The 111,422-nt window shown below is 49.3% G+C and overlaps 12 protein-coding genes and 1 non-coding gene across 34 annotated transcripts; 6 read left to right on the forward strand and 7 right to left on the reverse strand.

The window, feature by feature from the left end:
- Positions 1–4,741: 4,741 nt before the first annotated feature.
- C9H11orf98 (chromosome 9 C11orf98 homolog) lies at positions 4,742–7,154 on the reverse strand. The gene is made up of 4 exons (XM_019035899.3): positions 7,054–7,154; positions 6,773–6,897; positions 5,161–5,258; positions 4,742–5,084 (listed from the first exon to the last, which is right to left on the reverse strand). The coding sequence occupies exons 1-4, from the start codon at positions 7,090–7,092 to the stop codon at positions 4,975–4,977; spliced, it is 372 nt and encodes a 123-aa protein (XP_018891444.1). The 5' UTR covers positions 7,093–7,154; the 3' UTR covers positions 4,742–4,974.
- Positions 7,155–7,362: 208 nt separating this feature from the next.
- On the forward strand, positions 7,363–7,511 carry LOC115936370 (small nucleolar RNA SNORA57). Its single transcript, XR_004071862.1, has one exon. It is a non-coding gene; the product is annotated as a small nucleolar RNA SNORA57 (small nucleolar RNA).
- A 75-nt stretch (positions 7,512–7,586) lies between these two features.
- Positions 7,587–9,020, forward strand: CSKMT (citrate synthase lysine methyltransferase). Its single transcript, XM_004051364.4, has 2 exons — positions 7,587–7,891; positions 8,348–9,020. The coding sequence occupies exons 1-2, from the start codon at positions 7,825–7,827 to the stop codon at positions 9,001–9,003; spliced, it is 723 nt and encodes a 240-aa protein (XP_004051412.1). The 5' UTR covers positions 7,587–7,824; the 3' UTR covers positions 9,004–9,020.
- Positions 9,021–9,385: 365 nt separating this feature from the next.
- LBHD1 (LBH domain containing 1) lies at positions 9,386–13,212 on the reverse strand. The gene is given in 4 exon segments (XM_055354320.2): positions 9,386–9,633; positions 9,636–9,701; positions 11,585–11,747; positions 11,826–13,212. Coding segments are annotated over 4 exon segments (627 nt in total). The 5' UTR covers positions 11,976–13,212.
- A 17-nt stretch (positions 13,213–13,229) lies between these two features.
- Positions 13,230–14,321, forward strand: UQCC3 (ubiquinol-cytochrome c reductase complex assembly factor 3). The gene is made up of 2 exons (XM_019035898.4): positions 13,230–13,806; positions 13,894–14,321. Exons 1-2 carry the CDS (start codon positions 13,573–13,575, stop codon positions 14,053–14,055), a joined length of 396 nt encoding a protein of 131 aa, XP_018891443.1. The 5' UTR covers positions 13,230–13,572; the 3' UTR covers positions 14,056–14,321.
- A 4,040-nt stretch (positions 14,322–18,361) lies between these two features.
- UBXN1 (UBX domain protein 1) lies at positions 18,362–21,067 on the reverse strand. 2 transcript variants are annotated; one of them, XM_055354319.1, is made up of 10 exons: positions 20,890–21,067; positions 20,716–20,803; positions 20,541–20,594; positions 20,346–20,452; positions 20,191–20,260; positions 19,779–19,970; positions 19,633–19,684; positions 19,370–19,486; positions 18,669–18,861; positions 18,362–18,501 (listed from the first exon to the last, which is right to left on the reverse strand). In XM_055354319.1, exons 2-10 carry the CDS (start codon positions 20,772–20,774, stop codon positions 18,452–18,454), a joined length of 894 nt encoding a protein of 297 aa, XP_055210294.1. In that variant the 5' UTR covers positions 20,775–20,803; positions 20,890–21,067; the 3' UTR covers positions 18,362–18,451. The 2 variants fall into 2 exon arrangements, with proteins under 2 accessions (XP_055210294.1, XP_055210293.1); XM_055354318.2 differs by lacking the exon at positions 18,362–18,501 and having other exon boundaries at positions 18,565–18,861; positions 20,890–20,946.
- Positions 21,068–29,564: 8,497 nt separating this feature from the next.
- LRRN4CL (LRRN4 C-terminal like) lies at positions 29,565–33,343 on the reverse strand. Of its 2 annotated transcripts, none has more exons than XM_019035901.3 (2): positions 32,584–33,343; positions 29,565–31,771 (listed from the first exon to the last, which is right to left on the reverse strand). In XM_019035901.3, the coding sequence occupies exon 2, from the start codon at positions 31,669–31,671 to the stop codon at positions 30,973–30,975; it is 699 nt and encodes a 232-aa protein (XP_018891446.2). In that variant the 5' UTR covers positions 31,672–31,771; positions 32,584–33,343; the 3' UTR covers positions 29,565–30,972. The 2 variants fall into 2 exon arrangements, with proteins under 2 accessions (XP_018891446.2, XP_004051415.3); XM_004051367.4 differs by having other exon boundaries at positions 29,565–31,676; positions 32,584–33,102.
- Positions 33,344–33,432: 89 nt separating this feature from the next.
- On the reverse strand, positions 33,433–53,467 carry BSCL2 (BSCL2 lipid droplet biogenesis associated, seipin). Of its 13 annotated transcripts, none has more exons than XM_055354324.2 (12): positions 52,968–53,467; positions 50,265–50,480; positions 48,471–48,787; positions 45,638–45,719; positions 37,723–37,866; positions 35,823–35,957; positions 35,536–35,633; positions 34,437–34,578; positions 34,232–34,298; positions 33,944–34,024; positions 33,769–33,849; positions 33,433–33,678 (listed from the first exon to the last, which is right to left on the reverse strand). In XM_055354324.2, the coding sequence occupies exons 2-12, from the start codon at positions 50,349–50,351 to the stop codon at positions 33,524–33,526; spliced, it is 1,389 nt and encodes a 462-aa protein (XP_055210299.2). In that variant the 5' UTR covers positions 50,352–50,480; positions 52,968–53,467; the 3' UTR covers positions 33,433–33,523. The 13 variants fall into 13 exon arrangements, with proteins under 13 accessions (XP_055210299.2, XP_055210298.2, XP_055210300.2 ...); XM_055354323.2 differs by having other exon boundaries at positions 33,944–34,030; positions 52,968–53,299; XM_055354325.2 differs by lacking the exon at positions 52,968–53,467 and adding an exon at positions 52,734–52,879.
- On the forward strand, positions 50,817–52,365 carry GNG3 (G protein subunit gamma 3). The gene is made up of 3 exons (XM_004051365.5): positions 50,817–51,081; positions 51,458–51,557; positions 51,840–52,365. Exons 2-3 carry the CDS (start codon positions 51,459–51,461, stop codon positions 51,966–51,968), a joined length of 228 nt encoding a protein of 75 aa, XP_004051413.1. The 5' UTR covers positions 50,817–51,081; position 51,458; the 3' UTR covers positions 51,969–52,365.
- A 2,293-nt stretch (positions 53,468–55,760) lies between the features above and the next one.
- Positions 55,761–70,296, reverse strand: HNRNPUL2 (heterogeneous nuclear ribonucleoprotein U like 2). Of its 2 annotated transcripts, XM_004051366.5 has the most exons (14): positions 69,756–70,296; positions 67,425–67,560; positions 67,050–67,126; positions 66,723–66,862; positions 65,938–66,028; positions 65,726–65,838; positions 65,242–65,505; positions 64,945–65,067; positions 64,417–64,545; positions 63,165–63,333; positions 60,112–60,312; positions 58,987–59,060; positions 58,626–58,733; positions 55,761–58,504 (listed from the first exon to the last, which is right to left on the reverse strand). In XM_004051366.5, exons 1-14 carry the CDS (start codon positions 70,294–70,296, stop codon positions 58,424–58,426), a joined length of 2,247 nt encoding a protein of 748 aa, XP_004051414.1. In that variant the 3' UTR covers positions 55,761–58,423. The 2 variants fall into 2 exon arrangements, 1 of the variants encoding a protein (XP_004051414.1); XR_008669385.2 differs by lacking the exon at positions 58,987–59,060 and having other exon boundaries at positions 58,455–58,504.
- A 366-nt stretch (positions 70,297–70,662) lies between these two features.
- TTC9C (tetratricopeptide repeat domain 9C) lies at positions 70,663–83,404 on the forward strand. 2 transcript variants are annotated; one of them, XM_055354328.2, is made up of 4 exons: positions 72,100–72,233; positions 76,228–76,309; positions 78,478–78,660; positions 81,402–83,404. In XM_055354328.2, exons 3-4 carry the CDS (start codon positions 78,492–78,494, stop codon positions 81,494–81,496), a joined length of 264 nt encoding a protein of 87 aa, XP_055210303.1. In that variant the 5' UTR covers positions 72,100–72,233; positions 76,228–76,309; positions 78,478–78,491; the 3' UTR covers positions 81,497–83,404. The 2 variants fall into 2 exon arrangements, with proteins under 2 accessions (XP_018893304.1, XP_055210303.1); XM_019037759.3 differs by lacking the exon at positions 76,228–76,309 and having other exon boundaries at positions 70,663–72,233.
- Positions 83,405–94,115: 10,711 nt separating this feature from the next.
- On the reverse strand, positions 94,116–101,223 carry ZBTB3 (zinc finger and BTB domain containing 3). Of its 6 annotated transcripts, none has more exons than XM_055354332.2 (3): positions 100,998–101,223; positions 97,580–97,681; positions 94,116–96,876 (listed from the first exon to the last, which is right to left on the reverse strand). In XM_055354332.2, exon 3 carries the CDS (start codon positions 96,823–96,825, stop codon positions 95,257–95,259), a length of 1,569 nt encoding a protein of 522 aa, XP_055210307.1. In that variant the 5' UTR covers positions 96,826–96,876; positions 97,580–97,681; positions 100,998–101,223; the 3' UTR covers positions 94,116–95,256. The 6 variants fall into 6 exon arrangements, with proteins under 6 accessions (XP_055210307.1, XP_055210305.1, XP_055210304.1 ...); XM_055354330.2 differs by having other exon boundaries at positions 97,557–97,681; XM_055354329.2 differs by having other exon boundaries at positions 97,400–97,681.
- A 3,363-nt stretch (positions 101,224–104,586) lies between these two features.
- On the forward strand, positions 104,587–109,800 carry POLR2G (RNA polymerase II subunit G). The gene is made up of 8 exons (XM_004051377.4): positions 104,587–104,754; positions 104,886–104,995; positions 105,957–106,116; positions 108,275–108,325; positions 108,432–108,497; positions 108,745–108,816; positions 109,333–109,366; positions 109,584–109,800. Exons 1-8 carry the CDS (start codon positions 104,743–104,745, stop codon positions 109,595–109,597), a joined length of 519 nt encoding a protein of 172 aa, XP_004051425.2. The 5' UTR covers positions 104,587–104,742; the 3' UTR covers positions 109,598–109,800.
- Positions 109,801–111,422: the final 1,622 nt, after the last annotated feature.

The following is a 111,422-nucleotide window of genomic DNA, read 5'->3' on the forward strand; positions in this document are numbered from 1 at the left end:
AAACAACTTTAATACTTCTCGTTATACTTAGAATAAAATTCATATTCCCTACTGGCCCTACTTTTCTTTTTCTTTTTCTTTTTTTTTTTTTTTTTTTTTTTGAGTCTCGCTCTGTCGCCCAGGCTGGAGTGCAGTGGCGCGATCTCGGCTCACTGCAAGCTCCGCCTCCCGGATTCACGCCATTCTCCTGCCTCAGCCTCCCGAGTAGCTGGGACTACAGGCGCCCGCCACCGCGCCCGGCTAATTTTTTGTATTTTTAGTAGAGACGGGTTTTCACCGTGTTAGCCAGGATGGTCTCAATCTCCTGACTTCGCGATCTGCCCGCCTCGGCCTCCCAAAGTGCTGGTATTACAGGCGAGAGCTACACTCAACTTCTAACAGTTCCTAGAACACAGTAAGTTCCTTTTCCCTGTTAGGCACAGACAGAACAAAACTATGAAGGATTGAGCATGCCAAGCCGTTGAAAATGTCTTTCTTTTTCTTTCCTATCTCCTCCTCTCCTTTCCTTACTGCATCTGAACACAGTTCAATTTCTTTTCGTTTTTTTTTTTTTTTTTTTTTTTTTTTGTTTTTGAGATGGAGTCTTGCTCTGTCTCCCAGTGCAGTGGCGCGATCTCGGCTCACTGCAAGCTCCGCCTCCCGGGTTCACACCATTCTCCTGCCTCAGCCTCCCAAGCAGCTGGGACTACAGGCGCCCGCCACCACGCCCGGCTAATTTTTTTGTACTTTTAGTAGAGACGGGGTTTCACCGTGTTAGGCAGGATGGTCTCGATCTCTTGACTTCGTGATTCGCCAGCCTCGGCCTCCCAAAGTGCTGGGATTACAGGCTTCAGCCACCGCGCCTGGCCTTCGTTTTTTTCGTTTTTTTTTTTTTTGTTTGTTTGTTTGTTTGTTTTTGAGACAGAGTTCTCGCTCTGTCGCCCAGGTTGGAGTGCAGTGGCACAATCTTGGCTCACTGCAACCTCTGCCTTCCAGGTTCAAGCGATTCTCCTGCCTCAGCCTCCTAAGTAGCTGAGACTACAGATATGTGCTGCCACACCCAGCTAGTTTTAGTATTGTTAGTAGAGACAGGGTTTCATCATGTTGGCCAGGCTGCTCTAAAACTCCTGACCCCAAGTGATCCGCCCACCTCAGCCTCCCAAAGTGCTGGGATTACAGGCGTGAGCCATCACAACCGGCCAGTTCAATGTCAAAAGAATACTTTTCCTGTGTTTAAAACTGGACATTAGCCGGGCGTGGTGGCTCATGCCTGTAATCCCAACACTTTGGGAGACCGATGCAGGTGGATCATTTGAGCCCAGGAGTTGGAGGCCAGCCTAGGCAAAATGGCGAAGCCATGTCTACAAAAAATAAAAAATGGCCAGGCACGGTGGCTCACACCTGTAATCCCAGCACTTTGGGAGGCCGAGGCAGGCGGATCACAAAGTCAGGAGTTTGAGACCATCCTGTCCAACATGGTGAAACCCTGTCTCTACTTAAGATAAAAAAAACTTAGCTGGGCATGGTGGCGCATGCCTGTAATCCCTGCTACTCGAGAGGCTGAGACAGGAGAATCGCTCTAACCCGGGAGGCAGAGGTTGCAGTGAGCCGAGATCATGCCATTGCATTCCAGCCTGGGCAACAGGGCAAGAATCCGTCTCAAAAAAAAATAAAATAAGGCCGGGCGCAGTGGCTCACGCCTGTAATCCCAGCACTTTGGGAGACCAAGGCGGGCAGATCACAAGGTCAGGAGATTGAGACCATCCTGGCTAACATGGTGCAACCCCATCTCTACTGAAAATACAAAAACAGCTGGGCGTGGTGGCGTGCACCTGTAATCCCAGCTATTCGGGAGGCTGAGGCAGGAGAATCGCTTGAACCTGGGAGGCGGAGGTTGCAGTGAGCCGAGATTGCGCCACTGCACTACAGCCTGGGTGACAGAGCAACACTCTGTCTCAAAATAAATAAATAAATAAATAAATAAATAAATAACTTTGCTGGCCATGATGGCATGCGCCTGTAGTCCCAGCTACTGGGGAGGCTGAGGCGGGAGAATGGCGTGAACCCAGGAGGCGGAGCTTGCAGTGAGCTGAGATTGCGCCAGTGCACTCCAGCCTGGGGGACAGAGCGAGACTCAAAAAAAAAAAAAAAGAAAAGAAAACAAACAAAAACCACTGAACATTAAGTGAAATATTGCACACGGAAAACAACTGGACATAATAATTTTTTTACTAGTGAAATTGCTCACTCCAAGTTCTTAGGCAGGGAAAGTAATAGGTGAGTCTGGAATATATTATTGTGCCAGAAAGCAATGAAGTGCTCAAATACTGTGGTTGTGTCATAAGGACTTAGGGACCAACTTGAAGAAGCTATTATTTGCCAAACTTGTCATAATTTCAGCATGAAAAAGTGTTAGCAATAAATTATAACATTGGAAAAAATCTGTAAATTCATAGTGATAATAAAAAAGGGGCAGGGCTCTTCTTTTTTGTTGTTGAAAAGTCTTGCTCTGTCACCCAGGCTGGAGTGCAGTGGCACGATCTCGGCTCACTGCAACCTCCCCCTCCCGGGTTCAAGTGATTCTTCTGCCTCAGCCTCCCAAGTGGCTGGGACTACAGGTGCAGGCCACCACACCTGACTAATTTTTTGTATTTTCAGTAGAGACGGGGTTTCACCATGTTGGACAGGCTGGTCTTGAACTCCTGACCTCAGGTGATCCCCTGGCCTCAGCTGCCCGTAGTGCTGGGATTACAGGAGTGAACCACCATGCATGGCCTGGGCTCTTCTTTATAGAATGTCATAGGAATAATATGAATGAATGAATGAATGAATGAATGAATGACAGTATTGGAAAATCACCATTTTGTAACACAGTAATAACTAATTCAGGTAATGATCATCATGGCTACTAAACCATTGGGTGGGCCAGGCACAGTGGCTCACACCTGTAATCCCAACACTTTGGGAAGCCGAGGTGAGTGGATCATTTGAGGTCAGGAGTTCAAGACCAGCCTGGCCAATACGGTGAAACTCCGCCTCTACTAAAAATACAGAAAAATGGCCAGTGCAGTGGCTCACACCTGTAATCCCAGCACTTTGGGAGGCTGAGGTGGGCAGATCACCTGAGGTCAGAGTTCGAGACCATCCTGGCCAACATGGTGAAACCCTGTCTCTACTAAAAATACAAAAATTAGCTGGGCGTGGTGGCAGGCGCCTGTAGTCCCAGCTACTCAGGAGGCTGAGGCAGGAAAATCCCTTGAACATAGGAGGCGGAGGTTACAGTAAGTCAAGATCGCGCCACTGCACTCCAGCCTGGCGACAGAGCAAGACTCCGTATCAAAATAAAATAAAATAAAATAAAAATACATATTAGGTATTTAATCAATGTTAAATGTCTTAGCTGTGATTACAGTATTTTGGCTACATAGAAGGATGTCCTTAGGAGTAAGGTTTCATGTTGTCTATATTTGACTTTCAAAGGATTTCATTCAATAAGGACAAGAAAAATGCAGATACAGAAGTGTAGCACAATGTTAACAACTGGTAAATCTAAGTAGAGGGCATATATGGGGGCTCATTTTACTAATCTCTTCTCTTTACTGAAAGTTTTTTTTTTATTATTATTACACCAGTAATCCCAGCACTTTGGGAGGTTAAGGTGGGTGGATCGCTTGAGTCCAGGGGTTTGAGACCAGCCTGGGTAAAACTCCATTTCTACAGAAAATTTTTTAAAATTAGTCAGGGGTAGCCGGGCACGGTGGCTCACGCCTGTAGTCCCAGCACTTTGGGAGGCCGACGTGGGAAGATCACAGGGTCAGGAGTTCAAGATCAGCCTGGCCAACATACTGAAACCCCGTCTCTACCAAAAAATACAAAAAATAAGCCAGGCCTGGTGGCAGGCGCCTGTAATCCCAGCTACTCAGGAGGCTGAGGCAGAATTGCCTGAACCCGGGAGGCAGAGGTTGCAGTGAGCCGAGATTATGCCATTGCACTCCAGCCCGGGCTACAGTGTGAGACTCTGTCTCAAAAATAAAAATAAAAATTAAAATAAAATAAAATAAATATATATATATAAATTAAAATGAAAACATAATGCAGCAAAAGAAGTAAGACAGAAGAGGTAAGGTGTCTTGCCTACCTTAGTCACACAGAGGCAGTGGCAGAACTGGTATCAGGACCTTTACCTCTGCTATCCCTACAATTATCTATCTATATTTTTCGAGACAATGGCTCACTCTGTTGCCCAGGCTGGAGTGCAGTGGGACAATCTTGGCTCACTATAACCTCAACTTCTCGAATAATCTGTCATAAATGGAAAGTTAGAGTATCACTCACTAAGGAGGCAGATGAGATCACAGCACACTACAGCCTTGAGTTCCTGGCCTCAAGCAATACCCCGGTAGGCAATCTCCGCCTCCCGGGTTCAAGCGATTCTCCTGCCTCAACCTCCAAGTAGCTGGGATTACAGGCGTGCACCACCACGCCCGGCTAATTTTTTGTATTTTTAGTAGAAACGGGGTTAGCCAGGCTGGTCTCGAACTTGTGACCTCAGGTGATCCACCTGCCTCGGCCTCCCAAAGTGTTGGGATTATAGGCGTGAGCCACTGCACCCGGCCAGGCACCACCACTCTTGAGGGCAGAGGCTGGCATCTTGTTGCATTTGCACAAGGAAGCTGTGGGTACTGCTTCCTCACTGTCTTGTTTCCATACTCACCAATCTTTTCATGACCCATCCCCATTCCTACATTTAATCACACACATCTCAGAGTGCTAGGGCTTTATTACAAATGGAGTTGACTGCTAGAGAGGCCCTTCTCCAATCTTTCTTCTGTACCTTCTTCCCTCCCAAAGACATCCCTCTAGGGGAGGTCAGTAGGCCATTAGGTAGGAGGAAATCTGGAGAGTGAAAAGGGGCCTTGCTTTTGTCAAAGTCCTCTGAAACAACCACTGAGTCTGAAGGCTGGCTCCAGTTGAGAATCTTCTAGTGGAAGAGGTTTAGCTCTCATCTTCAAGGTCCTTCATTTCTACATCCTGGGGGGCTTTTGTCTTCTTTTGCCTTTTGAGCTGTGGTTCACTAGTCCTGGCTGGCTTTGAAGGGGCTTCCACTGAGTAAAGGGAAGAAGGAAGTATTAACCCAAGTAAATCCAGGATTCCCCTCACCCACCTCTGTCCCAGCCTCACCTTCCATGGCTGTCTTCTCTTTCTGGGCAAGCCGGATCTGCTGGAGGAGTTTTCTGCGCTTCTTCCCTGACAGCGTAATGTTGGCACGTGCACTGGACCTGATGGGTAAGTGGAAATAAAGAGAGCTAGGTTAACCTGAACCAACTGAGGTCACACAAATAGTTCTGGCTATAGAAAAAGTATTAAATAGGCTGGGCGCAGTGGCTCATGCCTGTAATCCCAGCACTTTGGGAGGCCGAGGCAGCTGGATCACGAGGTCAGGAGATTGAGACCACGGTGAAACCCTGTCTCTACTAAAAATACAAAACATTAGCTGGGCGCAGTGGCGGGCGCCTGTAGTCCCAGCTACTCGGGAGGCTGAGGCAGGAGAATGGCGTGAACCCAGAAGGCGGAGCTTGCAGTGAGCCAAGATCGCGCCACTGCACTCCAGCCTGGGCGACAAAGCGAGACTCCGTCTCAAAAAAAAAAAAAAAAGGAAAAGTATTAAATAAATATAATATAAATAGTAATAGAAACCCTAAATATTTACATTGAAGAAGCTAATGAAAGGACATAGATCGCGGGCGGTGGCTTATGCCTGTAATCCCAACACTTTGGGAGGCTGAGGTGGGCGGATCACCTGAGGTCAGGAGTTCAAGACCAGCCTGGCCAACATGGTGAAACCCCGTCTCTACTAAAAATACAAAAATTAGCCGGGTGCAGTGGGGAGCGCCTGTAATCCCAGCTACTCGGGAGGCTGAGGCAAGAGAATAGCTTAAACCCAGGAGGCAGGGGTTGCAGTGAGCCGAGATCACGCCACTTCACTCCAGCCTGGGCAACAGAGGGAGACTCTGTCTCAAAAAAGAGGAAAAAAAAAAAAAAAAAAAGGACACAGAAAGTAATTAATGGGATGGGAACTCTTCCTCAAGACACAGGAGGCCTTGAAACTTACAAGTGAAATCCTATGAGTGCCTTTGGGAAAATTCTTCGAGTTTTATGTGCCTATGTGTGCACTTTTCTGTATGTAAAAATAAGTTTACTTATAAAAATCTATGTGAATGTATAACATTACTTGGAGAGCGGAGAGCCAACAGATTTCCTGATATTCCTTTTTTTTTTTTTTTTTTTTTGAGACGGAGTCTCACTCTGTCGCCCAGGCTGGAGTGCAGTGGCGTGATCTCGGCTCACTGCAACTTCCGCCTCCCAGGTTCAAGCAATTCTCCTGCCTCAGCCTCCCGTGTAGCTGGGACTACAGGTGCCGGCCACAACGCCTGGCTAATTTTTGTATTTTTAGCAAAAACGGGGTTTCACCATGTTGGTCAGGCTGGTCTCGAACTCCCGACCTCAGGTGATCCGCCTGCCTCAGCCCCCCAAAGTGCTGGGATTACAGGTGTGAGCCACCACCCCCGGCTTTCCTGAGATTCTTAACAGAATCCAAAACCCAAAGAAAGGTTGTCTGCTACAGGTATTGTGAGAGGCTATCAGAGCGTAGGAACTAACAGCCGACAGACATTCCCCGCATAAGCGTCAGTGCACAAGGAGGTGAGCTGAGAGGTGAAGCTGCTCCGGAGCTCTGCAGGGAGGAAGGCAGACTCGGTGGGGACGACCAACAGGAAGAGGGTCTAGTACTTACGCCCGCTTCTTGAGGTGGTGCCGCGTGATCAGCCCTTGGTCTATCACAGCCCCGACCACCCGGTGCCTCAGACGCCGCTCCCGATTCAACACCCGCCGGCGTTTGAACAGCTTCTTCTTCAGCTCCTGCCGGGGAGAAAGATGCGAATCGATGGAGTGGGCTCGCCGCGATCCGGGGCCCATCCACCAGGCAACCCCGACCCCCCACTGATCCCATCTCATGCGAGATAAAAGGGCTCAGGGACGCTTGAGGAAACAAAGTCGCGGCCCCCACACAGTCACCGTTCGGGGCCGGTTGATCTTTCCCCCCGGAGCTCCCATAGTCGCGATTCCACGCCAGTTCACTGTCCGTACTTCCGCTCAGCGCCGGATCCGCGGGGCTCCGCCCCGGCCTTCCGCGGACCAATCGCAACTCGGGGGCGGGTCCTCGGGCTATATAAAGGAGCTCCGCGGTGCGAAAGGTCTTTTGGAGGGCGGTGAGTTAGTAAGTGCGGTTTTAGCTGTAGTAGCCAGGTTGGGCGGCCGGGAGTGGTGGGGGTGACGGGAGGAGTGGAATTGCCGGGAGGAAGGCTCTGGGCGGGGCCTCAGGACCCTCCTTTTCTTGGCGGGGATCGGGCTTGTGGTACCGCTCCCCGTAATGTACGGAGGAAGAGGGAAAGGGCTCTGGCCCCCTCGGCGTCATGTCTTCGGTGCTGGCGGCTTCCCATCCGCTGGTTCTATCCTCAAGCGCCGGGACACCGGGAATCTCGGAGAAAGACAACCGAGATCCAGCTGGCTCCTCCATCGGGGTGCTCACACTTTCTCATTTGATTTCAGGTCTGCGGACGCTGTATACCCTCTTCCACTTCCCGCTGCAGCCAATAAAGGCCGTTCCTACCATAGTCAGTCTGTGTCCGCGTTCTTTTTTCTGAGACTGCACAGTTCGGGGAAGCTGTACGCCGCCTTTCGCTACGCGGAATTTGCAGATCTTCCCCTGGACCTCAGGCCTCTCCGGCTGGAGTAGGGTGGACGCTTCACATAAGGTTCTCTGGTCGAACTTACCCGAACCTCCAGATGGCCGCGCTGCGTCGAATGCTCCACTTGCCGAGCCTGATGATGGGGACGTGCCGCCCCTTTGCGGGTAGGGAGGTGGGGGCAGAGTGGGGAGGGCAAGGTGGGGGCAGAGTGGGGAGGGTAAAGGTGGGTTCCTCGTGACTCAGGAGTGTAGTCCCTGAAATTGTGATTCTCAAACCCTACGGTGGGCCGTGCGCGGTGGCTCACGGCTGTAATGCTAACACTTTGCCAGGCCGAGGCGGGCAGATCGCTTGGCCCAGGAGTTCGAGACCAACCTAGGGCAACATAGCGAGATCCTGTCTACAAAAAAAATTAACCGGGCACGATGGCGCCTATAGTCCTAGCTACTCAGGAGGCTGAGGTGGAGGCTTCAGTGAGCCATGATTGTGCCACTGTACTCAACCCTGGGTCACAGAGTGAGACCCTGTCTCAAAAAAAAAAAAAAAAAAGACGCCAGTGTGTATATACGACGTTTTTGCAGTGGCGACATAGACCAAGTGACACCCTCCAACCGTGCCCACAGGCTCACTGGCTGATAGTTGCCTGGCGGACCGCTGTCTCTGGGATCGGCTGCATGCCCAGCCTCGTTTGGGCACTGTCCCCACCTTCGACTGGTTCTTTGGATACGAGGAAGTCCAGGGGCTCCTACTGCCATTGCTGCAGGAGGCACAGGCTGCCAGTCCTCTGCGAGTGCTGGATGTGGGCTGTGGGACTTCCAGCCTATGTACAGGCCTCTACACCAAATCTCCACACCCAGTGGATGTGCTGGGGGTGGACTTTTCTCCTGTGGCTGTGGCCCACATGAATAGCCTCCTGGAGGGTGGCCCAGGCCAAACACCTCTATGCCCTGGGCACCCTGCCTCAAGCCTCCACTTCATGCACGCCGATGCTCAGAACCTGGGGGCTGTGGCTTCTTCAGGCTCTTTCCAACTACTGCTGGACAAAGGCACGTGGGATGCTGTTGCCCGGGGAGGTCTGCCTAGGGCTTACCAGCTTCTATCAGAATGCTTGAGGGTTCTAAACCCTCAGGGGACCCTGATTCAGTTCTCAGATGAGGACCCTGATGTGCGACTGCCCTGCCTGGAACAAGGGTCCCATGGCTGGACTGTGACTGTGCAGGAGCTAGGCCCGTTCAGGGGCATCACCTACTTTGCTTACTTGATTCAAGGCTCTCATTAAAGACATTTTAGTAGTCCTGACCCTAGTATTTCTGTGGGCAAGGAGAGGGCTGAAGAACTGTCTTTGCAAGCTATCTGGCTGCAAAGTGAGAATTTGAGTCCTGGCTTCCACATTTACTAGCTGGGTGCCATATTGCTGAATGTTTCTGTTCCCCAGTTTACTCATCTGCAGAGTGAGAATAACTTGGAGTTACGGAGATTACATACAATGATGTGCGCAATATTTAGCACAAAATGAATGCTGAAAAGAGAAGGTACAATTGGGTCATTCCCCAGTTTCAACTAACTAGAGCTCCTAAAAGTAGCATACAGGAACTGAATCAAAACCCCTGCGCTGACTGACTTGTATAATCTAGTGGCCTAACCTGTAAGCCTCATTTTTGTCACCTGTAAAAGGAGATTGTAAGAGGATGGGTATAAGGAGCTTCATAAACCTGGATGAGATATTTGAGGGGGAGGGAACAATACGTACCCTCAAAGCTATTAGGAGGCAGGAGATGGGAATATTCCACAAAGCCGCTTCTACAAACACGGGAGCCTGTTGTTGAGTCCCAAAAGGGACAGTGGTTGGTGGCTTCCAGACAAGCTGTGTCCTCAAGAATCCAACAAGCATCTTCTTCATCCTGGTCCTGCCCCAGCTGAGTCCAGCGTTAAATGTTCTTAAAGGACTTCTAGGGTCCTGTGGGCTCCAAGCCCAGCCTGGGATGGAAGGAAGAGAGGGGAGAAAAATATTACTGATATATTATCAAATTACAAAACTAGGCCAGGCATGCTGTCTCATACCTATAATCACAGCACTTTGGGAGGCCAAGGTGGGCAGATTTCTTGAGCCCTGGCAATAAAGTGACACCCCTAACTCTACAAAAACAAATGAGCCCGGGATAGTGGCACAGGCATGTAGTTCCAACTACTCAGGAGGCTGAGCTGGGAGGACTGCTTGAACCCTGGGAGGTTGAAGCTGCAATGGGCCATGATAAGCTGCTGCACTTGAGCTAAAAATTAATTTCTGTGGTATTTTTTGCTTATAAAAAAATAGAGCAATTATATCACTAAGAGCCTAACCTCGCAGACTCAATTTTCTCATTTATAAAGGGGAAGTACCTTCACTGGGTTCTGAAAATCATGAAGTAAAAGTGTTTAGCATAGTACCTGGTACATAGTAAATGCTCAAAAGAATGTAGCTTCTTGGGAGGCTGAGGCGGGCAGATTGCCTGAGCTCAGGAGTTTGAGACCAGCCTGGGCAATATGGTGAAACCCCATCTCTACTAAAATACAAAAAAAATTAGTTGGGCGTGGTGGCCTGAACGTGTAGCCCCAGCTACTCAGGAGGCTGAGGCAGGAGACTTGCTTGGACCTCGAAGGCGGAGGTTGCAGTAAGCCGAGATCCCGCCACTGCACTCCAGCCTGGGCAACAGAGGGTGACTCTGTCTCAAAAAAAAAAAAAAAAAAAAAAAGCTTCTGTAACAGTACACAGATGGGGCCGGGCGCGGTGGCTCACGCCTGTAATCCCAGCACTTTGAGAGGCCCAGGCAGGCGGATCACGAGGTCAGGAGATCCTGGCGAACAAAGTGAAACCCTGTCTCTACTAAAAATACAAAAAAATTAGCTGGGCGTGGTGGCAGGTGCCTGTAGTCCCAGCTACTCGGGAGGCTGAGGCAGGAGAATGGCACAAACCCAGGAGGCAGGGCTTGCAGTGAGCAGAGGTCATTGCCACTGCACTGCAGCCTGGGGGACGGAGCAAGACTCTGTCTCAAAAAAAAAAAAAACCAAAACCAAAACAAACAAAACAGTACACAGAGATGAAAAAAGTCTAGAAGAGAAGGTATCGAATATGTAAACTATTTTTAGGTAGTTGGTCTTGGGGTAATTTTTTTTTTTTTTTTTTTTTTTGAGGCAGAATCTGGCTCTTGCCCAGGCTGGAGTGCAGTGGTGGGATCTCAGCTTACTGCAAACTCCACATCCCGGGTTCACGCCATTCTCCTGCCTCCCAAGTAGCTGGGACTACAGGCGCCCGCCACCATGCCCGGCTAATTTTTTGTATTTTTAGTAGAGACGGGGTTTCACCGTGTTAGCCAGGATGGTCTCGATCTCCTGACCTTGTGATCTGCCCGCCTCAGCCTCCCAAAGTGCTGGGATTACAGGCGTGAGCCACCGCGCCCAGCCTTAATCTGTACTTTCAAAATGTTTACATTGCTGCAGGAAAAGATAAAATTACCCCAAGACTGGCCGGCTTGGGAGGCTGAGGCAGGAGAATGGCGTGAACCCGGGAGGCGGAGCTTGCAGTGAGCTGAGATCGCGCCACTGCACTCCAGCCTGGGCGACAGAGCGAGACTCAGTCTCAAAAAAAAAAAAGAAGAAAAAGAAAGTACAGATTAAAGGATGGCATCCATTCTGATACCAGAACTGCTCTCTACAATTCATCAACTTTGCCAACTGCCTTTTCTCTCCCACATCTTCACATTTATTGAGCACCTGCTGTGTGCCTGGCACTGCTGAATGCAGGGGCCATAACTGACTTCCATCTTGGCTCTGCCCAGAACATTCAGATCACAGTGGCCCCCTGAATGAGCCACCTCCCTCACCTGGCTCTTCACTTTGGTCTTGGAAGAAGGCCTCAGCGTCCTCCTCCTCACCATCAGTGAGCAGCAGCAGCTCCTCATGGGGCAAATGGAGATCCCCACTCTCTTCATTCACCTCACTGGATTCCACCACAATAGACGGGAGATGGGACTTTTGAGAGAAATCCTGAATAGGGACAGCAGGGAGGTTGGGCCAAATTGGAGGGTAAGCCAGCTGCCAGACACAGGCTGAGGAAGTACTAACCTGAATGTGCTGGTGACCTTCAACCTTGCCAATTTATCCTCTGTCCCAGAGAGGGTTGGGCAGCCTGGGACTTTCTGGATGCTGGGAGGAGCCTGGGCTATTTCTAATCCAAAGCCCATCCTCCTTGCTTTTCCCTGGCACAAGGGCCATGGTGGTGATTCTTAGAGTGCAAGATGATTGAACTCAGAGGAGAGTACTGCTGCCCAGTGCACCCCACAAACTGTTCCTTTAATCTTCTTTGGAGCCTGGCCCCTTAAGCACCGACTGTGCTAAGCGATTATACGCTTTCAGGGGAGGGGAAAATGCCCAAGAGGTGAGATAGGATCTTTATTTCTACTTACTCCCTGGAGACACTGGGATGGCAACAAGGGTAGGAGACAAGGGCACCTGGATTAAAGCCCTGTGGGCCAAGAGTTGTGATAACCAACTTGGAATTTCCTGACTCCTATGCTTACTGATTTTTCCCAACCTGGTATGTTTGTATGTTATTTAATGAATATTTATATGGTGTTTACTCTTTGTCAGGAGCTGTTTTAATTGCTTTACATATAACTAATTTAATTCCTAAAACTGTGAGACAAGTACTGTTGTTACAAGCTTCATTTTCTGATGCAGAAACCGGGGCACAAGGACTTGCCTATAATCAGTCACACAGCTAAGAGGTGTTTTCTTCTGTAAATCAGAATTCAGTATGTTACACGAATCCAGCCTTTTAGTGGTTGAAAACAAAGCAAAACAGCCAGGCGCGGTGGCTCACGCCTGTAATCCCAACACTTTGGGAGGCCGAGGTGGGCGGATTGGGCGGATCACGAGGTCAGGAGTTCAAGACCAGCCTGACCTACATGGTGAAACTCTTTCTCTACTAAAAATACAAAAAATTAGCCGGCCGTGGTGGCGGGCGCCTGTAGTCCCAGCTACTCGGGAGGCTGAGGCAGGAGAATGGCGTGAACCCGGGAGGCAGAGCTTGCAGTGAGCCGAGATCACGCCACTGCACTCCAGCTGGGCAACAGAGTGAGACTCTGTCTCAAAAAGCAAAAAAGAAAACGAAGCAAAACAAAAAGCAATACCAGCCGGGCGTGGTGGTGCACGCCTGTAATCCCAGCTATTCGGGAGGTTGAGGCAGGAGGATCGCTTGGGCCCTGGAAGTCGAGGCTTCAGTGAGCCATGATCGCGCCACTGCACTCCAGCCCTGGGCGACAGAGCGAGACCTTGTCTCCAAAAACAAACAAAACCACGCCCACACACTAACAACAACAACAAAACCAAAAAAAACCCAAACAATACCAAGTGTGTACCATGACGAGAAAAGGAATAGGTTGTTTGTAAAATAAATGTTACAGATAAGTAACTATTACCCATTTCTCCAACCAGTATACTTGACTTTGAGTGTTTGTTCCAGAGTTGAGGGGATGAAGAGGGATGTGTATGTGTGTAGATGCCCTCCATGCGCTGTGTTGAAAACGCGCGGGTGACTGCAGGAAACCACAGAGCACATCTCCGGCCTCTACTGATCGGGAAACGTCGGAAGACAGAAAAATGGGCAATCATAAAACCCACGGCAACCATGAAGACACGCACTCTCCCCCTAGCAATCCCACCCCGGAATTGAGGACACAGGGTCCGCGCGCTCAGCCCTTGGTGCCAGCACTTCTTGGACACCTCAACCCCCTCAGCTAAACCTGAGATCCAGGCGCTCCGGATTCTAAACGTTTCCTCGAGCAGGTCCTCTCTAGCCGGCCGCTTATCTATGGTTTCTGCTATAGGGCGCTCTAGCCTGCGCCAAGGGGTAGTGAGACCGCGCGGCAACAGCTTGCGGCTGCGGGGAGCTCCCGTGGGCGCTCCGCTGGCTGTGCAGGCGGCCATGGATTCCTTGCGGAAAATGCTGATCTCAGTCGCAATGCTGGGCGCAGGGGCTGGCGTGGGCTACGCGCTCCTCGTTATCGTGACCCCGGGAGAGCGGCGGAAGCAGGAAATGCTAAAGGTAGAAGCAACTGGTAGTCCCGAGGATGGGTGGGCGGGTGGAGAGCCCCGGACTGGAGCTCCTGCGAACTCCCCTTCCTGCCCTCAGGAGATGCCACTGCAGGACCCGCGGAGCAGGGAGGAGGCGGCCAGGACCCAGCAGCTATTGCTGGCCACTCTGCAGGAGGCAGCGACCACGCAGGAGAACGTGGCCTGGAGGAAGAACTGGATGGTTGGCGGCGAAGGCGGCGCCGGCGGGAGGTCACCGTGAGACCGGACTTGCCTCCGTGGGCGCCGGACCTTGGCTCGGGCGCAGGAATCCGAGGCAGCCTTTCTCCTTCGTGGGCCCAGCGGAGAGTCCGGACCGAGATACCATGCCAGGACTCTCCGGGGTCCTGTGAGCTGCCGTCGGGTGAGCACGTTCCCCCCAAACCCTGGACTGATTGCTTTAAGGTCCGCAAGGCGGGCCAGGGCCGAGACGCGAGTCGGATGTGGTGAACTGAAAGAACCAATAAAACCATGTTCCTCCACCCAGAATGAGCCCTGCAGTCGACATCTACCAATGCTTAGAAACGCGTGGTCGGTGCTGGGGGCGCGGCCTGGAGCTGCTGCCTGTCCCACCCCACCAGAAGAGGCTGATCCCGATAGGTATCTGACCACATTTTCCTTTTTTTTTTGAGACGGAGTCAATGTCACCCAGGCTGGAGTGCAGTGGCACGATCTCGGCTCACTGCAACCTCCGCCCCTGGGTTCCAGCAATTCTCCTGCCTCAGCTTCCCGAGTAGCCGGGATCACAGGTGCGCGCCACCAAGCCCAGCTAACTTTTGTGTTTTTAGTAGAGACAGGGTTTCACCATGTTGACTAGACTGGTCTCGAACTCCAGACCCAGGTGATCCGCCCGCCTTGGCCTCCGCGGCCACATTTTTTCTTTTTTTTGAGATGGAGTCTTGCTCTTGTCGCCCAGGCAGGAGTGCAGTGGCGCAATCTTGGCTCACTGCAACCTCTGCCTCCTGGGTTCAAGCTGTTCTCCTTACTCAGCCTCCCATGTAGATGGGATTACAGGCGTCCGCAACCACGCCCGGCTGATATTAGTAGTTTTAGTAGAGGCGGGTTTCACCATGTGGCCAGGCTGATCTCGAACTCCTGACCTCAGGCAGTTCACCCGTCTCAGCCTCCCAAAGTGCTGGGATTAGAGGCGTGAGCCACTGCGCCCGGCCAGCCACATTTTCAAAACAGGTCATGTGGTGTCAGGTTGGAGTGTACTTCCAGGGATAACCGTGGGACATTCTTGAAATCTGAACTATCCTGGGAAGTCTTGAAGTAATGGATGCCTATAGTGGACACTCAGGACTCCTGTCCTTGGAGCGAGATTGGAGGGGCATCTAGCACTTAACATATGCCACAATGCTTTCTGTGGCCATTATTTAACCTCTGGTTAAACAAGCTTAGGAGGCTGACTTACTAGTAGTAAAAGGAGTGTGCTTTGAGTCACAGATCTTGGTTCAACTCCAGCATGTTACAAACCTCAGCCCTGTTCTATGAAAGGTCATAACTACGAGGATTATTGTAAAACATTAATTTAGAAATGTAAACTGGTCCCCAGTCTCTGAATCTGGTCAGGATTTATTGGAGCTGCCACTGAGGGGATGAAATAAGTGGGGTCAAAGCCCCACAGCCTAGTCAACCAAGTTGCTCCTCTTTTGTCTATCCTGTGGTTCCCAAGCAAGACTGCAATTGAAAAAAAGGCTGCTGTCATTAAAGTCAGAACACCAAATAAAGCTTTTTTTTTTTTTTTGAGACAATTTCTGTGTTGTCGCCCACGCTGGAGTGCAACGGAGCGATCTCAACTCAATGCAACCTCCGCCTCCTGGGTTCAAGCGATTCTCCTGCCTCAGCCTCTCCAGTAGCTGGGACTACAGGGGTGCGCTACTATGCCAGGATAATCTTTGTATTTTTAGTAGAGACAGGGTTTCACCATGTTGGCCAGGCTGGTCTTGAACTCCTGACCTCAGGTGATCTGCGCGCCTCAACCTCCCAAAGTGCTGGGATTACAAGCATGACCCGCCGTGCCTGGCCCCAAATAAAGCTTTCTAACACTGGGGTGTAAACCCAGATATAAGTATTGGTGCTCTTTTCAGCTGCTGGAACACGTGTTACATGTGATCTTTACAGAGTAACTGTGGCCTTTCTCCTAGTCCAGGAAGGAGTGGAGTCAGGAGCAGTTTGACAGGACAGCAGGGTGGGGTGATCAGCAGCCAGAGGGACTATGATAGAGAAGCTCATTAGTGCTTCTTGGTTGGTTTTAAAAAGCAGAGAGAAGCGCCAACATGGTGAGACCCTGTATCTACTAAAAATACAAAAATTAGCTGGGCATGGCGGTACGTGCCTGTGGTCCCAGCTACTCGGGAGGCTGAGGCAGGAGAATCGCTTGAACTCAGGAGGCAGAGGTTACAGTGAGCCGGGATCGTGCCACTGCACTCCAGCCTGGGTAACAGAGTGAGGAGATGTCTCAAAAAAAACCTTTTAGCCCAGCATTTTGGGAAGCTGAGACAGGTGGATCTTGAGGTCAGGAGTTCAAGACCAGCCTGGCCAACATGGTGAAACCCCATCTCTACTAAAAAATACAAAAAATTAGCTGGGTGGGGTGGCGCACACCTGCAATCCCAGCTACTCGAGAGGCTGAGGCAGAATTGCTTGAACCCAGGAGACGTTGGTTATAATGAGCCGAGATTGCACCACTGTACTACAGCCTGGGATCTAGAGCAAGACTCCACCTCAAATAAGTAAATAAAATTATCCTTTTAGTAGCTAATGCTTACTGGGGACTTATTAGGTACCAGGCACTATGCTAAAGCATCTTATACCAGCATTATGTAACCCTCATGACAATCCCAAGAAATAGGCACTATTCCTATTCTATTAAGAAGCTAGGTTTTCTGGGTGAGATGTGAAATAACTTAAATGACATCACTAAGGTAGCAAAGCTGAAAGAAAAGTATAAGAAGGATGTTCCTGACTATAAGTAGAAAGGTTGGTTTGATGATGCAAAGGGTCCTGCTAAAGTTGCCTGGAAAAAGGTGGAAGAGGAAGATGAAGAGGAGGAGGATGAATAAAGAAACTGTTTATCTGGCCAGGCACAGTGGCTCAAGACTGTAATCCCAGCACTTTGGGAGGCAGAGGCCGGCGGATCACCTGAGGTCAGGAGTTCAAGACCAACCTGCCAACAAGGTGAAACCCTGTCTCTTAAAAAAAAAAAAAAAATTAGCTGGGCGTGGTGGTGCATGCCTGTAATCCCAGCTACTCAGGAGGCTAAGGCAGGAGAATCGCTTGAACCCGGGAGGTGGAGGTTGCAGTGAGCTGAGATCGCTCCATTGCACTCCGGCCTGGGCAACAAAAGCAAAACTCCATCTCAAAGAAAAAAAAAAAAGAAACTGTTTATCTGCCTCCTTGTGAGTACCTTAAGAGTAGGGGAGCCCCGTAATGGACACATCTCTTATTTGAGAAGTGTCTGTTGCCCTCATTAGGTTTAATTACAAAATTTGATCATAATCATATTGTATAGTCTCTCAAAGTGCTCTAGAAATTGTCAGTGGTGGCCGGGCTTGGTGGCTCACGCCTGTAATCCTAGCACTTTGGGAGGCCGAGGCGGGTGGATCACTTGAGGTCAGGAGTTTGAAACCAGCTTGGCCATCATGGTGAAACGCCATCTCTACTAAAAATACAAAAAATTAGCTGGGCATGGTGGTGCGCGCCTGTAATCCCAGATACTTGGGAGGCTGAGGCAGGAGAATCCCTTGAACTCAGGAGGTGGAGGTTGCAGTGAGCCAATACTGTGCCACTGCACTCCAGCTTGGGTGACAGCAAGACTCCATTTCAAAAAAAAAAAAGAAAGAAATTCTCAGTGGTTTACATGAAGTGGCCATGGGTGTCTGGAGCACCCCAAAGCTGTATCAAAGTTGTGCATATTTCCAAACATTTTTAAAATGAAAAGGCACTCTCGTGTTCTCAATAAATAAATATATAAATAAATAAAGCAGCAGGCCGGGCGTGGTGGCTCATGCCTGTAATCCCAGCACTTTGGGAGGCCGAGGCAGGCGAATCACAAGGTCAGGAGTTCGAGACCAGCCTAGCCAACATGGCAAAACCCCGTCTCTACTAAAAATAGAAAAAATTAGCTGTGCGTGGTGGTGGGTGCCTGTAATCCCAGCTACTAGGGAGGCTGAGGCAGGAGAATCACTTGAACCTGGGAGGCAGAGGTTGCAGTGAGCTGAGATTGTGCCACTGCACTCTAACCCAGGCAACAGTGCAAGACTCCGTCTCAAAAATAAAAAAGCAGCAGCAGCTGGGCTTTTATGTTCTGTCTTACCATAGGAGTAAAAGGTGCCATCCAATGTACTCTCCACCCCTTTTAGCACCACTCCTCCGCAACTTCCCCAGCAGTTAATCAGACCCAGAGATTAGAAACAAGTGTCTTTGTTGGAAACTAAAGATGAGGAAGAGGGTCTACTGTTCCGTTTTAGCCTCTTCCTCTGCCTTAGTTTTGTCCCTCCCAGCCATTCAGGACGGAGTCAGGCATGTACAGAACTCAGGGTCTATTTATTAGGAAGGAGATGTCAGTGCTTTATCAAAGATGAAGGGGTCACAGAGGGACGATGGGACAAAGGCCCTCAGCTGGGACATTTCTTGGCCACAATGAGAACAGCAGAAGGCACGAGTCCTGAAGATGGAAGAAAACAGGCTTGAACCACAAGGATACTTGGTTTTTGCTCCCAAAATTCCTGGCCTTGCACCATGTTCACAAAGCCCCTTCTCTTTGCATCCCTCCTTTTCCTAGGCATGCCTCCCTACTCCCCCAGGTCCTGGTTTCTAGTCTTGCAGCCATACCCAGCTCCTGCAGAGGCCGCTCCATATCAGCTTCTGAAAAGGCCCGTCTGGGGAAGCCACTGAGCAACTGCACAGGGTCCTGGCCCCCACCTGGTTCCTCCCCACGGTGGAGCTCCACATAGAGCCTCACGGCTGCCAGCTGTTCCCGGGCCCGGAACGTCTGGGTCAGTGAGGTCCCATCTGGCAGCCTGACCTAAAGGGCAAGGGAGATACTCAGTATTGTGGGCATCAAAACTGAATGAGGTGCCCAAGTAAGGAAAAAAGCTAAAGCTGGGCCCCCTTCTTCTTAGATTGAACCAGCACAACTACTATTTAAAGCACCAAAGCACTACTTAGGCTCCGCTTTACTAAGTGTGGATGAGAGACTCCCAGCTCCCTCACAACCTAAGAAAGACAAGGATAAGATTACACAAAAGAATCTGGATAAATACCACATCACCAGATAGCTGCATAATAAACCAAATAAAAACATCAACAAGTAAAAGGGTAACTGCTGAGTAAGAGAGAGGTACGGGTTTAAATACGACTGGGGCAGGTGAAATTTGATACCTTTCCCAAGAGTAGAGATAGGATTTCAAAAGTCATTTACAAAGAAGGGAGAGATTTGGCAAAGGGCACATTAACTGAAAAAAGCTCTGAGCTGGGCACCTTAACAGGCAACAAAGGGGTCCCAAGAGGAAGATAGGAATCAGAATCAGTACCTGTATGCGACACTGGTCATACTCCCGCTTGGTGGGAGGCTCCTGGCTGGGAGAAGAGGGAACAGGACCTGGCTCTGGTGCCGCTGGGGGTGGCTGAGAGCCCACACTGCCACCATACTAAAGGGCAAAGTAAAACAGTCAATCAGGTACTCACCCATCCTCAGGTGAAACAGATCATATAAGCCCATGCTTTCCCTCTGAAGCTGGAAAAGATTTACTAACCTGCCCACTCCATTACCCGTGGCGTCTTCTCAGTCACCTACCTTCTTGGCTCTCTCTGCTTTGTCCCTCTCGATCTTTTCTCTAACTCTTTGTCTAAAATGTAGACAAGAAGAAATTAGGTCAGACATCAACAAAGCAAATCTTGATTTCTTTCTCATCTGCTAGCCATCATTTCCCCTGCCCAGACCTGGCTGCTAACTCCTCGGCCTTTTCCCTCCGCCTCTCCTCAGCAGCCCGGCGCATCTCATCTTCCTGTAGCCGCTGTCGTGCTGCTGACAACTCTTGCCCTTGTCTCCTGCGCTGCCGTTCCCGTTCCAATGCCTCCCGTTCCTCTCTCTCTTCACGCTCCCGCTGCTTCTGGGCCACCAGCTCCAACATCCTGTGTTGCCGAGGGAAAACAGTTCAAGAAAAATGGACAGAGTCGGAAGGTGTAAAGTTTACAATAAACAAAATTAGGCGACATATATCCCAAAGTAGATTAAAGGAAAAGAAAATGCCAAGAAAGAGGAAATGTGGAAAGGTCAAGGTTCTTTGACCAGACGTGTACCGGGGAGAGATGGAAGACGACCCCCAGACATGTGAGATTGTTGTTACTGTACCTCTTAGTTTGTTCCTGTCTTTCCTCTTCACTCAAAACGGGTTTGCCTTCTCCGGCAGCAGAACCAGATCCTACAAACAAACAATCGGTATTATTATCCCTTCATATTCTCCTCGGACCCTCCTGAATAATCACACCGTGACCCTCAGTCAGGACCTTCAAGGCCGCCTTGCTCTGAGGAAGTGGGCTCCCGTCCCAGGATATGTCCAAGGGGAGTCTCTAGAGGCTCGTCCACATCGGGGTCGTCTTCGTGCTCCATCAGCCTGGCAGGGAAAGTGGGCGGGGAGGTTAGCTTTGAGGCTGCCCCTCCCGCCAGCCCCCAATTCTCCGCCACCCGGGACGAGCGCTCACCAGTCCATCGCAGCCTCGATGCCCTGGTTCCCTGTGAGGGCCAGAGCCTTCTCCCTGGGGGCAGAAACACCATGAATAGCGCCCACGAGCCATGGTGACGGTCAGGCTGGGGCAAAGGCCGAGACAGGTCCGCGACCCCCCACCCCCGCAGGCTGGGGTTGGGGAACTCCCTTACGCGCGTCCCCTGGGGAAGCCCATCTCGATGAGACTCTCAAGAGCCGTCAGCTCCGCCATGGCGCCGACACCGCCGCTTCCGCGGGGACCTGGTGTGTGACGAGAAGGAGGGCGGGAAGGGTCAGCGCGAGGCAACCCGCCCTCGACACCCGCCGACGGGCGCTCGCTCTCTCACCCGGCTCTATAGCAGCCGGGAACACCGACGAGAAGAAAGCCGAGGGGAAGCGGAAGTGCCGGATCTGTTTGGGTCACGTGGGGGCGGATGTCGACGGGTGCCGCTGAGAACCATAAAACTTCTGGCCCTGCTGCCAGGACTTTACGTGGGTGGGAACAGGGAGGCAACCCACCAAGCCAAGGCGCCTGGCTGCTGTGGGGAAGAAAGCTGGTGCGGCTCTGAAACCCGTGGGCGGAATGAAGCCAGTTCCCGGAACTTCATCCTGCCTCACCCTCCTTAGAAATTAGAAGGAATATGGTCCCTTAGCGCAAAGCTTTGGGAAGTTCTTTGGCAATGTTTGCCAGGAGCAGAAGAAATGTGCTTGCTCTTTGGCCCACTCATTCTCCTTAGGGAATTGAGCCATCCTCTGCCTGACTGCCAAAGGGATTTTTGCAAAACACAATCATGTAGTCCTGTCCTCACCTCCCTGCTTAAAAATCCGTGACACTTCCACCATCTAGGACAACTTACTTTATTTTTTATTTTTTATTTATTTATTTTTTTTGAGATGGAGTTTCACTCTTGTTGCCCAGACTGGAGTGCAATAGTGCAGTGGCGCGATCTCTGCTCACTGCAGCCTCCGCCTCCCGGGTCAAGCATTTCTCCTGCCTCAGCCTCCCGGAGATAACAGGCGCCCACCACCACGCCCAGCTTTTTTTTAAAGAGGGACTCTTGCTCTGTCGCCCAGGCTGGAGTGCAGTGGCGCGGTCTCGGCTCACTGCAACCTCCGCCTCCTGGGTGCATGCGATTCTCCTGCCACAGCCTCCTGAGTAGCTGGGATTACAGTCCCACGCCACCATGCCCGGCTAATTTTTGTATATTTAGTAGAGACAGGGTTTCATCATGTTAGTCAGGCTGATCTTGAACTCCTGACCTCATATGATCTACCTGCCTCGGCCTCCCAAAGTGCTGGGATTACAGGCGTGAGCCAACGAGCCTAGCCATTTTTGTATTTTCAGTAGAGATGAGGTTTCTCCATATTGGTCAGGCTGTTCTCGAACTCCTGACCTTAGGTGATTCACCCACCTCGGCCTCCCAAAGTGCTGGGATTACAGGCGTGAGCCACCACACCCAGCTATTTTTGTTTTTGAGACAGGATCTGGCTCTGTCGCCCAGGCTGGAGTGCAGTGGTGCAGTCTTGACATACTGCAACCTCAGCCTCCTGGGCTCAAGCGATCCTCCCACCTCAGCCTCCCAAGTAGCTGGGACTACAGGCACATGCCACCACACCCGGCTAATTTTTCTTTTTCTTTTCTGTCTCTCTCTCTTTTTTTTTTTTTTTTTTTTTTTTTTGAGACAAAATCTCATTCTGTAACCCAGGCTGGAGTGCAGTGGCACAATCTCAGCTCACTGCAACCTCTGCCTGCCCCGGGTTTAAGCAATTCTCCTGCCTGAGTAGCTGGGATTATAGGTGGCTGCCACCGCGCCTGGCTAATTTTTGTAGTTTTAGTAGAGACGGGGTTTCACCATCTTCACCAGACTGGTCTTGAACTCCTGACCTCATGATCCACCCACCTTGGCCTCCCAGAGTGCTGGGATTACAGGTGTGAGCCACCGCGCCCGGCCTAATTTTTCTATTTTTTGTAGAGACGGGGTTTCGCCATATTGGCCAGGCTGGTCTCCAACCCCTGAGCTCAAGTGATCCACCTGCCTCGCCCTCCCAAAGTGCTAAGATTAAAGGCGTGAGCTACCATACTCGGCCATCTGGGACAACTTAAATGCTAGTGGTCTGACTTCCTTCTGCCCCCACCTTGGCTTTTTTTGCGGGGAGGGGGGTTAGAATCCCCTCTCAAGTGGAGATCACAATAGCACCTACTCTGGTGCCTGGCAAGGCAGAGTATGTAAATGCTGGTAGTTATTGTGCAGTTTCATCACCCGCCACTTGAGGGTAAGCTGTGCATATTGCAAACCAGACTTCACCCTCCTCTTGGCCTGTGCACCGACCAGTCTCCGCCTGGGATGTCCTGTCTCTTCACTTAGTAAACTAACTCCCAGGAGTTTTTCAGGATTCAGGGTTTGCCTTCTAAGAAAAGCCTGCTTTGACCACTGCTGTCTGCCTTCCAGCTACAGTATTTAACCCATTAAGCATTTATCCCTGCTGCTGTGAGTCATTGTTGATTACTTTGTGCTCCACCACTACCCAGGCTGTTAGATTCCTGAAAGTGAAGCTCACTTTAAATGTTTATTAGAAGGTAGAGTAATAATGACAATAACAGTTACTGATATTGATAATATATGCACTAGAGACTTTTGTGTGTGTGTGTGTGTGTGAGACAGGGTCTCACTTTGTTGCCAGGCTAGAGTGCAGTGGTGGGATCTCGGCTCACTGCAACCTTTGCCTCCCAAGCTCAAGCTATTCTCATGCCTCAGCCTCCCGAGTAGCTGGGATTACAAGCACCCGCCACCACACCGGGCTAATTTTTGTATTTTTTAGTAGAGAGGGGGTTTCATCATGTTGGCCAAGCTAATCTCGAACTTGTTACCTCAGGTGATCCACCTGCCTCGGCCTCCCAAAGTGCTGGGATTACAGGCGTGAGCCACCGTGTCCGGCCTACTAGAGAATTTTGTATGATTAATCCATATTTAATCATCACAACAATCCCTATGATGTAGAAGCTATTTTTAGTCACAAAAAAACAGACTCAAGGCCAGGCATGGTGGCTCACGCCTATAATCCTAGCACTTTGGGAGGCCAAGGCGGGTGGATTACCTGAGGTCAGGAGTTCGAGTCCAGCCTGGCCAACATGGTGAAACCCCATCTCTGCTTAAAAAAACATAAAAATTATGGGGGGATCAGCCCCCCGCCCGGCCAGCTGCCCTGTCCGGGAGGTGAGGGGCGCCTCTGCCAGGCCGCCCCTACTGGGAAGTGAGGAGCCCCTCTGCCCGGCCAGCCGCTCCGTCCGGGAGGGAGGTGGGGGGGTCAGCCCCCCGCCTGGCCAGCCGCCCCATCCGGGAGGGAGGTGGGGGGGTTAGCCCCCCGCCTGGCCAGCCGCCCCGTCCGGGAGGTGAGGGGCGCATCTGCCCGGCCGCCCCTACTGGGAAGTGAGGAGCCCCTCTGCCCAGCCAGCCGCCCCGTCCGGGAGGGAGGTGAGGGGGTCGGCCAGCCGCCCCGTCCGGGAGGGAGGTGGGGGGATCAGCCCCCCGTCCGGCCAGCCGCCCTGTCCGGGAGGTGAGGGGCGCCTCTGCCCGGCCGCCTCTACTGGGAAGTGAGGAGCCCCCCCGCCCGGCCAGCCGCCCGGTCCGGGAGGGAGATGAGGGGTCAGCCCCCCACCCGGCCAGCCGCCCCGTCCGGGAGGGAGGTGGGGGGTCAGCCCCCCGCCCGGGCAGCCGCCCCGTCCGGGAGGGAGGTGGGGGGGTCGGCCCCCCGCCTGGCCAGCCGCCCCATCTGGGAGGTGAGGGGCGCCTCTGCCCGGCCGCCCCTACTGGGAAGTGAGGAGCCCCTCTTCCCGGCCAGCAGCCCCGTCCAGGAGGGAGGTGGGGGGGTCAGCCCCCTGCCCGGCCAGCCGCCCCGTCCGGGAGGTGAGGGGCGCCTCTGCCCGGCCGCCCCTACTGGGAAGTGAGGAGCCCCTCTGCCCGGCCACCACCCCGTCTGGGAGGTGTACCCAACAGCTCATTGAGAACGGGCCATGATGACAATGGCGGTTTTGTGGAATGGAAAGGGGGGAAAGGTGGGGAAAAGATTGAGAAATCGGATGGTTGCCGTGTCTGTGTGGAAAGAGGTAGACATGGGAGACTTTTCATTTTGTTCTGTACTAAGAAAAGTTCTTCTGCCTTGGGATCCTGTTGATCTGTGACCTTACCCCCAACCCTGTGCTCTCTGAAACATGTGCTGTATCCACTCAGGGTTGAATGGATTAAGGGCGGTGCAAGATGTGATTTGTTAAACAGATGCTTGAAGGCAGCATGCTCGTTAAGAGTCATCACCACTCCCTAATCTCAAGTATCCAGGGACACAAACACTGCGGAAGGCCGCAGGGCCCTCTGCCTAGGAAAACCAGAGACCTTTGTTCACTTGTTTATCTGCTGACCTTCCCTCCACTATTGTCCTATGACCCTGCCAAATCCCCCTCTGTGAGAAACACCCAAGAATGATCAATAAATAAATAAATAAATAAATAAATAAATAAATAAATAAAAAAACATAAAAATTAGCCGGGCATAGTTGCAGGCACCTGTAATCTCAGCTACTCAGGAGGCTGAGGCAGGAGAATTGCTTGAACCGAGGAGGCGGAGATTACAGTGACCCGAGATCGTGCCATTACACTCCAGCCTGGGCAACAAGAGTGAAACTCTGTCTCAAGAAAAAAGAATTAAAAAAACAAAAAACAGACTCAGAAAGATGTTTTTTTTTTGGCCGGGCACGGTGGCTCACGCCTGTAATCCTAGCACTTTGGGAGGCTGAGGCGGGCAGATCATGAGGTCAGGAGTTCGAGACCATCCTGGCTAAGACGGTGAAACCCCTTCTCTACTAAAAATACAAAAAATTAGCCAGGCGTGGTGGCACACACCTGTAATCCCAGCTACTTGAGAGGCTGAGGCAGGAGAATCACTTGAACCTGGGAGGCGGAGGTTGCAGTGAGCCAAGATTGTGCCATTGCACTCCAGCCTGGCGACAGAGTAAGAGGCCGTCTCAAAAAAAAAAAAAAAAAAAAAAGGAAAGATGGTTTTTTTTCTGAGACAAGGTCTGGCTTTATTGCCCAGGCTGGAGAGCAGTGGCACAATCTTGGCTCACTGCAACCTCTTTCTCCCAGGCTCAAGCCATCCTTTCACCTCAGCCTCCCAAGTAGCATGTACCACACCTGGCTAACTTTTGTATTTTTATTATAGTAGAGGTAGGGTTCCGCTATGTTGCCCAGGCTGGGCTCGAACTTGTGAGCTCAAGCCATCCCCTGCCTTGTGCTGGAATTACAGGCGTGAGCCACCATGCCCAGTGCTGGAATTACAGGCGTGAGTGCTGTAATTACAGGCGTGAGTGCTGGAATTACAGGTGTGAGCCACCATGCCCAGCCAAGATGAGATAATTTACCTAAAGTCACAAAGTAAATAACAAAACTAGGATTCAACCCAAGGCAGTGTGTGTTCTCTAAACCACTATGCTATGTTGCCTCTCCACGGTAGAGTGACAAGCATGGGCTTTATTTTTTTATTTTATTTATTTATCTTTTGAGACAGAGTCTCCATCTCAAAAAATGAAATAAATAAATAGTAATAATAATGAGATAGTATGACCTCTCGTTATTTGTAAATAAATGAATGCTAAGGAAGGCCGTGCACAGTGGCTCATGCCTATAATCCCAGCACTTTGGGAGGCTGAGGCGGGCGGATCACGAGGTCAGGAGATCTAGACCATCCTGGCTAACACAGTGAAACCCCGTCTCTACTAAAAATACAAAAAAATTGGGTGTGGTGGCAGGCGCCTGTAGTCCCAGATACTCAGGAGCCTGAGGCAGGAGAATGGTGTGAGCCCAGGAGGCGGAGCTTGCAGTGAGTCGAGATTGTGCCACTATACTCCTGCCTGGGAGACAGGGACTCTGTCTCAAAAAAAAAAAAAAAAAAAAAAAAAAAAAAAAAGGAAAAAAGTCACAGGGTATTCACTGCAGTGTTATAACAAGTGTATTCAGGATAACATATGTATTCTTTTTTTGTTTTTAGAGACGGAATCTCACTCATTGCCCAAGCTGGAGTGCAGTGGCACGATCTCAACTCACTGCAACCTCTGCCTCCCTGGTTCAAGCGATTCTCCTGCCTCAGCCTCCCGAGTAGCTGGGATTACAGGTGCCCACCACCACACCCAGCTATTTTTTGTATTTTTAGTAGAAATGAGGTTTCATCATGTTGGCCAGGCTGGTCTTGAACACCTGACCTCAAGTGATCTGCCCACCTTGGCCTCCCAAAGTCCTGGGATTACAGGTTGAGCCATTAAGCCCAGCCAGGATAACATAGTATTCTAAATTTATTCTAGAGGTTCTATAATAGAATAAATTTTTTTTTTGAGATAGAGTCTCACTCCGTAGCCCAGGCTGGAGTGCAGTGGCGTGGTGTCGGCTCACTGCAACCTCCACCTCTTGGGTTCAAGCAGTTCTCCTGTGTCAGCCTCCCAAGTAGCTGGGACTACAGGCGCCTGCCACCACACCCAACTAATTTTTGTATTTTAGTAGAGATGGGGTTTCATCTTGTTGGTCAGGCTGGTCTCAAACTCCTGACCTCAGGTGATCCAGCTGCTTCAGCCTCCCAAAGTGCTGGGTTTTAGGCATGAGCCACCATGCCTGGCCTTCTTTTTTTTTTTTTTTTTTTTTTTTGAGACGCAGTTTCACACTTGTTGCCCAGGCTGGACTGCAATGGCGTGATCTGGGCTCACTGAAACTTCCACCTTCTGAGTTCTTTTTTTCTTTTCTTTTTTCTTTTTCTTTTTCTTTTTTTTTTTTTTTGAGATGGAGTCTCACTCTGTCGCCCAGGCTGGAGTGCAGTGGCGTGATCTCCACTCACTGCAAGCTCCAACTCCTGGGTTCACGCCATTCTCCTGCCTCAGCCTCCCGAGTAGCTGGGACTACAGGTGCCCGCCACCGCACTCGGCTAATTTTTTTTGTATTTTTAGTAGAGACGGGGTTTCACCGTGGTGTCGATCTCCTGACCTCGTGATCCAGCCGCCTCGGCCTCCCAAAGTGCTGGGATTACAGACATGAGCCACTGCGCCCAGCCCCGCCTTCTGGGTTCAAGCGATTCTCCTGCCTCAGCCTCCTGAGTAGCTGGGATTACAGGCATGCACCACCATGCCCAGCTAATTTTGTATTTTTAGTAGAGACAGGGTTTCTCCATGTTGGTCAGGCTTGTCTTGAGCTGCCAACCTCAGGTGATCCACCAGCCTTGGCCTCCCAAAGTGCTGGGATTACAGGCATGAGCCACTGCCCCCGTCCTGATTTTTAAATTTTTTGTACAGTTAAGGTTTTGATATTTTGCCCAAACTGGTTTTGAACCCCTGGTCTCAAGCGAGCCTCTTGTCTTAGCCTCCCAAAGTGTTGGGTACAGGCATAAGCCACTGCACTGGGCCATATTATTCAGTATTAATTGAAATTTGTATGTGTTACTTTTATCTTTTTAATTTTTTTTTTTTTTTTTTTTTGAGACAGAGTCTTGCTCTAGCCCAGGCTGGAGTGCAATGGTGCAATCTTGGCTGACTACAAGCTCCGCCTCCTGGGTTCACGCCATTCTCCTGCCTCAGACTCCCCAGTAGCTGGGACTACAGGCACCCGCTACCATGCCCGGCTAATTTTTTTTGTATTTTAGTAGAGACGGGGTTTCACCATGTTAGCCAGGATGGTCTCGATCTCCTGACCTCGAGATCCACCCGCCTCGGCCTCCCAAAGTGCTAGGATTACAGGCGTGAGCCACCGCGCCCGGCTTAAATTTGTATTTATTTATTTACTGTTTTTGAGACAGAGTCTTGCTCTGTCTTCCAGGCTGGAGTGCTGTGGCATGATCTTGGCTCACTGTAACCTCCACCTCCCTGGTTCAAGTGATTCTCCTGCCTGAGCCTTCCGAGTAGCTGGGATTACAGGTGCCTGCCACCATGCCCAGCTAATTTTTGTATTTTTAGTAGAGGCAGGGTTTCGCCTTGTTTGCCAGGCTGGTCTTGAACTGACATCAGGTGATCTGCCCTCATCAGCCTCCTCCTCGGCCTCCCAAAGTGCTGGGATTACAGGTGTGTGCCACTGCGCCCGCCTTATGTGTTACTTTTTTTTTTTTTTTTTGAGATGGAGTCTCATTACAGTGGCGCGATCTCGGCTCACTGCAGCATCTGCCTCCCAGATTCAAAAGATTCTCCTGCCTCAGCCTCCTGAGTAACTGGGATTACAGGCACATGCCACCAAGCCCAGCTGATTTTTTGTATTTTTAGTAGAGACGGGGTTTCACCGTGTTAGCCAGGATGGTCTCGATCTCCTGACCTCATGATCTGCCCACCTCAGCCTTCCAAAGTGCTAGGATTACAGGCGTGAGCCACCGCACCTGGCCCATGTGTTACTTTTATAATTAAAAAAAGTTATAATGGCCTGTAATCCCAGCACTTTGGGAGGCCAAGGGGGGTGAATCATTTGAGCCCAGGAGTTCAAGTCTAGCCTGAGCAAAATAGTGAGACCCCCCCATCTCTATAGAATATATACATATATATTATTTAAAAAGTTATAATATCCACACAGGTAAGGATTATACTGTGTAGTAACACAAAACAGACTTTTCTGCATTCACTTAATTAAAAAAAATTCAAGGCCGGGGGCGGTGGCTCAGGCCTGTAATCCCAACAGTTTGGGAGGCCGAGGCGGGTGGATCATGAGGTCAAGAGATCGAGACCATCCTGGCCAACATGGTGAAACCCCATCTCTACTAAAAAAATACAAAATCAGCTGGGCGTGGTGGTGCATGCCTGTAGTCCCAGCTACTTGGGAAGCTGAGGCAGGAAAATCAGTTGAACCCAGGAGGCGGAGATTGCAGTGAGCTGAGATCATGCCACTGCACTCCAGCCTGGGCAACAGAGTGAGACTCCATCTCAAAAAAAAAAAAAAATCAAAAGTATGTATATTACTCTGAAAAATGGGTGTGTGGACAGTGACTTGAAAGGAATCATAAACAATAAAAATTACTTCCTTTTAAAGGTCCTTTAATGTTGTTATAGTGGATATGCAATAAATACAAATGGAGGGTAAAAGGGGGGGGGAGATTCCTTGGTATTACTGTCGTTTTTGTTTTGTTTTACCTAGCAAGAATATAAACTTATTCTCAAAATCCCACTGAAGCCACTCACAGTGACAGAGCCATTTTGAGGGTGCATGACATGGATCAACTAACTACAAGCAATGGGCCAGTGGCCTGATTTGTAAGGCCCACAAACTAAGAATGGATTTTACATCTTTTTTCTTTTTCTTTTGAGAGGGAGTCTTGCTCTGTCGCCCAGGCTGGAGTGCAGTGGTGCAATCTCCGCTCCCTGCAAGCTCCGCCTTCCGGGTTCACGCCATTCTCCTGCCTCAGCCTCCCGAGTAGCTGGGACTACAGGTACCCACCACCATGCCCGGCTAATTTTTGTATTTTTAGTAGAGACGGGGTTTCACCGTGTTAGCCAGGATGGTCTCGACCTCCTGACTTCGTGATCTGCCCGCCTCAGCCTCCCAAAGTGCTGGGATTACAGGCGTGAGCCACCGCGCCCGGCCGGTTTTTACATCTTTAAAGAAGGGGGTCTGCCTGGGCACAGTGGCTTATGCCTGTAATCCCAGAACTTTGAGAGACCAAGGCGGGTGGAGTACCTGAGGTCAGGAGTTTGAGACCAGCCTGACAACATGGTGAAACCCCGTCTCTACTAAAAAAACACAAAAATTAGCCGGGCATGGTGGTGGGCGCCTGTAATCCCAACTAATTAGGATGCTGAGGCAGGAGAATCGCTTGAACCCAGGAGGTGGACGTTGCAGTGAGCTGAGATGGCGCCATTGCCCTCCAGCTTGTGTGACAAAGGGAAACTCCTTCTCAAAAAACAAAAAACCAAAACAAAACAAAATAAAAAAAAAAGGGCGTCTGGCTATGTTGCCCTGGCTGGAGTGGACTCCAACTCCTGGGCTCAAGAGATCCTCCCATTTCAGCCTCTGGAGTAGCTGCTACTATAGGTTCGCATTACTATGTCAGGTCGTTTTTACATTTTTAAATGGTTACAAAGGTCATATAAGTACCCACATAATAATATCCTCCATTTTATCCTCTTAAACCGCAAAGGTTACATTATTTATTATCTGGCCGCTTAAAAAAAATTGGGGGCCCCTTTCTATTCCTTCCCAGACCTCAGCCAGGAAACAAAGCGCCAAGTACCGGACCTAAACAAGCGCTCAGCCCTGAGAACCATGACTCCGCCGTGGCCCTGGAGCCTGGGGCTGGCTCCCAGCTGGCCGTCCAGCCCTCCCTGGAGGCAGCGGGTTTTCCTCTTTCCCGGGGGCCAGGCTGAGCGCCCCAGGTGGGGCTGTCTGTGCCCGAGATGCCCCCAGGCCCCTTTCAGAGCGCCCCTGCAGCTCAGGCGGCGGCTCGGCGCGAGCAGCCCCAGCGATCGCGCAGGCAGAAGTGCCACACCAGGGCGGCACAGCTCAGCAGGGCCAGGGCCGTGCCCACCCCGACGGCCGCGTGGACCAGAGTGCGGGGGTTGGGCGGCACCGCAAGGCGGCTGCAAGGCCCGAAGGCAGGGATGTCGGCCCCCTCGAGGCCCTCTCCTCCAGCCTGGGGCACGCGGCTTGCCCCGGCCTCGTTAGCGGCCACTACGCAAACGACATAAACGCCCCCTGGCTTCAGCCCCTTCAGTTCGGCTCTGCGGACCGTAGCGTTCAGCGGGGGCCCCTTCTGCGCAGCCTCGCTGCCGTCCCAAAGCAGCAGCCAGTAGTGGAGGACCGGGGAGAAGGGGGCACACCAGTGGACCACTGCGCGGCCCTCTTCGGCCGCAATGCGCACTTCTCCCATGCGCGGCGGGTCGGGCGGCTGGGCAGGGCTGGAGAGTCCTGGGCACAGGCAGGCCGCCGGCCCGACCCTCTGTAGCTCCTTGCAGGGCACCTGCAGGTGTCGGCAGTGGTCGTAGTCGCAGGGGACAGCCGGCAAAGGCGGCCACGCCGTCTCAGTCTCATCTTCCTCCCCTTCTTCAAAGTCTTGAGGGGCCAAGGGCTGAGCTCTGGGAACCAAGAAGGTCACGGCCAGGAGCCACAGAAGGCAGGGAGAGCCCAGCATGGAGACTGGAAGGGAAGGGGTGGATAGATAAAGCCTGTTCAGCCCAAAAGCCTGCCATGCCCTCTGCCTGGACACAATCTCTGGAGACAGGAAAATGCACCTGGGGACCAGAAGAGGAAAGAAGTTGGAATGAGGCAGACACACTCATTTGTCAACCAACTTCTGAGTCCAGGCTGTGTGCTTGGTTTCAGACAAAAAATAAAACATGATCTGACACATGAGACAGATGCATGATCAGCATGTGTTAAGTATTAGAAACAGTTAATGAATAAACAAAGTGCTGAGGGAGAAAAGAGGAGGACATGATTTACTTAGCCCAGGGAAGAACGGTAGGATATTTACTAGCTGCCACCCAGAGAAAAGATCTAAGCAAAACAAGTAACAAAGCCGGGCCCCTAGGCTAATGCCTATAATCCCAACACTTTGGGGAAGTCAAGGCAAGAGGATTGCTTGAGGCCAGGATTCCAAACCAGCTGGGGCAACACAGAGAGACCCCATCTCTACAAAAATTAAAAAGTATTTAAAAATTAAAAAGTTAAAAAACATTAAAAATATACTGCACATGCCTGTGGTCCCTGCTACTCAGGAGGATCACTTGAGCCCGGGAGTTCAAGGCTGCAGTGAACCATGATCGCCCCACAACACTCCAGCCTGGGTGAGAGTGAGACCTCAACTCAACAAAAACATGTATCCGTCAGTGACACAGGCAAACACCCAGAAAGGAGACAGAATTGAGAAAAGAGAACAGAACGGAGAAATATTGTAAGCACAGCTATATTTTTTGAAAACAAGAGAAAAAAATAGGGACACTGGAATCCTCCCTCCCCACCTGCTATCTGTGCAAATCCTGTCCAAGGAGTCCTGGCCCCTGCATGCCTCCCTCCTCCTCTCTGGCCCATAGCAGCTCCTCACCAGTGGGTAGGCCTTGATGCAGCGGGAATCCACCAGCTGACGTCTGTGGGTGTTAGGCTGAGGGATCCCCAAGATCTCAGGCTGTGCTGTCAGGTTGTATCTTCAACTTCAATGCCGTTTGGCTGGAAGCTTTTATAACCTTCGACTGTGATGTCACCACCTAGCTCCCCTCCTCCTCCCCCCACCTCCCTGGTGATTGCCAAAAAAGAGGGCTGCTCCCTTCACAGGGACTGAGTCACGGGGCCAGGGATGGGGAAAGCCACATGCAATGGTTTCAGCTGGAGCCCAGGATGCCTGGGTTCTGGAAGGGGAGTGGAATGCGGAAAGCAGCCAGGAGCTTAGAATCCGAAGGCTGAAGTCATACGACGGGATGGGGAGGGGAACATAGAAGGCAGCCACCTGGCTGATATTAGAGGAAAACAGCTGCGAACAGCACGGGCCTGAGCCGCAAAATGCTGTTTTGGTAAAAATCATACCACATCCATGGCAGTCATTTCCTGTCTTCTGCCTCCCAATGGACAGAGAAAGGGAGGAAGGGAGGAAGGGAGGGGTGCAGAGGGGGCCAGAATGATGTCTCCCAGCTCTGCAGACTTGCCCTACACCATCCCCCTCTTCTGGGGGAGATGAAAGTCACATGCAGGGAGTGGGAAAGCTTGCTAGGGGCCCAGGATAGCTTCTCCCTCCTTGGACTTCCTAGGCTTATGAATGGAAACATCTGTGCTTAAAATAGCCCAGGTCCGGAGGCCTTCCCCTTGACAAGAAGACCTCCCCTCTAATGGCGGAAAGTGAGAGATGCGTGGGGGACACAGGGTTTTCAAATGGCCCTGAACCCATTTCAGAGTCAAGGAAGAAGCTGACACAAAATAGTTTATTGAAGGAAAACGAGGGGAGAGGAGTCAGGTGGGAAAGTGCTGGAATGTGAGGAGTCTGCCCCTTTTCTTCAGGAACTAGAGCAGGTGGGGCGCTGTCGGAGAGCACCCCCAGCAGGTTCAGAGCTGCCCAGAGTCTCTAGGACAAGGGCAGAAGCAGAAGCAGGAGCAGGAGCAGGCAGGTTGGCCTCCGTCAGCAAAGCTGCATCTTCCCAGGAGCCTGAACCTGGGCCAGGAAAGGGAAAAACAAAATCTCAAATGGGATATTAGATTAACCGGGGGCCCCACCCAGGTCATGCTGCAGGATGCCCCTCACCATCACTGGCCTCAGGCTCTAGCTCCTCTTCTCCGCTCAGGGGCTGCTGATCTGGTTTCTCCTCCTCGGACAGCTGACCCTCTGCAGCCAAAAGGGGAACGCAGGGGTCAGACCCAGACACTGAAGGAGAAAGCCAAGGAGTCAGGAAGGAGAGAGTGTGGCGGCTGCGCCATACCTGTCCCTGAGGGATCTTCAGGGCTCTCACCATCCTCTGTAACATCTGATTGCGGAGTTGACTCCTCCTGGCCTTCAGGCCCTGCACCTCCAAAGAGGGAGAGGACAGGTTAGGGTTAGGGTGGCTGTGCCTGGACGACAGTGCCAACCTCACCTTCCTCGCCTTTCCTTTGACCCTTGTCTCAGTCGGTGATACCCTAAGCCTCATACTGGATGAAGCAGGGACTCCTTCTGGCCCAGCCCAGCTCAACCTAGCCCACCTCAACAGCTCCCCAGCCAACACCTTTACCTGGCTGATGAGCAGAGATCCTTCGTTGGACTTCCTTCCGGGAATTGTCTCTTTTTCGGATGTTAACCTGTGGAGGAAAAACTACTGAGCAGCCAGGACTGACCTCCCTCACTAACAATCAGGGCCCTCATGCCCTAATCCCCAACATACCCCTGACCACCCACAAAGATCAAAGGGACAAAAGGGGGTCCTTGCCCCTTTTGACCTGCAAAGAGAAGCGGTGTCGGGGCCAGATGCCCCCCCACACCCACTGCATGTAGCTGAAGAGCACGATGACGCTGAGGAAGGTGAAGTTGCTGGCGACACCTATGAAGGCGCAGGTCATCGGGAAGTTGTATAGCAGGTATCTGAGGCAGGAAGTAGGGACAAGAAGGTAGTAGCAGTTACCAGAGAGCAACAGCCTTCTCATGTCCGAGAAATAATTTCTAGGGCAATTCAAGTGAGTTTGGTTACAGCTGGCTCTGCCACCCCTGCCTCCCACCCACACAGTTCCCAGAACCTGCTATACCAGGTTCTAACAAAGGCCAAGGACCTTGGGAAGTCTCCTGTGGGAGGGCCATAGGCCACAGCCTCAATGTTGTCTGTCTCTCAAGAGTCACCCCAACTCTTGCTAAGCCAACGGTTCAAAACAGTAGCTCTCAATTCTGTCAGCCCATCAGCCTTCCTCGGGGTGCTTTAAAACATTCTGCTCACAGGCCGGACGCGGTGGCTCACGCCTGTAATCCTAGCACTTTGGGAGGCCAAGGTGGACGGATCACAAGGTCAGGAGATTGAGACCATCCTGGCTAACACGGTGAAACCCCATCTCTACCAAAAATACAAAAAAAATTAGCCAGGCGTGGTCGCGGGCGCCTGTAGTCCCAGCCACTCAGGAAGCTGAGGCAGGAGAATGGCGTGAACCCGGGAGGCAGAGCTTGCAGTGAGCCGAGGTTGCACCACTGCACTCCAGCCTAGGCAACAGAGCAAGACCCCCTCTTAAAAAAAAAAAAAAAAAAAAAAATTCTGCTCACTTGGGTGGAGCCCTTAGCCCTGGATTTCTGGGTGGATGGCAGGGCAGAGGGAAGATGAACAGGGATGATGGAGGGTTGGGGGGGCAAAAAACAAAAATTAAAAATTCTGATGCCTAGATAAAAGTTCCCCAGGGAGCTGATAGGCCAATATGTGGCAGCTTTGAGACCCTCTGGCCTATGTGAAACCCAACTCAGCTCTGCTCTGTAAACCCACGACCTCTGCTTGGGACCCTCTTGGTGGAAGGTTAGCCCCCGTGAAGAGTTGCCCAAGGTTCACTCCAGTTGGCCCCTCACCTGAGCCCAGTGAAGTGCGCGTGGATGCGGAGGTAGGCTCCATACAGCTGGATGCGCTTGCTGTGGATCTCAATGATCGCTCCAGTGGTCGGCACGTACTGTGAGGGGGTGGGGTGAAGGCGGCGTCAGGCCAGGGTCCTGCCACTGGCACTCTTACCCGCCTCATCTGAGCCCCACTTCCAGTCTCTCAGTTGTGATGTCTCCTGAGCCTGGAGGCTCCTCAGGTAGAATCCTGGACTAATGGGAGGGGCTATCTCCTAGTCATAAAGCTCGTTCACCTCACTCACCGAGTTCTCTCTATAGTCTGCGTAGAGTTCCACCTCCAGCAGCTGCTTCTGCTCTGCAAAGCCAAATAGCAGGAGGCTAGAGAAGACCAGTGTGTCCAGCATCTGGAGCAGGTCTGAGCGGTAATGCAGCATCACCTGCCGGGGGTGGGAAGCAGAGGCTGGGGACAGGTGCACGCCAGATCCCCATGACCCTACCTACCCCTCAACCACCCGAGTAGTCTATGAAGGTGGCTTCTTCCTCAGGTCCCTGGCTCCCTCACCTTCACTTCCTACCCCTCAGTCTTCATCCAACCATTCCAATTGCTTGAGTACCTCTCTCCCTACTCAACCACACTCTATTATAGAGCAAAGGCCCCTCCTTCCAAGAAACCTTCCTAGATTAAGCCCAACGCTGTCTCTGATCTGCCTTTCCCACCAAGTAGTTCTGTAATCCAGTATGGGATCTAAGTCCCAGCGCACCATCTGAAGCTTTCCCCTCATCATGTAGACATCAGGAATTTGCTTCATGATGAGGTTGTGTTGTTAATTAATGGAAGAATGGAGTCTTAACATTTATTAGGCCAGGTGCGGGGGCTCACACCTGTACTTGCAGCACTTTGGGAGGCTGAGGTGGTTGAATCATTTGAGATCAGGAGTTCGAGACCAGCCTGGTCAACATGGTGAAACCCCACCTCCACTAAAAATACAAAAATTAGCCAGGTGTGGTGGTGAGCACCTGTAGTCCCAGCTACTTGAGAGGCTGAGGCAGGAGAATCGCTTGAACCCAGGAGGTGAAGGTTGCAGTGAGCCGAGATCACGCCACTGCACTCCAGCCTGGGCGACAGAGCAAGATCTCTGTCTCAAAAACAAAAAAACATTAAACAGCCACTATGTGCTAATAGGAATTTTACATTTCCCCATTGAATCCAAACTAGTCTTGCTATGAGGCAGTTACTATTATACCCATTTTATAATACTTTATACCCAAGAAGTTAAGTCAGGTGACCCACAGCTAGCTTGTTTCTGAATGAGGACACAAGCCCATGTCTGTCTGGCTCTAAAGCCTGTTTTCTGAGAGCAGCTCCACTCTTCACACTTAATCCCAAAGCTGGGCGTGCTCATGAGATACCTGGGGTGTTTGGCAAAGGTTTCTGGTTTTGTAAGCTGATTCCTTTCTTTTTTTTTTTTTTTAAGACTAAGTTTCGCTCTTGTTGCCCAGGCTGGAATGCAGTGGCGCGATCTTGGCTCACCACAACCTCTGCCTCCCGGGTTCAAGCAATTCTCCTGCCTCAGCTTCCTGAGTAGCTGGGATTACAAGCATGCACCACCATGCCCAGCTAATTTTGTATTTTTAGTAGAGACGGGATTTCTCCATGTTGGTCAGGCTGGTCTCGAACTCTGGACCTCAGGTGATCTACCCGCCTCGGCCTCCCAAAGTGTTGGGATTACAGGCATGAGCCACTGTGCCCAGCCTTGATTCCCTTCTTTATCCTGATGTGTCTGTGACCTCAAAGCCAAGGGTGTTTTCTCCTGAGGAATCCCTACCCAGACATTCTTTTTTTTTTTTCTTTTTTTTTGAGACGGTCTTGCTCTATTGCCCAGGAGGGAGAATAGTGGTGCAATCTTGGCTCACTGCAGACTCAACCTCCCAGGTTTAAGCGATCCTCCCACCTCAGCCTCTAGAGTAGCTGGGACTACAGCCGTGAGCCACCATGCCCAGCTAATTTTTTAAACTTTTTTTGTAGAGATGGGTTTCGCCATGTGCCCAGGCCAGTCTTGAACTCCTGGGCTCAAGCGATCTGCCTGCCTCGGCCTCCCAAACTGCTGGGATTATAGGCCTGAGCCACCACAGCCGGCCCCCTACCCATTCTGATCCTGCCATCTTCCTCCACACCTTCTCAGACAGGCCACCAACACTTACTGAACGCGAAGAAGTGGAGATGATTCGGCCACCTCTGGTGTAGCAGGAAATGGTGACCAAGAACATGCCCAAATCTTGATTCACAGGGGACTCTGGCAGCTCAAGCTCTAAGGTAACACGATACGGCTGTCCATACATCAGCACCTGCCAAAGGTAGCCCCCATTTCTTTAAAAAAATTTTTTTGTTGAAAATGTACTGTCTCAATTCCACCTCCCTCTTAGCTCCCCCAACGCCCCCAAATACTCAGCCACAACCCTCTTGGGTAGCCTAACGGGCCTTTCAATCTGTCATCCCAAGAAGGTGCTGCCCCCTTCTGGTGGCTAGAGCCTCTCACGTCCAGGTCTTGGGTATCCTGTTGGCTCTCCTGATTATCAGACTGGCTACCCTGTTCCCAGAAAGTCTGTGTCATGTTTCTTTTCCAAAAGTGAACCGTCATGTTGCCAACTGGGCCATCTGTGACTCTGGCCTATGGGCCGGTGAGGCTGTCCCCAGGGCCCAACCTGTCCTCTCTTACATTATTAATTAATCAAGCACTGACAGTGCTCAGTCTCCCCAGCCAGCTCTGGCACAGTCATCCTCGCTCCAGATCATCTTTCTGCCATTCTAGCTCCCTTATCTTGGTTCTGTTGGTAGCACCCCAAGACTCAGAGTAGGAAGGCTTCTTCACAGGGATCACCCTCAAGAGGTTAAAGATTTGCACCAAACATGCCCTAGTTTTTCCTATTTCTATATTCTTCTAGCCCCTTTATTGATTCATATCTGGCAACAAGGCCCTCACACAGTAGTATATAAAAATTACAGGAGTGAGGGTAAAGCTTCTGTTTTTAATTAGAGGTAATGGGTTAAAAAAAAAAAAAAAAAAGGTTAGCCAGGTGCAGTGAGTCATGCCTGTAATCCCAGCACTTTGGGAGGCCGAGGCAGGTGGATCACCTGAGGTCAGGAGTTTGAGACCAGCCTGGCCAACATGGTGAAACCCCGTCTCTATTAAAAATACAAAAATTAGATGGACGTGGTGGCAGGCACCTGTAATCTCAGCCACTCAGGAGGCTGAGGCAGGAGAATCGCTTGAACCCTGGAGGCGGAGATTGCAGTGAGCCGAGAGCGCGCCATTGCACTGCAGCCCGGGCGACAAGAGCAAAACTCTGTCTCAAAAAAAAAAAAAAAAAAAAAAGTTGGAAAATACTGCCCTAGCCCATAGTGAACTACCTCCAAAACGTGGGTTCAGCCTTGGGGGTGCTTTCAGTGTTTATCACTAAGGCAATGGTTGAAACCACTGATACGGGCCTTTTTTTGTACCTTCTTATTGCCAGTCAGAACTATCTGTTGGCCGGGCGCGGTTGGCTCATGCCTGTAATCCCAGCACTTTGGGAGGCTGAGACGAGTGTATCACAAGGTCAGGAGTTCAAGACCAGCGTGGCCAAGATGGTGAAACTCTGTCTCTACTAAAAATACAAAAATTAGCCGGGCGTGGTAGCACGCACCTGTAATCCCAGCTACTCGGAGGCTGAGGCAGAGAACTGCTTGAACCCGGGAGGCAGAGGTTGCAGTGAGCTGAGATCGTGCCACTGTACTCCAGCCTGGGTGACAGAGCAAGATTCTGTCTCAAAACAAACAAACAAACAAAAAACTATCTGTTGAAGAAAATGGATTCCATGAGATTCCTACCCCCTGTAGAGACCAGATGATTAAGCCAGTTGCTTCATAAACGTTGTTTTTTTTTGTTTTTTGTTTTGTGTGTGTGTGTGTGTGTGAAGACAAGGTCTTGCTCTGTCACAGGCTGGAAGGCAGTGGCATGATCATGGCTCACTGTGCCTGGAACTTCTGGGCTCAATCTGTCCTCCTGCCTCTGCTTCCTAAGTACCTGGGACCATAGGGACTATAGGCACATGCAACCAAACCCAACTAAAATTTTTTTTTTTTTTTTTTTGGAGGGACAGGGGTCTTGCTTTGTTGCTCAGCCTATGAATTCTTCCCCTCAACCACTCCCCCAGTCTATTAATTCTTTTCTTTTTTGAGACAGGATCTCGCTCTTATCACAAAGGCTGGAGTGCAGTGGTGTGATCACAGCTCACTGGCAGCCTCAACCTCCTGGGCTCAGTTGATCTTCCTGTCTCAGCCTCCTGAGTAGCTGGAACTACAGGCATGTGCCACCACACCCAGCTAATTTTTTATTTTTTTGTAGAGACGGGGTCTCATTATGCTGCCCAAGCTGGTCTTGAACTGCTGGACTCAAGCAATCCTGCCTTGGCCTCCCAAAGTGCTGGGATTATAGGTGTGAGCCACTGCCCTTGGCCCAAATTCTTTGAAACATTAAAATAGGTAGTTCTCTTAGCCAGGTGTGGTGGTGCATGCCTGCAGTCCCAGCTGCTGAGGAGACTGAGGCAGGAGGATCCCTTGAGCCCAGGAGTTTGAGGCTACAATGAGCTATGATTGGGCCACTGCACTCCAACCAGGGTGACAGAATGAGACCCCAATTCCAAAAAAAAAAAAATTAATCTCCTCCAAAGGGATCCACAGAATTTAATACTAAAACCTTGTGAATAAATCCATGCCAGCCGGGCGCGGTGGCTCATGCCTGTAATCCCAGCACTTTGGGAGGCCGAGGCGGGCAGATCACGAGGTCAGGAGATCGAGACCATCCTGGCTAACACGGTGAAACCCCGTCTCTACTGAAAATACAAAAAAATTAGCTGGGCATGGTGGTGGGCGCCTGTAGTCCCAGCTACTTGGGTGGCTGAGGCAGGAGAATGGCGTGAACCCGGGAGGCGGAGCTTGCAGTGAGCCGAGATCACGTCACTGCACTCCAGCCTGGACGACTCCATCTCGAAAAAAAAAAAAAAATTCCATGCCTTTGTCCACAATTGCCTGGTTGATGGGCAGATTCTCCCCCTTCTCTAACATTCCCATGTAATATTCACCCTTCCTTAAAAGATCCGCTTTGGGCCCGGCACAGTGGCTCATGCCTGTAATCCCAGCACTTTGGGAGGCCGAGGCAGGTAGATCACCAGGACAGGAGTTCCAGACCAGCCTGGTCAACGTGGTGAAACCCCGTCTCTACTAAAAAAAAAAATAGAAAAATTAGCTGGACGTGGTGGCATGCGCCTGTAATCTCAGCTACTCAGGAGGCTGAGGCAAGAGAATCACTTGAAGCCAGGAGGCAGAGGTTGCAGTGAAGCAAGATCACACCAGTGCACTCCAGCCTGGGCAACAGAGAGAGACTCCGTATCAAAAAAAAAAAAAAAAAGATCCGCTTTGAACATCACCATCTCCATGGTCTTAGACTATCCCAGACAACACTGATCTAATTCTTCACGAATGCTTCTGGAATGCAGAATCCACATCCTTTTTTTTTTTTTTTTTTGAGACGGAGTCTCGCTCTGTCGCCCAGGCTGGAGTGCAGTGGCGCGATCTCAGCTCACTGCAAGCTCCGCCTCCCGGGTTCACGCCATTCTCCTGCCTCGGTCTCCTGAGTAGCTAGGACTACAGGCGCCTGCCACCATGCCCACCTAATTTTTTGTATTTTTAGTAGAGACAGGGTTTCACTGTTTTAGCCAGATGGTCTCCATCTCCTGACCTCGTGATCCACCCACCTCGGCCTCCCAAAGTGCTGGGATTACAGGCGTGAGCCACCGTGCCCGGCCTCTTCTTTTTGAGATGGAGTCTTACTCTGTCACCCAGGCTGGAGTACAGTGGCGTGATGTCGGCTCACTGTGACCTCTGCCTCCTGGGTTCAAGTGATTCTCCTGTCTCAGCCTCCCAAGTAGCTGGGACTATAGGCACACGCCACCACGCCTGGCTAATTTTTGCATTTTGAGTAGAGACGGGGTTTCACCATCTTGGTCAGGCTGGTCTTGAACCCTGACCTCAGGTGATCCACCCGCCTCAGCCTCCCAAAGTGCTGGGATTACAGGCATGAGCCACTGTGCCTGGCCAGAATCCTCATCTTACAGTTTACTACTTAAATGCATGCAAACATATGCAATGTATAGTTTTCCATCAACGCTGTGAGCTCATTGAGAGCAGCGACCACATCTACTTCTAGCAAGCCGTTACACAGTGGACAGATTATTTCATTCATTAATTCATTTAAAAATGTTCATTGTCAACAAACAAAACGTTCAACCTCTTCTAATTATCAGGGACATGGGCTGAATTTGCTCTCATCTTCCTTTTATTCCTCCCTCCCTCATGTGACAGCCTCACACCTGATCGTTTGAGGCTCCCTCCCTTCGCTCCCTGCCTTCCCATTATGATCTCTGCAATGGGCCACAAAACTGTATGCACCATTCCAGGTTCTGTGGCTTTCTCATTTCTTCTCAATAAAGTCATTTATTATTATTATTTATTTATTTATTTTGACATGGAGTCTTGCTCTGTTGCCAGGCTGGAGTGCAGTGGCATGATCTCAGCTCACTGCAACCTCCGCCTCCTGGGTTCAAGTGATTCTCCTGCCTCAGCCTCCAGAGTAGCTGGGATTACAGGTGCACACCACCACGCCCAGCTAATTTTTGTATTTTTAGTAGAGATGGGGTGTCAAAACGTTGGCCAGGATGGTCTCGATCTCTTGACCTCATGATCCACCCGCCTCAGCCTCCCAAAGTATTGGGATTACAGGCGTGAGCCACCACGCTTAGCCCCTAATTTTTCTTTAGATGGAGTCTTGCTCTGTAGCCCAGCCTGGAGTGCAGTGGTGCGATCTCGGCTCACTGCAAGCTCTGCCTCCCAGGTTCACGCCTTTCTCCTGCCTCAGCCCCCCAAGTAGCTGGGACTACAGGCCTGCGCCACCACACCTGGCTAATTTTTGTATTTTTAGTAGAGACGGGGTTTCACGATGTTGGTCAGGATGATCTCAAACTCCTGACCATGTGATCTGCCTGCCTTGGCCTCCCAAATTGCTGGGATTACAGGCGTGAGCCACTGTGCCCAGTCAAGTCATTTATTATTTTTTAACCATAGAAGCAAACTGAATAAATGTCTTTATAGAAGATTCTAGGCCAGGCATGGTGGCTCATACCTGTAATCCCAGCAGTTTGGAAGGACCAGGTGGGAGGACTGCCTGAGCCCAGGAGTTTGAGACCAGCCTGGGCAACACAGCAAGATCCTATCTGTTTTTTTTTTTTTTTTGAGACTGAGTCTCGCTCTGTTACTCAGGCTGGAGTGCAATGGAGCAATCTCGGCTCATTGCAACCTCCACCTCCAGGGTTCAAGCAATTCTTGTGCCTCAGCCTCCAAAATAGCTGGGACTATAGGTTTGTGCCACCACACCTGGCTAATTTTTGTATTTTTAGTAGAGACGGGGTTTGACTGTGTTGGCCAGGCTGGTCACGAACTCCTGACCTCAGGTGACCCACCTGCCTCCTCAGCCTCCCAAAGTGCTGAGATTACAGGCGTGAGCCACCACACCCGGTTATAATCCTAACACTGTGGGAGGCTGAGTCGGGAGGACCACTTGAGCCTAGTAGTTTGAGACAAGCCTAGGCAACATAGTAAGATCTTGTCTCTACTAAAAATTAAAAAAAAAAAAAAAAAAAAGTCAGCTGGGCATGGTGGCACACACCTGTAGTCCCAGCTACTTGGGAGATCACTTGAACCTGGGAGGTCAAGGCTGCAGTGAGCCGTGATCGTATCACTGCACTCCAGGCTGGGCGGCAGGGCAAAACCTTGTCTCAAAAAATAAAATAAAATAGAACCCCAGACTCTATAGGTTATACTCCTCCATTCAAAAGTGTGACATTCTATCATTACATCAGTTTCCTCCAAAGTACCACTTTTGAAAAATAACTTCAGGCTGGACATGGTGGCTCATGTCTGTAATCCCAGCACTTCAAGAGGCTGAGGTGGGCAGATCACCTGAGATCATGAGTTCAAGACCAGCCTGGCCAACATGATGAAACCCCGTCTCTATTAAAAATACAAAAATCAGCTAGGTATGGTGGCATACACCTGTAACCCCAGCTACTTGGGAGGCTGAGGCAGGAGAATCGATTGAACCCAGGGGGCAGAGGTTGCAGCGAGCCGAGATCGTGCCATTGCACTGTAGCCTGGGCGACAGGAAAGAAACTCCGTCTCAAATAAATAAATAAATAAATAAATAAAACTTCAGGCTGGGTGTGGTTGCTCACGCATGTAATCCCAGCACTTTTGGAGGCCGATGTGGGTGGATCACCTGAGGTCAGGAGTTTTAGACCAGCCTGACCAACATGGTGAAACCCTGTCTCTGCTAAAAATACAAAAGTTAGCCGGGTGTGGTGGTGGGCACCTGTAATCCCAGGTACTCAGGAGGCTGAGGTGGGAGAATCGCTTGATCCCAGGAGTTGGAGGTTGCAATGAAGTGAGATCGCGCCACTGCACTCCAGTCTTGGTGACAGAGCAAGCCTCTGTCTCAAAAAAAAAAAAAAAAAAAAAAAAAAAAGAACCTATCCTTTATGAGAGCCTCCTCTAGCTTGCCTACTATAGAGGGCCCAGTCCCCATATGCATTTCTCAGGGTTCCCAGGTTTGTTGACATCACACTGGCATCTGGCCAGTCCTCTGGCACAGTACCCTTTGTAATGACACGATGCATATATTTGACAACAGTTTCATAATGTTATATAAATGCTTTCAAAACTCTTGGGTAGATGCCCATCTTATTCCAATGTAATAGCTGATTTGTTCATTTAGGTCTAAAACATTGCTTACTTCACCTAGCAGATATCGCTCACTTTACCTAGCAGATAAATAGATCATACTTCACCTGATACAGATGCTCCTCAGTTTATGATGGGGTTACATTCCGATAAACCCATCTAAGTTGAAACTATGACAAGCTGAAAACGCATTTAGTACACCTAACCTAAAGAACATCATAGCTTACTTAGCCTAGCCTACCTTAAACATGCTCAGAACACTTATGTTAGCCTACCTATAGTTGATTACAATCATCTAACACAAAGCCTATACTTATAATAAAGTAGTGAATATCCCATGTGATTTATTGAATGCTGTACTGAACGTGAAAAACAGGCTGGGCGCGGTGGCTGACGCCTATAATCCCAGCACTTTGGGAGGCCGAGGAGGGCAGATCACAAGGTCAAGAGATCCAGACCATCCTGGCCAACATGGTGAAATCCCATCCCTACTAAAAATACAAAAGAATTAGCTGGGCGTGGTGGCACGCTCCTGTAGTGCCAGCCTCTTGGGAGGCTGAGGCAGGAGAATCACTTGAGCCCAGAAGGTGGAGGTTGCAGTGAGCTCAGATCGCGCCACTGCACTCCAGCCTGGCGACAGAGTGAGACTGTCTGGGAAAAAAAAAAAAAAAAAAGAAAGAGAGTAAAAAACAGAATGGTTGTATAGGTACCTGAAGTACAGTGTCTACGGAATGTATGTCGCTTTTATATCACAGTAAGTTGAAGAATTCTTAAGTTGAATTATCGTAAGTCAGGGACTATGTTGAGAAAGAACATTTCTAACACCTGCTGCAGAAAGATCCATCAATACACACAATTAATTTTAATTTCTTTTCCTTCAAAGCCTTCCTCTTAGTCTCCTGTGTTTTTTTTTAAGACAGAGTTTCATTCTTGTTGCCCAGGCTGGCGTGATCTCGGCTCACCAAAACCTCCTCCTCCTGGATTCAAGTGATTCTCCTGCCTTAGCCTCCCAAGTAGCTGGGATTACAGGCATGCACCACCACGCCCAGCTAATTTTGAATTTTTAGTAGAGATGGGGTTTCTCCGCGTTGGTCAGGCTGGTCTCGAACTCCCAACCTCAGGTGATCTGCCCACCTCAGCCTCCCAAAGTACTAGGATTACAGGCGTGAGTCACCGTGCCCGGCCAGTCTCTTATTACTCAATTCCTTCTCTCTAGGCCTTTCTCAAGTCTTCCTATTTTGAGTCATCAAAGCTCTAATGAAACCTCTCTCTAGTTCCCATACTCACCCGATCACGTCCACCCTTAGTCAGCGAGACATTGGCAACAGGGAAGGAGCAGAGTGAGGTGGTGGAGGAATCACAGTCGGTCCTAAATGAGAATGGAGGAGGATACTCTGCTAAGTTAGTCTTACTAGTCCATCCATACACATTCTTCGCCCCCTAGGGCTCCCTCTTGCCCTCCTCCCTTCTCTCAGAACAGGCACCCTTCTCTCTGTTACAAAGATGGAGAACAAATGTGGCCAGGAGATTCAAGATACCAGAAGGATTATTTCATTCTCTTCCTATGACTTCAATGTATGTCCTCTTATTAGAGCAGATGTTCTTAGATGGGAATCTACAGATACTTAAATAGTTGCATACTTCAGTGTTTCTAAAGACTTAAGGAGCTTGATAAAAATGTAAATTCCAGGCCAAGCAGTGGCGGCTCACGCCTGTAATCCCAGCACTTTTGGAGGCCGAGGAGGGCGGATCACCTGAGGTCAGGAGTTTAAGACCAGCCTGACCAACATGGAGACACCCCATCTCTACTAAAAATACAAAATTAGCGGGGCGTGGTGGCGCATGCCTGTAATCCCACCTACTCGGGACGCTGAGGCAGAAGAATCGCCTGAACCTGGGAGGCAGAGGTTGTGGTGAGCCAAGATCACGCCACTGCACTCCAGCCTGGGCAACAAGAGCAAAACTCCATCTCAAAAAAAAAAAAAAGTAAATTCCAGGGTCCCACCCCCAAGAGATTCTGATTTGGTAGCTCTGGTCTGGGTCCTAGTTTGAGAAAACGCCTCCAAAAGGATCTACAGATGGTTATTAAGAAGCTCATGAACCCCTCCAATTGTAGGCAAATTTGCATGTGGGGGTGTGGGCGCAGCATATGCCTGGGCATGTATATACGTTTTTTTTTTTTTTTTTGAGATGGAGTCTTGCTCTGTCGCCCAGGCTGGAGTGCAGTGGCACGATCTCGGCTCACTGCAAGCTCCGCCTCCCAGGTTCACGCCATTTCTCCTGCCTCAGCCTCTCAAGTAGCTGGGACAACAGGCACCTGCCACCACCCCCGGCTAATTTTTTTATTTTTAGTAGAGACAGGGTTTCACGGTGTTAGCCAGGATAGTCTCAATCTCCTGACCTTGTGATCCGCCTGCCTCGGCCTCCCAAAGTGCTGGGATTACAGGTGTGAGCCACCGCGCCCGGCCGTATATATGTTTTTATGGCAGGAAGGGCCATAAGATCCATTTCCTAAAAGTTTAAGAAGCTCTGCTTTAGAAACTATAGCTCTGGACCAGGGACTTAAGGGAAAAAATGACTTTAAACCATTGATTATAACGCCCTTCTCTGCATCTGTTGATAGGTCCTACAACCACTGTTAAGAAAAGAGAACTAGGCCAGGCGCAGTGGCTCATGCTTGTAATCCCAGCACTTTGGGAGGCCAAGGGGGTGGATCACGAGGTCAGGAGTTCGAGATCAGCCTGGCCAACATAGTGAAACCCCATCTCTACTAAAAATACAAAAAAAAATTAGCCAGGTGTGGTGGCAGGCACCTGTAATCCCAGTTACTTGGGAGGCTGAGGCAAGGCAGGAGAATGGCTTGAATCTGGAGGCAGAGGTTGCAGTGAGCTGAGATTGCACCACTGCACTCCAGCCCAGGCAACAGCATGAGACTTGTCTCAAAAAGAAAAAAAAAAAAAAGAAGAAGAAGAGAGACCTTGGTGGGGCACAGTGGCTCACGTCTGTAATCCCAGCACTTTGGGAGGCCAAGGTGGATGGATCACCTGCATTCAGGAGTTCAAGACCAGCCTAGCCAACATGGTGAAACCCCATCTCCCCAGCACTTTGGGAGGCCAAGACGGGTGGATCACAAGGTCAGGAGATTGAGACCATCCTGGCTAACAAGGTGAAACCCCGTCTCTACTAAAAAAAAAAAAAAAAAAAAAAAAAAAATTAGCTGGGTATGGTGGCAGGTGCCTGTAGTACCAGCTACTCAGGAGGCTGAGGCAGGACAATGGCGTGAGCCCAGGAGGCGGAGCTTGCAGTGAGCCGACATGGCACCACTGCACTCCAGCCTGGGCGACAGAGCGAGACTCCATCTCAAAAACAAAAACAATAACAAAACAAGAAAAACCCATCTCTACTAAAAATACAAAAATTAGCCAGATGTGGTGGCACACACCTGTAATCCCAGCTACTTGGGAGGTTGAGGCACGAGAATCGCTTGAACCTGGGAGGCAGAGGTTGCAGTGAGCAGACACTGCACCACTGCACTCCAGCCTGGGCAACAGAGAGAGACTCCACCTCAAAAAAGAGAGAATTTGGCACTTGGCAGGGTTTGTAAAATGAGAAGGAACCTAAGGGGCCAGTCAAGACGCAAGACTCTCTGGGAAGCAAGTTTATGCGCCTACTCATCTTATGTTTCCATAATCTCTATTGTGTAGCCGACTTTCAGGGACTGAGAGGCAGTAATGTAAAAAGCAAACTGCTGCTTTCCTAATAGCTCCTCTACTGAAAGCCAGGTTGGTTCTGCACTAAAGGGTTGAGTTGGCTCAAAATTCTACATTGGCCGTGAGAGAGGGGTGATCCAACCAAAATAGAATTGATCCTCATAATGATAGAAGTGGATATTTTTCCTTTTTTTTTTTTTTTTTAACCAGAATTCAGTAATCAGAGGTAGAACTAGAACCCTAGCCCTGGCAACCCAAATCTAGCCTTGGGCTGTGAAAGTTGAGAGGCCCTGGAAGCACACCTGGCTCCAGTTTTCCTTATCTGTAAATGAGGGGATTGAACTGAATGAACTCCAAGGGCCTTACAATTCCCATAGGAGTCCTCTATTTTGATAGAAGGCCCCTCTCACCTGTAGTAGAAATGCACAGGGCTGAGGTGGCTGACTGTCGGCATGTAGGAATAGTAGAAGGAGCCATAGAGGAAGACAGACACCCAGAGCAAGAGGAGGATGGTGCAAAAGAGCACCCCAAACTGCAGCAGCAGCCTGCGGGCACGGCCTGCCAAGACTTGGCCCACCTCCTGGGCCCACAGTAAGGCAGGTACTGGAGGGTCGTTGACCATGGCCGGGAGAGCAGGGTGTCTGGCCCCAGGTTCAGGCCTTGCGTTCCTAGCTGCTCTGCCACCTGGACGCCACCCCTGGCCATGGGATGCAGCAGCTGGTGGTTCCTGGAAAGAGAGAGTGAGGGAAAAGACTGACTCCTTTCCCCAGGGAGGTGGGGACAAAACAGCTTACTGGACTGGGTTTGAGGAACGAGAGATAGCAGGATAGCAAAGTCATTGTTTCATATATATGGCCTTTCTCCAAATGATTGTGCCACTCTGCCAATTACCCCTTCCCTTTCCTCCACTGTGTTCCCTCCCGCCCAGTGCTAGATCTCCTCAGTGGAATTCCTTCTCCAGTCATTTGATGCTGGGACAAACCACCTTGATTCTCATTCACAGCTATATAACAAAGAATAAGCACCTTACGATTCTTAGAAAGAGCTTTACACACACGGTGATACTGAATCCACACTGCTAGGCAGCTGCAAGGAGAGAATGTGCGACTTGCCTAAGGTCGCACGGCCTGACTCGAAACCAGTAGCCTAAGAGTAGCCACAATTGCTTCCCGAGTTTCTCCTCTCCGCCTCGAGCTGAGCTCGCTCCCCGACACGGCTACACCCCACGCCAGGCGGAGCGCCCTGCAGCCAACCGCCGCTTCCCGCCAGTCCCCTCTGGCTCGGGGGTGGGCAAAGCGCCCGGAGCCCCTACCTAATCGTGCAACCATGGAAACCAGCCCGCCGGCTGCCACAGGGCTGCCGACTCACCAGCCTTGCGCGCTGCCAGGGTAACCGTGAGACGGGACTTCCGGCTCCCGGGGAAGTCCCGCCCCTCTCCGCCGGCCGCTTTTGTAGCCGTGGGAGGCGGGGCTTCGGCCCAGGGCGGGGTCCAGCGCGGCGGGGCGGAGCCTTCCCGAGCTCCGAGGTCGCTGTCTCCTTGCGCTCGCCACTGGCTCTCTCTGCGGCAGGTTTCCCTCCGGTTACCGTGACCAAAGGGGAAAGACGCCTGCCTCCCTGCAGGCCCCAAGATGTGCCCCAGGGGATGCGCTGACTGCAGCCTCCGCTCGGCTTTCCCTTGAGACTGCAATCACAGCCCTCCGTGCACACCTTCACCACAGGCCATTTCACCCGCGAAGCGGGCGAGTGAGGCGGTCATCCAGCTGGCGCTGATTTTTATCGCCCACAGCTCCTAGGACCTGTAGGCATCTAAGGCGGGGGCATTCGCCTAGAGCGTGTTGCAGTTTGCGGCAACCTGGGCCTCTTGCGTTGTTGCGCAGGCAGATTAGTGCCCTGTTCCCAGCGTGGTAGCATTGTGGACCTCCTCTGACCCTAACTGGATACACTCTCCCTCAGAGTCCCCACAGCACATTATCTAGACTAGCTTTTGGCAGTCTTCTATTTTGTAGACGTCTAATCACCCCAGATAAAGTCCTTCAGAGGGCAAGGCCAGTGTTGTGTACATCTTTGCACACTGCTGCGGGCGTGGGAAGTAATCTATTCAAAATGAATGAAATTCTTAAAACCAATCCATCCCCCCGCCCCCTTCACGCCAGCCCACCTATTTCCAGTATATTTCTGCTGACTGTCCCCACAAGGGCCCCTACCTCCTCTTTGTCCGGTCCTTTGATCTGGTCTCCGCACACCTCTTTTTCCCCAGCTTCCTCCTTTTGGTCTACCTTTTCTGTAGACATCTTCCTGACGAGCCTCTGTTGACTCTGGATCTTCCACTGAGTCACTTGTGGCTAAAACGTGAAGTGGCGATCCAGACGCTGATACCTGTGGCGCATCACATTTTCCTGGATATGGAAAATGGAGGGTCCCTGGGAGAGAAACGAAGATTCAGGTGCTAAGTGCTGTGTCAGGGTAGAGGGAGGAAAGGAGGAGGGGGGCGACTGCCCAGCTGATGTCAGATTTTCAAATGAGCAGGGTCCCCCGCAGCCAGTACAGACTCCACTGCAGGGGCCGTCATAGGCCTAGACCACCCCATTTGAGAGGGGGAGTCGGCCTTGGCCTCAGCTCTGTTGGGGAGGTCTCTAGCCCAGAGTCAGGATGCCTGCAATGGGGGAGGGGCAGGCAGTGAACCAGCGACAGTGAGGGTGTGCGCAGGGATGCAGGCAGCTAGGCTCCCCCACTGGCCAGGCAGTTGGTATGCTCCAGGATCTGAGCAGCTCCTTCTAGCATCCTTCATCCTTCAGGTACCAGCCATCCAGACAGTGCTTGAGCTGCAGAAACTGAGACCAGCCCTCGACAGACCTCTGGCCTGGCCCTCCCCAGGGTCCTCCTTTCCTATAGTCACTGCTTCTGCATCAGATAGTTTCAGCTGCAACTCCCTACTGGGTGGGGCACCCATTTCAGGCAGAAGGTTTTGGTACCCTCCACTGACCCTACACCCAGGGCTGCTACTGCCGCTTGTGGCTTCAGGTAAGTAATGGCCTGTTTTTCTCCTGTTGGGGCTCACTGGAGCAGATAGGGGTGATGTGCCCTCCTCATCAGGGTTGGTTGAGGTCTTCAGAGCTGGGAACACACATGGTTTGAAGGGCTGAAAAGCCTTAAATCATTTGTGTAAGGTTTAATGATCTGTGGCCCAGGCCATGAGGGAGTTTGGGGAGCACCTCATCCCACCCTATTTTTTTCCATGAGGAATACAGGGATGAGACAGTCCCCTGGAGGAGGAGGAGGAGGATAGGGGAACAAAATATTGGGGTATGACCACAGCCTTGTAAAGGTTGGTGTGGAGTGAGCATGGAGGGGGGCCTCCAGCTGAGACTGTGCCCTGAGAGGTCCCTCTTTTTTCCAGGATGAAAGGTGAGACCCCGGTGAACAGCACTATGAGTATTGGGCAAGCACGCAAGATGGTGGAACAGCTTAAGATTGAAGCCAGCTTGTGTCGGATAAAGGTAGGTGGGACCCTGGCTGGCTCCCATTAGTTGGCCAGGCTGTGCTGTGCTGCAGGTTCCCAAAGCTCAAGATAAGAGATGCGTTCTTTCCTTCACTCCCTGAGGTCAGGGGAGGAGTCTGGGGCTCTGTAGAGAGAGCTGTCCCCAGGCCTCTGTGGGGGATGAGGGAGAAGACAGTCGTAAGGAGCCCTGGAGATGGCAAAAGAGAACCCATTTGGGGAGGGAGGCTGCAGTCCCCTTCAGAGGTCCTGGCTAACAATACCCCTCCTGGCTGTGTCCCAGGTGTCCAAGGCAGCAGCAGACCTGATGACTTACTGTGATGCCCACGCCTGTGAGGATCCCCTCATCACCCCTGTGCCCACTTCGGAGAACCCCTTCCGGGAGAAGAAGTTCTTCTGTGCTCTCCTCTGAGCTCCCTTGTCCCTTCTCACAACTCCTCCCTTTTCCCTCTCCTGGGCCCTTCCTTAGGTCAGTAATTGTCGTGAGCCCCTGAGGCTCCTTGCATCCCATCCCTAACCCTTGCCTGAGCATGTGAGGTTATCTGAAGCACAAGGCCCACCCTCACCTATCTGTCGACCCCATTTCCTACCACCTTTGTGGCCGACCCCAAGCACCCCAGAGATATGAGGCACCCTTTGCTCCACCCACAGCAGGGCCCCGTCAGACTCTGCCAGCGCGTCCTGCCCGCTTCCCTCGGTGACCTGCTCAGACAATGGAGAGAGGGATGGGCCAGGTTCTTGCTCTCAGTCTCACCTGGAGCTACTGGGAGGGTAAAGCCATTTGAAGAATAAAGTCATCCAGAGCCTCAGGACAGCTCCTGTGTTAGAATTCTTGGGGGGAGAGGATCATCAAGCAATAGATCTGCCATACCCAGGGAACAGGGCCAATCAATGCAGGCTAGACATCGTCAAGGATCGGAGATCAGCGGGGTCGGGGGATGGCGGGCGCGAGAGAGCGTCCACAGTGTAAGAATTAAGTACAAAAGACGCTCAAGAGGCTGCGAAGAGCAAACACACACACACAGAAACGTGCAACGAAGCCAAGTTAAAAGGTAAACAGGCCGAAGAGGGGGGATTTAGGGGAGGGTGCGGGAGTGCAGTCGTACAGCACATGAACTCTTAGGAGGGTAGGGGCGGAGCTTGGCTTCAGTTACCGCGACTGGAGCCGATTTTATACCTAAGATGGCTGCGCCCACAGCCGCTCCCATTCCAAGATGGCCGTACCAACATGGCAGCCCCCACGTCACCGAGTTTACCGTACAGGGCTTCTCTTAAAATGGCGCCCCCCAGGCAACCGGCGTTCTCAATATGGTCCCTTCCGCCCTCTTCTGGTCTCAAAATGGCTGCCCCTGCCCTAACCAAGCCGGGGCCCGCGCCCTGCAACCCCGAAATCTGGATTTCGGTGTCCTACCGATTGAGTCGAAGGCACACGGGCGGCCATAACGAAGAATCACTAAACAAGGGGACCCCGGGAAGCACAGCGTGGCCGACGCTGGTCGCGTGGATCTTGCGAGGGAATCTAGGTTTCTACATTTTGCCAAGAAAGGAGAGGCTCCCTTTGGAGCGGAAATATTAGCGGCAGGGGGTTAACCCCCGGCGCTGTCCGTCTCGGTGCACCGCTCCTCAGTTGCTTCCTGGTCTTCCCAGGAGCTGGATAAGCCTGAAGTTGCTCAGTTTGGGTTTCCTAGTAGAACTGGGGCTTGTTTTTGCTTTCATTTTCCCCTCAGGCCGATTCAGCCACAGCAGCCAGAAAGCAGTGGCCGCACCCCTAATGTGCCTTGCAGGAGTCCAGCATGCTGTCTAGGCAGGGACCAAACTTAAGGCTTAACATGTCATGGTCACCTCCAGGACTCAAACATGGCGGAGGTTTACTAACACCAGAATGCCTCCTAGAATCTTTTCCTTCCAAGGGTGCACAGAGGCGAGATGGGACCAGGGACAAGACAAAGAACGTAACAATCCCAGTATGTGTGCTCCTGCTAGAGGTCCCCTAAACTCAGGGACGCATCCTCCCCAGGAAAAGCCTAGGCTGGCTCCTGTTTTGTGCCTGGATATACTTCGGGAAGGGAGGCTGCTTTGAAATAGTAGGGACAGCTCATTACCTCCAGCTTCCAGGTATCTTTGCACAGAAGACAGCAAAGTGGAGAAAGGAAACCAAAGGAAGAAAGGTTGTTATCACCAGCAACTGAACTTAGCCTCCTGAGGATATCTTCATGAATTCCAGGGACACCCAGTGAACTTGGGTCACCTTAAGGTGTCCCAAGCAACTTTTTACTGTTGATGGAACTTCTGAGCTCTAAGAAGTCCTGGAGATCTTCTAATTAATTCCCTCATCCTAGAGATGAAGAAACGGGAAAAGTTTGCCCTCCTGGAGTGGGACCCTACCCCCATTCTGTTGCGGAGGAGCCTCAGTTCCTTCTTGGCACGGTGAAAATTCCAGGAAGGATCAATCAGGTCAGGTCCGTTTTAATCCCTGTATCCTGACAATGGCACGTATCAGGCACCCAAATACCCAATGAATGGATTGTACTGTACATGCTTAAATGGCAAATGCGGCATGGCAGGGACCAAGCACCTTGCCTCCCTCGCCCGCACTGTATCACGGTGTTGGGCAAATTCCAGGGGAGTAAGTGAAATTTTCCACAACAGCTCAGACATGGTTAAAAAAAAAGAAAAAAAAAAGAGTGTTTAATAAATGTAACCTTGATTTTTAAAAAAGCCTCTTTTTGGCCAGCTGGGCGTGGAGTCTCATGCCTGTAATCCCAGCACTTTGGGAGGCCGAGGCGGGCGGATCATCTGAGGTCAGGAGTTCGAGACCAGCCTGGCCAACATGGTGAAAACTGTCTCTACTAAAACTACAAAAATTAGCCGGTGTGGTGGCGGGTACCTGTAATCCCAGCTACTTGGGAGGCTGAGGTAGGAAATCACTTGAACCCGGGAGGCAGAGGTTGCGGTGAGCCGAGATTGTGCCACTGCACTCCAGCCTGGGCAACAAGAGCGAAACTCCGTCTCAAAACAAAACAAAGCGCCTCTCTTCAATTTTTCTGCACAATGTTCCTACCCATCAGATTATAACTGCGTGGCTACAGCGCTAGGTGGGAAAATGGGGTTTAAGCAGTAACTAGAGACCAGGCATGAGCTATGATTAACCACTTTAAAAAATGATTAATTAGCTCTAACAGCAACTTAAATGTCCTAAAGAATAGATGGCTACCAAAATTAAGGGTGGCCTTCAGGGTACAAAGCTGTAAACCCGGATATCTGAATCCATGTCACATACAGAGGGTAGGAATTAGAGCAGTATCTACATCAATACTACTACTCCTTCAGAACACCGGATGTCATAAGCCTGTGGTATCTCAGCTTTAAGACCCTGACCATTTATTAGAAACTGCCGTTAGGATCATTTCAGTGCTAATAATGCAATGGTGGCTGGGAGCGGAGGCTCACATCTGTAATCCCAGCACTTTGGGAGGCTGAGGCGGGCAGATCACGAGGTCAGGAGTTCGAGACCAGCCTGGCCAATATGGTGAAACCCTGTCTCTACTAGGAAAAAAAAAAAAAAAATTAGCTGGGCCTGGTGGCACACATGTGTAGTCCCAGCTACTTGGGAGGCTGAAGCAGAAAAATCGCTCGAACCCAGGAGGTGGAAGTTGCAGTGAGCTGAGAGCGTGCCACTGCACTCCAGCCTGGGTAACAGAGCGAGGCTCTGTCTCAAAAAAAAAAAAAAGCAATGGCGCTGTTGTAAATTTAATTTACCGTCTCGTTCTCCAGATTCACTGGAAAATAACCCCCATCAAACTTCTGTTGAATGAGTGGGCTTTCCCCCTAGCAATAATTATTCATGAATATACTTATTTGGCTCCACAATGTACATTTAACTTCAAGCATCCAACTGGTTTTTGCATAGGCCAAATACAGAGGTCATGAGTTATAATTTATTTTCCTATACTTCAATGGCTCGACTCTTGGCCTAAGCAAGCACTAAATAGACTAATAACTACCCACCCATGTCAACTGACTGCATGGCTGGCTCCCAAGTGAAGGCATGGTAGAATAGGGAGGGAACGGCAGCCACCATGCAAGAGGAGAGTCCTCCTTGGTTGGAAGCCCATGTGACCTGAGAAAGAGGCATTAAAAAATGAATAAATAACCCAGTGACACCCTCCGCCCCAGTCAGTGCAGCCACAGGAGATAGGGTGAATTCAATCCAAATGGTTATTTATTCTAAAACTGGAAGCTACTTTGCCTACATTTTCGCCAGAATGGTGTAATGAGAACAGGGGAGGAAAAAGTTACAGATGTAAACAATGACACAGTTACATTTTTTTTTTAAATGGTAAAACCCTTTTTTACTGGCCACTTCCAAGAATGCTTTACAGGTTGTGCAAAAACATTTACAGGCTCCATGTGGTGTTTTTCTCACAAGCTTTCCTGTCTACAACTACAACAGACGTCTGATAAAACACTAAACAAGTCTTCTAAGGAAAACAAGGCTAGGGATTCCTCTGGTTACCATAATCCACATTTTCCCCCTTAACATAGTTTTTCATAATAAAAAGACAGAAACAAAACCCAGACATCTACTGTTGTTGCAAATGATCTCTTGGACTAAACCAACAAGGATGTGGCAGTTTCACTTTCCACCCACCTAGAAAAACAGTTTTGTAAAAAAGATTACTTTCTAGTGTCAAATATCAACAGCGAGTACCTCCCCTAACCCCTGCTGGAAAAAAACTCAACTTGATTTAGTTTAGTCCCCTTGCCCCTAAGGACCCTAGCATCCCCATCCATGTCACAGACTACAAGAAAGATGCTATTTGCAGGACTAAACATCTGAAAAGGGGTGGCAGCCACTGCCTCAGGAAATTCAATTTTCTATTATAACATAATCTTGCCCTAAGGGAATTTCTTTGGGCTCCAGTTTTTACCTCCTTGCCTTGACATTATAAGCAAAGCTTTCTCAAACTCCCTTAATAATAATACAAAGTTAATGTGTTACAGAAAAATTCATGCAATCACTCCACTGCCACACAGAAATCCATTTGAGGACACCGCAGGGAAGCAGGTGCCAAGAGAAAGGACATGACTATGAGTAAGCAAACTTATCTCCTACCAGCCCCATTCCAGCCTTGGGGTCAGAGGTATTTGGGCGGAAGGGTGTGTCATGACAGACAAGGACACTAGAGGCCAGAATAAGGGTCTGTACACCTGAACAAGGGCTGCAGGGCAGTAACAGTGGGAGGAGGAGAGGAAGACCAAATCAGCCCACAATTTTAAACAGAGAACTGCCCAGGTGAGGAAATGGAAGTGAAGCATTTTCTAGTGGCACAGATTTTCTCACTAGGAAGTGCTGCAGTATGTGGTGTCTGCTGAGTAAGCTCTCGGCTGACAGTGCTGAGCAGGAGGATGAACGAAAACTGAAGCTAGACATTGAAAGAGCATTCCATATCCCATCCATATTCTTGAACCCAGCAACCTACAGCTGTCTATCAAGAACTGGGAGGGTATTGGTAAAGTCACAAATGAAACTGTCCCAACTGAAGGCTCCTGGCTAGAGGCTTCTCTGGGGACACATAGGGAAAGTGCCCCAAAAGGAATTTTGTTTCTAGAAGTCGGGAAGGGGTGCTCCCTTTCACACGCACATTTACACACGTTCACACTCACAGTCTTCCCAAGGTTCAGCAGCCCCACTGAGCTGCCTCCCACCCCCCCACCACCCTCCCCTCTTCTATTCATTCTCTACCTGTGTATCAAAAAAACCAGCAGGGCACAAGCCCTCCACACTGTAGAAAATAGTTGCTAGTTGCTATTCTCAGCACCTGGGCCTGGGAGCCCACACCACAGGATTCACCTATATACATATCCCACTGCAGTGAAAAGAATCCTGCTGTGTATTCGTGTGAGCTGAAACCCTGAGAAACGTTCCTTCTCTCGCACTGTAAGAGGACAGACACTCTAACAGGGATTATTTCAGAGACCTCCCACCTCTCTCAACCTTGGAAGACAGAGACTAGAGACTGGCAAATCACAATCTTTAGGCTGAGGGCTGCAATCCCATTCTCCCCAAGATTTTACGGGAATTAATCAATGGGTCTATAGAAGGGGCAGGCTATTCTGCTCTGCAATCAAGGACAGTCCCCAGGCTTTCTTGGCCTAGGAATCCTGTATAATAGAACCACCCACTGGCAGTCTCCATGCCTCAGCCAAACAGCACAAAGGCACAGGAAAATGGAGAGTTGGGACACTGTAAGCCTCCCAGCCCACCAGACCACATATCCCAAAAGGGAAAGGTCGGTAAAGAAAATACAAACGGTTAGTTGGTGCAAGTGATTGATAAGAGCCAATCGTTTATTTTCACTGCCCCAGTCACAAGCTCTCCCTCTGTCCCCACTCCTGCCTGCTCCTACCTGCTGTGGAGAGCACCCTTGTGCTGCCTCCCCACCCTCCCCACACCACCTCATCACTCTCCTTTACTTGGCTGCCAGTCCAGCTGCCTCAGAATGTCAGAAGGGTGCCATTTTCAGTTCTTTTCCTGTCTGACTGCAGGGTATAGAACAGGCAGCCCTAAGTGCTGCTTTCTGCGCAAATGTTTTTTGATTACAAATCTCTAACTAGGTTTGAAATGTTTTATAGAATAAGACAATATTCTTTTCAACAAACTTTAAAAAAAATGTACAGTTTTGTTGTTTGTTTCCACCTCCCCCCTCCCCCACCCCTGCTTGAGCACCCTCCCCCCCCACCGCCCCTCCCCGGCAGCTCAGCCCCACCCCGACAGCCCCTGTTTTCCTTGGTTGTGTTTTGCGGGGGTGCCTGGCACCCCCAGAGATTCAGCTTCATGGCTGACAGGTGACCATGGCAGGGGCTTCACCGATACCCTTGGTAACCGTAGTAATTCCTGTAGTATCGGTCTCTGTCCTGGGGGTGGTGGTAGTAGTAACTCTGCCACTAGAAGAGAGGGGAAACCCCATCACTTGGAGCCAGAGCTGGCTGAGGATGAAGAGGCATAACATTGATCCTTCTGCTCCTGCCCCCCTTCACCCTGTGTCTATCCCAAGAAGATACTCACATCCCGATTGTATTGTCTGTAATAGTCTCTGTATCTGTTGTACTCATAATCTCGCCCGTAAAATCGATCATAGTCTCCCCTGTATCGATCATAGAAATTACGGTAACCCTGAGAAAGGAAAAGAAAAAGGAGTGAAGATTTATGGGTTTTTGGCAGCATGACCCACTGTGACCCCCTTTTAAATGGGACACATCTTAGCTCGATATTATAAATTGGTTTAATTTTCCCATAGTAAATCTTCCAGAACATATTAAATGGGCAAAACCCTAAGCCCTAAGGAAACAGGCAAACCACTCTGCTCCCCCAAGCCAATAGAATGGCTCTCACAGCCCAGAGTGAGGAGCAGGAGAGCTGCACTCACCCCTCTGTTTCCAGGCTGCCCCCAGTACTGCTGCCCGTAGGCCCGGTTGTCGTAGCCTCGGCGCTGCCCGCCCACTGGAAGAGAAATGGAGAGCGCGCTCAGACAGCTGGCATGGGGTCCTGGCTCCACATCTGGGTGGAAATCAAAAACTTGGAGCCAAAGGCAATTCTGGGGGAATATGAGGCCTGCTTCGGCCAGGCTCACACATGTTAATTAAAGCACCAGCCAGGAACTTTTAAAAAGTCTGAGGGGGAAGGGCAGAGGAACAGAGACACAAGAAAACCAAGCCACTTTGTTTTTGAAGCTCCCCAATTCCTGCAAAACATTTAAGATGGCAAAAGGATACATGGCAGAGTTAGAAACATAAGGAAAAACTGCCATTCATAGAATCAGACTTTCAGCCCTGGAAGGGATTTCAAATATCGTATAACCCATACCTATCATTTTATGCAAAAGAAACAAAGTCTCTGTAATCAGCTCCTCAAGGGCGGGAACTGTCAGCATTTACAGTACCTAGCACATAGCAGGCACTCGGAAACTCTGCTGACTTAACAGTTACACACACACATACACACACATTTTTAAAGAGCAGTGAATGCACACTGGGGTTTTAACTGACAAACTAGACATTCAGGGGGAAAATTAATTCTACTAATAGCCTAACTTGCTTGGTTAACTTCTTCCCCCCACAAAAAACACTGAATAAAGCATTCGCTTTCTTGTTAATCGAAATGACAGAGAAGCAAGAAAACTGAAGATGAGAATTTGATTTCACTGCACAAATCCTTCAGATAAGACAGGAACAGTGACACTGGGAACCCATATGTTAAAATGAAAACTAGACAGATGAGAAAGCCCAAGCATTGCTTTTCAAAGAAACAAATACTTTTGTGAAAAGTAACTCTTTTTTTAAAAAGAGGATTTTTGTTGTTGTTGAAGAATTATGGAAAAAGCACAAGAAAAAGGCAGGGATAAAGAATACAGGAAGAAATAAGCTCCATGAAGAAGGCACTTCTGTATTGTTAACGACCTGACTTGGTTTCCTTGGCCTTCCCTTGCACATCTTGCTGCACTAAGCACAAAGAATGGACTGAAGCAGGGGGCTGGCAGGTCCCCAAGACTCACCATAGCCTTGGCCCCGGCTTCGGTTCTGCCGGTTACGCTTGTTTCGGTTGTTTCGGCGATTTGTCCGCTTCTCGGAGGGGGGCAGAAGCTTCCTTGCCTCCTCCTTGTACTTAGTGACAATGGGCTGAGCTTCCTCCTTCTCCAGCTCCCCATATGTCACCTCATCCATATAGTCGCATTTTTCAGGCAAAGAGAAGTTGGCTATAAGAGTAAGAGAGAAGCTTGTGGGCCTGAAAAGTGCATAGATGGGTAAGAACTCATTATGAAAACTCTACAAGAAGCATATGACTTTCTATGCCTCACCTATTACTGCACAAAAATGTGCTACGTTCATACCCACTCGCATCTAAATAATGACATTAACTTTTTCTACTCTAAGTTTTCCCTAAATTGTAACAGACCCAGGCAAAGGGCTATGTAGATTTACAAGTTCTTAAGTGATCTATAATAAATTAGGAGTGAACTGGGTTAAAGTTTCTCATCAGGACAGAAGCAGGTAACCAGAGGCTAAAAGTAACTGAAAAAGTTCTGGTGTTGGTCAGATAAGATGCTAAGAAATAACATTTTAAAAAGAGACTCAGAGATGGCCGGGCATGGTGGCTCACGCCTGTAATCCCAGCATTTTGGGAGGCCAAGGCAGGCAGACTGCTTGAGGTCAGGAGTTCGAGACCAGCCTGGCCAACATGGTGAAACCCTGTCTCTACTAAAAATACAACAATTAGCCAGGCATGGTGGCAGGTGCCTGTAATCCCAGCTACTCGGGAGGCTGAGTGCCACTGCACTCTGGCCTCGCTGACAGAAGAGAGACTCAATGAGAAACTGACCCAAGCCTAAAGGCACCTGCTCATCTATACAAGGAGAAGAGAAGACAAGAGTACAAGGGCTCTCATTTACCACCTGTCCGTGATAGGCCAGCACATCTGCCAGTCTCTGGACGTCAACTTCAGAAGCTGAGTCCCAGTGGAAATTCAGTTCAATGGGGCTCTCATGATTCTTAGATGAATCCCGTTGGCCCTCAATTTTATAAAACTGAGCTATATTTCTCTGAGTGCCTAAGTAAGAGTTATGGACTGGCATAGTTCATTCTCAGTAAACTCTGAGGATCTGGCTCATAGATATGCAAACCAGTTCCCATGCCTGGGGATTATCAGTATTTGAAGAGCAAGCAGTTGATAGACTTGGTGGGATGTCAGGAACTAAAGGCAGCAAAGGGAAAAAAAATCACGTTTTAAGGGAATAGTAGGAGGACCAATCAAAATATTAATAATATTAATATTTCTTATGTAGACATTACTCTCTGTCTTATGTATTGCATTACAGACTTCAGCCAAATTAACAAACAAAACACAAACATAACATGATACCAGAAATCAAGTTATACCAATGAGATCATTCACTCCAACTGCCATATTTTAATCTGAACCATAATACTCTCTCCCTGCGGCCAGGCGCGGTGGCACACACCTGTAATCCCAGCACTTTGGGAGGCCGAGGCGGGCAGATCACCTGAGGTCAGGAGTTCGAGACCAGCCTGACCAACATGGCGAAACCCTGTCTCTACTAAAAGTACAAAAATTAGCTGGGCGGGCACCTGTAATCCCAGCTACTCAAGAGGCTGAGGCAGGAGAATTGCTTGAACCCGGGAGGCGGAGGTTGCAGTGAGCCGAGATCGCGCCACTGTACTCCAACCTGGGCGACAAGAGCAAGACTCTGTCTTTTAAAAAAAAAAAAAAAGCAGAATAAGAAATGTAGACAAACAGTAGATGTACCAGAAATATTTACTTAACAAATAGCTGATTCACAGAAGCCTCTCCCTTGATCCCTTGAGTTTAAATTAACCTACGGTCACTTTTTTTTTTTTTTTTTTTTTTGAGACCGAGTCTTCTCACTCTGTTGTCCAGGCTGGAGTGCAGTGGCACAATCCCAGCTCACCGCAACCTCTGCCACCTAGGTTCAAGCAATTCTCTGCCTCAGCCTCCCGAGTAGCTGTGATTACAAGCGCCCACCACCATGCCCGACTAATTTTTTTTGTATTTTTAGTAGAGACAGGGTTTCACCATTTTGGCCAGGCTGGTTGTGAGCTCCTGACCTTGTAATCCACCCACCTCAACCTCCCAAAGTGCTGGGATTACAGGCGTCAGCCACCGCGCCTGGCTCACTATTTCCCTTTCTGTATCTTTTTCAAAACGAGCCAAGGCGGCTGGGCACAGCGGCATACGCCTGTAATCTCAGCACTTTGGGAGACCAAGGCGGGCAAATCACCTGAAGTCAGGAGTTCCAAGACCAGCCTGGGCAATATGGCGAAACCCCATCTCTACTAAAAATACAAAAATTAGCTAGGCATGGTGGCACATGCTTGTAATCTCAGCTACTTGGGAGGCTGAAGCAAGAGGATCACTTGAACCCAGGAGGTGGACGTTGCAGTGAGCTGAGATCACACCACTGCACTCCAGGCTGGGCAACAGGGTGAGACTCTGTCTCAAAACCAAACCAAAACAAACCAAGAAAACAATGAGTCAAAATTATTGCTTCTCTCTGCTCATTCATTTATCTACAAGTGCTCACGACCATTAAGTTCCTCTTCAGATTTGTATTTTAGATGTAGAGTGTCACTCCAGTTGCTAAGAGACCTCAATAAGGTGTGCACTGACCAGGGATAAGATCTCTTTAACTTGTACAATTTTAGCCCACTGCTATGGTTTGAGTTATGTCCCACCAAAGTACAAGTGTTGGATACTTAATCCCCAATGAGCAGTATTGAGAGGGTGGGACTTTTAATGTGATTTGGTCATGAGGATTCCATCCTCATGAATAGATTAATGCCATTATTGTGAAAGTGGCTTTGTTATAAAAGCAAGTTTTCTCACATGTGCCCTCTTGCCTTTTGCCCTCCTGACATGGAATGATGCAGCAAGAAGGACCTCACCAGATGCTAGTGCTATGCTCTTGGACTTCCCAGCCTCCAGAATGAGGGAAATAAACCTCTATTACTTATAAATTACGAAGTCTATGGTATTCTGTTATAGCAGCAGAAAATGGACTAAGACACCCACCTTTCATCTCCAGCATTATAGATTCAGGCACATCATCTCCCTCTACTTCCTTCCTCAACTCCAGCCTCTTCTTCCAATCTTCCTCATTAGGGACAACCACCACCACTTTCCGAGAGAAGGTCTTGAACAGCAATAGCTTCCGCCGTTGGCCAGAATTGTACACATTACACTAAAAACAGGAGGAATAACTGATGTTTAGGAAGAAAATTATCACTCAGATTTAACCAAAAGAATCAGTATCAGCTGGGCACGGTGGCTCACGCCTGTAATCCTAGCACTTTGGGAGGCCAAGGTGGGCAGATCATCTCAGGTCAGGAGTTCAAGACCAGCCTGGCCAACATGGTGAAACCTCATCTCTACTAAAATACAAAAATTAGCTCGCCATGATGGTGGGTGCTGTAATCCCAGCTACTTGGGAGGCTGAGATGGAAGAATCGCTTGAACCCAGGAGATGGTGGTTGCAGTGGGCTGAGATCACGCCACTGTACTCCAGCCTGGGTGGCGGCTGAGCAAGATTCCATCTCAAAAAAAAAAAAAAAAGGCCGGGCGTGACAGCTCACGCCTATAATCCTGTTATCCCAGCACTTTGGGAGGCTGAGGCAGGTAGATCATGAGGTCAGGAGATCAAGAGCATCCTGGCTAACATGATGAAACCCTGTCTCTACTAAAAATACAAAAAATTAGCCAGGCATGGTGGCGGGCACCTGTAGTCCTAGCTACTCGGGAGGCTGAGGCAGGAAAATAGCATGAACCTACGAGGCGGAGCTTGCAGTGAGCCGAGATAGCGCCACTGCACTCCAGCCTGGGCAACAGAGCGAGACTCGGTCTCAAAAAAAAAAAAAAAAGACTCAGTATCTTTGACAACTTAGACACGAGATGAAGGGTCAATACACATGATCTTCTTTAACTTTTCAAACTACATGACAGGTATTATCCTGTTTTGCTCATCAGGGAAACTGAGGTTCAGAAAGGATAAGGGACTTATCCAAGATCACAAACCAGAATGTGGTGGAGCCAGGAATTCAAATGAGTTCCAACTCTTTCCATTGTCTTTATTACATGTTTTATAGCCTGGGTCCATATATTTTCAGGTAAAAACACTAATTAGGGGTACCTCTGAGTTCAAAAAACAATGCAACCATAACACACAACCAGATGGTCATAATTAGGTAAGCTGACTCTGCTCCTTAATTCAGTCTCTCTTTATATACACATCCCACCTTGACTCTAGGCAATTTTATCAGATTAATACCTGATCAAGAATAAAGTTCCTCTTTGTCCGGGAAGCAATCTGGACCAGCTTACTAAGGCACTGGGAGGCTTGCTGAACTAAAAGGTCTCGGCTTTTGGGGTCCATCTCTGGCTCCTCGAGACCCTTCATCTGATTAGTTTGAGAGGAAGTGGAAAAAAAAAAAAAAAAACACAAGTTATATTGCAAGTTAGAGCCCAAGAGTTATTGGTAAATGTCACCTCTTCAAATACTGAATCTATGATATCACTCTATTCCCATTCTTTAGTGCTGTGAATGTTGTCCATTTCCTGCAGTAGTCATTTCTATCTAGTCTTAACCTGGATGTATTTCAGATCTCATCTGCTTTCAGAAATTTGACAACACAGCAAAGAAAAAAAAAAATCAATCCACCTAAAACGCATAGAGAAAAATCTCATTTCTCTATTTATGGGACCCTTGTTCTCAGACACTTGAGACTAACTCTCCATTAAAGATAGGTTATAAGAGTCTCCAAATACTGTATCTGACAAATCCCCAACAGCAACTTACCCTCATTTGATTGAGCACAGTCTCAGCTCCCAGGACATTGTATCTTTTCTCAGGGTTTTCTTTTGCATATTTCAGTGCCCACTGGGTCTTTCCAGATCCAGGTAGTCCCACCATCAGAATCACCTGCAAAAAACAGAACCAGAAATATAACGAAAAATAAATGAGGGTCATGTTTATCAAATCCAATTTAAGATCATCCTCCCATTCCTGTCTGGTAACGCTCTGAGACCCTGGAGAGCATACGCACCCACCTCTGCAAAGCATACAACCTCAGTGTTCGTATACTGTTTGGCATACCTCACATTCCTCTATAGTCTTGGGAGGGACTGCAGTGCGTACACGCTCCTCAACAGGCACAGCATGAATGAACACAAACTCTTCTGGTGGTGGGAAGAAGGGCTCCTCCTTCTGACCGAAGTTTAATTCTACAACACAATTTTTGCAGAGGACATGGGGTAGAAGGGCCCGGTCTGCCAGGGAATCCTTGCTGATCCAGAATGCCACACCTAGGTCTTCTCCATTCTTGGAGAAGGAAAGTTCTACTTCTTCAGTCTCAAAATTCTACAATGACAAGGGACAAGAGCACTTATTGGCTGACAAGGCTTCGGGTTGATTAAACTTTACAATTTATTCTTTTTTCACGCAGACTGCTGCACAATGTAACTAAGCGAGCCACACACATCCCGTGCATAAAAGCCAGCAGTTGATGGGAAGCACAAGTGAATTCCCAGCGCCCTCTATCCGCTCCTTGTTATGACCCACAACTTTCAGGAGCACTTACAGCAAAGCAGCCAATAACATCATTCTCCCCAAAAGTCTGGCCAAATTCCTCAAATTGTCCATTTTCTGCCTTGAGTCCTCGTCCATCGAAACCGTAAGAGAATTCATCTTCACCTAGAACAGTCAACAAATTAGTTACCTACAACCAGACTTCCCATAGAGTAAGCAATATGGTAGTAAACACTAATGAGGAACTTAAATAAATAACTTTACCAAGCTGTGGATGGGAAAAATCAACAGACCACCCAACTCGAAGTAGAGAGACCTCTGTGCAGCCTTCTTTCATTGGGAGATTCTGGGTTACCTGGCCAAGTCAGAAAGGGAACTATTAGATATTGTGACCAACTGAGTAGCAAACTCTGAGTTCGAAGGACAAGATTTTTATACAAACTGAAAACGACATTTACCTCAATTCAACATCAGAATAACAATCACTGAACTTAAAGCCACAGGGATCAATTTCTTGGTTACTGAAACTAAGGTTCTTGTTAAAGCACAGTGCTTTTACCTACCTGCACTAATAAAAGCCTGATTGGACAGAAGTCCAGTATACATAGGTAGTAGCTTAATGAATAAATGGTCTTTTTAAAAAAATCTTTTTTTCCCTGGCCAGGTGCGGTAGCTCATGCCTGTAATCCCAGCACTTTGGGAGGCCAAGACGGGCGGATCACCTGAGGTCGGGAGTTCAAGACCAGCCCGACCAACATGGAGAAACCCCATCTCTACTAAGAATACAAAATTAGCCAGGTGTGGTGGCGCATGCCTGTAATCCCAGCTCCTCGGGAGGCTGAGGCAGGAGAATCGCTTCAACCCAGGAGGCAGAGGCTGTGGTGAGCCAAGATGGTGCCATTGGACTCCAGCCTGGGTAACAAGAGCGAAACTCCATCTCAAAAAAAAAAAAAAAAAGATAATAATCTTCTTTTCCCCCCCTAAGAACCGTAAGCATCCAGTAATAAATGAATGAATGAATGAATGAATGAATGGTCTTAATGAGCTACCTTTGCCTCAAAGCAGACTTTTCCCTTTGTCACTCCGTAAGTACTCCTTGCCCCAGACCAAAGGGTGGGGAACTTCTCTGAGAAAAGTGGCTGCCCTCCATAGCGATCTTTGCTCACTTGAAAATGCAGATCCGAGGTATCTGTAAAGAAAGAAGCAATCAGTTTACTCCAATGTCCAATACTTATAAGCTGCCAACAGAGCATAAGCATACAAGTTGTTGTAGTGGATACAAAGTCTCATAGAATTTATAGGCTATGAAGTTTTAATCTCCAAAATCACTTTTAGGAGATTAGTTAAAAACCACAGTCTGTCTGCCTTATACATACACGTGTCCAGGTTCACAAGAGTTTGATCCTCCTCCTCATCTTTTGCCTCTTCTTCAGGAGGCAGTGGAGACTTTGAGCTATATATGTAAGATAGAAAAGAAACACAATGTAAACAAAGCCCTTTTCTTTGAGAGGTGTGTGTATGACATTATGTCCATTTTAAACTGTCAGTGAATATCAAATCCCAGCAGACAGCTTTTTTCAATAAATGAGAAAGGGCAATAGGAGTTTCCATGGTAGATGCAATCTAAAACTCATGCCTATAAAAACCTATTCCATTTTGAATCCACCCTCCTTCCAGTCTCTCCAGTCAATACCAGGTATACCAAAATCAGAGCAGACACTCCCTTCAAGGAAAGGGACTGTTTCCCTCACCGGCTGTGGTAAGCCTCCTCTCGGAATTCATAGTAAGCTCGGCCATGTTCATCCTTCTCATCCCGCTGTCTCTTTACCCCCCGCCGCTCACCATCTGAGCCTGCTGGTTTTGACTTTTCACTATCCTGGTCATCTCCTACAAAAACGAGGGAAAGAAAATCAGCAGTTTTCATACTGGAGTGTAGAATAAGCTCACAACTAATAGACACTAACAGGGAATCTGAGAATCTGTCTGATCAAAACAGCCAGGTTATTCCCACTACATTCACATAACATTTTATTTCTAAAGATCAGCTTTCTGTCATTGGCTGTGATTTAATTTTTTTAAAAAGGGGCATTATGGGCTAATTACAGTCAAGCAGTAGATAAAAATTGGACAATTTTTGCATTCTAAATTTATCCACTTAAATCAGGTCAAACTTGCAGATTTCCCCATCAATATGACATAAAAAATATCCTCTAGGTCTCTAAAAAAACTTCAAAGGTTAATTTAATTTTGACTCTTGTCAAATCTAGATTTAAGGTAGGCAGTTAATACATATTTTGTATCACTTTTCCACATCTTCGTGATACAGAGAAGCCTCAATTTCTTTTATTTCCCTTTCCTGCATTGAAATACACAGCCATCCATGGCTTTATTCATGCGGCAAATGGACTCAAGTGCATTATACACAGCTGTATTTTTATCAGGGACTTCTACTGAAAGTTGCAAGAGCAAACCACTAAGTCACAAGAGATCCATAAATAATACCGCATCTAGACTGCACATAATTTGGGGCAGAAAGGTGTTGTATATTTAGCAACTTCTCTACAAGAGGAAAAAACCTGGAGTTTTTCCCTAGGCTTTTGTATTTTGCAACACTAGGAAAATTTTTAATAATAATTTCTTTAAAGCAGTCTTTTATCCTTCAATATATATTTTTTTGAGACGGAGTCTCGTTCTGTCGCCCAGGCTGGAGTGTAGTGGCGCGATCTCAGCTCACCGCAACCTCCGCCTCCCGGGTTTAAGCCATTCTCCCGCCTCAGCCTCCCAAGAAGCTGGGATTACCGGCACCCGCCATCACGCCCGGCTAATATTTTGTATTTTTACTAGAGACAGGGGTTTCACCATGTTGGCCAGGCTGGTCTCGAACTCCTGACCTCAGGTGATCCACCCGCCTGGCCTCCCAAAGTGCCAGGATTACAGGCGTGAGCCACCACCCCCAGCCTATCCTTCAATTATTTTTTCATCTGCTCTTTGGGATATACATAAGTCAAAGGTCATGTAATGGGATTTTTGCTCCAGGACACAGGACAAACAATCTGCAAGTTGCATGTGATTGTTGTACAATGGGTTCCGATTATACCATGACTCTCCGTAGTGGCCTAAAAAAATTACTAACAGAAGAACTAAGGCCACCCACTTTATAGTAAGACTTATCCTCCCTACTCGGACACACACTGTTATGGATCAGTTCTAACCATCCAATCACTTCAAAAGAAAGAAGAAAGGTCACTAACTCCCTGGGGCGATTCTACAACACACCTCTTCCACAAGGTTACTCAACGGACCCAACAGCACCTCAGTCATTACCATTCAGGAACCGAGGGACCTGAAACGTAAAAGGCTAGCACCAGGTGTTCAGCAAATCTACAAATATGCCCATACACGGACTCAGTGGGACAATTAAAATTTAATCATAATCCAAGCAAGATAAAAACCCTAGCCAAGTAAAGTTAACTAACTCTAAATGAACTAGATTAAGATTTTTTTCTTCACTGGTTAACTATTAAACTCGACACTGTTACACTAGAGGCTCTCCCCCCTTACAGCTCAAAGAGGAGCAAGGTTGGATTTTCAGATTCTCTGTGGCTCAACCTCTGGTAACATGCTTTTAATGGAGCGGACTTTGACGGACTTCGATTTTTGCTTAACATTTTTACGGCGAAAAAGTTAGGTCAGGTAGCCCAAAGGCCTGACCCTCTAACTGTGAGCCTAGTTCTCCGTGTAATCCCCAATTGCTTAGCACGTTCTCAGCTAAGAAAAATATAACAAGCACCGTGGGACACTGTTCCACAGGTAGCTCACAAGTAGTTCGCATGCAAAATCACTCACTGCCATCCACTATCACCAAGGAACCAAGTTAGGCAGGAACCTTCCTCCTGCAAAGAGTAGGGCCACGAGAGGCGGCCTAATCCCTCAGAAAGGTGGGTAGAGAATGAAAGGAGTTCCATCAAATGGCACTTTGAGGCAAGCGAGAACAAGGACTCGGACCCTGCGGTGCAGGGCGGGGTGCTAGATCAGGGGCGCAGCCGGCAGGTTAGAGCCGGGCTCGGCTGCCAGCTCCTCACCCTGTTCCTCGGCGGCCTTGTCACCCGGCACCTCGGATCCCGGCGTCTCGTCCCCGCTCCGCTCCTCGGGTTCGTCTTCCTCCCCCTTGCCGGGGCCCTGCTCTTCGCCACCATTTACCCCGCCTGACCCGGCCGTGGCCTCCGCCGGCTTCTCGGAAGCATCTGGCTCGGCCGCGGCCTCCATGGCTGCCGCCTCCGGGGGCTCCGGCGGCGGCTGCGCGGCCTGACCCAAGGCTTGAGCAGGGGGTGGCTCCTCGTCCTCGTCCTCAAGCAGCGCCTCCTCGTCCTCCTCCTCCTCCTCCTCTTCGTCCTCCTCCTCGTCCCCGCCCGGGCCGCCGCCCGACGCGGCCACAGGCCGAGGCTCCGCCTTGCAGGCCCCGCCGGGCCCGGCCCCGCCGCCGCCGGCCTCGTCCTCGAGCATCTCGGCGTCCAGCGCCTCCTGCAGCCGCTGCGCCAGATCCACCTTGAGGCCGCGCGAGTCCAGGCCCCGCCGCTGCAGCTCCGACCGCAGCTCGGTCACTTTCAGCCGCTTCACCTCCATCGCCGCCGCCGCCTCCTCCGCCTCCCGCCGCCTCCTCCCCTGCGAACAGTCGACCGAGTCCGACCGCGCAGGCGCCGCCGCCGCCGCCGCCCGCCTCCGCCTCACGCGCCAGCACTGAGCCCGCGCGAGCGAGCGCACGCACGCAGGAGCGGAGGCCGCGCACGGTCCCGCTGCACAGTGTTTGCTTCTCCTTCGTCTCCCCTCCCCCTTTCGGCTCACGGAGCCCAAAACAACGCAGCAGGGAGCTGTTTCCCCTCCAGGCCCTCGGTTCCCCAGCCGCGGGCAGGCGCGCGCGGAGGACGACAGTGTTCCTCCCGCTTCCTCCCGCCCTCTGGCGCCCCCGGGCCAATCGCCGCCGGTGCTTTTATCGCGCAGCCGCAGTGGAGTCCAAGAGGGGCAAGGCTGGCTGCAGCTCAAGTGCCTCGTAGCACGGAAGCGTGTGCGCGCGGGTCTTTCTGTACTTCCAGCCGGGGAGTTCTGCGCAGCCGCCCGGAGCTCCCCGATGCCATGCCCCTCCCACCACCCTTACTTCCGTGTGACTTCTAATTGCTGTGGCGTCTTAGGGGGTCGCTAGCCTCTTTTCCCTACTGTCTGTGCTTGCAGCAGTAACGACAAAAAAAAAGTCAGAAGAGAATGTGTTGCAACATGTAAGCCTACTAGCAATTGTTTTTCTGGCTAGGAAGCAAAAGGGCTCCCCAGAACGAAGAAATACTGTAATCCGGGACCTCCTTTTTCCCCAACGCCTCAACTTCTACCCAGCAACAGAGGCCCTTGACCCCGCCCTTTTTCTCTTATTGGACAAATTGAATCCTCATTTGCCGTTCCGATTGGTCATCCGTGATCGTCCTGATTTTTCCAATTGGCGAAGCTGCCAGGAGAATTTTTTTTTTTTTTTTCCCCCAGGTTGGTCCGCTGAGGAGGCGGGGTCGTTTCTGCGGGATTATTTTCCCGGAGCCTCTTCTGATTGGGTGGTGTGGCGCAACGCGCGCGACCCTTCAAGATACCAAACTGTACGCATCTCTGACCCTTTCCTCTCCTTGCTCCTGCTGGTAAACCGAAGCCCAGGAGACTTCCAGGTTTGGGCATCTGCAGAGGGCGAGGAACTGGTCATGGCGCCGGGTGGGCTTGCAGCTGTGACGCTTATGTGGACACCTCAGTCTCGCTGGTGGTTCACCTCGGCTTCCCAGTTTATTTACTGACGTCGACAAATAAATGTTGAATAAGGAAGAAGAGTTAGAATTGCTTCAAGCCCCCTGGAGTTTTAGCACTAGTCCCGCCTACTCCCTTCTACTTCCAGGTCGGGGGGTGGGGGCGGGTCCAATAGAAAGGCGGAAGCCAGTGTCCCAGGCGTTCTCACGCCCGCAACAATTCCTGAGTAGGGCCTTGCTTGAGTTCTTCGGAAAGTCTCATCACCCCCACATCGCCTCTTTAGGAAGTCACTTAATGTTTGGCTTCATTATTCCCACATCCCTTTCCTAACTACTTGCCTGCACTTCTTGAGAAAAAGACTGCAGAAAGGAGAGGTGGGGCTTTGAGTAGAAACAAGCAAACCGCAGGTCCCTGTGGGGGGACCCTCCAGGAAGAAGGGTAATTTCCTGCCTCCTTAAATTGGCTGCTACGGTCAGTTATTTTGCTCCCAACCCCGGAGCTTCAGTTGCTCCTTCACTTGCCAGTTCCGCAAGAACCGTGGGCGACAGTTATGGAGAAGCGTCTGCAGGAGGCTCAGCTGTACAAGGAGGAAGGGAACCAGCGCTACCGGGAAGGGAAGTACCGAGATGCTGTGAGTAGGTACCATCGAGCTCTGCTTCAGCTGCGGGGTCTGGATCCGAGTCTGCCCTCTCCGTTACCTAATCTCGGACCTCAGGGCCCGGCCCTCACGCCTGAACAAGAAAACATACTGCATACCACCCAGACAGACTGCTATAACAATCTAGCTGGTAAGAACGGGGCTAAAGGGTGGCTAGAGAGCATTAAGACAGGAACATGAACATCTGTGAACATTGGGGGAAAAAACGCTGACTCTTTTTTTTTTTTTACTGTCATCCATTTATTCTGCCATGAATTGGAATAACCTGCCAATCTGTGCGGCTGTAATTAAGTTGCCATAGAGCAGGGCTTCTCAGACTTCACCTGGAGAGTCTGTTAAAACACAACTTCCTCGGCCCCATCCCCAGAGATTCGGATGGATCTGACGTGGGGCCTATCAGTTTGCATTTCTTTATTTTTTTATTTTATTTTATTTTTTTTTTTTGAGATGGAGTCTCGCTCTGTCTCCCAGGCTGGAGTGCACTGGCGCGGTCTGGGCTCACTGCAGCCTCCCCGTCCCGGGTTCAAGCAATTCTCCTGTCTTAGCCTGCCCAGTAGCCGGGACTACAGGCGCCCGCCAGCCACCACGCCCAGCTAATTTTTTTTTTTTTTTTTTTTTGAGACGGAGTTTCGCTCTTGTTGCCCAGGCTGCAGTGCAGTGGCGTGATTTCGGCTCACCGCAACCTCTGCCTCCCGAGTTCAAGCGATTCTCCTGCCTCAGCTTCCCGAGTAGCTGGGATTACAGGCATGCGCCACCACGCCCAGCTAATTTTTGTATTTTTAGTAGAGACGGGGTTTCATAATATTGGTCAGGCTGGTCTTGAACTCCTGACCTCGGGTAATCCACGCGCCTCTACCTTCCAGGGTGCTGGGATTACATGCGTGAGCCACCGCACCCAGCCCCAGTTTGCATTTCTAACAGCGTTCTGGGTATTGCTGATAGCTTTAGGTAATTTTGCATGCTGTAGAGAAAAACTATACTTAAGGTCAGGCCATTGTTTATTTAAGGGACATTTAATATTTGTGAAACACGTTCATTTCTTTAGCTGCTAGTTTAGATCCCTTATATTCAGTGGGTCGTATAGCTTTTCCTCATTTTTCTTTTTCTTTTTCTTTTTTTGAGAAGAGCTTCGCTCTTGTTGCCCAAGCTGGGGTGCAATGGCACCATCTCGGCTCACTGCAACCTCCTCCTCCCGGGTTCAAGCGATTCTCCTGCCTGAGCCTCTGGAGTAGCTAGGATACAGGCGCGTGCCACCACGCCTGGCTAATTTTTTGTATTTTTAGTAGAAACGGGGTTTCACCATGTTAGCCAGGCTAGTCTGGATTCCTGACCTCAGGTGATTCGCCCGCCTCGGCCTCGCAAAGTGCTGGGATTACAGGCATGAGCCACTGCACCCGGCCCAGTAATTTTTATTTATTGAGTGCCTATAACATGTTGGGCAGTCATTTACAGATATCTGCCATCTTCGCAAAACTGCAAGGATTATCACCATTTTACAGATAAGGAAATCAGATCCTGTCACTGCCTGAAATACCCCATTGGCATCTCATCACACTTAGGAGAAAATCCAAACTCACCTCGAGGCCCCAGCACCAACTAGCTCTTTTATTTTTTTTGAGACTGAATTTTGCTCTTGTTGCCCAGGCTGGAGTGCAATGGCATGATCTTGGCTCACCGCAACCTCCGTCTCCTGGGTTCAAGCAATTCTCCTTCCTCAGCCTCCCAAGTAGCTGGGATTAGAGGCATGTGGCACCATGCCCTGCTAATTTTGTATTTTTAGTAGAGATGGGATTTCTCCATGTTGGTCAGACTGGTCTCAAACTCCCAGCCTCAGGTGATCTGCCCACCTCGGCCTCCCAAAGTGCTGGGATTACAGGCTTGAGCCACCACGCCTGGCCTTATTTTTTATTTTATTTATTTATTTATTTTTTGAGACGGTGTCTCACTCTATTGCTCAGGCTGGAGTGCAGTGGCGTGATCTCAGCTCACTGCAACCTTTGCCTTCCAGGTTCAAGCGATTCTTCTGCCTCAGCCTTCCAAGTAGCTGGGATCACAGGCACCTGCCACCATGCCTAGCTAATTTTGGTATTTTTAGTAGAGATGGGGTTTTGCCATGTTGGCCAGGCTGGTCTCGAGCTCCTGACCTCAGGTGAGCCACCCACCTCGGCCTCCCAAAGTGCTGGGATTATGAGTGTGAGCCACCATGCCCTTCCCAAATTGGCCCTTTTATACACTTAATGTCCAAAGTACATTTCCACCTTCACGCTTTGTAGGCTGTCTTTCCAGCTAGAATGCCCTGTCCCTTGAATGACACTTATCCAGATTTGGACTCAAAAGTTGCTTCCTTAGAGAAGCCTTCTGTAGCTGGTGCAGTGGCTCACGCCTGTAATCCCAACACCTTGGTAGGCCAAGGAGTTCAAGACCAGCCTGGGAAATGTGGCGCAACCCGGTCTCTACAAAAAATACAAAAATTAGCCAGGCATGGTTGTGCTTGCCGGTAGTCCCAGCTATTCTGGAAACTGAGGTGGGCCAATGTCTTGAGCATGGGAGGCCGGGGCTGCAGTGAGCCAAGATTGGGCCACTGCCCTCCAGCCTGGGTGACAGAGCAAGTAAGACTCTGTCCCCCCATTCCTCCCACCAAAAAGCCTTCCAGAAGCAAACAGCACTCTGACTTCATTCATTCTCTGTCCCGACATAGTTTTATTTTTCTTAAAGCACTTTTTTTTTTTTTTGAGACAGAGTCTTGCTCTGTCGCCAGGCTGGAGTGCAGTGGCGTGATCTCACCGCAAGCTCTGCCTCCCAGGTTCATGCCGTTCTGCCCCAACCTCCCGAATAGCTGGGACTACAGGCGCCCACCACCACGCCCAGCTAATTTTTTTTTTGTATTTTTAGTAGAGACAGGGTCTCACCTTGTTAGCCAGGATGGTCTCCATCTCCTGACCTAGTGATCCTCCCGCCTTGGCCTCCCAAAGTGCTGGGATTACAGGTGTGAGCCACCGCGCCTGGTCAGCACTTTTTTTTTTTTTTTTGAGACCAAGTCTCACTCTGTCGCCCAGGCTGGCATCAGTGGCGCGATTCTGGCTCACTGCAAGCTCTGCCTCCTGGGTTCACACCATTCCCCTGCCTCAGCCTCCCGAGTAGCTGGGACTACAGGCGCCCGCCACCACGCCTGGCTAATTTTTTGTATTTTTAGTAGAGACGGGGTTTCACCGTGTTAGCCAGGATGGTCTCGATCTCCTGACCTCGTGATCTGCCTGCCTCAGCCTCCCAAAGTGCTGGCATTACAGGCGTGAGCCACTGCGTCCAGCCTCTTAAAGCACTTTTAAAAATTAATTTACTTGGGCCGGGCATGGTGGCTCATGTCTGTAATCCCAGCACTTTGGGAGGCCGAGGTGGGCGGATCACCTGAGGTCAGGAGTTCAAGACCAGCCTGACTAACATGGAGAAACCCATCTCCACTAAAAATACAAAACAATTAGCCAGGCGTGGTGGCGCATGCCTGTAATCGCATCTACTCGGGAGGCTGAGGCAGGAGAATTGCTTGAACCTGGAAGGCGGAGGTTGCAGTGAACCGAGATCTCGCCATTGCACACTCCAGCCTGGGCAACAAGAGCAAAACTCCGTCTCAAAAAAAAAAAAATTAATTTACTTGGGCCAGGTGCGGTGGCTCACGCCTGTAATCCCAGCCCTTTGGGAGCCCATGACAGGCAGATCACGAGGTCAGGAGATGGAGACCATCCTGGCTGATATGGTGAAACTCCATCTCTACTAAAAATATTTTAAAAATTAGCTGGGCGTGGTGGCAGGTGCCTGTAGTCCCAGCTACTTGGGAAGCTGAGGCAAGAGAATCGCTTGAACGTGGGATGCGGAGGTTGCAGTCAGCCAAAATCGTACCAGTGCGCTCCAGCCTGGGCAACAGAGGGAGACTCTAAAAACAAACAAACAAAAAATTCATTTACTTGTTTCTTATGTATTCCTCCACTTTTTTTTTTTTTTGACCACTTGGTGGGGATGTTGTAGAAGGGATACAGACATCAGCACAGGCCCTTTAATGTGCTCATCACTGCTGATTCTTGATCTTTCTCAGCACCATGATTTAATAATACTATGTTTAATTCCCACAGTTGTGAAATAGGGAGTCTTTCCCTTCTTAATCATAAAAAGGCAGAACATTGACCTGAATTGCCTGAATTGACTCCTCTGCAGGTTTGTATTTCAAGGTCCCATTAAGTCATCCAAGAGAATAGTGAAGTTATATACTGTATTGTTACTGAGAATGATGATTTTGGAGTTAGACAACACTTCATTCAAATTTCATATTCCACCTAGAACCTGTAAGATCTTGGACAAGTTACTTGTCTGAGTCTTGATTTCTTCATCCACTAAATGAAGATAGTAACACCTACTTAATAGTGTAGATGCGAAGATTAAACAAGACAGTGTATATCAAGCACATAGCACAGTGCTTGCCATTTCCTGACACAATTAATGGCAACCATTATTAACAAAGCTGCAGTACAAGAACTGTGGTGAAATGGGGGATTCAGGACATAGAGCCTTAGGTAGAAGAGATACAATGAAGGTTAGTTGGTTTTTTAAAAAATTGTAATTTATCTAATTTTTTTTTTTTTTAAGATGGGGTCTTGCTCCATAGCCCAGGCTGGAGTGCAGTGGTACAATCTCGGCTCACTGCATATCTAATTTTATATAAAAAATTAATGGGGCCGGGCACAGTGGCTCACGCCTGTAATCCCAGCACTTTGGGAGGCAGAGGCAGGTGGATCACAAGGTCAGGAGTTCGAGACCAGCTTGACCAACATGGTGAAACCCCGTCTGTACTAAAAATACAAAAATTAGCCAGGCATGGTGGTGAGCGCCTATAATCCCAGTTACTCAGGAGGCAGAAGAATCACTTGAACCTGGGAGGCAGAGGTTGCGATGAGCCAAGATCACGCTACTGCACTCCAGCCTGCACGACAGAGCGAGACCTCCATCTCAAAAAATAATAATGGGGGGCTGGGCAGGGTGGTTCACGTCTATAATCCCAGTACTTTGGGAGGCTGAGGCCAGCGAATCACCTGAGGTCAGGAGTTCAAGACAAGCCTGGCCAACACGGCGAAAACCCATCTCTACAAAAATACAGAAATTAGCCGGGCATGGTGATGTGTGCCTGTAATCCCAGCTACTCGGGAAGCTGAGGCAGGAGAATCACTTGAACCCAGGAGGCGGAGGTTGCCGTGAGCTGAGATCGCGCCATTGCACTCCAGCCTGGGCGACAGAGCGAGACTCCATCTCAAAAAAAAAAAATAGGGTCTCACCTGGGCATAGTGGCTCATGCCTATAATCCCAGTACTTTGGGAGGCCAAGGTGGACAGATCACTTGAGGTCAGGAGTTTGAGAACAGCCTGGCCAACATGATGAAACCCCATCTCTACTAAAAACACAAAAATTAGCTGGACATGGGTAATCCCAGCTACTCGGGAGGCTGAGGCAGAAGAATTGGTTGAACCTGGAGGTTGCAGTGAGCCAAGATCATGCCACTGCACTCCAGCCTGGCTGATGAGTGAGACTCTGTCTTAAAAAAATAATAAAGAATACATTTGTTATTCGGAATACACTTCTTATAACACTGCAGTGAATACCCTGCCTAAAAAGGGACAGGGGAGGGTCTCACTATGTTGTCCAGGCTGGTCTTGAACTCCTGGGCTCAAGCAAATCTCCTACCTCAGCCTCCCAAAGTGCTAGGATTACAGCATGAGCCACCATGCTCAGCCGAGTTTTAAATAAATTTTAAAGTATGTTCTTACCAGCTTTATAGCCAAGCCTAACTCGGTACTAAATGTGTAGCAGAAAATCAGTAAATATTGAAGTAGATTACAAGATATATGAATTTTTTGTTTTGTTTTGAGACAAAGTTTCACTCTTGTTCCCCAGGCTAGAGTGCAATGGCACGATCTCGGCTCACCGAAACCTCCGTCTCCCAGGTCCAAGCGATTCTCTTGCCTCACCCTCCCGAGTAGCTGGGATTACAGGCATGCGCCACCACACCTGGCTAATTTTTATTTTCAGTAGAGACGGGGTTTCTCCATGTTGTCAGGCTGATCTTGAACTCCCGACCTCAGGTGATCCACCCGTCTCGGCCTCCCAAAGTGCTGGGATTACAGGCATGAGCCACTGCACCTGGCCGATATGTGAAGCTTTTATTCACTGCTGCATCCCCAGTGTGTAGAAGAGTGTCTGGCATATGGGAGACACTTTAGCATTTGTTGACTGAATGTTGTTACCACCCTGTTCAGTACTGTCTTGAGCTGGCCAGTGGAACCTGGTGTAACGAACCCCTCCTACCTCTTCTCTCTTTTCATTTGGCCCATTAGCCTGTCTCCTTCAGATGGAGCCCGTGAACTACGAACGAGTGAGAGAATATAGTCAGAAAGTCCTGGAACGACAGCCTGATAATGCCAAGGCCTTGTATCGGGCTGGAGTGGCCTTTTTCCATCTGCAGGACTATGACCAGGCCCGCCACTACCTCCTGGCTGCCGTGAATAGGCAGCCTAAAGGTAAGCAAGAAGGGCTTTGAAATGGTAAAGACAAAATTGTCTTGCTGGGGCGGATCTGTGGAAAGGGGGTTTTATTTTACTTTGCCAATGTATTATTTTCAATAAGTAATACATTCACATGGTTGAGAATTCGAACTGAAAAAGTATACGATGAACAGACCTTTTTCCACTCTTGTGTTCTTGTCTCCACAGAAAAGCAGTATTATTAGTTTCATGTGTAGGGGGTTGATGCTTAATCAGGCATACACAATATATATGTTGGTATGTCTGTTTCATATATGTATGTATGCCTATTCTAATATATAAATATATGTATATCAACGTGCTTTTATTTATAAATATACAGTGTATATATTTATAAATATACATGAATATATATATAAAATAGGCAGGCCAGGTGGGGTGGCTCACATCTGTTATCTCAGCACTTTGGGAGACCAAAGTGGGTGGATCACCTGAGGTCGGGAGTTCGAGACCAGCCTGACTAACATGGAGAAACCCCATCTCTACTAAAAATACAAAATTAGCCAGGCATGGTGGCGCATGCCTGTAAACCCAGCTACTCGGGAGGCTGAGGCAGGAGAATTGCTTGAACCCAGGAGGCGGAGGTTGCGGTGAGCCAAGATCCTGGGCAACAAGAATGAGACTCTGTCTCAAAAACAAAAAAACAAAAAAACAGTGTTGTTTTTCGGGGCTGGGTACGGTGGCTTACACTTGTAATCCCAGCACTTTGGGAGGCCAAGGTGGGCAGATCACCTGAGGTCAGGATTTCAAGACCAGCCTGGCCAACATGGCGGAACCCATCTCTACTAAAAAAAATAAAAATACAAAAATCAGCCGGGTGTGGCCAGGCGCAGTGGCTCACACCTGTAATCCCAGCACTTTGGGAGGCCGAGGTGGGCGGATTACGAGGTCAGGAGATCGAGACCATCCTGGCTAACATGGGGAAACTCTGTCTCTATTAAAAATACAAAAAATTAGCCGGACGTGGTGGTGAGGGCCTGTAGTCCCAGGTACTCGGGAGGCTGAGGTAGGAGAATGGCATGAACTTGGGAGGCGGAGCTTGCAGTGATCTGAGATCCTGCCAGTGCATTCCAGCCTAGGGGACAGAGGGCAGCTCCGTCTTGGAAAAAAAAAGAAAAGCTGGGCGTGATGGCAGGCCCCTGTAATCCCAGCTACTTAGGAGGCTGATGCAGGGAGAATCTCTTGAACCCAGGAGGCAGAGGTTTCGGTGAGCCGAGATTGTGCCAACCGCACTCTAGCCTGGGCGACAGAGCCAGACTCCATCCCAAAAAAAAAAAACAACCCAAAAAAAAAGCCAGTGTCATTTTTCAAGTTCCGTTCCTGGTCTTTAAGAGTGATTGGAGGCTGGGCATGGTGGCTCATGCCTGTAATCCCAGCACTTTGGGAGGCCAAGGTGGGCGGATCATGTGAGGCCGGGAGTTCGAGACCATCCTGGCTAACATGATTAAACCCCGTTTCTAGTAAAAATACAAGAAATTAGCTGGGCGTGGTGGCGGGCGCCTGTAATCCCAGCTACTCGGGAGGCTGAGGCAGGAGAATAGTGTGAACCCGAGAGGCAGAGCTTGCAGTGAGCCAAGATCGCGCCACTGCACTCCAGCCTGGGAGACAGAGGGAGACTCCATCTCAAAAACAAAACAAAACAAAACAAAAAAACAGTGATTGGAATAGGATGTGTGAATGCCAACAAATACACTTGATAATTTTCATTCTGCCAGTTCTCCAAATGGGGTCTGGCCTTTGGTTTAGGTATCATTTTTATCCTTTAGCTCAGCTAACCCCAGGTATGACCTAGAAAAAGGGCAGTCCTGCTGAGAGAGAATTTGGGACTTACTTTGTTTCCAAGGCAAAAAGGATATTGTGAAGCAGATGAGAGACTCATTCCTGTGTTGGTTGAGCACTGAAAATTGTCTCCCTTTTGCATTCTGGCTTACAATAGCCACTGGATACTAGTAGCAGAGTCATCAAATGTATAGCAGTGCAGTAAAATCTCATCTAAATGAATAAGAAAGCCATTATGAATTAATAAAGATATAAAATATAAGCCATTTGTTCATGTTTCTCAGCATCAAATACATAAATTAACTGCCACCTATATGAATAGTATCTTTAGAGGCTCTATTTTAATGATAACTGCTTCATCAATCTTGCTTTCATTATGAAATTAGCAACCAGTGTCCAGGCGTGGTGGCTCACACCTGTAATCCCAGCACTTTGGGAGGCCAAGGCGGGTGGATCACGAGGTCAGGAGTTCCAGACCAGCCTGGCCAACATGGTGAAACCCCATCTCTACTAAAAATACAAAAATTAGCCGAGCATGGTGGTGCATGCCTGTAATCTCAGCTACTTGGGAGGCTGAGGCATGAGAATTGCTTGAACCCAGGAGGCGGAGGTTGCAGTAAGTGGAGATCCCATGCTATTGCACTCTAGCCTGGGTGACAGAGCGAGACCCTGTCTCAAAAATAAGTAAATAAATAAAATAAATAAATAAATAAATAAATAAATAAATAAAAATTAGCAGCCGGGACAGAGATTGTTTTTTTCAATTCCAAATGTTATTAATTAATGAGATTTACTATTGCATAGAATGGTTGCGATATATTCAGATCTTGGAGAGATTTTAAAATGGGAGCATGTTAACATTCTCTCCTGCCACAAGGTATGATTATGGTCTTAACTGACTCTAACTGTTTCTAATTGCTTCTCCATCATCTTCCAAGATGCCAACGTCCGGCGGTACCTCCAGCTGACACAGTCAGAACTCAGCAGCTACCATAGAAAAGAGAAGCAGCTCTACCTGGGCATGTTTGGTTAACAAAGAAGAAAGATGCTCCTCCAGTTGAACTTAGGTGGACCATTAAACATGCATGAAGGAGAAATCTGAGCCTCAGCAAGAGAAATTAACCCTATACCTCTGACCCAGGTGTATTTTTGTTTCTAGTTCTGCACAAACTTCACTACTTAGACAGTCTGAGTCTTTTTCTGTCTATCCATCTGTTTATTTCTATACCTTTCAATACATGTTATTGTTGCAGATATTTGGCTTGAGAAATATAATCAGAAAACATACATCAGTTGTGGGTGGAATTAATCATATCTCTGGTATAGATTTTTCATGACAGTGTTGTTAGATGTACTTATATACAGAGGTGACAGCTTGCAGAGGATGACATAGTAAGGATAGGCAGAAAGAATTGTCTTCCTTTATTTTTTCAGAAGCCCAAACCAAAGTGGGAAATATGGCCGGGCGCTCTAGCTCATGCCTGTAATCCCAGCACATTGGGAGGCTGAGGCCAGCGGATCACCTGAGGTCAGGAGTTCAAGACCAGCCTGACCAACAGGGTAAAACCCTGTCTCTACTAAAAATACAAAAATTAGCCTGGCAAGATGACACATGCCTGTGGTCCCAGGTACTGGAAACTAGACAATTATAAATGGGCCAGGCTGGGCATGGTGGCTCATGCCTGTAATCCCAGCACTTCGGAAGGCAGAGGTAGACAGATAGCTTGAGTCCAGGAGTTCGAGACCAGCCTGGGGAACACAGTGAAACCCTGTCTCTATAAAAGATGCAAAGATGGCCGGGCGCGGTGGGTCAGGCCTGTAATCCCAGCACTTTGGGAGGCTGAGGCAGGTAGATCATGAGGTCAGGAGATTTGAGACCATCCTGGCTAACACAGCGAAACCCCGTCTCTACTAAAAATACAAAAAATTAGCCGGGCGTGGTGGTGGACGCCTGTAGTCCCAGCTACTCAGGAGGCTGAGGCGGGAGAATGGCGTGAACCTGGGAGGTGGAGCTTGCAGTGAGCAGAGATCACGCCACTGCACTCCAGCCTGGGCAACAGAGCGAGACTCCGTCTCAAAAAAAAAAAAAAAAAAAAAAAAATGCAAAGATTAGCTGGGCCAGGTGTTCACCTGTAGTCCCAGCTATTCTGGAGGCTGAGGTGGGAGGATTGCTTGAATCTGGAGGGCAGCGGTTGCAGTGAGCCAAGATCCTGACACAGCACTCCAGCCTGGGTGACAGAGTGACGTGTCTCAATAAATAAATAAGCCCAAATATACTAAAGTAACTTTTTGTTTTTTGAGACAGAGTCTCACTCTGTTGCCCAGTCTGGAGTGCAGTGGTGCCATCTTGGCTCACTGCAACCTCTGCCTCCCAGGTTCAAGTGATTCTCATGTCTGAGCCACCCAAGCAGCTGGGATTACAGGCATGTGCCACCACGCCCGGCTAATTTTTTTGTATTTCCTTTTTAGTAGAGACATGGTTTTGCCATGTTGGCCAGGGTGCTCTTGAACTCCTGGCCTCAAGTGATCCACCCACTCGGGCTCCCAAAGTGCTGGGATTACAGGTGTGAGCCACTATGCCTAGCCAAAAGTAACCATTTTGTTTAATTTTTTTCTTTTTCTTTTAATTTTAAGTTCCAGGATCCATGTGCAGGATATGCAGGTTTGTTACATAGGGAAACGTGTGCCTCGGTGGTTTGCTGCACCTATCAACCCATCACCTCGGTATTAAGTCCAGCATGTATTAGCTATTTTTCCTCATGTTCTCCCACCCCCCGCCACAGCCCCTGTTAAATTAATTTCTTATTCTCCTTAATATTCCATACACATTCAGATTCCTTCTCCCCTACAAAAATATTTGCTATTTTGTCCTTGCTATTTCTCATACTTAGATCATTCATACACTATATTTATTTTTTCATTAAACTATTTTAAAACCTTTGGAGTAAAGCATTTAAGTATTTATTTAATAAACCCTTCAGACCTCATGCTAAAGAAAACAGCTAAGTGAACATTTTAAATTTTAATAGGTGCATATCTATAGAATCCTCATTTCTCTTAAAAAAAAAAAAAAAAAAAAAAAAGACCATCCTGGCTAACACGGTGAAACTCCGTCTCTACTAAAAATACAAAAAAAAAAAAAAAAAAATTAGCTGGGCTTGGTGGCGCGTGCCTGTAGTCCCAGCTACTCAGGAGGCTGAGGCAGGAGAATGGCGTGAACTCAGGAGGTGGAGCTTGCAGTGAGCCGAGATCACGCCACTGCACTCCAGCCTGGGTGACAGAGAGAGACTCCATCTCAAAAAAAAAAAAAGATTATCACATCTTCTAAAAACATACATACTAGCCGGGTACGGTGGCTCATGCCTGTAATCCCAACACATTGGGAGTCTGAGGCGGGTGGATCACTTGAGGTCCGGAGTTCAAGACCAGCCTGGCCAACATGGTGAAACCCCATCTCTACTAAACTGCTGGGGAGGCTGAGGCGGGAGGATCACTTGAACCTAGGAGGCGGAGGTTGTGGTGATCTGAGATTGCGCCACTGCACTCCAGCCTGTGGCAGTGAGACTGTCTCAAAAAAAAAAAAGAAAGAAACATACATAATAGAGCAGAATAAAAACAAATCTGTCCTTTACCTGTCATCTCATATTTTGCAAGGGCTGAAGTCCTCACAGAGAAGAGAAATAGGCTGGGCGCTGTGGCTCATGCTTGTAATCCCAGCACTTTGGGAGGCTGGATCACCTGAGGTCAAGAGTTTGAGACCAGCCTGGTCAACATGGTGAAACCACATCTCTACTAAAAATAGAAAAAAATAACCAGGTGTGGTGGCGTGCACTCTGTAACCCCAGCTACTCAGGAGGCTGAGACAGGAGAATCGCTTGAAACACAGGAGGCGGAGGTTGCAGTAAGCAGAGATTGCATGCCACTGCACTCCAGCCTGGGCAACAAGAGTGAAGCTCCATCTCAAAAAACAAAACAAAACAATGAGGAAGGGCATTTCTTGCTTAGTGCCTTTTAAACACCTGATAGAAGTCTCTGGAAGCTGTGTTGGACATGGGTGCAAGTTGCAGTATGGTGCAGTCCTGGCTTAGTAGGAGGTTCCATCAACCAGGAGCCCCTTTGTTATTCTGTTTCTGTTTTTTCATGGTGGATAATGTCTATGATGTTGTGGGTACTACATAGATGAGACTATATAGCACAGCCTCTACCTTTATAAGTGGTGGCAATAAGCATGTGATTAACTGTCATATAACCACAGAGCAAACAGATTTCAGGGAAGAAAAAAAACATATACTTTAGTCCTTTATCAATAACGCCCCCTTTCTCAATGGGCTAGACTCCTCTTTGTTCTTCCCTATACCATTAAAGAATACAACCATCAGCTTACAAGAAAAACTTTTCCTAAGTCCAAGGACAGGAGAGGCGCAGTGGCTCACCCCTGCAATTCCAGCAATTTGGGAGGCCAAGGTGGGTGGATCACCTGAGGTCAGGAGTTCGAGACCAGCCTGACTGACATAATGAAACCCCATCGCTACTAAAAAAAATACAAAATTAGCCAGGTGTAGTGGCACGTGCCTGTAATCCCAGCTACTCAGGAGGCTGAGGCAGGAGAATTGTTTGAGCCCAGGAAGTGGAGGTTGCAGTGAGCCAAGGTCATGCCATTACACTCCAGCCTGGTCAACCAGAGCAAAACTCTGTCTCAATCAATCAATCAATCAATCAAGTCCAAGGACAGAACAAACAAAAGTAAAATACCTTATTCCTCTTCTAAGCTTCTTAAATTGCTAGGCCTTGGTTTATTGACAAAATATTGTCATGATTGCATGTTTTATTTGCTTTACAGTGGTTTTGTGTTCTCATTTTATTTCAAACACTTGATGTTATAGTAAGCTATCTTCTGCATCAATGAGGAAAAAATAAAACTGATATTTAAAAATGCATTTTAGAAATTTGTTGCACTGGCCGGGCGTGGTGGCTCACGCCTGTAATCCCAGCACTTTGGGAGGCCGAGGCGGGTGGATCACAAGGTCAGGAGATCGAGACCATCCTAGCTAACACGGTGAAACCCCATCTCTGCTAAAAATACAAAAAATTAGCCGGGCGTAGTGGCGGGCACCTGTAGTCCCAGCTACTCGGGAGGCTGAGGCAGGAGAATGGCGTGAACCCGGGAGGCAGAGCTTGCAGTGAGCCGAGATTGCGCCACTGCACTCCAGCCTGGGCGACATAGCAAGACTCTGTCTCAAAAAAAAAAAAAAAAATTGTTGCACTAATCCTTTTATTAGCGCTGCTAGGAGATAGCACAGGGTCAGGCTTACATTTGTGTTTTACTGAGAATCCCAGCTCCTAATGGAAATCTTAATGAACAGGGAAATGACAAAGGCAGTCTGATGCAGGTCTTGAGGACGTCCTCAAGGTCCTGAGGGAACCAGCCAGAGAGTGCCTCAATCTCTGTATTCAGAAGTTTGTGGAAGGAGAGGCTGCGCACTTTATCAGTCCTTGTTTCCACAGAGGATTTGAAGATTTTGAATGAAGAAAAAGCATTCATGGTGAATGTGAAGGATTATATACCTTGGCACATGAGGGACAGTGTTTCCCAAACTCATACCCACCACCTTCACAATGTTGCCAAAACCACTCACTACCTGTACTAATATATATGGATGTGTGTAGAAATATGTGTGTATATATATATATATATATATTTTTTTTTTTTTTTTTGACAGTCTGGCTCTGCTGCCCAGGCTGCAGTGCAGTGGCACAATCTTGGCTCACTGCAACTTCCACATCCCAGGTTCAAGCAATTCTGCCTCAGCCTTCCAAGTAGCATGCACCACCATGCCTGGCTAATTTGTTTTTGTATTTTTAGTAGATACGGGGTTTCACCATGTTGGTCAGGCTGGTTTCAAACTCCTGACTTCAGGTGATCCACCCACCTCGGCCTCCTAAAGTGCTGGGATTATAGGCATGAGCCACGGAGCCCAGTGTATTTTTTTTTTTTTTTTTTTGAGACGGAGTCTCACTCTGTTGCCAGGCTAGAGTGCAGTGGTGCGATCTCGGCTCACTGCAACCTCTGCCTCCTGGGTTCAAGCGATTCTGCTGTGTCAGCCTCCCAAGTAGCTGGGACTACAGGCACCCGCCACCATGTCCAGCTAATTTTTGTCTTTAGTAGAGATGGGGTTTCACCATCTTGGCCAGGATGGTCTGGATCTCTTGACCTCATGATCTGCCCACCTCAGCCTCCCAAAGTGCCAGGATTACGGGCATGAGCCACCACCCCCGGCCTATTTTTTTTTTTTTTTTTAAAGACAGGGTCTTGCTCTGTAGCCCAGACTGGAGTGCAGTGGTGTGATCATAGCCTTGAACTTCTGGGCTCAAGGAGGGATCCTCCTGCATCAACCTCTTGAGTAGCTGGGATTACAGCTTGAAGCACCTTGCCTGGCCCTAAATAAATATTTTTAAAGGAACCTTTGGACAGAGGAATATGTTAAATGAAACTATGCGGATGTAAGCAGCAAACTCCAGACCCTCAAACTGTGAAACAACCCCAGCTTCTTCAATAAATAAATTGCAAGGAAAAAGGGAAGGGAAACCTAGTAAAACTTAAGGCCAGGTTCAGTGGCGCACGCCAATGATCCTAGAACTTTGGGAGGCTGAAGGGGACAGATCTTTTGAGCCCAGGAGTTTGAGACCAATGTGGGCAACATGGCAAAACCCTCTGTCTACAAAAGATAGAAAAATTAGCTGGCACTAGGGTGCATGCCTGTAATCCCAGATATTCAAGAGGCTAAGGTGGGAGGATCACTTGAGCCCAAAAGGTTGAGGTTGCAGTGAGCTAAAATTGTGCCACTGCACTGAAGCCTGGGCAACAGAGTGAGATCCTGTCTCAAAAAGAAAAAGACAGTTAAGAGACATCAATCAAATAAATGCATGACACTACTTTGGATTCTAATTGGATTCTCATTGGGAAAAAGAGAAACTTGAATAAGAATTATTGTCGGGGCCGGGTGCGGTGGCTCACACCTGTAATCCCAGCACTTTGGGAGGCCGAGGCGGGCAGATCACAAGGTCAGGAGCTCGAGACCACGGTGAAACCCCGTCTGTACTAAAAATACACACAAAAAAATTAGCCGGGCGTGGTGGCGGGGCACCTGTAGTCCCAGCTACTTGGGAGGCTGAGGCAGGAGAATGGCGTGAACCCGGGAGGCAGAGCTTGCAGTGAGCCGAGACCGCACCACTGCACTCCAGCCTAGGTGGCAGAGCGAGACTCCATCTCAAAAAATAAATAAATAAATAAATAAATTATTGTCAGAGCCAGGGGCGGTGGCTCATGCCTGTAATCCCAGCACTTTGGGAGGCTGAGGCGGGCGGATTCCAAGGTCAAGAGATGGAGACCATCCTGGCTAACACGGTATAACCCTGACTCTACTGAAAATACAGAATTAGCAGGATGTGTTGGCGGATGCCTGTAATTCCAGCTACTCGGGAGACTGAGGCAGGAGAATCGCTTGAACCCGGGAGGTGGAGGTTGCGGTGAGCCGAGATGGCGCAACTGCACTCCAGCCTGGGCAAGAGCAAAACTCTTATCTCAAAAAAAAAAAAAAAAAAAAAAAAAAAAAAAAAGGCCGGGTGCGTTGGCTTACGCCTGTAATCCCAGCACTTTGGGAGGCCGAGGCGGGTGGATCACGAGGTCAGAAGATCCAGACCATCCTGGCTAACACAGTGAAACACCGTCTCTACTAAAAATACAAAAAAAAATGAGCCAGGCGTGGTGGCGGGTGCCTGTAGTCCCAGCTACTCGCGAGGCTGAGGCAGGAGAATGGCGTGAACCCGGGAGGCGGAGCTTGCAGTGAGCCGAGATCACACCACTGCACTCCAGCCTGGGCGACGGAGCGAGACTGTCTCAAAAAAAAAAAAAAAAAAGAATTACTGTCAATTTTCTTGAGTGTGATAATAGTATTTAGTCTGCTGAAATTGCTTGCTGATGAAATTGTAGAGGGCACTGTACAGCACTTCATATCACTTGATCCAATACACAAAAAAACTCAGGAGTCTGAAGTGGGAGAATCACTTGAGCCTAGGAGTTCAAGAGCACCCTGGGCAACATAGACCCCATCTCGAAAAACTAAAATAAGTGGCCGGGTGCGGTGGCTCACGCCTGTAATCCCAGCACTTTGGGAGTCCAAGGCCGGCAGATCACGAGATTCAGGAGATCGAGACCATCCTGGCTGACACGGTGAAACCCCGTCTCTACAAAAAATACAAAAAATTAGCCAGGCGTGGTGGCACACGCCTGTAATTCCAGCTACTCGGGAAGCTGAGGCAGAAGAATGGCGTGAACTCAGGAGGCGGAGCTTACAGTGAGCCGAGATCACGCCCCTGCACTCCAGCCTGGGCTACAGAGCTAGACTCCGTCTCAAAAAAAAAAAAGAAAAGAAAAAAGAAAACTAAGTCAGTTTATAGCTCACAAGCACACATTTTCAGTATGAAACTTAATAGGCTGGGGCCTGGTCCATACTCCTATAAAGGGAGACAGATTTTGGCTCAGTCTAAGGAAATCCAGCAACTAGGACACCAACAATAGGTTTCCTTTGCGAAAGAGTTTTTTGGGTTTTGTTTTGTTTTTTTTTTTTGAGACAGAGTCTTGCTCTGTCGCCCAGACTGGAGTGCAGTGGCGTGATCTCGGCTCACTGCAAGCTCCGCCTCCCGGGTTCACTCCATTCTCCTGCCTCAGCCTCCTGAGTAGCTGGGACTACAGGCTCCCGCCACCACGCCTGGCTAACTTTTTGCATTTTTAGTAGAGACAGGGTTTCACCGTGTTAGCCAGGATGGTCTCGATCTCCTGACCTGTGATCCGCCTGCCTCGGCCTCCCAAAGTGCTGAGATTAAAGGCGTGAGCCACCACGCCCGGCCGAGGTTTTTTTTTTTTTTTTTTTTTTTTTTTGAGACAGAGTCTCCCTCTGTAGCCCAGGCTTGAGTACAGTGGCACGATCTCAGCTCACTGCAACCTCCGCCTCGCAGGTTCAAGCGATTCTCCTGCCCCAGCCTCCTGAGTAGCTAGGATTACAGGTGCCCGCCAGCACTCCCGGCTAATTTTTGTATTTTTAGTAGAGATGAGGTTTCACCATCTTGGCCAGGCTGATCTTGAACTCCTGACCTTGTGATCCACCAGACTGAGCCTCCCAAAGTGCTGGGATTACAGGTGTGAGCCACCGTGCCTGTCCTGGTTTTTTTTTTTTTTTTTTTTTTTTTTTTGAGATGGAGTCTCACTCTGTTCCCCAGGCTGGAATGCAGTGGTGTGATCTTGGCTTGCTACAACCTCTGCCTCCCAGGTTCAAGCAATTCTCCTGGCTTGGCCTCCAAGCAAGTAGCTGGGAACACAGGTGTGTGCACACTGCCATGCCTGACTAATTTTTGTATTTTTAGTAGAGACAGGGTTTCACCATCTTGGCCAGGCTGGTCTTGAACTCCTGACCTCCCAATAATCTGTCCACCTCGGCCTCCCAGAGTGCTGGAATTCTAGGCGTGAGGTGCCGTTCCCGGCCTCAAGTGGAGGTTTGATAACAACTGGCAAAAGGAGGATTCAGTGTTAGACTAGAAATTAGATGAGCTGATCCCCAGGAGCCTATGGTTCCTTGAATCCCTGAATGGGAGCATTAAGACCAGTGGAAATGAGAAAGAATTATTGATCACATCTCTACAAATGGGTATAAACTGTTCCTACCATTCAGCAGATAAACTGAGGCCACAGGCTGGGTATGGTGGCTTATGCCTGTAATCCCAGCCACCGCTGCACTCCAGCCTGAGTGACAGAGGGAGACTCTGTCTAAAAAAAAATCAAACTAAAAAAATAATAATAAATAAAATGGGGCTGGGTGCGGTGGTTCACACCTATAATGCCAGCACTTTGGGAGGCCGAGGCGGGGCGGATCTGAGGTCGGGAGTTCCAGACCAGCCTGACCAACATGGAGAAACCCCGTCTCTACTAAAAATACAAAAAAAATTAACCAGGCATGGTGGCGCAGCCGGTAATTCCAGCTACTAGGGAGGCTGAGGCAGGAGAATCGCTTGAACCCAGGAGGTGGAGGTTGCAGTGAGCCAAGATTGCACTGAGCCAAGATCATGCCATTGCACTCTGACCTGGGCAACAAGAGCGAAATTCCGTCAAAAAATAATAATAATAATGAGGCCACAGTGGCTGTAACTGTGATAGCTACTGCTTTACATATCTTGCAGGCTGGGCATGATGGCTCATGCCTGAAATCCCAGCACTTTGGGAGGCCAAGGCAGGTGGATCGCTTGAGCCCAGGAGTTTGAGACCAGCCTGAGCAACAGCGCGAAACGTCATCTCCACAAAAGATACAAAAATTAGCCATGCGTGGTAGTGCATGCCTGTAGTTCCAGCTGCTTGGGAGCTAGAGGGGTTGAGGCTGCAGTGAGTCGTGATAGTGCCACCGCACTCCAGCCTCGGAAACAGAGAGACCTTGTCTCAAAATAAATAAATAAATAAAAATATTGCAAATTCCTGACTGCCACCTGCAAGAAAACATGCCCTTTATGCTGGATATTGAAAGCAAATGCTTGCTTCTCAGGAGAATCTCACCAGGAACAGAACCTCTTTAGCTAAGCAGTACATGTGACCACAGTCTGATCAATACAATGGTTCCTGTGTTCCCCAGACTGTCTGGAGAGATCATCTACATCAAAATTGTCTACACATATAGACCATTTATTATGCCTTGATTTTAAGAACTGATGTTCTGAGACAACCAGTTTTTTTTTTCTGTTTTGTGTTTCTGTTGAAATTGAGATATACAGACCGTAAAATCCACCCTTTTAAGAGCAACTGATTCATAAAGGCATTTTGATTTGATATTTACTCTAGGGAAGACTTTTGAAAAGGTGTTCTACCCAGCTAGAATAGCTTTTATTGTATTTATTTATATCTTGCCTTGTTTCATCAAGGAATTAAAGCAGTAACGTACTTGCATAAATAAAATTAGGAGCCATTTGAAAGATAAGCTAGAAGTTTATTTCAACACAAAGAATGTGAAAGAATGTAGAATTCACTCAGCAGAAAAATGTTAACCATCTTTTGCTTCCCATATGTCCTAGTTAAGGAGCTTTCTTTAGCCACATGGCTGCTCACCTTTCCTTCCTGTAACTCAAAAATAGTCACTTGCTGGTAAGGGTTCACAGTGCTGAATATGACACAGACTCAAAAAGAGAGAAAGAAAATTCAGAATATTTACTTGTCATTTTCCCCCTTTTCTTTTTTTTTTTTTTTTTTTTGAGATGGAGTCTCGCACTGTCACCCAGGGTTGGAGTGCAATGGCGTGATCTCGGCTCACTGCAACCTCCACCTCCCGGGTTCAAGCAATTCTCCTGCCTCAGCCTCCCGAGTAGCTGGGATTACAGACGCCTGCCACCACGCCCAGCTAATTTTTTGTATTTTTAGTAGAGACGGGGTTTCACTATGTTGGCCAGGCTGGTCTCCAACTCCTGACCTTGTGATCCGCCCGCCTCAGCCTCCCAAAGTGCTGGGATTACAGGCGTGAGCCACCGCGACCAGCCTATTTCTGTTTTCCTTCCTGCTTTATTTGCACTCATGTCCTTATGTACCAAGAAAAAGTTTGTAGGCAAACCTTTAGGCCCTCCTACAGCACAGGCAGGGCCAGACTCCTCACACATTCCCAGAGCTCTTTTTTGCCCCCATCCCATGATGGCACCCCAAACTCCCATTTCTTTGCTATCTCCACTGTCAGTAACCACCTGCGTGACCTTAGGTGAGTAACCTAAACCTCCCTAGACTGTTGTCGTCACACTTTTCAAGTGAGGGAGTTGGACTACATGAACTGTAAGATCCTCTCATCCTGAGTTTCTTGCTTTAGGTTTTGCAAGCACCCATCATTGCCACAGCACCTCAGACCCTCAACCTCCCGCCACTAATCAGCCACTATGGGCCTTAGTGTTTCCTGCCTTTCAGTTTCTCATCTTCAAAGAAGTCAATTCATTATCTACAACTTGAGGCAAAAATTTCAAATAATCAATACAGTACCTGTTCTATCAACAAAAGGTCTTTCAGTGGGGAAAGCAGAGGTAACAAGGCAACAAAGCCAAATACACAAAAGGACAGAAAAAGAAAACAACTTATAGTTCTTGGTTAACTAAGTTCAACTTTTCATTATTATTTTATAGTGACAGGCAGGCCTCACTATGTTGCCCAGGCTAATCTGTAACTCCTAGCCACGAGCGATCCTTCACCTCGGCCTCCCAAAGTGCTGGGAGAACAGGCATGAGCCACCCCAACAGCCCTTCAAACAATGTTTTTTTTGTTTTTTTTTTTTTGAGACAGAGTCTCACTTGTTGCCCAGGTTGGAATGCAATGATGCGATCTCGGCTCACTGCAACCTCCGCCTCCCAGGTTCAAGCAATTCTCCTGCCTCAACCTCCTGAGTAGCTGGGATTACAGGCACCCGCCACCAAGCCTGGATAATTTTTCTTTTCTTTTTTTTGAGGTGGAGTTTCGGTCTTGTCACCCAGGCTGAAGTGCAGTGGCGTGATCTCAGCTCACTGCAACCTCTACCTCCTGGGTTCAAATGATTCTCCTGCCTCAGCCTCCCAGGTAGCTGGGATTACAGGCGCCCACCACCACTCCTGGCTAATTTTTGTAGTTTTAGTAGAGACGGTTTCACCATGTTGGCCAGTCTGGTCTTGAACTCCCGACCTCAAGTGATCCGCCTGCATCGGCCTCCCAAAGTGCTGTAATTACAGGTGTGAGCCACCATACCTAGACAATTTTTTTTGTGTTTTTAGTAGAGATGGGGTTTCACCATGTTGGGCAGGCTGGTCACCTCGGCCTCCCAAAGTGTTGGTATTACAGGCATGAGCCACCGCACCTGGAAGAAACAATGTTTTTAACCAGTATAGCAGGCAGGGTGTTTGCAGTGGCAAGCCAGGTTCAAATGCTGGCTTGCCCCTTAACTAGCCTCTGTGACCCTGAACAAGTTAACTTTGATTTCTAAGTCTCAGGTTTATGAACAACAACAAACAAAACAGGAAGTGGACCTCATACCTCCTAACGTTGTTGAGGATTAAATGAGCATTTATACGAAATGTCTGATAAAGCCCAGAAGACAGCTCAACTGCAATAATAAATCATAATTTTATAAGCTTCCTTAATTTCTATACTTCTCCTAAGTAAAGGTTACATCGCCCTCTGCCTGTCCCACTTTTTTCCTCATGAGCAATCTGACCCCTTCCCCTACCCCAAGTACAGATGTAACATTCCAAAAAGAACTGAAGGAGAGCCGTGGCTCACGCCTGTAATCCCAGCACTTTGGGAGGCAGAGGCGGGCGGATCACGAGGTCAGGAGATCGAGACCATCCTGGCTAACATGGTGAAACCCTGTCTCTACTAAAAATACAAAAAATTAGCCGGGCTTGGTGGTGGGCGCCTGTAGTCCCAGCTACTAGGGAGGCTGAGGCAGGAGAATGGTGTGAACCAGGAAGGCGGAGCTGGCAGTGAGCCGAGATCGCGCCACTGCATTCCAGCTTGGGCGACAGAGAGACTCCGTCTCAAAAAAAAAAAAAAAAAAAAGAACTGCAGGAGAGGTATGAAAGCATGCAGGTTTTTAGAAGAAACCAGCCAACACCAGTTCAAAGAAATACTTTCATTGCTAGCTTTATGTTCCAGAACATACAGTGAGAAGCGATTACACCTCAGGAAAATTCCCAGTGCCCTTGGAGAGAGCTGACATAGGCTTTGCCCCATAAAGTCCTGCTTATCTGGCTGGGCAAAGAAAAGGGTAGGAGGCTGGGCATGGTGGCTCATGCCTTTAATCCCAGCACTTTTTAAGGCCAAGGTGGGCAGATCACCTGGGGTCAGGAGTTTGTGACCAGCCTGGCCAACATGGTGAAACCCTGTCTCTACTAAAAATACAGGAATTAGCTGGGCATGGTGGCGCGTTCCTGTAATCCCAGCTGCTCAAGAGGCTGAGTTAAGAGAATCGCTTGAGGCCAGGCACGGTGGCTCAAGCCTGTAATCCCAGCACTTTGGGAGGCTGAGGCGGGCGGATCACGAGGTCAGGAGATCGAGACCATCCTGACTAACATGGTGAAACCCCGTCTCTACTAAAAAATACAAAAAATTAGGCGGGCGTGGTGGGCCGAGATCACGCCACTGCACTCCAGCCTGGGGGACAAAGTGAGACTCCGTCTCAAAAAAAAAAAAAGAATCGCTTGAACCTGGGAGGCAGAGGTTGCAGTGAGCTGAAATTGCGCCACTGCACTCCAGCCTCAGTGACAGAGCAAGACTCTCTCAAAAAAAAAAGGCGGCTGGGCGCGGTGGCTCATGCCTGTAATCCCAGCACTGCGGGAGGTGGAGATGGGCGGATCACGAGGTCAGATCTGTCAGGAGATCGAGACCATCCTGGCTAACACGGTGAAACCCTGTCTCTACTAAAAATAAAAAAAAATTAGCCAGGCATGGTGATAGGCGCCTGTAGTCCCAGCTACTCGGGAGGCTAAGGCAGGAGAATGGCGTGAATCCGGGAGGCTGAGCTTGCAGTGAGCCGAGATCGCGCCACTGCACTCCAGCCTGGGTGACAGAGTGAGACTCTGTCTCAAAAAAATAAAAGATTAAAAAAAAAAAAAAAAAAGAAAAGGGTAGGAACTTTCAGCCTGGGCAGAGCCTTTATTCTTGTCACCCAGCAGGGGTGATAAGGTGCCACCAACCTTCTGAGCTGCCATCTAAGGATGGTAAGAGCAGCCTAGCATCAGCTCATGCTCCCTTAGATGTTAGTTTTTGGGGCCAAGTACAAAATCTTTAGGTGGCCCTCCACCACTGCTGCTCTGTCTGTCTGCTGTTGGGGAGCCAGGGAGAGGCTGCACCCCTAGAAGGGGTCCCACTTCTGGATCTGGTTTGCTGCGTTTGGCCAGGTCCTCATTGTGAGCCTTGCGGATGTGGCGGTAGAGGTCCCCTGACTGCGTGTAGCTCCGCAGGCAGTAGCGGCACTCGTAGGGTCGCTCACGTGTGTGCACCGTGGCATGTCGCCGTAGTGTGTAAGAGCATGAGAAGGTCTTCCCACATGTCTTGCAGGTGGGAACATCCTCAGTAAAAACCCCAAAGCTTCCTGGAGCTGCTTCGTACTCAGAAGACAGGTAAAGTGGCTCATGCAAGGATGCGGGTGCAGGCAGAGGTGAGGTCACCAGTCCTCGATGATACTGCCCTGCACCTGGCAGCAGATGGTAGGGTAGATGAGGGTCTGTTGGCAGGAAGTGGTCACTTGGCCCCACCTCCTCCAGTCCTGCTGCCCCTGGGTCTTCAAAAGCCTCTGGCTGGGAGGGCTGTGCCCCATACACTGCTCCTCCAGATGGGAACGCTCTCTCAGGACCCTGAGGCTGTTCATCTGACACATCAGTCTCTTCATCAGAGATCACAATAGCTTCAACTTTCACCTGGACCAGCTCAGCTTCAGCTGGGGCTGGAGCCTGGGATGGAACTGGAGCTGAGACAGGGGCTGGGGCTGACGTTGGGGCTGAGGCTGGGGGATAGAAGCCTTGCAGTGGTCCTCCAGGATCCTTTGGTTCCACCACCCTCAGACTCTCAGGACCCACATCAAGAGATGGCAGTGGCTCCAATGAAACTGCTGGGATGCCAGAAGAGAAGTAGTTTGTAGGAATGGTCTCAGTGGAGCTACTAGGGCTGGCAAGAGAGACATCAGCCACTGGTGGATGAGGTGCCCGCAGATGTGGTGCGTCAACCTCCATGCCAGGCTGTGTAGTGTCAGCCCCACTAGACATTGGTGGCTCATCTGGAGGACGGACAGTAGGTGAGGGAGCAGCAGAGCCTTTCCATTCCCCTTTGCCCCAATGGCCTGATGTCTCAGCAGATGCCAACGAAGGTTGGGTGCCACGGGAAGTACTAGACAAAAACTCCAAACTAGGAAGCTGTGAGTTGGTTTCCTCCTCCTTCTTGGTACTGTCTGCCTCTGCCAGGGCCCGGGCTTGAAGCCGCCGCTTACACACCTTGACGATGTCATTCATGTGCAAGTAGCTGGCAGCTGCCAGCACATCCTCCACAGGGGTATCCCCTCTCAGGGTCAGCTGGCCAGCATACATAAAGTCCAGAAGCAGCCCAAAGGCTGGGGCTGTGACAATTTCATTGTGAATACACACCAGATCCCTCTTGTCCAATTCCCGCTCCTTGTAGAAAAGCTGGAAGAATGGGCTGCAGGAGGCCAGCACAGCCCGATGGGCCAAGAACTGGGTACTACCCACCATCACGGTGCAGTCACAAAGGAAACCCTGGGACCGCTGCTCCCGGAGGCTCTGCAGCAGCTGCTGACTGTGTTCTGGGAACTCCATAGTACCCCACGAAGGAAAGGGGGCCCAAAAAAGGTCCACACCAGTGGCTCCCTGAGAAAAAAGGAAAGTGAGTTAAGACAGGTAACCTCCCCAGCAACCTTATCAGCCCTTAACTATCACTTGCCACTCCAAAACAATCGCTTAAGTTACTGCCCTTCTTTCTCCTAGGTCACACCCAAAGCTCTCCCATTAGCTCCGCCCACCTCGGCCTAACCTTAGAACAGGCCCCACCCCCGTCCGATAAGCCCTGCCCCCCGGAAGTCCCGCCCCTTAGCCACCCTCCGCTTCCTTGATGCCCACCCGGTAGCGTCCAACGGCTCCACGAAGTAGAGATCTTTTTCGCTCCCAGGCCTTGCCAGGCGATGCCTCTACGCCCCACTTCGAGAACTCCCTAAGCATCTCCCTCACGCATTCCAGGGGCTAAGGACTCCCAGGGTGGGAACTAGCGGAGAAAGCTGATACCTCACCCACCACCAAGCAGCCACAGGGCGAGCTCCGCCCCTTCCCACCTTCTCAGCTTTAACTGGCTTAAGATTGCCCTCCCCTGTCACGGATTGGTCCGCTCTCCACTAACCGTCCTCCCTCTAACTGCCGTCTACAATTGGGTGCTCGCCGCCATCGCTTTTACAGTCAGGCGCTGGATTGGGTGGCGCTCCTGTCCTCAACTTTTCCTTTTCGTCCCGCCTTCCTTGCCTCCGAGCCCTCAGGATTGGCTGAGCTTCTCCTTCTACCTAATCCAGCAGGCAGGAGGTACCCGGCTCCGAGTCGCTGAACGCGGCGCTCTCCTGGCGAGGCTGGAGGTCGGGAACCCTGCAGTGTCGAACCCGAGCTGACAGCACGCCACTCCCGCTACAGGCTGACAGGGAAAAAGAGAAACAACTAGGCCAGGCGCAGTGCTTCACGCCTGTAATCCCAGGACTCTGGGAGGCCGAGGAGGGCGGATCACTTGGGGTCAGGAGTTCGATACCAGCCTGGCCAATATGCTGAAACCCCGTCTCTACTAAAAACACAAAAATTAGCAGGTTTTGGGGGCGCGCGCCTGTAATCCCAGCTATTGGGGAGGCTGAAGCAGGAGAATCACTTGAACCCGGGAGGCGGAGGTTGCAGTGAGTCAAGATCGTGCCACTGCACTCCAGCCTGGGCGACGAAGTAAGACCCTGTCCCCCCACCCCCCCCAAAAAAGAGAACCAACTGGTGACTGTGGGCAATAGCCCCACGTCCCTGAAGTGCGTTTGTCTCTTGAAGGTCCCTTCCTCTCAAAAATTCTAACATTTGCCGGGTTCGGTGGCTCACGCCTTTAATCCCAGCAGTTTGGGAGGCTGAGACGGGCAGATCACTTGACGTCCGGAGTTCAAGAGCAGCCTGGCCAACATAGTGAAACCCCATCTCTACTAAAAATACAAAAATCAGCTGGGCATGGTGGCGCGTGCCTGAAATCCCAGCTACTAGGGAGGCTGAGGCAGGAGAATCTCTTGAACCCAGGAGGCAGAGGTTGCAGTGAGCCAAGATAGCGCCACTGCACTCCAGCCTGGGAGACAGAGCAAAACTCCATCTAAAACAAAACAAACAAAAAAAACATTTTAAGATGCCCTACTGCTCCACTCCTCCAAGCTAAGTTTCCGGGGCTCCCGGCTCAGTGATGGCATGAAAGAAGTAGCAGCTACAGGGATGATGTCGTGGTGTCCCTAGCCTGGACTCTACAGTCAATTTACAGTGAGAGGATAGAGTGTTCTTTGTTTCCAGAGCGTGCTGGGCAGGTGCTGGTAGGAAGGGTAAGAATGGGGTCAGGGTCATAAAATGTCCCAGGACAGGAGAGAAGAAGCAAAAACCGTGTCTACTGAAGAAATCTTTGAGAGTCTCTACACACCCAGAGGAAAAGGCTATAAGTTGGGAGTCACTGATAACTGCCCCGTCTGACCCAGGTAGTGTTACTAGAGGAGTAAACTCAGTGCCCTAATCCTCACTCCTTCACCCACCACCCTAAGCATCTCTACTTTATTCTGCAGTCAGGCCCTCCGATCAGACCTAACCAGAATTAGGGAGAGTTCATCTATACAACAAACTTGTGCTACATACATTCAGGATATGTTGGCCTTAGCTTGAGATCATGCCTCTTCAAGACACTGTATTCATTCTTACAAGCCGTACAATATTTACTGTATAGGAATTAAAACTAAGAAGTGGGCCGGGCACAGTGGCTCACGCCTGTAATCCCAGCACTTTGGGAGTCCGAGGCAGGTGGATCACCTGAAGTCGAGAGTTTGAGACCAGCCTGACCAACATGGAGAAACCCCGTCTCTATTAAAAGTACAAAAATTAGCAGGGTGTGGTGGCGCATGTCTGTAATCTCAGCTACTTGGGAGGCTGAGACAGGAGAATCACTTGATCTTGGGGGGCGGAGGTTGTAGTGAGCCGAGATCGCGCCATTGCACTCCAGCCTGGGCAACAAGAGTGAAATTCCATCTCAAAAAAAAAAGAATAAATAAATAATAATAATAAAAATATAAAAATTAGCTTGGCACCTATAATCCCAGCTACTTGGGAGGCTGAGGCAGGAGAATCCATCTCAAAATATATATATATATGTTTTTATATATACATATATGTAAATATAAATATATAAATTATATAAATATAAAAATATATATATGTATATGTTGTAAATAGAGAAGGGGGACTCTGTGTTGCCCAGGCTGGTCTTGAACTCCTGGGCTCACGTGATCCTCCCAGCTTGGCCTCCCAAAATGCTGAGATTACAGGTGTCAGCCACCAAACCTGACCTTTTTAATTTTTAATTTAATTTAATTTTCATTTATTTTTCTTTTTTTGCGTCTTGCTCTGTTGCCCAGGCTGGAGTGCGGTGGGGTGATCTTGTCTCATTGCAGTTCTGACCCCTCAGGTGATCCACCCACTTTGGCCTCCCAAAGTGTTGTGATTACAGGCATGAGCCACCTTTCCTGGCCTCATATGTATTTATATTTGTTTGTTTGTTTGTTTTGTTTTGAGACAGTGTCTCGCTCTGTCGCCCAGGCTGGAGTGCAGTGGCACGATCTTGGCTCACTGCAAGCTCCGCCTCCCGGGTTCACGCCATTCTCCTGCCTCAGCCTCCCGAGTAGCTGGGACTACAGGCACCGGCCACCACGCCCAGCTAATTTTTTGTATTATTAGTAGAGACGGGGTTTCACTGTGTTAGCCAGGATGGTCTCGATCTCCTGACCTCGTGATCCACCCGCCTCTGCCTCCCAAAGTGCCGGGATTACAGGCATGCGCCACCACACCCGGCTAATTTTGTATTTCTAGTAGAGACAAGGTTTCTCCATGTTGGTCAGGCTGGTCTCGAACTCCCAACCTCGGGTGATCCGCCCGTCTCGGCCTCCCAAAGTGTTGGGATTACAGGCGTCAGCCACCGCCCCCGGCATATATATATATGTATGTATTTTTTTTAAATAGAGATGGAAAAATAACTATTTACCAAAATCAATAAATATGTCGTGAGAATAATGGCATTGTTTTACAGGGGGGTTGGGGGGAGACACTGTTTTTCTCTCCTCTCACACCACCACAACAATCAACAAAGAAGGCTTCTGTGTGACCAAATGTGTTGGTTTTTTCCCCAGTCCACAAGTAAGCAGTTCCAGCTGGGTGTCCTCCTGTTTAATGCCAACACTGTCTACCTGGAGATAACCTCAGATCTCAAATGTTTAGGGTGCAGATCCCAAGACCGCCCTCCCCACCGGCCCCCCAGTACTAGTTTCTTTTCTCTCCTTTTTTCTTTTATTTCTTTTCTTTTCCTTCCTTTTCTTTTCCTTTCTCCTTCCTTCCTTCCTTCCTTCCTTCCTTTCTTTCTCTTTCTTTCTTTGTCTCTCTCTCTCTTTCTTTGTCTCTCTCTCTCTTTCTTTTCTCTCTCTCTTTTCCCCTTTTTCTTTTCTTCTTTCTCTCTCTTGTCTCTCTCTTTCCCCTGCCTCCCTCCCTCCCTCTCTTCTTTTTTTTTTTTTTAAATCAAATTATTGTTTACCAGACATGGCCCCTGACTTCTGATGCTAGTCAAAAGCCCCAGGCTGTTTTACCTATGCCTCTGACTGACCAGCTGTAAATCTAGGCCCCCACAACTCTACTTGGGCTTGGTTAACTTACTAGGGTGGCTCATAGAAATCAGGGAAACACTTACTTACCTTTACTGGTTTATTATAGAGGCTATTTGAAAGGATGCAGATGAAGAGGTGCCTAGGGTGAGGTATGGGGGAAGGGATGTGGAGCTTCCGAGCCCTCTTCCGGTGTGCCACCTTCCAGGAACCTCCAGGTGTTCAGCTATGTGGAGTCTCTGAACCCAGTCCTTTTGGATTTTTGTGGATGCTTCATTATGCAAGCATGACTGCTGAAACGATTGGCCATTGGTGATCAACTCAACAGTTCAGCACCCCCTCCACTCCCCAGAAGTTGGGGGTGGGCTGAAAACCCCAACCTTCCAATCATGCCCTGCTCTTTATGGTGACCAGCCCCCATCCGGAAGCTACCTAGGGCCTGCCAGCCATCAGTTAACATTAGCATACCAAAAAAATCACTTTAGAGATTTAGGAGTTGTATGGCAGAAAATAGGGTCAAAGAAACGTATATTTCACAATATCACACTGTTTCAATAGGAGACAGCTCGATTTTCACATCTGCTTCTATTAGCTATTAGGATATATTGTTTTGATTGAAATACATGAAGAAAATTTAGTCTCACACAGACATGTAACTAGAAGAGCACTTCACCAATCCCCTGAAAGGTTCTTTTGGGGACCACAACTTCAGAATTGCTGTTCTGAGCTTTCAGGCTCTACATACACACACTTTGAGGAGCAGACACAACAATACTTGTCATTGCTTTGGTGTCTTTTTTATCCAAAGTTTCAGTCTCAGGCAGTAGAGTTTACAGTAGTGAAGAATGCGACTTTCCCAGGTGTGAGGGCTCACACTTGAATCCCAACACTTTGGGAGACCAAAGCAAGAGGATCACTTGAGGCCAGAAGTTCAAGACTAGCCTGGTCAACAGAGTAAGACCCACATCTCTGCAAAAAATAAAAAATTACCCGCTCATGGTGACCCATACCTGTAGCTGGGGAATGCAATGAGCACTCCAGCCTGGCAGCCTGGGTGACAGAATGAGACCCTTTCTCAAGAAAAAAAAAAAGGTGGGGCCGGGCGCAGTGGCTCAGGCCTGTAATCCCAGCATTTTGGGAGGCTGAGGCAGATGGATTACCTAAGGTCAGAAGTTCGAGACCAGCCTGGCCAACATGGTGAAACCCGGTCTCTAATAAAAATACAAAAAAAAAAAAAAAAAAAAAAATTAGCTGGGCGTGGTCGTGGGCGCCTGTAATCCCAGCGACTTGGGAGGCTGAGGCAGGAGAATCACTTGAATCTGGGAGGCGGAGGTTGCAGCGAGCCGAGATTGCACCACTAAGTTCCAGCCTAGGCGACAGAGTGAGACTCCGACTCAAAAAAAAAAAGAAAGAAAGAAAAAAGAAAAAAAAAAGGAACACAAGCTTTGGAGCAGGTCAGCTATTCATACGCAAATACCTCCCCTTAATCTTTTTCGGGCTCATTTATAAGGTAGGAATAATAATAGTATCAGTGTCAACCTAAAATAATCCGACGGGTCAGAACCTAATTTAGAGTTTTTTCAAGTGCGAAGTATGAGAATGGAACACCTGGAAACACCAACTCCAGAAGAATGGAGTCAGTGTTGTGAAGTAAGAAAGTTAAGATTTCATTTATATAGGCAAGCACACATGACTTTTTAGCAGGATTACATTTTTCACAGAAGATTGGTACATAGTTATAGCAATTTGGTTGGCTATAGACAATGTTTCTTTTTGGGAAGAGTACATGTAACTTTTTTTTTTCCAATTTTTTTTTTATTTGGAGTTTCGCACTGTTGCCTGGGCTGGAGTGCAGTGGCAAGATCTTGCCTAACTGCAACCTCCGCCTCCCGGGTTCAAGACATTCTTCTGCCTCAGCCTCTGGAGTAGCTGGGATTACAGGCACCTGCCACCACACCCGGCTAATTTTTTGTATTTTTAGTAGAGATGGGTTTTCACTATGTTGGCCAGGCTGGTCTTGAACTTCTGATCTCGTGATTTGCATGTAATTTTTTTTTTTGAGAGGGAGTCGGCCGGGCGCGGTGGCTCACGCCTGTAATCCCACACTTTGGGAGGCCGAGGTGGGCGGATCACCTGAGGTCGGGAGTTCAAGACCAGCCTGACCAACATGGAGAAACCCCGTCTCTATTAAAAAAAAAAAAGAGAGAGGGAGTCTTGCTCTGCCTCCCAGGCTGAAGTGCAGTGGAGCGATCTCGGCTCTTTGCAATCTCAGCTTCCCGGGTTCAAGCAATTGTCCTGCCCCAGCCTCCCCAGTAGCCGAGTAGCCGGGATTACAGGCATAAGCCACCCGTGCCCGGCGCATGTAACATTTTTTAACAGAGGATGAAATAGTCATGGATTTCCTACACTTCAGCCTGGGCGACACAGCAAGACTCCGTCTCAAAAAAAAAAAAAAAAAAAAAAATTAATCTATAATCTGAGAACAGAAGTTGTAAACTATATGTGACTCGCAGTCATATCTCTCTCGAGGCTTAAAGTGTTTTTTGGGCTTCCAATAGCTTTTAAATTTTTTTTTTTTTTTTTTTTTTTTTTGAGACTCCGTCTTGCTTTGTCGCCAGGCTGGAGTGCAGTGGCGCGATCTCAACTCATTGCAACCTCCGCCTCCCGGGTTCAAGCGATTCTCCTGCCTCAGCCTCCTGAGTAGCTGGGACTACAGGCACGTGCCACCACGCCCGGCTAATTTTTTGTATTTTTAGTAGAGACGGGGTTTCGCCATGTTAGCCAGGATGGTCTCAATCTCCTGACCTCATGATCCGCCCGCCTCAGCCTCTCAAAGTGCTGGTATTACAGGTGTAAACCACAGCGCCCGGCCTAAATTTCATTATTTTCTGTAGCTTCTTGGCCTTTTGGCTGAGGCTTGTGTACATTTTTTTTATTTCTACACCAATTTCTGTAGATTATTATGAGAATTAAGGGAGAGAATTATATCAAGCGCTTAGCACAGTGTCTGGCATCTAGGAAGAAAGTAGTAAGTGGTAGCATTTATTTATTTATTTAATTTATTTATTGAGATGGAGTTTCGCTCTTGTTGCCCAGGCATCTAGGAAGAAAGCAGTAAGTGGTAGCATTTATCTATCTATCTATCTATCTATCTATCTATCTATCTATCTATCTATCTATCTATCTAATCTATCTATCTATCTATCTGTTGAGATGGAGTTTCGCTCTTGTTGCCCAGGCTGGAGTTCAGTGGCAAGATCTCGGGCCGCCTCCCAGGTTCAAGCAATTCAGATAGTTGCCGGCCGGGCGCGGTGGCTCACTCCTGTAATCCCAACACTTTGGGAGGCCGAGGTGGGTGGATCACCTGAGGCTGGGAGTTTGAGACCAGCCTGACCAACATGGAGAAACCCTATCTCTACTAAAAATACAAAATTAGTCAGGTGTGGTGGCACATGCCTTTAATCCCAGCTACTCGGGAGGATGAGGCAGGAGAATCGCTTGAACCCGGGAGGCGGAGGTTGCAGTGAGCCGAGATCGCGCCACTGCACTCCAGCCTGGGCAACAGAGGGAGACTCCGCCTCAAAAAAAAAGAAGTTGCCGTTTGATGGCTGCGGGGCGGGGATGAGGGGCGGGGCTTAGTCGTTCTCGCCCACGACGGCGAGGCCCAATCAGACCCGCGGAGCTGGTGGAGTTCCGCCCTCGCGGAGAAGGTGGAGTTCCGCCCTCCTAGTCGCAGCAAGCGCGGAACTGGGGTTGCGGCGTCTAAGTGTGTTTCCGGTGGATTCCCAGGGACTGTCGGAGGTGTGGACTCTGCCTGCCTACCTGGTCTGGGAAGATGTTCTACCACGTGAGCAGGGCTCAGGGTGGCGGCAAGGGCTGGGTGGAAAGGAAGAGCAAGGCCAGGCGCCGGCGCGAGGCTCCCCTTGTCCAGTAACCTGCCAGCGCCTGGCCTGGTCGCCATCCCACTTTTCTCCGCAGATCTCCCTAGAGCACGAAATCCTGCTGCACCCGCGCTACTTCGGCCCCAACTTGCTCAACACGGTGAAGCAGAAGCTCTTCACCGAGGTAGAGGGGACCTGCACAGGGAAGTGAGTGTCGAGCTCACCGCACCGCCAGATCGTTCGATGCGCACACGGGGCGCTATACCTGCAACCCCTCCCCAACTCCTACTCGTCCTGCCACCCACTCTGGGGACCCCTCTCCTCTCTCAGGCAGCCAGTTGCTTCCCGCTTTGGGTTCCCAGGGCGCCCTCTGCAATGCTGGACAATAAGACTTCCTTCTCTCAGCTGAGATTGGTCATTCATTTACTCCTCAAACATTTTAAAAACCCTTGGTGTGTGCCAGGACCCGTGTTGGGCTCAGAACAAGGTAGAATGGGAACAAGATAGAATGAGGACAGCCCCTGTGGAGCTCACAGTGTAATCATTGTTCCTGTGTCTGCTCTCCCTCTGTCATTCTGCTGGTTTTCTCTTATCCCCTGTGCCCGGCACCACACACCATGGGCCTCTATATATCTTCTGAATGAATGACCAGAAAAAGCAGATCGAGAGTTTGGGGGAGGAAGGAAGTAGGCTGGGATTTGACCATCTCTGGGCTTTGCACAGAGGGGCCTCTCTGATATTAATGAGCTGGGACCCAGCTCAGGGCAGTGGAGTACTTGGGCCTCCAGCATCAGAAAAACCTGCAGGAACATGCAGATTCCTGAGCCTCCTTATTCCCTACAGAATCAAGACTGTCTGGGGCAGACCTGAGAATCTGCATTTTAAGAAGATGATTCTCAGGCATCCCGAAGATTGAGATCTGTTGCCTCAAGGACTCCAGCCTTCTTGGACATTTATTGTGAAATTACCAGAACAGCATTTGGTCTTACACATAGTGATCTCTGTTCTGTCTTCTTTTGGTCATTAAGCTCTCTGGGAGCAGAGGTGCTATCTACTTGTCCTTTTGCTCTCCCCGACCCTACCCCCAAGAGCTCAGTGACTTTTATTGCAGATGTCTTTAGAGGCTCTTGGACACACAGTGTCTTCCTGTTTCTCATCCTCCTTGCAGGTATGGCTTTGTAATTGCTGTCACCACCATTGACAATATTGGTGCTGGTGTGATCCAGCCAGGCCGAGGCTTTGTCCTTTATCCAGTTAAGTACAAGGCCATTGTTTTCCGGCCATTTAAAGGGGAGGTCGTGGATGCTGTTGTCACTCAGGTCAACAAGGTGAGACCATACATTGGGGAGGCAGTGGGGTAGTCTCTCGGAAGATCTGGGTTGGGTTCTGGCTCCACTTCATAACGCTGTGCCTTTGGCTAAGTCACTTCACTTTTTTTTTTTTTTTTTGAGAGAGAGTTTTGCTCTGTTGCCCAGGCTGGAGTGCAGTGGTGCGATCTTGGCTCACTGCAACCTCTGCCTCCTAGGTTCAAGTGATTCTCCTGCCTCGGCCTCCCAAGTAGTTGGGACTAAAGGCACGTGCCACCATGGCCGGCTATTTTTTTTTTTTTTTTGAGACAGAGTCTCGCTTTGTCACCCAGGCTGGTGTGCAGTGGCGAGATCTCCACTCACTGCAAGCTCCGCCTCCTGGGTTCACACCATTCTCCTGCCTCAGCCTCCCGAGTAGCTGGGTCTACAGGTGCCCACCACCACACCTGGCTAATTTTTTGTATTTTTAGTACAGACGGGGTTTCACTGTGTTAGCCAGGATGGTCTCGATCTCCTGACCTTGTGATCCACCCGCCTCGGCCTCCCAAAGTGCTGGGATTGCAGGCTTGAGCCACCGCACCTGGCCTGCACTTTCAAATTATATGGTAATCTTGCCCTGCCTAACTCAGAGGGCAAGAGAGTCAGTATTAATAGTCATAACAATAAAAGCCTGTGTTGATTGAGTAGTTACTATGGGCTAGGTGATGTGCAGAGACTCAAAATGACTCTAAAAGGTGGGTTTTTTTTTTTTTTGAGACGGAGTCTAGCTCTGTTGCCAGGCTGGAGTGCAGTGGCGCAATCTCGGCTCACTGCAACCTCCGCCTCTGGGTTCAAGCGATTCCCCTGCCTCAGCCTCCCAACTAGCTGGGACTATAGGCATGCGCCACCACGCCCAGCTCATTTTTGTATTTTTAGTAGAAATGGGGTTTCTCCATGTTGGTCAGGCTGGTCTCGAACTCCCGACCTCAGATGATCTGCCTGGCTCAGCCACCCAAAGTGCTGGGATTATAGGCGTGAGCCACCGTGCCCGGCCAGTGGGTGCTTTTTACAGAAGCTGAAGCTTGGAAGAAGTTAAGTGTACTGGCCAAGATCATGTGGCCAACAGGTGTTCAAATCTTGGACTAACACGTCCCAGGCCTAAGCTCTTTAATACTTTAAAATGAAAGCTTAGGCTGGGCGCGGTGACTCACATCTGTAATCCCAGCACTTTGGGAGGCTGAGGTGGGCAGATCACCTGAGGGTGGGAGTTCAAGACCAGCCTGGCCAATATGGTGAAACCCCATCTCTACTAAAAATACAAAAATTAGCCAGGCATTGTGGCATGTGCGTGTAGTCCCTGCTACTCGGGAGGCTGAGGCATGAGAATCACTTGAACCTGGGAGGTGGAGGTTGCAGTGAGCTGAGATTGCATCACTGCACTCCAGAGTGGAGAACAGAGCGAGATTCTGTCTCAAAGTAAATACGTAAATAAATACAAATGAAAGCTTTAAAAAAAAGAGAAAAGGGCTGGGTGCGCTGGCTCACACCTATAATCCCAGTGCTTTGGGGGGCAGAAGTGGGAAGATTGCTTGAGCCTAGGAGTTTGAGACAGCCTGGGCAACATATCAAGACTCTGTCTCTACAAAAAGTTTGGTTAAAAATTAGCCTAGCATGGTGGTGTGCACCTGTGGTTTCAGCAACTTGGGAGGCTGAGGTGGTAGGATCGCTTGAGCCCAGGAGTTCAAATTTACAGTAAGCTGTGATCGCACCACTACTTTCCAACCTGGGCAACAGAGTGAGACCCTGTCTCAAAATTTAAAAAGCAAAAAACAAAAACACAACACTTGAGGGGACAAAGAAAAGGCAAGATCACTCTTTTGTTTTTTTTTTTTTTTTGAGACAGAGTCTTGCTCTGTTGCCAGGCTGAAGTGCAATGGTGCGATCTCGGCCCACTGCAACCTCCGCCTCCTGGGTTCAAACGATTCTCCTGCCTCAGTCTCCTGAGTAGCTGGGATTAGAGGTGCACGCCACCATGCCCGGCTAATTTTTGTATTTTTAGTAGAGACGGGGTTTCACCATGTTGGTCAGGCTGGTCTCAAACTCCTGACCTCGTGATCCACCGGCCTCGGCCTCCCAAAGTGCTGGGATTACAGGCGTGAGCCACCGTGCATGGCCGTAAGATCACTCATTTCTTTTCTAGGTTGGACTCTTCACAGAAATTGGGCCCATGTCTTGCTTCATCTCTCGACATGTAAGTCTGGGCACACCGGGTGGGGCTGAGGAAGAGAGATACCCATTCATTACCATCTGTTGAAGCATCCATTTAAAGTGCTAACCTAATCTCACTTTCCTTTCAGTCCATTCCTTCAGAGATGGAGTTTGATCCTAACTCCAACCCACCATGTTACAAGACAATGGATGAGGTGAGTGGACAGAAAGAAGTCAGGGAGACAAGGAGAGAATCAGCCATCCTGAGGGAGAATATTGGCCTGGGGATGGCTGAGTACAGATGGTCCCCGAATTACCATGGCTTGATTCATGATTTTATGACTTTACGATGGTGTGAAAGTGATGTGCATTCAATATGCCCCCGGGCTTACAGTGAAGTGGTTGTGATGTAACTTCTCATAAACTGAGGAGCATCTGTACACTGTTCCCTCCTCTCCTCAGGATATTGTGATTCAGCAGGACGATGAGATCCGCTTAAAGATTGTGGGGACCCGTGTGGACAAGAATGACATTGTGAGTCTTTTCCCCACCTCTCTACCTATACCAGGTTGAGCTGAGAACTGTCGATTTCTTTTTTTTTTTTTTTTTTTTTGAGACGGAGTCTTGCTCTGTCACCCAGGCTGGAGTGCCGTGGCGCGATCTCGGCTCACTGCAAGCTCTGCCTCCTGGGTTCACGCCATTCTCCTGCCTCAGCCTCCCGAGTAGCTGGGACTACAGGCGCCCGCCACCACGCCTGGCTAATTTTTTATATTTTTAGTACAGACAGGGTTTCACCATGTTAGCCAGGATGGTCTCGATCTCCTGACCTAGTGATCCACCTGCCTCGGCCTCCCAAAGTGCTGGGATTACAGGCGTGAGCCACTGCGCCTGGCCGAGAGCTGTCGATTTCTTACCACCCACAGTTTCAGGGGGTTCTACGCTCTTCTGCCAGGAAGAAGGGATGGATGGGCAGAAGGCCTGGGGCTGCAGAGTGGAGGTTGGTTCTGTGCTCATCTTGGCTTCACTTTCTTTTTACCATCTTTCTTGCAGTTTGCTATTGGCTCCCTGATGGACGATTACTTGGGTGAGTGCCTGATCATAGGTGCTGGGGTTATTGCCTGGAGAAGGGATGTGTGGGGGTGGGGAGTAATATAGGATTCAATGCCCAAATCAGAGAGACAGAAGAAACTTTCATGCTGTCTGCTTGAAAGATCCAGGACATGTGCCTTGGGATGAGGAGTACATGGTTGTGGCTACCCTAAATTCCGGTTCTAACTGATACGCTTTTTCTGGTTTTGCAGGGCTTGTAAGCTGAGCCTGGTGGCCTCCTACCCTTGGTCCTACTCTAGGAAGTGTGATTATCACACTTATCATGTTGTCCAGAGGTCCAGTCTGGCTGCTGTTGTGGAGGCAAGGAAGGCAACTCATCCCAGAAGGCATCTGGTGCTTCTTGTAGCTTAACTACTGCCTCCTGATTTTTCAGTATGTGTTCTAAGTATAAAAAGTCCTTGGTTCTCATGGAAGTGTTATCTTCTTTTTTTTTTTTTAGCAGGAACAATAACTCTTTAAAGAGGCTGTGGAGTTGGCTGCTTACTAGCCCCTCTTTTTCTTAGACTGATGCCTCTACTAGCCTCAGCCACCCAGGGGAACTGACTAACCCATTTGTCCAGGTTTAAAGGTGACCTCACTGAAGTCAAGGCTCTGATGTTGGGTCTTTGGCTTCCAGCAAATGATACCATCATTAGTGGCATTCTGAGTCCTGATCTAGTTCCAGAGTGTTTGCTCTTCTCCTGCCCTTAAAAGTAACCAAGAGCATAGCTGGGAAAGAAGGGAGAGGAGACAGCAGACAGGGAGAGATGAATAAGAGGCTAGTAATGACACAGACTGTAGGATCTCAACACAGCCCTTCCTAAGTTGGGTATATAAACAACAGTATATCACTATACTAAACTGAACTGAAGATGTAAAAGGCCTCACAATCTAGTTAGGGTAACAAAAAATGTATGAAATGCCTACAGGATTAAACAAACATGCCAATTTTCCCTGGCACTATACCTCTGCAATACTATTTGTCTACCTTGGAATGCCCTTTCCCAGCTTGTCCATTTCCTATCTACTAATCTATGAAATCTCATTTCAATTATTTTTTTTCTTTAACTTTCTTTGACTTCCCTAGGAAACAGAGCTCTGTAGCAGAAAACAAGAAAGCATGGTATTTGGATTGATACAGAGCTGGTTTAAGTCTTAGCTGGACTCAAGAGGATAAGAGATGAGGCAGGTGAATTGCTTGAACCCGGGAGGGGGAGGTTGCAGTGAGCTGTGATCCCTCCAGTGCACTCCAGCCTGGGCGACAGAGTGAGACTCCATCTCAAAAAAAAAAAAAAGAAAAGAGTCTTAGCTGGATGACCTTCTGTTTCCTCATTATAAAATGGGCAGAAAACCCTCTTTGGAGGCTGCTGTATCAGACATCATATGTTCAAGTGGCTGGCATAGAGCCTGGTCCATGATGGGCACTCAACTTTTAATTATCATAATTATTATATAATGCATCCCAAAGCCAGTGCAGTGGTGTGTATCTGTAGTCTCAGGTACTTAGGAGGCTGAGGTGGGAGGATCACTGGAGTCCTGGAGTTCTTCTGAAGTTCTCAAATAGGGGAATAACACCAAGCCTGAAAGGAAGAAATTGATGGACAGAGAAGCAGCTCATGGATCCTGAGCATGTGGGTGCTGGTGAGGATGTAGGGTGTGGCATCGAAAAGGCTGGCACTAATTAAAAAAGGAAAAAAAAAAAAAGCCTGGCACTCTAGTGGGGAAGGGAACAAGTGGGGATGCCCTGGAGATGGTTTCCAGAACTCTTCTGAGCTTTTTTTTTTTTTTTGAGACAGAGTCTCACTCTGTTGCCCAGGCTGGAGTGCAATGGTACGATCTTGGCTCACCGAAACCTCCGCCTCCTGGGTTCAAGGGATTCTCCTGCCTCAGCCTCCCAAGTAGCTGGGATTACAGTCATGTGCCACCACGCCCAACTAATTTTGTATTTTTAGTAGAGACAGGGTTTCTCCATGTTGATCAGGCTGGTCTCAAACTCCTGACCTCAGGTGATCTGCCCGCCTTGGCCTCCCAAAGTGCTGGGATTACAGGCG

This window comes from Gorilla gorilla, chromosome 9 (genome assembly GCF_029281585.2).
Source record: "Gorilla gorilla gorilla isolate KB3781 chromosome 9, NHGRI_mGorGor1-v2.1_pri, whole genome shotgun sequence".
Taxonomy (NCBI): Eukaryota; Metazoa; Chordata; class Mammalia; order Primates; family Hominidae; genus Gorilla; species Gorilla gorilla.

What these genes read in the sequence shown, in the direction of transcription:
- C9H11orf98 (XM_019035899.3), bottom strand. Translation starts at nt 7,092, where the DNA reads ATGGGAGCTCCGGGGGGAAAGATCAACCGGCCCCGAACG. An exon ending in CACCACCTCAAGAAGCGGGC is followed by an intron (nt 5,259 to 6,772) that starts GTAAGTACTAGA and finishes CTTACCCATCAG; the next exon opens with GTCCAGTGCACGTGCCAACA. An exon ending in AGAGAAGACAGCCATGGAAG is followed by an intron (nt 5,085 to 5,160) that starts GTGAGGCTGGGA and finishes CCCTTTACTCAG; the next exon opens with TGGAAGCCCCTTCAAAGCCA.
- CSKMT (XM_004051364.4), top strand. Translation starts at nt 7,825, where the DNA reads ATGGCCGCGCTGCGTCGAATGCTCCACTTGCCGAGCCTGATGATGGGG. An exon ending in GACGTGCCGCCCCTTTGCGG is followed by an intron (nt 7,892 to 8,347) that starts GTAGGGAGGTGG and finishes CCGTGCCCACAG; the next exon opens with GCTCACTGGCTGATAGTTGC.
- UQCC3 (XM_019035898.4), top strand. Translation starts at nt 13,573, where the DNA reads ATGGTTTCTGCTATAGGGCGCTCTAGCCTGCGCCAAGGGGTAGTGAGA. An exon ending in GGAAGCAGGAAATGCTAAAG is followed by an intron (nt 13,807 to 13,893) that starts GTAGAAGCAACT and finishes TCCTGCCCTCAG; the next exon opens with GAGATGCCACTGCAGGACCC.
- UBXN1 (XM_055354318.2), bottom strand. Translation starts at nt 20,774, where the DNA reads ATGGCGGAGCTGACGGCTCTTGAGAGTCTCATCGAGATGGGCTTCCCC. An exon ending in AGACAGGAACAAACTAAGAG is followed by an intron (nt 19,971 to 20,190) that starts GTACAGTAACAA and finishes TCGGCAACACAG; the next exon opens with GATGTTGGAGCTGGTGGCCC. An exon ending in ATGACCAGTGTCGCATACAG is followed by an intron (nt 18,862 to 19,369) that starts GTACTGATTCTG and finishes CTTGCCCTTTAG; the next exon opens with GTCAGGCTGCCAGATGGGAC.
- LRRN4CL (XM_019035901.3), bottom strand. Translation starts at nt 31,671, where the DNA reads ATGCTGGGCTCTCCCTGCCTTCTGTGGCTCCTGGCCGTGACCTTCTTG.
- BSCL2 (XM_055354323.2), bottom strand. Translation starts at nt 50,351, where the DNA reads ATGTCTACAGAAAAGGTAGACCAAAAGGAGGAAGCTGGGGAAAAAGAG. An exon ending in TCTCCACTTCTTCGCGTTCA is followed by an intron (nt 35,958 to 37,722) that starts GTAAGTGTTGGT and finishes CACCCCCGGCAG; the next exon opens with GTGATGCTGCATTACCGCTC. An exon ending in CAGACTATAGAGAGAACTCG is followed by an intron (nt 35,634 to 35,822) that starts GTGAGTGAGGTG and finishes ACCCCCTCACAG; the next exon opens with TACGTGCCGACCACTGGAGC.
- GNG3 (XM_004051365.5), top strand. Translation starts at nt 51,459, where the DNA reads ATGAAAGGTGAGACCCCGGTGAACAGCACTATGAGTATTGGGCAAGCA. An exon ending in CCAGCTTGTGTCGGATAAAG is followed by an intron (nt 51,558 to 51,839) that starts GTAGGTGGGACC and finishes GCTGTGTCCCAG; the next exon opens with GTGTCCAAGGCAGCAGCAGA.
- HNRNPUL2 (XM_004051366.5), bottom strand. Translation starts at nt 70,296, where the DNA reads ATGGAGGTGAAGCGGCTGAAAGTGACCGAGCTGCGGTCGGAGCTGCAG. An exon ending in GAGGAGGCTTACCACAGCCG is followed by an intron (nt 67,127 to 67,424) that starts GTGAGGGAAACA and finishes TTACATATATAG; the next exon opens with CTCAAAGTCTCCACTGCCTC. An exon ending in CTGTGCTCAATCAAATGAGG is followed by an intron (nt 64,546 to 64,944) that starts GTAAGTTGCTGT and finishes CAAACTAATCAG; the next exon opens with ATGAAGGGTCTCGAGGAGCC.
- TTC9C (XM_019037759.3), top strand. Translation starts at nt 71,996, where the DNA reads ATGGAGAAGCGTCTGCAGGAGGCTCAGCTGTACAAGGAGGAAGGGAAC. An exon ending in CTGCTATAACAATCTAGCTG is followed by an intron (nt 72,234 to 78,477) that starts GTAAGAACGGGG and finishes TTGGCCCATTAG; the next exon opens with CCTGTCTCCTTCAGATGGAG. An exon ending in CGTGAATAGGCAGCCTAAAG is followed by an intron (nt 78,661 to 81,401) that starts GTAAGCAAGAAG and finishes TCATCTTCCAAG; the next exon opens with ATGCCAACGTCCGGCGGTAC.
- ZBTB3 (XM_004051376.5), bottom strand. Translation starts at nt 97,224, where the DNA reads ATGCTTAGGGAGTTCTCGAAGTGGGGCGTAGAGGCATCGCCTGGCAAG. An exon ending in GAGCCGTTGGACGCTACCGG is followed by an intron (nt 96,877 to 97,125) that starts GTGGGCATCAAG and finishes CTTTTTTCTCAG; the next exon opens with GGAGCCACTGGTGTGGACCT.
- POLR2G (XM_004051377.4), top strand. An exon ending in TTGTCACTCAGGTCAACAAG is followed by an intron (nt 106,117 to 108,274) that starts GTGAGACCATAC and finishes TTTCTTTTCTAG; the next exon opens with GTTGGACTCTTCACAGAAAT. An exon ending in GTGTGGACAAGAATGACATT is followed by an intron (nt 108,817 to 109,332) that starts GTGAGTCTTTTC and finishes TCTTTCTTGCAG; the next exon opens with TTTGCTATTGGCTCCCTGAT.